The sequence below is a fragment of the Pseudochaenichthys georgianus genome, chromosome 12 (genome assembly GCF_902827115.2).
Source record: "Pseudochaenichthys georgianus chromosome 12, fPseGeo1.2, whole genome shotgun sequence".
Classification (NCBI taxonomy): Eukaryota; Metazoa; Chordata; class Actinopteri; order Perciformes; family Channichthyidae; genus Pseudochaenichthys; species Pseudochaenichthys georgianus.
In genome coordinates this window covers 13866685-13995931 of record NC_047514.1, presented here as the reverse complement: position 1 = coordinate 13995931, position 129247 = coordinate 13866685, and the positions used below count along the sequence as shown (strand labels likewise).

General features: G+C 41.3%; 4 protein-coding genes across 15 annotated transcripts; 2 read left to right on the top strand and 2 right to left on the bottom strand.

The window, feature by feature from the left end:
- The first annotated feature begins 40010 nt into the window (after nt 1–40010).
- Nucleotides 40011–47797, top strand: LOC117456100 (alpha-synuclein-like). The gene is made up of 6 exons (XM_034095842.2): nt 40011–40253; nt 40597–40756; nt 40943–40972; nt 41748–41878; nt 46818–46883; nt 47208–47797. Exons 2-6 carry the CDS (start codon nt 40636–40638, stop codon nt 47220–47222), a joined length of 363 nt encoding a protein of 120 aa, XP_033951733.1. The 5' UTR covers nt 40011–40253; nt 40597–40635; the 3' UTR covers nt 47223–47797.
- Nucleotides 47798–49742: 1945 nt separating this feature from the next.
- nop14 (NOP14 nucleolar protein homolog (yeast)) lies at nt 49743–62075 on the bottom strand. The gene is made up of 19 exons (XM_034095841.2): nt 61890–62075; nt 61327–61509; nt 60449–60583; nt 60145–60286; nt 59669–59817; nt 59076–59207; nt 58820–58942; nt 58593–58724; nt 58143–58461; nt 57723–57853; nt 57528–57613; nt 57280–57415; nt 56833–56934; nt 56330–56483; nt 55969–56128; nt 50824–50971; nt 50599–50717; nt 50320–50475; nt 49743–50217 (listed from the first exon to the last, which is right to left on the bottom strand). The coding sequence occupies exons 2-19, from the start codon at nt 61507–61509 to the stop codon at nt 50121–50123; spliced, it is 2604 nt and encodes an 867-aa protein (XP_033951732.1). The 5' UTR covers nt 61890–62075; the 3' UTR covers nt 49743–50120.
- A 1087-nt stretch (nt 62076–63162) lies between these two features.
- add1 (adducin 1 (alpha)) lies at nt 63163–85683 on the bottom strand. 12 transcript variants are annotated; one of them, XM_071205002.1, is made up of 18 exons: nt 85526–85683; nt 79146–79354; nt 78479–78641; nt 78093–78244; nt 77223–77303; nt 76989–77138; nt 76742–76885; nt 76517–76615; nt 76052–76225; nt 75113–75463; nt 72716–72811; nt 72513–72605; nt 72093–72110; nt 70959–71045; nt 69981–70137; nt 69460–69789; nt 68532–68624; nt 63163–65412 (listed from the first exon to the last, which is right to left on the bottom strand). In XM_071205002.1, exons 2-18 carry the CDS (start codon nt 79338–79340, stop codon nt 65132–65134), a joined length of 2664 nt encoding a protein of 887 aa, XP_071061103.1. In that variant the 5' UTR covers nt 79341–79354; nt 85526–85683; the 3' UTR covers nt 63163–65131. The 12 variants fall into 12 exon arrangements, with proteins under 12 accessions (XP_071061103.1, XP_033952133.1, XP_033952136.1 ...); XM_071204994.1 differs by lacking the exons at nt 70959–71045; nt 72093–72110 and adding exons at nt 65928–65981; nt 67045–67060 and having other exon boundaries at nt 65327–65412; XM_071204999.1 differs by lacking the exons at nt 63163–65412; nt 70959–71045; nt 72093–72110 and adding exons at nt 65965–65981; nt 67045–67060; nt 67665–67698.
- Nucleotides 85684–93668: 7985 nt separating this feature from the next.
- Nucleotides 93669–124549, top strand: sema4d (sema domain, immunoglobulin domain (Ig), transmembrane domain (TM) and short cytoplasmic domain, (semaphorin) 4D). The gene is given in 17 exon segments (XM_071204992.1): nt 93669–93866; nt 98181–98299; nt 115787–115920; nt 118135–118280; nt 118364–118426; nt 118553–118651; nt 118736–118829; nt 118978–119094; nt 119907–120058; nt 120921–121096; nt 121218–121374; nt 121525–121747; nt 122087–122199; nt 122956–123128; nt 123287–123333; nt 123539–123864; nt 123866–124549. Coding segments are annotated over 16 exon segments (2742 nt in total). The 5' UTR covers nt 93669–93866; nt 98181–98261.
- Nucleotides 124550–129247: the final 4698 nt, after the last annotated feature.

Sequence of the window (129247 nt, the reverse complement as noted above, 5' to 3'; positions counted from 1 at the left end):
GAATAGTTTGAGGCTTTAAGGCTTACGTTTAAATCGAAAATGTAAATTTGAATAAACATTAATTCTGTACAAGCCTAGTACACCTAAAGTTGAATTTGAAAACCTCAATGGTGCTTTTAACGTAACAAAATACATTTGTTACAACTCTTGAGAATATATAAAAATAAATTAAATATAGTTAGATGCATCATAATGCAACAACTTCTGTCATTGTATGAATTAGAAGCAACGGAGAGAATTAAATGTCTCTATCCAGCAGCCTGTATTCAGCTCTCAGATGGGAGGACGACAGATATCAAATCTCACTCTACTAAATGAAAACTGGAAAAACCTCCCTCTCTGTAGGGTCCCTAAAGACTTCACCATGGGAAGCTTCTGGCACCCCCAGGTGACATATTAATACTAAGGTGGGTCTAAATCAGCGGATGTGGTCCGTGAATGTCTCTTTATATGTAATCCCGCTGAGTGTGTATTATGCTAATTACAATATACTGATCTGCATGGATCAGAGGATAAACCAAGACGCTGTTACAGGGTTGGCCTGTGTGAAATTAAATATATATATTATATTATTACTTCTTTGTAATATAGAAATAGAGCAGTGTAGATGATGGTCATATGGACACAATGCAGCATTAAAAAGACTTAATAAACAGTTGGTAGTTCACTAACAGGAACAATAAGAGAGAAAAGCCAACAGATGCAAAGTAGACACAATCAGCCATAATGAGTGTATGCTGGAGGGCCAGTTAGGCTTCACAGCCGTCCCAAACCATGCTTTACATTTCTTGTTGTGTCACCCAATATACTGTTTTCTGTTCAAGCTAATCCTTTCTTAGATTATCCCCCCGGGCATGCTATAGTAACACCTGTTGTTTACCCCACAGTCATCAGGACATAAACAGCCTCGATGAAACCTCTCGTATCTCGAGGAAGCACGCGGAGGGGGACATCTTCAGTCCCCACCCTGCTCTTCCTCCTCCCCCCGGCCCATCTCTCCTGTGGGCGCCACCACACTCTAAAAACGAATTCCGGCGACCTTTCACCTCCACTTAATTAAATGCATGGTTGCAAGATAAAAATGTGAGTTCATTGATTTAGATAAACATTTTAAGTTGCAAACATTAATTTATAAATTGTGTTGACGTAATAATGTTGGTAATTACATCAACTTAATATTGTGTGTAATTTGAACTCTGATTTCTGCGTTAATTGACTTAAAACTAAATTCAAGTTCTAGTAAGTAATGCAATTGGCTTGATAACTTCATTGTTCTACACCTTGAGTTAAGGATTTCAAGTCCACTCCCACTTAACATGCCTGGACAAGTTCCGACAGTTAAGACAAATAGAAATATACAAAGGACATTTTAAGGTGAGTGTCATCTTTTGTCATTCAAATACAGTAGCTATAGCGTTGTAGTTGCACTGTATAGGCAAATTGCTGTTTGACCAAAATTAGCAGCCTTTGAACTGTGAATAGTTCTGTGAGAGGATACAAAGTAGTAGAGGCGACTGTGAGAGTAAAAATACTTTGGTTACTATTGTGATATCGCTTTTTATTAAAAATGAATCTCGGTGAAGCAGATCAAGGATGCTTCTTGAGGTAGGATCGTTATTTAGAGTTGTCATTGAAATGCAAGTTGTTGGCAGTCACCCATCAGAATATATTAATTTAGGTAATTCTCTTTTTTTCCTTTTACAAAAATAGCACAATACAATTGAAGTACGCAGAGAACTATAGCCATCCACTGCCTAGTTGTGTACCTTGGAGAAAAGGAAGAGACCTTTTCAAGGAGTTTAGCGACGTAATTAAAATCTTGAAATAACATAAAATCCATGGGCACAGTATCACAGGACAAAAGCACTGCTCTCTGTCAGCTACATTTTGAAGCATATTGCACTTTTGGCCACACCCCAATCAATAATATTAGCAACGTTCAGCATGGATAGGTGTTGACAGCAATGGCATGGGAAAAGGGGAAAAGTGGCTTCTGCTCTTCACTTAACCAGTTCAAGTATTGTATGGAACCTGCAAAACAGATGAGAAGATACACTAAAACTTGCACGGTTGTGATTGACAAAATATGTCCACATGCGTTTAAACACTAGGCAAGGACCACATTGCCATGACGACACACACATGCAGACTCAATAGGGGAAAACAATACCAGCGTTGCTTTAGCAGCTGGTAATAATGGCTCTGAATTAGCTAAGAGTGACAGTTTGAAAAGTATGCAATTACCTAATTCTATCTCTTATGCGCTAACCTATTATTTAATGTGCTTCAAAAGGACATGAATATCGCCTTCATCAGTGACCGGTCCACCCCAGGATCTGACCATACGATGGCAACCATCGTGGTCGAGGGAAAAAATGAATGAGCAAGCATTCTGCGTTGAATGTGTTCATACTGTTTGAAATAATGACTGTCGGCAGTGTAAACATCTTTGTTACATCTTTTGTCAAATTGATGTGTGATCTGCAGATTGGCGGCCATTGAGAGTTGTTTCTGTAGTTTACAAAAACTTTACAGATTTACATATTTGGCACTGGTTTAAATATGCAAAGGCCTCTAACTTCGTTGTGATGGCAGCATTTATTTGCTGTGCCTCCATTTCCCATGGTAATATGGCTAATGTGTTTATTTATTATTTGTGGGGAAATTTAAATTTGTGTTATTTATCTTTTTTTCAAGATTTAAATGAAGCTCAGCGCAAGTTCTTTCAGGAAGACTGGGTGTATACATTCACTCTGCAGCTGCATATAATCAGCTCATCACAGGCGTTCTCTTTAACCTTTATACATTTCACCTCATTCTCCAGCAGCCAATCACTGTGCTGCAGCCCAACTATAACATTGTTCTCCTCTCTCCTGCAGTCAGCTGTGATTTCAGGTGTTCATGCACCTTATCATATGGCATGTGTCAATAAATGTTCAAACAGAATGAATTCTCTCCTGATTGAAACATCATGGTTGAAATAAACAACTGCAGTTCAAAATAAAAAGTGAATTGCCTAATATTTTGTTGTGGAATCAATTAATGTCTTTCTTTAAAGGCAAAAACATGAAAAAGCTAAGAAAAAAAACTATTGAATACAAAGTATTTGGAGCAACTTAATTTATAAATGGTTGTCAACATAAAAACGTGTGTTCACAATGATGGTAATTAAGTACATGCAACTTAAAATTCCTTTTAAATCATACGGTAAAACAAGTTGGAACAGCTTAATTTTTGGAGTAATCAACTTAAAAACTTGTATCCCGAATGAGGGTAATTAAGTACATACGACTTAAAATTCCTTTTAAATCATGTGGTAAAACTAGTCGGAACAACTTAATCTTTTGAGTAATCAACTTCAAAACTTGTGTTTATGCTACCAATTATTAAGTAAGTGGTAATTCAAAACACCTCTGATTGTAGAGGAAAAGCCTTCTCCCCTAACTCAAATAACTTTGTTGCTTTAAGACAATTTCATTAGAAGTTGTCTTAACTCAATAAACATCGATGCAAACTGTTGCGTTGATGTTTGTTGAGCCAAGGCATTTGTTTTTAGAGTGCACCGACAGCTGTGGAGTGGAGCGAGCTGGTGACGTCCTCGGGGGTGTTTGCTCCGTAGATGTGAGGTCTAAGGGGGTAAATAAAGAGCTGCAGGCCAGGACCAAAGTCATCAAAGAGAGGGAGAGAGCAAGAAAGAGACGACAAGAGAGAGGGGGGGGGGGGTAAAGGGCGTAACGTGACACCAACCACCACCTCTATTATAAGGAGAATCACCAGCACCACATCTGCCCTATATATAGCTTGTGGGCTGCTTTCAGTTTCAGTTTTCCCTCTCTTTTATTTGTATCTGTGGGACTCTTAACTCATCTTTTCTCCACGGCCTTCCCCCCCTGCAGCCCCCCCCCCCCCCAACTATCTGTCAATCAGAGTAGTGCCCAAAGATGTATGCAGACCTATAAGCTTCATGCACATGTCAGTAATTTGCCGTAAATGCCTTTGTTTTGTTGTACATTGTGTTAATGGTTTATATAATATAATAATTATTTTAGATCAGGATTTAAGATACACTTATACCAGAACATTAAAAACAGTCACTCAAAGACTTTCATGCACTTTGATAAGTAGGAAGCTTCCATCATCAGGTTTTAATGATCCTCAAAATATATTCTTATTCTCGTCTCATATCTTTTTAAACCTAAACGCGTTACGGAATTTAAATATGGTAAAGGTTAAAGTTTCCGAATGTAGAAATTACGTTTCAGGAACCCCAATAGCATGATTACATTTGTAAATGGCACTCATACAAAATACAGCTAAGGCTGATGGCATTCATGTTGTTACTGGTGCAGGTATGTCAACATGATGTAAAATGTTTGAGATGTTTGAATCCATCATATCTAGTAGTTGAGACTTTGCACTCAAAATGGCAACCTCATGCTTTTGCTAGAGGAAAGTCAGGGGATCACCAAAGTGAGTGGAATTCATCCTATGGGGACCAATAATCACTTCAGTATAGACTTTAAGATTGGCCAAATGTTCAACTGACTAACATTGCCATGAATAGAGCCACTAGAGTGTATAAAAACAATAACTATATGAATTAAGATGAAGATAGTGAATACACAGCAGAAACGAAAGCGGCTTAGTGAATCAAATCTCTGGAAGCTGGCTTGAGTTTTCTCCCACGGTCCACAGACCTGCAGCTTACGTTACCAGGAGACGCTAACTTGCTAATAAATTCCATTAGCTGGATGATAAGGTGCAGCCTATTCTTCTATCAGATGCATTTGTATGGAATTAATTTTGTGTTGCCAAAACATAATTGCACAGACAGCTAGTTGGCTGTGTGGTATCCCTTTCTGAACGGGAAACCTGTCCAGGCGGTTCCCTTGGTTTGCCTGTTGAAGCCTTTGTAGGCCTTTGTAGGCCTTCGTAACAGCCAGCCGCACAGAAGGTATATGCTAAAGACAGCAAGTACAATCTATAGAGTGTAGGCCAGGGGTGTCCAAACTACAGCCCGGGGGGCCAAATGCGGCCGGCAGGCCATACTGAATCGGCCCTCAGCAAATTCAAAAAGTATAATGGAATATGGCCCACACCTGAAACTTGTGCTTGTTTTATATTGTACTTCTAAAATATATATTTTATGGTTTTTCATACCAATGCTACGCTGACGACACCCAATTAATTCTGTCCTTTCCCCGCTCAGAGACCCAGGTCGTCGCATGCATCTCTGCTTGTCTAGCTGACATCTCTCAGTGGATGTCTGCTCATCACCTCAAGCTCAACCTTGACAAGACTGAACTGCTTTTCCTTCCGGGAAAAGATTGTCCCACTCTTGACCTAACAATCAACATCGGCACCTCTGGGTGTGATCCTAGATAACAACCTGTCCTTCACTGCAAACATCGCTGCTACAACCCGTTGCTGCAGATACACGCTTTACAACATCAGGAAGATACGTCCCCAGCTGATACAGAGAGCGACGCAGGTTCTGGTCCAGGCTCTCGTCATCTCACGCCTATGGCGCATTTCCACTGCAGCGGGTAGCCCCGTTTAAGCATCCTTAACCGTCCTCAAGCGGCCAGGCCAGTTTTTGGTGGCCTTTCCATATAGCCTAGCACCGGCTAGCGGGTACTTTTTCCCTCTTTTTCCGGCCCCATAAAATCGTGGTTCTATCAGGCCAGGCCAGGGCTGAACTAGTGATGTCAACACTCTCGACTGCTGATTGGTCAGAGAGAATCGTCACAAGATCGCGCGTGAGATCATCCCTAGCGTCGCATATATATCTAGAAGCAAGCTTGCAGCATTTTTATAAACAGCATTTTGTAAACGGAGGAGCTACAAAAATGGCAACGTCGAAGAAAAGCACACCGTGGTCGACCGAGGAGGTGACGACGTTCCTTAATCTCATTGGGGATGATAAAATCCAGCGGGAGCTCGACGGAACAACGCAAAATGTGAAAGTGTTCCAGGATGTCTCTGCACAGATGTCCGAACGCGGATTTTCGAGGACTTTCCTGCAGTGTAGGGAAAAACTGCTTTACTGGAGTCCCTGCAAGGTACGCTCACTTCTAACAAAGAAGTCTATTTAACCTTACATTAATGTTCGACAACCCATGCTTTTATGGAGCCCCGAAGAGCTACATAGCTAGCTAAGGCAGATAGCCTAGGCAGATAGCCTTAGCTAGAGCTATTGTTTGCTAACACCATATGTGCCATTGTTTACGTTCAGTTTTTCTTTTCTATAGTTGTTGTTGCTATTTAGTATTGTGCTGCAGTAGTTTGTGGAATTAACAAGTCATTTTGCTGTTCTAGATGATTACATTGGGACTCGTGAGGAGGAACATTCCCGAACAACGGTTGATGGCAGTGTTCCGTCCACATCGTCATCGAATCCAGAACGGACCCCAGCCGAAGAATCGACACCAACTCAACCACCAACACCGAGTGCCATCACGACACCGCAGCGTGTGGTTCTAGGTAAGAAATAGAAATGGCAAAACGACTGGAATTGTGTTTTGTTTTTTTAAACCTTGGATCATCCATCGTCAGTAATTAAAATAAGCTATACCACTGTGTGGAAATGCTCTGTTACAAGTAAAGTCTTAGCTAGTAAGCAGCTAGTACAGTTGTGTGTGACATCCTATCATATACATATATTTATATTCATTATCAACAGGCTGGACATAATGTAATTCACTTTCACAATCATTGTAAACATCTAGGGCCAGAACTTTCTTTAGTTCACCTTACTGTTGTTCTGTTTATACATGTTATTCTTATATCCTTGTGTGACCTGTACCTGTCCTGTGTTTTTTCCTTATTGCTAATTATTATCTTATTGTCACCCAGGCAAGAGGAAACGAGGAAGAGAGGATCGGGCCCAGCAGGAACGGCAGCAGGAACGGCACTTGGACTGGGCCAAAGTGTCTGCTGAGCGGAGATGGGAGTTGGATGCGGCCTTGAGAAGGGAGGAGGCCGTCTTGAGAAGGGAGGAGGCCGCTCAAGCAGAGACCTTCAACCTAGCCTTCCTGCGCACTCTTGGTGAGGTGCTAGGGGGACGTGGCCGCCGACGTGGCCCGTCTCCTCCGTGATACTTAAAATAACCTTAATAGTTATTGTACATATTATATATTTTTTATCTAGTTAATTTTTAAATGCAACATTTGTACTTTCTTGTTTATTTATTTTCTTTAAAATGTTCATTTTATTTTTATTTTTACAATGCCATGTATATTTATGCTGGCTACAATACAGTTTTACATTTTTTATTTGTATTGTTTAATGGCATGCCTTTTTGATATAACATTTTTTTTTGTATTTTTATACTGCCATCAATAAAGTACTTATTTGACTTATCTTATCTCTTGTTGATAATGAATGGCACCCAACAGAAAAAAATCAGATTCACATAATCTTGATTTAGAGAAGATATAAACATACATGAATTTATAAAGCAATAATAAACAGTTAGGAAAAAGCCCCTTAGTTTTAAGAGATTTAAAGCAAGAAATTGAGTTTGCTAGCTTGAGGTCCTCCTCTAAAACATTATTACATGTTTATTTTATAATAGTATTAAGAATGCATGATAAATACATAATACATGTAGAAATTGCTCAATTGTAATACCCTCGTTCTACTAGACTCAAACAACACATTCCTTATATATTTCAAAGACGAGAGAACAAAAGAAACCTATAACCCATTCAAGCAAACTTTTAACATGTCTAGAAGAAAGATTGAGGTTATATTTTAATATATTATTTTATGTTGTGGATACTTTAGCCTCCATCCATGTTTACAATTGTCCACACTATTTTACACTTGCATTTATGAATATAGTTTTGCTGTGTTTTACACTTTAGTATTTATGTTTATAGTGCTTGATATTCGCTTAATTTATTAGAAAGATTTTCTTTTCATGATCTGATATTTCCTCAAATGTTCTTATTATGGGGCAGTACTTACTGGTGCTTGAAATTCAAATATTTACTAAATATTCAATTCAGATAACATTTGTTTAAAACATTTAACCAACACATGTATATGAAAAAAAAAAGATTTATTTATGTTCAATACAATGAATACAATACAATGCATATTTAGGTATTCAGGTAGCGCATCAAACCCTCTCTGATGTCAGTGCCCTCCTCCTCTGCACCTTGAGCCACTGCTACCCCAGGCTCTGCTGCTGCTGGTGCATTCCACCCATCATCATAGTCCTCTCCATGACTCTCGCAGAGGTTATGCAGAGCACAGCATGTCAGCACCATGGGTTTCACAAGAAACAAGTAAATGATCGCTTCCACATCCTCCATTGTTGTGTGTGTTTTGTGAGTTGTGTCGCATTGAAGATGACGCCACTGCAGTTTTACCCAGCGTCGCTCCACCCAAAAAGCCGATCGCCCCGCCTACACTGCGTTGCTACCCCAGGTCCTAAACTGTAATGGAAATGCGCCACGGCCTCGGACGGCCAGCGAGGCAGCCCGAGGCCTGAGCGAGGACGCTTAGGGACGCTTAAACGGGGCTACCCCGCTGCAGTGGAAATGCGCCATTAGACTACTGCAACTCCCTCCTGGCTGGGCTACCTGCATGTGCCATCCGACCTCTGCAGCTCATCCAGAATGCAGCGGCTCGTCTGGTCTTCAACCTTCCTACATTTTCCCACACCACTCCGCTCCTCCGCTCCCTTCACTGGCTTCAGGCAACTGCTAGAATCCACTTCAAGACAATGGTACTTGCTTACCATGCTACGCATGGATCTGGCCCTTCCTACATCCAGGACATGGTTAAACTGTACACCCCAGCGCGTGCATTATGCTCTGCATCAGCAAAATGACTCACTGCACCCTCGCTGCGAGGGGGACCCAAGTTCCCATCAGCAAAAACACGTGGGTTTGCTATCCTGGCTCCAAAATGGTGGAATGAGCTCCCCATTGACATCAGGACAGCAGAAAGCCTGCACATCTTCCGGCGCAGACTGAAAACTCATCTCTTTCGACTCCACCTCGAGCGATAGAATTACTAACAAAGAACTGCTAACAGAGCACTTATATACTAATAAAGGACTGGCTTATCTATAGCCAGTTGAGTAGCACTTGAAATGTTTGGCTCTATGAAACCTGATGTACTTATATGATTCTGTTTTCTTCAAGGTTGTGTCTTCCTGGTCGAATGTACTTATTGTAAGTCGCTTTGGATAAAAGCGTCAGCTAAATGCAATGTAATGTAATATTTAAAACATATATTACACAGTAGAATTCATAATAAGCCCACTTTTCAAATAAATTCAATCAACTAAAGTTGGATACATTTTCTAACAAATGTAAGTTGATGAGAAAAAAGCCCAATGACTTATTTACATAACAAGCTTGAAATACACCCTTCCTATTTCCCCTTAGTATAATCAATCTGAGGCTTCTGTTTGAAGGGATGAGATGCAACACTGTTTGTAACAGAATAAATGAAACCCTATGGAGAGCTTTGATAGGCTGTTTTTTCTTAAGGCATTTAAGAAAAAACGCCTTAAAGAGCCTGTGACACGGTTTTCCCCCATCATCCAAACCCATCAATTTGAGTACATATTGTCCCCTTGAAAACCGTTACTGAACTGATTTTGGATATTTGTACTTTGATAACCATTAATCTGCCTTCAATGTTTACAATTTTCTGGATCTTCTCGCGGATTCTTCAAGTCCCGCCAAATGATGGGTGACGTCATTGCGGGCACAGCGCTCCAGCTGCACCGTCCAGGATCCCAGCATCTGCATGTAAACCTTTATATATATATACAGTCAGATGTAAACGCACGACGGCGCACACAGCAGCAAGCTCAGACAGCGATGACAGGTTAATGTTGAACGTGTCTGAGAGCTCATATGAGGCTGAAGGATCGGTTTATGTTGTATCCAGTGGTGTAGTGGGCGTTGGACGCGGGGGTACGCCGTACCCCCACTTATTTGGAGCATGATCTTTTTTGTAATAGTCTAATAAATATAAAATCATTGCCAGTCTTATCAGTTGCAAGTGTGTATTTGTTGTAATAATGACAAAAACATAATACATTTCACAGTAATTATAATAAAAAATAAAAACGATTTCCTTAAAGAACTATGATTAGTCATCAGGCTCGTGACCCCGCGGCGAGCTGGGGGTGGGTGTGTCAGTGACACACCCACGGCCAGCTTACCGCCCGCCGATTTTTCGGCAGCTCTTTCCCTCAAGAACGCTAACGAAAAAGCTCTATAATGGCAGGCAAACGTTTTTTACTTGACTTCTTTTCTAAAAAGAATATAATTCACAAGAAGAAAGAGTCTAGCAGCACCGAAGCTACAAGTGAAGCTGCTACTAGTACTACATCATCAGAAGAGCCGCCTAAAGACGTGGATAATGCTAGCTAACGTGCACGTTAGCTTGAGCTAGCAACGTTCCCCTGTGTGTGTGTGTGTGTGTGTGTGTGTGTGTGTGTGTGTGTGTGTGTGTGTGTGTGTGTGTGTGTGTGTGTGTGTGTGTGTGTGTGTGTGTGTGTGTGTGTGTGTGTGTGTGTGTGTGTGTGTGTGTGTGTGTGTGTGTGTGTGTGTGTGTGTGTGTGTGTGTGTGTGTGTGTGTGTGTGTGTGTGTGTGTGTGTGTGTGTGTGTGTGTGTGTGTGTGCGTGCGTGTGTGTGTGAAAAAAAAGCAGCGCTGTCTGCTTATTTGCAATGTAGGCTAAGCCTAATCAGAATAATTTACAGTCCAGATTCAATGTTTGCATTAGTAGGCTATATATATTTTTCGTTTTGTTTATTTAATAAGTTAATTTCAGGACAACTTTGGGAATTTTGTTTGTTTGTTTGTTATGAGTTTTAAATAGATTTTGAAAGTGGAGATAGAGAGAGAGAAAAGCAGCGCTGTCTGCTTAGTTGCAATGCTGTAGTTTATGCAATTTAGGCCTCTACATTGTTTATGTAACGTATGTGCCAGTGTGTCCATGGTTTTGAGTCTGTGTGTGTGTTGAGCACAGCGCCGTCTGCTTTTTGCAGTACAGTAAGTAAAGTAGGACTAAGCATACCGGTAGTTTCTGTGGACCTGTCTGCCCGTTTTGTGAGTGCACTGCGCGCGTGCGCACTTGTTTGGGATGACCTAATTTAAAATAGCTCCCCCCAGTAAAAAAATCTCCACTACACCACTGGTTGTATCTGTTAGAAGTTTAGGAATGAGGTGCGTCAATATGGGCGATCATATGGTCATGTAGCCAGTGGTGGAATGGGACTACAAATCATCCCGGGACTCTCGACCGGCCCACTTCGGTACCGCTAGTAAGCTGTCAACGGGGGGAGTGGGGGATGTAAAATACAAATATAATGTATAATGTCTGTGTCTTTGACATTAGCGCTGCTAGCCACCTGTGCCCTGTACTACGAAGCCAGTTCAACAAACCCTGGATATGTTTGAGTAACAAACAAACTAACAACAACAAACTAACAAACGAGATCTCGCTAAGCGGTCCTACGACGCTGGTTATCAACTCGGTAAATCAAGCCAGGGTTTCTCTCTCCAGCTGAGAGCGCGTTCACGTCTAAGACACGAGTGGATCTGACTTTAATTACATTTGTCTTGAGTGTTTCGTCAACATAACGTGTTGCTTAAAATAATACTTCTGCATACAGTCTGTGACACTGTGAGTGTTGCACGGCCAGATGAGGCTGGAGAAGCTGACTCAGATAAGGAAATATATGATATATTATGATATTATATGATCGATGATCTGATTGATGATGTAATATGAATGATAAGTGCGACACGTCGGCGTCTTCTCTGCATACGGCAGTTTAAACTGTATTTCCTTAATCCTGTAATATGACTTGAGAGATTTAAACTCCGCACACTGAGTGGATCTCTTTTCTATAGACGCCGGAGGCGGGCAGCGTCAGGTAAAAGAAGTTATTTAGCCTTCTCAAACCTGAGCCTCACGCGCCGCCTATGGGGGATGTGCTAGTTACTTATCCGACCGGCCCACTTCGGCATCGGGATTCGTCCCGATGGCCAGTCCGCCACTGCACCCAGCCCACGTAAACTGTCAACGGGGGGAGCCTCGCTGCGGGGAAACGGTGGACCTAGTGTCCCGATCGGAGTGGGAATAATAATAATAATCCGTGCATTTTATCCATTAATTTCCCCAACATTGTGGTAAAAAACCACACGTTTAATCCACGTTGTTGGTGTACTACAACTACAAAAAGCATCGGTTTGTTTTCTCATCAGGAAATGTAGACCGGCTCAAACAAACGATTTTTAATCATCATCCTCACTCATCATTTAATGTATCATATGTTCGCCGAATTGACATGAAAGCACTAATAAATGTAGTTTCATCCACTTGAGTTTATAACCACAAAAATAATCGATTTGTTTTTATATCACATCCGACGGGAGGAAATTCAGCAGCTCTCACTCCCGATTTTTAATCCTAATGTAATCATCATCTTCACCACGATCATTTATGTTTATGTCGCCGAATTGACATGAAAGCACTGACAAATATGAATATACTGTAGTTAACTTCATTAAAACGTTATTAACGTGCCTAAACTCAGTAATTCACCATTTCTACGCATGACATAACACACTTTGTCCGTGTTTGGCTCTCGAAGCGTTCCCGCATTGACGTCACTTCCGGCTTCCCCCAAAACTTCAAAATGAGTGAAGGAATTTCCCCGCGATGTTCGAAATTATTGATATTTAACGAAATGGTATCGCTTTTTCTTTTTTAAACTGACGGTTCGAGATTACTAGTAGCCCAATATTTCATTGCACAACAGTTGTTGGGATGGTGTCACAGGCTCTTTAAGCAGGCCCGCCTTAACCTGCCATGAGGCCCTGGGCCCCCTATTTAAACAACAAATGAAAGTCATTTATAGCCTAGGCAGGCTCTGTGATCGCACTTCTCCACTCTGCTCTACGCGCGCCTGGTCCTCTCCTCCAGATGAGTGACGTATCGGGCCTCCCTCATGTATCTGTCCGGTTGCCGTTGGCTCCCCTCCACGTAGCAAGTCCTCGTTGTCCTCTCCATCTCCTCCAACAGATAATGTCCCTCCTGTCTGTTTTTCCTCTCCCGCTACTCCATCGCTATCAGAACCAGACAGCCTACTTGGCTCCGAGGCCGGCACCGCTGCCGCTCGGTACAGAACTCATCTGTCCTTCCTCCTCATCCCGGCCTACAGGTTTAAAATAACCTGTAAGCTTCGGCATTTTTTGTAATAGCTGCTTGTCTCCAAACTACTTTTCCCTCAACAATTTCCTTTCCCGAGCGCCACTCTCAAACTTTTTCTTCTCAAACTTTTTCTCCGAAACAACCTTCATCAATCACTCGCAATTTGAATAAGTCACATGTGAAACATATTCTCATTCTGATTGGCTGTTAAGTGGTGCCCACTGACTGTTGGCACAGTTGGCTGACTGTTGGATTCCAGAGTCCTCTCTGGAATCCATCGATCTGATTGATTAGCAGAGCAAATGATCAAAATACTACGGAGGGAAGATATTTTCGTTTGGATTACTGGTTTGGGGGAAGCTCACGAGTGTGTGTGTGTGTGTGTGTGTGTGTGTGTGTGTGTGTGGTGTGTGTGTGTGTGTGTGTGTGTGTGTGTGTGTGTGTGTGTGTGTGTGTGTGTGTGTGTGTGTGTGTGTGTGTGTGTGTGTGTGTGTGTGTGTGTGTGTGTGTGTGTGTGTGTGTATTTTTGCGTTTGTGTGTATTGTGTTTGTTTCCCGGGGAAAACACTCGTGAGAAACACCGGCTGTTGTTCTGCCTGCTGTGACGTCAAGTTACTCCGTTCTCCGCTTGTAATTATGCCGAAGCTTCAAAGTTGTATTTATCATCTGAATTTGCTGAAACAAGTTTAATATCCTGAAAGCCAAGACTTTGTTTATTTGAAACCAGATGAAAACAAACTGTAACGGACCCTGCCGTGTTATCTATGATTACTATACGCCTTACATTCATAATGTCAGCCGGAGGGAGGAGGAGTGAGTGGCGAGTGAGAGCTGTCATCTTCCCTTTACAAGCTTCAAAAATGTATTTATTGTGTGATTTTGGAAATAAAAGTTTCATATTCTGAAAGCCAAGACTTTGTTTATTTAAATCTTTTTTAAAAACATCCGAAATAAAAAACTTTTTTTTTTTAATAATTTTTTTTTTTTAAACTTTTTTATTGGCTCATGATAGGCCCCTGATCTCCGTAGGCCCCTGGGCTTCAGCCCAGGTCAGCCCTGCATTAAGGCGGCCCTGGCCTTAAGGTAGCACTTTCCTGGAGCGTCAGCGTCAGACAGACGAAGACTGACAAAGACAAAGGAGTCCTGCTGGAGTCACGAGGGTGGCAAAGAGGAGGCAAATCTTACTTTGATTGAGCTAAGTATCGCTGGTGTTTTATTTTATTTGGTTGTTTAGCCCCTCAGGCTATAATCATGTGTATTTTCTCCATTCCTGTTTATGTGTCTTCTCGCAATTATCACTGGCCCCGTGTATCTCGTAATCGATATAACCGGCCTGCTCTCGTCTATCCCACATGCTCCACTGACATCCAACATCTAGTTTCAGGTGGCCTGTGGAACTGCCAGTCAGCTGTTCCTAAGGCTGACTTCATCTCTGGCTACGCTTCCCTGCAGTCTCTGGATTTCCTTGCTCTCACTGAGACGTGGATTACTCCATCCAACACATCCACCCCAGCAGCTCTCTCCACCGCATATTCCTTCTCCCATACACCCAGACCCACTGGCAGAGGAGGTGGCACTGGTCTCCTGCTCTCTCCCAAATGGAGCTTTTCCCTCTTCAAGCTACCTAACTTCGCTCCTTCCACCTTTGAATTCCATGCCGTCACAGTAACCCATCCTATACAATTAACCATTGTTGTTCTCTACCGTCCACCAGGCGCCTTGGGGGACTTCTTGGAGGAATTAGATCATCTCCTCTCACACATCCCTGAAACTGGCCCTCCCGCTGTACTTCTCGGAGACTTCAACCTCCAGACAGGGAAGATAGACGAACTAACATCTCTGTTAACCGCCTTTGCTTTCTCACTGTCTCCATCCCCACCAACTCATAAAGCTGGCAATGTCCTTGATCTCATATTCTCAAGGAACTGCACTACTTCTAACCTCTCTGTAAACCCGCTCCACACCTCCGATCACTTCTTCATTTCATTCTCTCTACCCCTTTCCAAACATAACGAACTAATCTCTTCTCATCCTGCACCTGTCCGCCGTAACCTTCGTTCCCTCTCCCCCTCTACCTTTGCCTCATCTGTGCTCTCAGCCCTCCCTTCCTCTGACTCGTTCCAACTCCTACCTCCAAACTCTACTGCAGAAACTCTCCTCTCTCCTCTCTGGACTCTCTCTGTCCTCTCACATCTCGGCAGGCTCGTCAGTCCCCTCCTACTCCCTGGCTAAATGACGCACTGCGTGCTAATAGAACCGTCCTTCGGGCAGCAGAGCGGAAACGGTGGAAATCCAAACACCATGACGACCTCCTAACCTATCAGGCTCTCCTCTCCTCTTTCTCTGCTTCGATCTCTCAGGCAAAAAGCACTTTCTTTCAAGATAAGATCCAATCTTCCTATTCCAATCCTAAAAAACTATTTTCCATCTTCTCCACCCTCTTGGACCACCCCAAAGCCCCTTCCCCCTCCTCCCTTCTGTCAAGCAACTTTGTTAACCACTTTGAAAAAAAAGTTGATGATATTTGCTCTTCTTTTTCTGACTCACCTTTACTCACCGCTGGGTCACCAGACCCTCCTTTCACCCACATACTGACCTCCTTTTCCCCTCTCTCTCCAAGTGAGGTTCTTACCCTCATTACCTCTGCCCGCCCTACCACCTGTCCTCTGGACCCTATCCCTTCAAACCTCCTTCAGACTATCGCTCCTGATATATTCTACCGTTTCTCACCCATTTCATCAACACTTCTCTAACTTCTGGTCACTTTCCAAACAGTCTCAAGGAGGCAAGAGTAAACCCTCTCTTAAAGAAACCCACTCTCAACCCGTCTGATGTTATAAACTACAGGCCTGTCTCTCTCCTCCCGTTCCTGTCTAAAACACTTGAACGCGCTGTCTTTAAACAACTCTCCTGTTATCTCCATCAGAACAACCTTCTGGATCTGCACCAGTCTGGTTTCAAGGCAGGTCACTCCACAGAAACTGCCCTCCTTGCTGTCACTGAGGAACTGCACACGGCTAAAGCAGCCTCCCTCTCCTCTGTCATCATCCTGTTGGACCTGTCTGCTGCATTCGACACGGTGAATCGTCAGATCCTCCTTCACACTCTTCAAGAACTTGGAGTTTCAGGCTCTGCACTTTCCCTCCTCACCTCATACCTCAAAGACCGCACCTACAAGGTTACTTGGAGAGGGTCGGAGTCTGACCCTTGTCAATTAACTACAGGGGTCCCTCAGGGCTCTGTTCTTGGTCCCCTCCTCTTCTCCTTGTACACAAACTCGCTCGGATCTGTCATTAGCCCGCATGGTTTTTCATACCACTGCTACGCTGACGACACCCAATTAATTCTGTCCTTTCCCCGCTCAGAGACCCAGGTCGTCGCGCGCATCTCTGCTTGTCTAGCTGACATCTCTCAGTGGATGTCTGATCATCACCTCAAGCTCAACCTTGACAAGACTGAACTGCTTTTCCTTCCGGGAAAAGATTGTCCCACTCTTGACCTAACAATCAACACGTCCCCAGCTGACCCAGAAAGTGACGCAGGTTCTGGTCCAGGCTCTCGTCATCTCACGCCTAGACTACTCCAACTCCCTCCTGGCTGGTCTACCTGCATGTGCCATCCGACCTCTGCAGCTCATCCAGAATGCAGCGGCTCGTCTGGTCTTCAACCTTCCTAAATTCTCCCACACCACGCCGCTCCTCTGCTCCCTCCACTGGCTTCCGGTAACTGCTAGAATCCACTTCAAGACAATGGTACTTGCGTACCATGCTGCGAATGGATCTGGCCCTTCCTACATCCAGGACATGGTTAAACCGTACACCCCAGCACGTGCACTCCGCTCTGCATCAACAAAACGGCTCGCTGCACCCTCGCTGCGAAGGGGACCCAAGTTCCCATCAGCAAAAACACGTGGGTTTGCTATCCTGGCTCCAAAATGGTGGAACGAGCTCCCCATTGACATCAGGACAGCAGATAGCTTACACACCTTCCGGCGCAGACTGAAAACTCATCTCTTTCGACTCCACTTCGAGCGATAGAACTATTAACAAAGCACTTATATACTAATAAAGGACTGGCTTACCTAAAGCCAGTTGAGTACCACTTGAAATGTTTTTGCTCTATGAAACCTGATGTACTTATATGATTCTGTTTTCTTCAAGTTTGTATTTTGTTGGTCGAACGCACTTATTGTAAGTCGCTTTGGATAAAAGCGTCAGCTAAATGCAATGTAATGTAATGTAATGTAATGCATTTGCAAGTATCAAGCATAATTTACCTACGTTTGATTGATTTTGACTTATAACTGAACTTATGAGGCAGTATACTGTAACTCACGTCCATATATTTTTCTGTATGTGGCACTCGGTGAAAAAGTTTTGGACACCCCTGGTGTAGGCCAACATGTTTTTTGTATCAGTCTTATATTTAATATGACACTGTCTTATTATTTCAACTGGTAAACATCTTAGTGGCAAAGTTTCCTGTTTAATGTGTCTGATATACAGCATAGTTTTTCTTTTTTGCGTGTGACTCTGGAGGAGACATGCAGCTCCCTGCAGACGGTCCCTGGGTCCTTGTGGTTCCTCCATCAGCTCTCAGTCTGAGTGGGTGGCTGACTATCCACTGGCATTTCCCCAGAGACACAAGGAATGACAAAAACTTAGAAAAACAAAAGGCAAACCAAAACCCCAATTGAGTTGCACAATAAAATCCTAATTAGCTACTGGCGATAATGATAATAAAAATATAGTCTAGACATGCTGTATTGAATAAAAAAGGGGGGATTTTATGAGAACGTAATGCACGGTTTTAAAAAAAAATTAAAATCTTTTCTGCAATGCCAGTGACAGCTTATACTATCTTGTTTAATGAATAATAAAAAGCTTTGCCGTTTTCTTGTTTGCTGATCTAAGGAGAAAGTATGCTGGTGGGTGCGAGTGAAGTCTGGGTCAGACTCACACGCTTTAAACAACTCAGCGTTTCATTAGCTTTCCTACCATTGCTTTATTGTTATTGAAGTGGCTGTTAATTTAAGCTAACTATGAAGAGCCAGTAGAGTTAAGGATCATGGTTTACTCTTCAGCACTGCAGTCATTCTAGAAAATCGTCTGTGGAGAAGATTTATTGCCTGCTTTATGCAGTATTTGTTTAAAGGAACCGGTTTGATTTGGCTTTTTAATACAAATGAAGCAGAACGGCATAAAGCATTTGTAAATAATTGTTTTGCCTTTTTTTGGGGAGCTGCATAAGAAAGAGAAACTATTATTTTGACTGTAAATATGTAGCTGAAGCTAGCGGTCTGTTAGCTTTGTTTAGCACCAGGGCCAGAAGCACGGAGAAACAACTACCTTGATTTTCCGATTAAAATCATAAATGATCCTACCAGCACCTCGAAAGCTAAAGAAAAACTAATAGTGCTCAGCTATGTCTTGTCCTATTAAATAAAAAGGATAAATGTTGAAAAGAAAACGAGAGGAGTACTTATACAAATGTTTAAACAGTCCTTTAAAAACTCTAACATGGTCAACCTGTATCTAAAAAAAACCTTCTTTACTATCGAGGAGCGCTAACTGAAAATTGGCTGCCTTTTTTAAAAAGACGTCCCACAAAGTGTTTTTGTTGTAATCGTAAAATGTTACGCCTTTAAAATGTAAGACACCATTTTAAAATTAACAGCAGACTGCAGGAGCTAAAAGTGACGTTCAAATCACAAAAACACAGTTAAATATTAGGAGAAATACATGTTTTTGATCATTGTGTATTTTAAGATGGATTCACATTCATATACACTGCTTTATTAAAGGGCATCCAGATGATTTATGAGCTATCCAGGTCCTCAGATGCTCAGTTGATTTGTTGTAAAAGCTACATAAACATCGTTTACCTTATATGGAAGTGCTGTTTCCATGTTCGTAACAATGAATGTGACCAGAATCTCTGTCAAGTAACTTACTGCCACTGTGTTTTATTGTGTAGAGACAGTGTGGCGATGTTGTTTATTGCCACAGCGGACACCCATAAAGCAAGTCATTCTCTCATTTTGTTTGTCATTTACTGCCTAAAACAAATGTGGCTAAATCTCTTGCACTCAAGCTTTTCCATAGTATATGACATATTGGAGGATCTATTCATGGAAACGTGCACTGAGTTTGGAGCATGGTTGAGATGTTTACAAAAGCATCTATTTTTGTAGACCTCTGTGTGAGGAGCTTTTCCTGCAGTGTGCAGGTTCCCTTCTGCTCTCTCTGATCTTTTTCTGGAATCAAATGTAATGTTTGTGGCTAACTTTGAAATCTGGAAACACACTTGCTGTGTCTCATTGCAGCACTCCTTTGCAAGGTTCTAACTAGCACATAGGATGTTGTTTCATTCATACACAGTAAGATACTGGATAGTTTTGATGAGACATGAGCATAAGCTTTATTCCTTAGTGCAGAGGTGCCAGGATGTGTTCCTTCTGTCAACAGACTACCTTATTAATAAAGGAATTCGTTTGACAATTTTGAAATATAATTTTTGCCATTTTGCAAAGATTTAGAGGAAAATACATCTGATCTCTGAACATGAGGGAAAACACCTAGATTGTCTCTCTCCAACTTAAAAAAATAATAAAAGAAAAAATATGCCTACATGCATCTAGAGCTCAAACTCTTTCCTGTTTACAGGCCTTTGTGCTAATTTGAGCTCACCACTTCCTGGCTCTCGCTCTATACTAAATGCTTTGTTCATGTTATATTGGAATCATGGTAATGGTGTTAAAGATTTTCACAGTTTGCAACTCCTATCCCTCAAAGGTCAACATTTTCAAGTCCATTTGCAATTGGTCAACAGCATGAATTCTCATACGAGAGGGATCTCAATGAACGCTCTAGTCTACATGAAAGGACCACACTTCCTCTAGCAGCAAACTGTCACTGTCATAATTGCCAGTGTGACCGAGCCCTGGCACAAAAGCATTTCAAGACTTCATCAGTCGTGATTAAGTGAAATAAAACCTGTGTAACCCCAACGCTCCACGCATCAGATTATTAGTGGACCACAGTGTAGGCAGAGTGTTCATTACATATTCCTGGAGACTGTGTATACATTTTGTGTCCACTAATGTTATCCAGTTTAATTTGAGCACTGTAGCATGATGTAATGTAATGTAGTGTATTCATTGAATCCGCTAAGGTTGATGGCAACCTAACTTTAAACCTTATCTATTTATATTTCCTTGTGGAGTGCATTACTTGGTCAAAAAAGACATTTTTGCACTTGTATTTCTGGGGCTATTAAATATTTTTGGATTCTTGTTGTTTTTCCTGGTCAGCAAACATGATCAAATACCAGTTTACGTTGAAACACAGCTTCTGTCTCGAGCGATACGCCCAGCCAAGCCGGGAGCTAAGACACGTTGGGCTATAATAGCAAATGGAATTAGAGCAGAGCACGTCTTTCATGTGGTAACAGGCCTTTGTTAGAGTTGGGGGACCGTGCCTTTATGTTACTTAAATGGATTTATGGGACTATATTTCTATATATAACAGATCGTTTTACCACAAGTACCATGCAAAGGTTTTTTTTAATATGATTGTGCATTTTCTAGTGAAAACATAGAGTTCTTGGTTTCTTTCATAACCTACTACAGCATCATATAAAAGTGAGTATTTCCATGAAACTCTAAACTTCAACTCCTCTACATATCAGAAGCAAAACAAGTCCAATACATCTGTCTGACTGCTGTCATTTTTCAGAAGAAATACCCGACGTTACTCCGCACTTGGAGATTGTTAATGTTAATTAATGTTCTGGCAAAGTAAAAGCCCCTAACTTTGGTAGCCCCTCTCATTTTAGTTAGGTAAGAAAAAGTGTACTTCTGACGTAATACTTGTAAGACTAATAGCATTCTCATCAATCTTTGTGGTACTTTTCTGGTTTAGTGCAAATTATACTATGCCACCAAACTAAACTAAGATTGTGAACACCTGCATAGCATCAGCATTTCAGCTCCGTCATTGGGAGCATATCTGTATGCTCCCAATAGCATTTTGCTGTAGATTTCTCTTGTTTGTTATTTTAAAAACAACCTGGGTAAAGTTTAGTAATTTACCAGCAGGTGGTTCCTGTCTGTGTGATTCATAATGTTTAAGGTGGACAAGTGATGTCAGGTCTATTTTCAGTTACATGGGAATACGTATGTCCCAACGCTGCCAACTAATGCTAAATCTAGAATACGATTTCCCCACCTTCATTACCCAATGTTATGAGTTCAGGGCACTTCAGGTTAAGAAGCTCGTGGACCATAAATCTGTCACTGCATGCGGTTAGACTACCTCACCTTGAAGAGGAGTTGTTTGGCAATACAGTGAGTTTTTTTAGAGGATGTCCTCACTTGGTGGTTCTTTCTTTTGAGGAGTCTCCTTATTTATCAGCGTTTAAGTGTGATGAACTAACCTTGTTTTACAAAAACTCTTTACAGAACTTCTAACTCAACATCTGAGGTACAAAGTCATCATGACGCACAAGGCAGCATACGACATCCGAAATAAGAGTTTCGAATTTCAGCTGAACAAAGAGCCTGTTATGGCCAACTCCGGGGCAGGGAGAAGACGCTGACTGCTGATATTTCTGTTTGTTTAAAACCTTTTACTCACAGTGAAACAACATTAATTTTGGTTTGCGGGATGTTGGTGGCCGGGGTTTTGTAGAGCGGTGTGAAGAACAGATGGTCTGAGTAAAAACCTGCTTAAAAACACACAGCCAGTTGTGACAATAAAGCAGTTTTCCCCTCCATGAATTGGGACATTCTTATTTTGTCGCACAATGAGATCCCTGCCTTCGTGAGGCAGCAGATATTTGATTTAAGCTTTTGTTTGATTTTCTGTATATTCAGAACAACACAATAATCACAGAAGAGAACCAGCCAAAAACACCATATGTTAAGATCTGTCTGTGTTGGTGTTTTGTCTTGTCTAGATCTGTCTGTGGTTTTCTGTCTGCGTTGTGCTTTGTCTTGTTTAGATCTGTCTGTGGTTCCCTGTCGTTAGTTTCCCTGGTGTGTCTGATTACCCGATTGTGTTCACCTGTGGCCCCTGTGTTTTCACCTCCCTCCTCACCTGTGTCTTGTTTGTGTGATTAGTCTTGTGTGTATTTAAGTTCTGGTTTTTCTGTCTGTCGGTTCGTCTTGTGTATTGACGTGGTCTGCGGTGAGTGTTCTGTGTTTGTTAATAGTTAGCCTTATAAAGGAGCTATTTTTTGTCACATTAATCTGCATTTGGGTCTTGCTTCCTGCACACACACACACACACACACACACACACACACACACACACACACACACACACACACACACACACACACACACACACACACACACACACACACACACACACACACACACACACACACACACCATACATGTTTAGCTATCCTTAAACAAAAGAGAGCGTGAGCCCCAGCCAGAGCACACACATGGGAGTCTTTTCCCACTAGTGTCTTAAAATAGTCACCAAGGGCTTTACAATTACACAGGCCACGCTTTAAGAAGGGGCCCAATCATAAAACCAGAGTGTTTACCTCCTCTGTAAATCTTACTCTGCTTTGATTAAGGGGGCAGGAGGCGGCTGGGAAGCTGGGATAGAAAAGACTATAGGCCAGGGGGGTAGATACTGTACAAGAAACTGTAGGAAACACGAGGTGTAATTGTCAGCCAACTGTGACCTGAGGCCAGCAGAGCATCCGCCATAATGTTAGCTCAGAGCTGTAACACGGAGCGAGAACATGATTGCGGTCATTACAGGCAAAGTTAGGTCAAGTGAAGCTGTGTGATGCTCTCAGTCTGTAAAGGAGCAGTCGTTCATTTTACATGTCAAAGTCAATTAAACCACCATAGGGAGTGCTACTAAACCTGTGAAAACAGTTGTGTAATGTCTTCTGTTAAGTCAGTAAAAATGACATTGAGTGTCTCAGCCATTCATTTTTCCCTTACAGTAGTTAATGTTAGGTGACTCAGATGGAGCTTTTCTACAGCTTCAAAGGACACTGAACTAAACTCAGTACACATTCCCGGACATATCTTGTTCTTTATTTTATATAAAAAATACAGGGCTTTATATATAGGAATTGTGTGGGCTATATCTTCTAAGGTGTATTTTCACCAAAAATCGACCAACAGCAATTCTATTTAATGCAATGCTGGTGGGGGGCCGCAGCTAAAGATTACAGTGTTGAGTAAAGGGATGTTACAATCTACATGGGATTATGTGGTTATTTTACAACACCCAGTGAGACAGTGTGCACATCACTCCGGTTGGAGCCAGCAGATGGAACAGATACCTGCTGCCTGCAGAGGATGCAAAGGGAGTCACCAGCATTAAGGAAAGACCTTGAGTTAAAAGTTCACCGGAGAACACAAAGTTAATATGTACATGTTGGGAAAAACCCTTCCCAGCGCCTGCAAACCATTATAGCGATAACTACCAAAAGCCGCCCAGACTTGTCTCCTCACAACGAGACTTCATCAGACGTTACCTACATTCCTTGCCCCCAATGTTTATCCCCAGTCAGCGTCTATGAAAACAGCAATTTGTGGCTTAAGGAGTAGTCATGCCCCATTATATTTTTGACATTGTGCATAACTGTTTGAAATTGTTACATTAAGTTATTACCTGCTCATTTCTTGCATTTTCACATTTCTATTTGTGTGCAGATTTAAAAAAAAAAAGAAGCAAGGTGTCATATTTTAGTGACCTTAAGACTTGCTGGTATATTTTTTAACTTTAAAAAGAAACAGGCTAGCTGCAACCGCCTCTTGGAACCAGCGCTATTTTACGTACTGACTATCAATAGTATTTGTCATCAACGTTATTGTTTCATAAAGATAAACATTACAAAAGGTTTGTCCTCAGCTGAACTAGAGGATTCCCTCATTGTCATCATGGAAAAATAAACCACCTCCTGCACGCCCACACACACAAACACGCTGCATGTGTGTTACTTTATGCGTTTTTATAGTAACAATAGCTGCATACAGGGCGTGGTAATAGAAAAAGAGTTACGCAGGTGTTACCAGGTTGCATTGTTGATTGCTGTTTTGAGGAACTAGCTTAACCTGTTTGGACAGCATTTCTATTGGTTGCATCATAAAAGACGCCTTTCTCCAGCACACCTTGTTATTCGTGTAGCACTGCAGATGACACTGGCCAGATCCTGATTTACTGCCGCTTTGCCCCGCTAAACACGGTTCTTGAAACTACTATCCAAGGAGCAAACTGTTTACTGCTGCCATCAGATAGGTGGTGCTCATTCATGTCTGTCTTTATCATTAAGGCATAAGAATATTTAGAGTTTTCTTGACAATAATCTTGATGGTTTATTTGTAGAAAGGCCATGACACGAGGTATTGGGTTTGCAACAAAACACCTTCTCAGAATAACACCTCTGACAAATGACGGAGTGCATTTAAAAATAAATATATTAAACAAATACTTGTTTTTCAATGTAAGACTTAGGCATAAATCATTTATGCTCCTTTAAGGGTACATTTGATTTGTGTTGATCTTTAATTCAGCAGGTCAACCTCAGCATAAACAGCCCGTCTGATCTTTTTCTGCTGGCTGGATACTCAGGGGATTATGTTTTTTAACGACCTTCTCGTCATAGGAGGCAGATCATCCCTAATCAATATTTCAACGCATATATTAACATTATCCAAATTGATTAGGTGCCTTTGCATCCTTAAATGTTGTGTATCAAAGGAAAGGTCACTTGATGTATTTGGCTGTCCAACAGGGTATCTTCCTGAGGACACCGTAGGAAAACATGGTGTAATATTGATCAATGCTTTAGATTAGCTTAGGTTTATCATAACTAATAAATAACTGTATACACATCTCTTCAGGGGAAGTATACAGAAAACATCTGTGTGTTTTACAAATTAGAGAGTCTAATCAGCAAACCGAAAGAGAGACAGTTAAACCATCATAACTGCGGCATGCAAATAAAAGATCACATCAATGAAAAGAAACATAAAAATTGATGTTGAGAGCTTAATGACTCATAGTTCACACTCTGCAAAATGCCTCTCCCCTGCAGCTGTGCTAATCCGCTGCTGTCTGTCGCTGTTCTGCAGGTTTTAAGCCGTAAGGTAAAACTAAACAGTTTTTGTGTAGAGCTTCTTAAAAAATGTATGAATCCCAAATAGATAGTTATTGCTGAAGAGGAAACTTTTTAAAATATGTTTTTCAGTACGTGATCATTTAGTTTTTTTAGGTAACTGTTGTCTTTCTTTGCACATTTTAAGTCCTTTCGTTTATCTTCTCAACCTTGCTTGTATAATAGAAACCTTCATAGATTTTATTGCTATAGTTTTTGTGTGAACCCCATGAAGACTAGCGACTACTTTGTGGAAGCTAGTGGGGATCCAGATAAAGAATAAAGACATGTTGAGAAGAGAAGCAAGAAACAGGACAAGGCAAACATGAGACGAGCCTTTCATCTAATGAAGCAGGAATACATGTATTAGGGCTGCTCAATTAATCGTATTTGAATCGCGATTACGATTATGGCTTGCAACGATTACGAAAACAACGGAATCGAAATAAAACGATTATTTTTTTATTATTATGACTTCTTTTTTTTAATCTTTTTTTTTTTGGTTTTTCAGTTGAATTATACTTAAAGTTCAGGGTAATCAACTGTTAAAAACATACTGTTCACATTTTTTTTCTCCAATAAATGGATGTTTTCAAAGTCAATGAATAATCGCATTTAATAATCGCAATTACAATTATTGACCAAATAATCGAGATTATGATTTTTGCCATAATCGAGCAGCCCTAACATGTATACGCTTATAGAGACATTTTCTTTAAAGATGAAAATTGAAATTGAGCCAAAAACAATGAGTCCAAGTACTTCTGGACACTGCAGGCTGATGTAAGTTCACTCACCAAGTCTGACTCCATCTGATATAACAATTGATTCAATTTGAGGACAGAGCATTCAATTATTAATCTTGGCAGGGATAGTGTTTTTAATGAACACATAGTGGTGTGTGAATCCCATCTGATGCTCCATTTGGCACGTAGGAGGTAAGATGATGTTACAGGGTGAAACTCAAGAATTAACGATCTTTTTATAATTTCATGAGAGAATGAAGACAGGGGATCTCTTGGCAAAAAAGAGAGACACGTTTTTGCAAAAGCAGAAGCAAACGTCTCTGAAAGGTACAACTAAAGAGATGTTTTTAGTGGAACTGCATACGTGCATGAATTAGCCTTCTGAAGTGCTAACAGTTTTGCGAGTAATCTGAGGCATAACAATGCTACTTTGGCCCCTTCGTCCTCGGATAAAAATGTGGCCTCCGTTCACTCTTCTCTGGAAATTCCCATCCTGAAAATTCCTCAGATGTTGCAGATCAAGCAAAATGAATAAGCATATGTCAGAGAATTCCCACAAGCTGAATGGGATTGCTTTCAATGTGAAGGACAATCTTCCAGTTTGTGATCCGTGTGAGCCACCATGGCCAACTGAGGACAATTAAGATCTGCCTGAAGTGCCACCAGAGCCCTGACACAATCTGCACCATCTGTGCAGGTTCTGTGAGCTGCCATGTGTGCATAAAGACATTTCACATATTTTGATATTCGGCCATGAAGCTTTCACTTCTTTCATCTCCTTCTGCTCTCAGCAGTTTACAGCTCTCAGTGCATTGGCCTTTTATATATGGTACAGTGCCTTTTTACTGCTGTGGTACCACACATAGCAGACCATGAAGATTACATATTGACTTCCTATAGGCTACATCTTTGAATTTCGTTTTATCACAAGGAAGATTAATACAAAATTATACTATTATAAATTAAATTACCCTTTTTTAGGATATTTTTGGTAAGCATATTAAAGGCTGCAAATTAATTTATCTGCATCATGCACCAGTCCTCCATTTAAAAAAATAGGCCATATCTGAAGTCAGAGTCAGATCCAGAAAGCACCAAACAGCATTTCAACACAACAGAGAGAAAACTGCCTCAATCACATTCCTCATGCTGAAGGTCCTTCCCTCCCGTCTTTCACTAACATAAATGTATCTTTGGATTCCCTGCCTGAAAGTGTGAGTCCACCAGCTCTGACTCAAAGCCAAGGGACGCCCTTTTTCTCTTTCTCAGCTTTGCAACAATTCATGCCCTGTGGAGCGTACGCTGCACCCAAACAGAATCACCATGGTGACACAGATACTGTATATAGACCAACCTTTAAGGTGTGTGTCTGTGTGTCTCCCTTTTTTTCATCTCTACCTAACAGGCCTTTGAACCGTGACAACATTTGAGCGTTAAGGTCAGCAGATAAGGGGTTTCCCTCTTTACGGCCTCTGGTCGCCAAGGCAACAGTGAAAACATTGGCCTAGACTTGAGCCTGCATACCAGAGGATCTCCCAGGAAGTCCTGAAGGCTTTCCCGGGGTGTTGTTATTGTTGTTGCTATAGTAGTGGCTGCCAGCCAGCGAGTGTGTACAGGTGAGAGCAGGTACACCGACTGCACCTTCTTTTGCTGCTGCCTTTCTTTATACTGCAGATGGTAATAGAACACACCTCAATGCGTCACAACTGATAATAAACTGTGCGCTTTCCAAGACATAACACTTTACAGCCAAGCAACAACGTGCACTGAACTTATATTTTATAACAAACTCAAATCAATTATTTAAGCATGCATGTTACATAACCTTAATCATACAGAACAAATCTCAGTTCTATAAAAGAATAATTTGCAGAATCAAAGCAGCACAATGATACTCCATAGTTCAGTTTACTGACCTGACCCTTGGAGAAGACAGTGTGCGTCATCCTGAGTGTGTGTGTGCGTGTGTGTGTGTGTGTGTGTGCGTGCGTGAGTGCGTGCACAAATGGTTTGTCACGGCACTTGCAGCCGTTCAGTGCAAACACAAACCAGGGCCATCTGCATGCCTGGATCCCCTCCAACAATGACACTAGCACACACAGAAACACATGCACACACATACAAACACATGCACACACTTTACATGATATCATGAATTGGGTGTCATTGTAGCACCTCATCTTTCCACGTAAATGTATACGTCTGCGGCCAAAGCAGATGTTCTGCATATTGTTATAACCCAAAGAGGTTTTTAGCAACAATCTCTAATGAAAACTCACAAATGTTATATTGTTACATTGTTAATATGATCATTACCACTCAAATTAAATAACAGCTCCTGCAATGTTGTTAATGGTTTAACATCACACAGATTGTGAGTTTGATATGTCTCGCCTTAGGTCCTGGTTCTGCTGTTGCTAGGTAATGTTGAGAAAACAAGGGAAGCATGTTGTTATGAAACAGTGACTGATGCTGTGTAGCAGCAGGCCAAAGTGAAAATGCCTCTTTCTCTTCCAGAAATGTGTATTGGAAACCACAGATCCATGGCAAAGGACCATGTAGGCCTTCGCTAGCACAGATCTAATTCCACAGGGAAAGGTGTGCTTGTATGTCTTTTTTGTGTGTGTCGACGCGTTTAAAAAAAGGTTGATTAGGTTTGACTCATATCAAGCCGAATGGGTTGTCGATTTCACATCAACGAAGATAAACGACCTGAAACAGGTTGCCATAATGGCCGTAAATTAAACCAAACATCTGATGAATGCAATGTCTTGTCAAACATTTGTAGGTGAGCCTTGTGAAGCACTTGGCAGGCAAACAGAACTCCAAGTGGGGATAATTCAATTGGTCCCCCTCACATACCTCAAGTGGATGGAAACTTCACATGCTTTGGATTTCAGATATTTCTAAATATTTTTTAGGACTCATCCCCTTACAGCAACGTGAACCCGATACCTCCTTCTACTATCCTGTTTTTCTTCTCTCATCTCTAACGTAAATGTTTTTATGTTTTTAAAGAAGACATACTTATTTAATTAAGTCTTCGAGGTTGTACTCATGATCCAAAACGCTTTTCTCCAGCAAACAAGAGCAATGGGACCCCAGCTGTATATACTGTACAGTCAAGCATCCATCAAGCTGGCCCTGCTTTCTCTAAAACTCCCCGACTTCCCTTTGAACCCGTCACTGTGGACAGAGAAAAGAAAAACGTTTGACAGTCCCGACTGTCCCGTCTCTTATCAGCCAAGCAGACAGCTAATACATATGGATTATTAAATCACTGAGCGGCCAGATCGTGCTGGAGCCTCTTAAGCTGTAGCACAGGTCGTCATTGAGTGAAGAGCTTTGTCCAAAAAGGACAAGTTAGGGGTTTTATTATAATTTATTAAATGTAAGCTCACACTGAGCATAATGCTTTTCTTGTTTAAGTCATGACCTTCTTATCAAAAATACAATTTCTTATTAGGGTAAAGTTTAAGTTTACAAATAACCTTTGTAGACAAATTGTACATAATGTAAATGTTGTTATGTCATTATTATAGTTATCTTTAAGTGTGTCATAATGGCACTAAATGAAAGTTAAAGGATCACTTTGAGGGGATTTTTAAGTATAAATGTAAATCTATTAATCTAATTGTCATTACATTACACACTGAACCAAAAATGTCAAGCTGATGGTGGCGCACGAGGAAAAGTCAGTTGGAACAGTCAAGTCCGTAAAATTGTCATTCAAACTAGTAGATGTTGGGATATTTCACAGACAAAGTGTAAAACATGGTCACATTTTGGTACACTAGGAAAAGTCAGGGGATCACCCATACCCATTCAAATGTGTTTTCTGAACGCCAGCGATATCTGTTCCAAATTTCAAGGCAATCCATCCACTGAAAGCCAAACATGTCAACTTTGTGATTGCACTAAAGCAAACGTCAGTTGCTTTTAAATGTCATGGCAATCCATCCAATGGCTGCTGAGATATTTCAATTTGGAGCCAAGTCAGGTATGAGCCACCAACCAACAAAGCTGGTACAACAAAGTACTTTGCGTTTTCACGTTCAGAGTGACAGACGGATTAAATTCAACTTGACCGTGAGTTAAAGTTATCACTTCCATCTGTTCTCTGTTTTTCCAGGTGGGTTTTCTGATGAGTCACACGGAGGTTTTGCAGGTTCTTCTAGTTTTGTGTTTGGATTAAATGCACCAAATTGCTACCAGCATGTGCTACACATCTGATCCCATGCAAGCTTATCAGAAGTCCTCACTGTGGCAGCACAGAACACAGTTACGTGGCAAAGCTTTATCATCAACTACAATCACACTGTCATCAAGAAGTTACCTGGATACCAACCATCATCTCAGTGGGCAGGATAGTGCTGATGCTCTCGTTAAATGTAAGAACATTTTGAGAATGTGGGTAATGGCATCAGCTGCAAACAAGAATTCAGAGTTCAACTAAGTTCCCAAATGTAGAGCAATTAAGGGAAAACATCTCTGATCTCTTTAGTTCTTGTGAACAAATCCCTATTTTGCGAAGGTAGCAAAAGCACATTTTTCCATTTAAGTCAATATATATTGTTGTATATATATATTGTTTTATATAATATATAATCTTACAAATCAAGCACCAACAATGTCTCCTTTTAAACATGTCAATTACATGTGCCATCCTCCATTTCCCACATTGAGTGGCTGCTGCTTCTTCCTGCAGCTCCATCAGACTCAGTGATCACACCACCTGCCCAGACTGCTAACAATCTCAGGGCGACTGTGGACAACAATCTGTTGTGTCAGGCCGATATCACAGCTGCACAATTCCCTCTCTCAACAAGTCTTAAATAGATATTACGCTTTTATTCCCCCATACTCCCCCTTAATTTAGCCATTATCAAAACTTATTTACACTACAACAGAAAGGATAGACATTTTGTATTCAGACAATATTCTGCTGTTGAATATATTATGATTCACTTTGTATAATAATGTTGGTCTAATTAATAAAATGCAAGTACAAGTCAAACTCTAATCACAAATATGGTTGGTTCCTTTTAAGTCTGAAAAATGTGGAATGACACTACTCAGATATGGAACAATGTCTGCTGTTTACGTATCGTTTGGCGCCATCTAGTGGCTATCTTGATGTCTAAGTATGCTGGCAGTGTGTGTATACATATATACAAGTAACATAACGTGATATAAATGTCAGACTTTTGTAAGACTTTGACTGACAGACAATCTGACCAAAAACCTGGAAGTGATTGAGAACAGGGAAAAGTCACGGCTAATTCTGGCAAGTGTAACAAAAAAGCTGGTAAACCAATAGCATCTGAACCTAAGCATAAGATGTTCACTAGTGAAACCAGCATGTCAGAATCCATTTTTGGATGCGAGAAGAGAAAAACTAGGTGATTTGAAACACAATTGCGTAAAGTAAGGGTTGATTGACACTGGTGTAATTACCTTACCTTACATTCACTGGCGTCACTCCCTACAAACAATCATAAAGGGCTGGAAAATATATCAAATGAACTATTGTAAGACTCACAGAAATGATATTCAGAAATTACATTTTCGAGTTATTTTTAAATGTTAGTGAGTTCATTTTAAAATATATCGTCTAAGCTATTTTATCTATAACGCTTATATTACAATGAGGGCATTAACATAATAGTTCTACCCAATAAATGTATAGTAACAATTGGGGATTTTTGTGAAAAAAAAACAAGAACGAAATTATACTCTTAATTTATAACATAGAAACAAAATTAAAGTTGGAGAAAAAAAACGGTGTGAATTACATGTTTAAACCTGTAAATAAATAATTTAAGGCATTGTGCAAAAAGTTTGCCATGAAATGTGCTTTCAGGCAGTAAAGTTAAATAGCAGTCATGCCTTAGAGGTGATCACAATCATTGTCTGCTGTGTGTAGACGCCTTTCACTTGTGAACAAAAAAGAAAAGGCAAAGTGGAAATAAAGACCATCACCTTTTCACCTCCTGCTGCTGCACCCACTTTCAGATGGGAAAAGCTACCCACGCCTAAACAGTGACTAACAAACCGTCATCTTTTCTCCACGGTCTGCAAAGTGTCTGATGATTCAGAGCATGGACAACGTCCAAGCGGATGCAGCAAGCGTCTGTGAGACCTTATTGGAATGGATAAGCCAACATACAGACTCAAATGTTACATCCTAAACAAATATGCAATTGCTCAAAGATAATATGACTGAAATAATAATGGTTGTTTTTGGTTCAGAGCTTCTTTTTTCTATTTGCATGAGGGAGACTGGAGCTCTATATTTGAAGCCATAGCAAATATATTTTCTTCATTCCTCCATCCCTTCTCCTTGAGATGTCATCACCCTGATGTTTGTGTTGATTCATCTGGTGCTCATTAAGCCAGAGAACACAGAGTGATACAGGAATGACAAGTATGTTTACCAAATTCATCCATTTCTAAACGCCTTCAGCTAGAAATGGTCTCTAAAGGCTTCTTTGACTGCTCCAATACCAATATAAATGTGATAATGCTGTGTCTTCTTGAGCAATTCAAATACAGGCAGTTACATCTCTGTGTATCTGAGTGATAGACGGCTTTTAATATCTCTGGTTCTCCTCTTTCAGGTCAGTGGGTTCAGTCTGTGTTTGCATACATCCCACAGCAGGTGGCACTGCACCATATGAGAAATAAATTCATATCATGAAACACTTTTCAACCTTAGAGTGTGTTCAAAAAGACATTTAAATAGTATCATCGTATTATCATGAAATGAGATATATAGTTGCATCATTATTCCTATTTCAATTAAATGTAGGTTTTATTTTATGTATCATGTTCAGATCCTAGTCCCTTTGTCTCCTACTGTAGATCTCAGCGAGTCCATCTTTAATGAGGCCAGATCGGAAGAAGTTTCACTGTTACGGTCTGGGTTTGTTTTTCATAAACTCATGCATGCTCACAAACACAAATAAAAAAAAGATACCCCAATTATTGCGTGACCACAGATAGCAGCAGGGCACACTGCAGTCGTTCTGGGGTTTTGATGTGTCTTTATCGACTCTATAGCCTTGTGGTAACTGTGCAGCAGCCCCAGACTGACACTTCCTGTCTTCATGCACGCACTGCTATGCCCTGATAGCACTGTGTGAAACTACCTTTGCACGCTATACTATAATCATAACGAGGATAGCAAATCCATCTTTGAAGCAGCTTCTCTAAAGCAATTTATTCTGAACATTATTATTTGTTGAGATGCAATTACTATGACTCATGTTATGTCATCCATCCCAGCGGTGATTCATTAAGGGTGGTCATTTAGAAAGAAACAAAAAAGATATATTTCTGCTGTTCAGTTTTATTTTATCAGTAAATACACAAGAGGAAAACACTAATCTACTACTTTTGTCTATCTTTGACCACAGTCACCAATGTCAGCAGTATCACACCAATCATTTTGTATCATCAAAATGATTTATGGTGTTAGAGCGTGATGGAGAAAATGGGCCGACCATAACGATCTGTAGTCTAGCTGACAGTGAGATATATTGCTTTACTGGCCTCTGCCATATCTGCAGTATCTGTATGAAATGCTGCTCGTTAATGCAAAAGGTAACTGCAGAATGTTCTTAAATAAAATGCTTTAAGATGGTTAAAGGTATTACTGGTTTAGCTGTAGAAACCCTTTCTGCAAACCGCTGGGTCAGTGTCAGATAATGAGAACGATAGATATGAAGTCATTACTCACAGTAAAACCAACATTTTGAGATGATATGACAGTTAAAATGCATAGTTCAGTGACAGCAAAATGTGCATGAAATGAGCCCATGTTAAGTTAAGTTATCCGACTGTCTGGCTGAATAATTAAGATAAAAAAATTCCCAATGAGGTTATGTGCTCTTTTCGCCAGGGACTATGGAAAGCAGCTCAATACATTTGATAACTTTAAAAGGTATTATGAAAATCTACTAAGGGAACATGAAAAGCTAGCAAACTGAGAAGCTAAGTGAAGCTAAACAACTGGATAAACAGCAGAAATACTTGGGAGAAATTAATGGTATGGTTGGTTCAAATCAATAGCATAGATACATTATGTCAATTATAAGCCAAGAAGTGGAATGGTTAATATTATTAGCTAAATTCCCGACTTAAAGTGATAACTAGTGATGAATGGTTCAAATAGAAAAAACATTTTGGAACATTTAATATCCACCAAATTAAATCCTGTTTAATATCAATACATATTAAAGTGTTTTGAACATGACACTATGGTGTTAATAAAGGCTGTTAGAGTCTGATAAACAAGGCTGGGAATCCACACAGACAACAGTTTAATCACTGAAATACTATGGTGATCATTTATAATTTCAGAAGACATCTGACCTTACACAAGCCATTTTTAAAAGAGGAGGGGAGGATTACAGGATGTCTACATGCATTAATCTGAAGAAAGGTTGAAGCTACATTGCCATGAGTTTGGAATCCATCAGGTTCTCTAATTGGGCCTGGGGGCTTTTGTGCTGCTGAGCCTGCATGGGCGTCACCAACACACACAGTAATGAGGCGGCTTCTTCCCTGCAACCAGTGATAAATGACAGGGTGCCATAATGGCTCCGCTCAAGTGATTGACAGCTCAGTCAGGCATGACTCTGCCCTGTGATCCTGTGAGCATTCAAACACATAACATATTGTATGTTTATAGTGAGCAATATTTCTGGACAGTGTTGAAAAATGCTTGTATAGTTAAAATGTTAACCACAGTGTTTGCATACATACCAATCATTGATGATGAGTCAATGACTGGCAAGTTATTGTTTTGCTCAAGTTTCATATGTTTCATTATATAGGCCTTCTATAAAGATAGGGTTAGAATATATATTGATGGTGGGTGTACAGTGTGTGTTCAAACATAATAAAAATATATTAGCAACACTACAGCATTCCAAGGTGCAAATAGCAAATCAATAATACTTAATAGTGAACATGCCCTGCTTATAAAGTGTTCACAGTAGTATGTGTGGCTTGATGATTAAGTGATTTAACCAACAGCTCAGGTGTGTTTCTGCTCATAATATGATAAACATGAATGTTTCTGTACAATATGTTGTAGTGACAAACGTCAACAGACATTGTTGCCAAAGAGTTTCCAAAGCTACTCAGCAAACAAACAAAATCATGCAGCAGTTAATTTCTTGTTTAAAGTGAAATAAGTCATTTTTAATGCATTGTACTAGACTGCAATAGACTGCAGTGCATATACCTAGTTACTAGCCTTCCTATTATGTTGATATCCTGACTGGTTAGCTACACAATTTGAACATTTGATAGAATAAATAATAATGTATACACACAATTTTAACACAGGTGATACTAGTACTAGGCACATACCTGTTCTCCTCAATGTGTTGTTCTTCGGTTTAATTCCCCAATTCCACCGAGTTGTCTTGCTGCTTCATGTTAATAATCCTCTCAGCATTATCCAGGGGATCCGAGCCTGTTTCTGACATGGTACCATCACTTTCGAGAGAAAGCATTCTTTTTGACAAGCTAGCAGTTAGCAATGTGTTCCTGGCGAACTAGGCTAAGCGTTAAAGCTCATTGTTATTATCACAGGTTTGATTATACAAATGTACGTGTTTTTTTTAAAAGGTAAACTTTCCTATGTGTGTTTTCAAAGATAATTCACATCGTTTATGGTCACGACAGTTACTATCTACAAACTTCTGGAAACTACGACCAAGTTACAACTGTACTGATGGCAGCTATGACAACAGGTGGGCGTAATTAGAAATCAGCGCATGCGCATTGACGTTTACCCAGACTCAGGCTTAACATTTACTCAAGTAGGCTACTGTACTTAAAGGTGGGGTAGGTAAGTTTGACAAACCGGCTCGAGATACACTTTTTGTTATATTCCATGGAATGCTCTTAACATCCCGATAGCAATGAATATCTTAAGTGCTTTGACAAAAAATCCATTAAAAAATGTCATCTGTAGAAGCCGTAATACTGTAAAAAGTACAACCAATCCGTTTAGCCGGCCAAACGGATTGGATGGCCTACCTGCCTGTCAGCCTTCCATCGGGGCACCAACTTATCTCGTGCCCTCATTGGTCATGTGCGCGTTCGTGTGTGTTGGAGGAGGGGCTCTATAAGGAAGTGGCAGATTTTCTCCGGTTGTGTATTTTCAAATTCTAGCGATCTCGAGCCGGTTTCTCAAACTTACCTACCCCACCTTTAAGTAATACATTGAGGTACTTGTACTTTTGAGTATTTTCACATTATGCTACTTACACTTTTACTCCACTACATTTTGTAGGCAAATATTTCGCTTTTTACTTTCTCTACACTGTATCTGACAGCTTTGGTTACTTTGCGGATTTTGGTTATTAATGCAAAATATAAGTCAACTCATTACATTATCATTTATTATTATATGTTAATCTACTCAGTAGTACAGTAAATAGAGAATCTCAAATGAACCCCTCTTTTACCAAATGCAACATTGAAGTGATGAACACATTAATGCATCAATAATTAAAATAACTTATTTTTAAATATTAGTTAAATACAATAATTTAATATCGTGTTTAAATGGGCCATCATGCATAATGAGTACTTTTATATTTTGATGATAATACTTTTTAATTAACATTAACAAAGTATTTTCATACTGAAGTAATGCTACTTTTACTTCTTCCACCATTGCACACCATGAAAAACAACATTAAAATGTTTACCTTCATACAATACATAATAAAATTATTTTTGTTCGTTCTTTAACTACTCAGTACCACTAAAACCACACTTTTTGTATGCCAGCAGGTAGGCTGTTTTTCATTCAAACGTGATGTCATGTCACTCACTCAGTCAAGTTTATCTGTTGTCCAAAATCTTAGCAGTACTGGCCATCTTGCTATGAAATTGTCTGTGAATATTCGTAGTGGATAAAAGTTCATAGGCAGGAAACATAGCAACAGACTTTGGCAGGGACAGAGGAAATTAGAAGAGAGAAGAAATCACAAGAAAGACACAGAGCAGTAGTGGAGGGGAAGCGTTGAGGCCATCTGGTTTCTTATTAAAAGAAGCCAACTCCAGTCCAGTTCAATGGGTAACATTCAAGTAGACGTTGATTTTTCTATTGCTTTCACCATATCATCCTGTGTAGATCAAGGAAACAATTATTATTCTACCTTCATTATTTTGAACTTCCCAAATGTAATAAGCGAAGCCTTGAACCACTAATTCCAAGTTCTAGACTCTCCTCTAATTTCTCATTCATGCCTCATGGATAGGCTTTGCATTTGTTTCAGTTTATTCAGTAGGCATCATTTCTTTTTTATTTAATGCGTTATGTTATTCATTTTCTTGAGTTTTATACCACTGAGTACCCAACCTTTTTAAAACAAACCAAATAAGCTCCAAATTATTGTTTTTTACCACAACAATGGCACTAAAGCAGGTCTATTACCAAGAATTTGGCTGCAATTTGGTGTTTCTTTCACATCCGTGCTAGTTCGCTGTCTACATTTCCTTCCGCTTTGGTTTTCTGGTAAACTAACCAATGTTTTATAGAGTCCTGTTCTCATTTAATTTTCTAAACCACAAAGATTTCACATAATTTAAAACGACTCAGAGCCATGTCTTCAGAAAGGGTTTATGATGGATTTGTTCTATATGTGCATCTTGTTTGGACATTCAATTACATGCATAAACAAAGCAAGAAAAAATATACACACATTGCAGATATTGAACACTCAAAAATGAATACAGAGCGTTCATAGTGGATTGTAATGATTAAAGGGGAGATTGTATTCCAAATATTGTATTTTACCCCACTTCATTTATGTAGTACCTTAAGTTACTTTGCATATGATATAAAACATAATCAGCACTTCAATAAGACTTTAGTTACACTTGGACTAAATTCACAAAACACCCAGCAACCAAAATAATAAAAACATAGTTTCACCTTTACCAGCTATGATGAATATGCATCAATAGGCCTATATATAATCATAACATATGTACTATTTTGAAGTGGGTCAATCCGCATAATGAGTACTTTTACTTTTGGTACTTTAGTTATATTTTGATGCTAATACTTTTGTACTTTTACTTGAGTACATTTTTTTTTAATGGAGGGCTTTTACCAGAGTATTCTTACACTCAGGTACTTCTACTTTTACAAGAGAATTACTTCTGGACCTCTGCATAATACATACTGTAGATCTTTGAGGCCAATGACACTGGCATAAGGACAACTCAACAACACAAATATGTAAAAGCATATTTCAATTAAAACTAGTAGTAGTAGTAGTAGTATAATCCATCACTGTTTGAAGTTACTTTGGTATAACTTTAGGGATTCTGACTGTATGACAGGGAAGTTATTAAATAATGTATAAAAGTAGGTCTAATGGCGTTGGACTTTGCAGACTATCCATGCTCACTAGTCTCTCCTCTGGTTACAGTCGGAGACCAATGTAAATATTCCAGCTCGAAGGAAGGCGAGTATTGGCTTGTTTCATTGACAATTGGGTTGTTAGGTGACTTAATTTGTGTTTTAACAACGATTTGTTTACGAGATATTGATCCGTAGAGTTCTAATCCGTCAGTATCTTTATAACTTAAAGGGGACCTATCATGCAAAATGCACTTTTGTGCGTCTTTTATACATGAATATGTGTCCCCGGTGTTCCAGGGAACTCACCAAGTGTCAGGAAACACAACCCTCTCTATTTTCCTCCATACCCAAATCTCTAAAAAAGGGGCTGCAACGGATCTGATATAGACTGAGCCAGATTTGAACACTGTCCTGAAGTCAGGACAGTGGTGCTACGGCTATTGGTCAATTCTCCACCTATCAGGGGAATGAGAGGTTGGGCCACGGCCAGCCATTGCTGCTTGAAAGCGCTGGAGACGCTGTAGTACATATGCCAGGCCTGTAAGTGGCGCTGTAGTCTGCCACAAAAGCAGCGAAGAAGACTTCCCTTGCATGGTTGCCATGGTTGCCCTTCTGTTTATTCTCCGCTGTGGCTCTTTTTCTAGTAAAGCCTCCTGCTTTAAAACAAATGAATAATGACTCTATCCTGATCAGCCTGTCGGTGTTCTTTTCCCATAATGACCGCGTCGCTGCACATTATCCCGCTTATTACATGGCCACATTCTCAACAAAGTAACAACATGACTCCCAATATTAATTGAAATGATTTTATGGATTTAGAAAATGATTTTATTGATTTAAAAAATAGTTGTATGTATTGATTTAAATTGACATGCATCCGCTAAGAAAAATAGTCCGTTGTTACTGTTTGAACTAACGTAGCAATGGCAGGAACTGCTTCGATAGTGCTTTTGAGGAGCTTTTTGATTACAGATTTGAAAACATCGTTGCTTGCTTTAAAAGTAGCACAATTAATTATGTCAAACCTTGGAAAGTATCTAGATATCCCTGCCCTAATGCCAAAGTAACTGCCAACTCCCCTCTCCTGCAGGGGGGCGTGGTCAGTTGCAGCTCACAGAATCAGCCCCCTGCAAAAACAGGGCTGGAAGAGCAAATAGAGCGAAATGAGGCATGGCTAAAATGCAGGATCTGTTTGGTATTTGGAAAAAATATATATATTTATATACTTTATATAGGTATGGCCCTACAATATATGTTGCAAATATAGCATGATAGGTCCACATTAACTGAACTCCTACACGCTGCTGTGGGCAACCCACGTAGAGAAAGAGCTACGTAATCTCCCTCTCTCTGTGTGTGTGTGTGTGTGTGTGTGTGTGTGTGTGTGTGTGTGTGTGTGTGTGTGTGTGTGTGTGTGTGTGTGTGTGTGTGTGTGTGTGTGTGTGTGCGTGTGTGTGTGTGTGTGTGTGTGTGTGTGTGTGCGTGCGTGCGTGCGTGCGTGCGTGCGCGCGCGCGTGTCACATACAGACAGACAGACAGACAGACAGACAGACAGCAGTCTCTTCTCGATCGTGTTGGAGGAGGCGTCTGTGAAACCTGTGGAGGTCTGTCTGTCCCTCTGTCTGCTCGGGTGGCACCACACACTCGTCCTTCGTCTTTTAGAGTAGGCTAGTTGTAGTTTGGAGACGATAAACCGGTTTTACTACCCTTTGGGAGAATCTCTGCTGTCATCCCGGAAGACTCATCACATTCTCGTCGTAAAGGAAGTGAAAGAAAACAGGTGCGTGAGCCACATTTATCAATTGTTTTAATCAATTACCTAGAAATATCAGCTCAAGAGCTATTTCATTTCTCTATATCACATTGCAACATGATACTAGATCAGTTTTCTTTAATGGTTAGTGAATCCATTCATGTTTTTCTCAGTGGGGCTGTAACCAGATCCTACAGGTGGGATTTCAGCTCCCTCATTCGCTCAGATATTTCACACGGCAATACTGGCTTGACAAACCTGTTTTAGACAAAAGTAGGGCGGTGGCATTTTTGTCTTGTGAAACGTTTGAATACCAAGCGCTTGGATCCGGGAGTGCCTTCTCATTGCGTCTGTTTTACCATCCTCACAGTTGTGCGTGTTCATATTGGAGCCAATAAATATAGCAGCCATGGACGCTTTAATGAAAGGTTTCTCTAAAGCCAAGGATGGGGTCGTGTTGGCGGCGGAGAAAACCAAGCAGGGAGTGACTGGAGCAGCTGAGATGACGAAAGATGGGGTTATGTTTGTAGGTGGGTACTGGCAAATGGCAATTGATTTGATTTATCATGGTAAACCTTTAAATCCTTGATGATTGATTTTTTATTGTCAATATCATCATTATCATAGCAGTATTCTGACTATTAAGCTTTTCATATAGGCTACTGTCTATTATGTTCACATTTTCACTGATTGAGCTTCACCTGCTTTCTTTTAAGGTAACAAAACAAAGGATGGAGTCACAACAGGTAACATATTTATATTCTAACGTAATGTAACTGTTATACTCTCTTGCTGCTCTGAAAAAATATCAATGTTCACATTTCCAAAATACACCACTTTTTTACGAGTAAATCTTTGAAATAAAAGTAACACGATAGTATTCTCACTGGAGGTGGTCAGTAATAGAGTTGTATACTCTGCAGGTGAGTAAGTGTCATATTTCACCACCTACAAAACCTGCCCAACTCCCAATGGGCCATGCCTTGCCATTTCTCATAAATAACAAGCAAAGAAGCCACAGGAGACTTCATATAGGCATCTAGGGGAATAGTATTGTTGTATCATAGCTGCAAGTGAAAGTGAGTGTTTTGAAAATGTGATTATACAGAATGGGTTTTTACTAAATGAGGGAGAATATTTGTTATCAGTGGGACCAAGTAGCCTACATTGGGGATCGTGACCATCAGTAGAGCAGCTTTGTTGTGAATGGATATATTAACTAAACATTTATATTACTTACTTTAAGAATGAAGCCTCACTGGATTAAACAAAACACATCTACCAGAAACCTTTCCAATCACAACAAGACATTTACATAAAAGTAACAAGATGAACTCTTATGCAAAATCCCACATTACAATAGTACAAACGTTGATAGGCGGGGTGAAACTCAGTGAAGTCTTTGAAATGCCTCCAGTCTGTTTGTGAGGTTGCTCAGTTAATGTATTGAAACATGCTAATAATAGTGTCTTTAATATCTCTATAGGGTTAATCTATTTAATTCTTATTTTTCTTCTTCAGCTGTGTCTGGAGTGTCTCAGGTGGGTGGAGCAATGGTTACTGGGGTTACTGCTGTGGCCCACAAAACTGTAGAGGGTGCAGGAAACATTGCTGCTGCCACCGGATTGGTCAAGAAGGATCCTGCCAAACAAGTAAGAAATATACTCTTTGTTTTAAGCTGAACTGAAAGAAAAATGGCCTCTGGAAAAGCCCAGCCAGTTTGATCATCAATTTAAATTTCAGTGAAAAATTACAAGTTTCAATCTCATACATTTGTGTTCCTTGTTTAAGTGGTAGGCCTACCTATGGAGATAAGTGAGAGTCAGTGATAGACTCAATCACCATAATGTTACTTAATTCAGTGAAATATTGTGACTTAACTGACATGTAATATCTCCCCAATCATTACTTCCGTACTTACACACTAACCACATGCTCACACTTCTCTAGAGACACATTGATTTACAATATGTAGCACATCTTTAAAGTTTGCATTATAGAACATCCCTCCATTTCATGACGGAGGCTGTCAGCTGGCTAGAAATCTTCCCTGTGCCAAGATGGCCTCCTAACCTTGAGTCATTTGTTGTCACTTCTCATATCGCCTGTGTGGCATCTGTAATGAAAGCCGCTACATAATGTTAGCTTTCCTGCTTTGTTCATCTTGTCAGCCTGGCCATCGTTTATCTAAAGGAGGAGGAGGAGGTGAAGGCAGTTTACTGTAGCAAACAATTTGCTGCGGCGAAACAACTCAAATACAAAAAATAATAAATATTTTACACTTTTCTTTTCTACCCTCACCTTTCTCTAGCAAATATTTGCTGCTGTTATTGTAGACTTTTTGCTCAGGGCCAACACTGAGGCCATGTCTTTGTAATTTTTTGCTGGGAATTTAGGGCTGTTGATGGCTTCACAAAGAATAATACTGCAAGTTAACATGGTACAGTGTACATATTTTAGGTACATGTTTTGTGAGAAAGGCCATTCAACAGGCTTGTCAAACCTGAAGGATACATGCATCAGTGTACAACATCCCTAAACAAAAATCCGTAAACAAATCTTTACATTAGAGGAACACTCGTTTTTTTACACTCTTTCGTTGACCAACTATAGCAGTAACATCGCCCTATGGTTTGTATCACGATAAATATGGCTTAATTATCCTGGGATTACCCTCTTTATTCTTATAAGATTGCTGACAGGAGTAGGAAATGATAAACCAGCTAAATGTCTCCCTGGGCAACAGCATCACTTTATTGAATATTTGTTGTGATGCTTCATCTCGATCCCCTAATTAGTGAAGAAACACAATTTGAACACCACGAGATAACAGCACACACACACTTTTCTTCAGCTCTGCTTTAATTTGCTGTTTTGAGTGAAAAGTACCTTGTGAAAAGATCAGATTAGACACCTAATAAATGATCATAGTTCTTTTATCGTAGCGATGAAATCATTCTTCACTACCGCTTTCATCCTTCATTGCTGGCATTTTATTTCATTAACAAAAGAAGCTTATTGTATTTCCCACAAACATCCATTGAATTCTTTTATCCTCGTGAACGGTTGTGTTATCAATTTCAGTTCAGGCAGGTAGATGGTTGATATTCACCCTGAGGGATAAAACACTGATGGAGCTCCACCTGGAGTGTGATCAGTCTCATTAAGAAAAACCATGACGAGCCAAGCTGGCAGGCAGCTCGGACAGACAGATGGACAAACAGACCAGGAGTGGAATAAACACACATAACAAAAGCTAAATCCTGGTATTCATGGCGAGAGATTGACATGCTGACAGCAGCAGATTGAGCTCACTTTATTCCCAGGTGGTGCAGCCATTAAACTTCATTAATATTGATTTCATTTTAAAAAATTGATGCCGGGTTGAGAGGGCCCATCAAAGACTGTCTCCTGTGACACACACACACACACACACACACACACACACACACACACACACACACACACACACACACACACACACACACACACACACATATATACATCACTTCAGGGGACATTACATTGACTTACATGCATTTCCTGGAGACTTATCCTAACCTTAACCATAACCAACACATGCCTAACCCTAACCCTAATCCTAAACCTAACTAAGTCTTCACCCTAAAATTAATGATCCCCCTCATGGGGACCTCCAATTTGTCCCCATAAGGGAGTCGAGTCCCCACACGTGACTGTGTAGACAGATTTAGGTCCCCACAAGTATAGTAATGCCACACACACACACACACACACACACACACACACACACACACACCCCCCCCCAAACAGAGGTGTCTGATTAATCTCATTTAGCTGTGTCACCAATTTAGCAGCTGCTGGTGACTCATTTCAAGAGACAGAAAAGGCCAGAGAGGTACACTGAACAAAAATATAAATGCAACACTTTTGTTTTTGCTCCCATTTTTCATGAGATGAACTCAAAAGATCTAAAACATGTTCTATATACACAAAATAACTATTTCTCTCAAATATTGTTCACAAATCTGAAAAAATCTGTGATAGTGAGCACTTCTCCTTTGCCGAGATAATCCATCCCACCTCACAGGTGTGGCATATCAAGATGCTGATTAGACAGCATGATTATTGCACAGGTGTGCCTTAGGCTGGCCACAATAAAAGGCCACTCTAAAATGTTCAGTTTTATCACACAGCACAATGCCACAGATGTCGCAAGTTTTGAGGGAGCGTGCAATTGGCATGCTGACAGCAGGAATGTCCACCAGAGCTGTTGCCCGTGAATTGAATGTTCGTTTCTCTACCATAAGCCGTCTCCAAAGGCGTTTCAGAGAATTTGGCAGTACATCCAACCGGCCTCACAACCGCAGACCACGTGTAACCACACCAGCCCAGGACCTCCACATCCAGCATGTTCACCTCCAAGATCGTCTGAGACCAGCCACTCGGACAGCTGCTGCAACAATCGGTTTGCATAACCAAAGAATTTCTGCACAAACTGTCAGAAACCGTCTCAGGGAAGCTCATCTGCATGCTCGTCGTCCTCATCGGGGTCTCGACCTGACTCCGGTTCGTCGTCGTAACCGACTTGAGTGGGCAAATGCTCACATTCGATGGCGTCTGGCACGTTGGAGAGGTGTTCTCTTCACGGATGAATCCCGGTTTTCACTGTTCAGGGCAGATGGCAGACAGCGTGTGTGGCGTCGTGTGGGTGAGCGGTTTTCTGATGTCAATGTAGTGAATCGAGTGACCCATGGTGGTAGTGGGGTTATGGTATGGGCAGGCGTATGTTATGGACGACGAACACAGGTGCATTTTATTGATGGCATTGTGAATGCACAGAGATACCGTGACGAGATCCTGAGGCCCATTGTTGTGCCATTCATCCACGACCATCACCGCTGAAAACATCCCAGTTCTTGCATGGCCAGCATACTCACCGGACATGTCACCCATTGAGCATGTTTGGGATGCTCTGGATCGGCGTATACGACAGCGTGTTCCAGTTCCTGCCAATATCCAGCAACTTGGCACAGCCATTGAAGAGGAGTGGACCAACATTCCACAGGCCACAATCAACAACCTGATCAACTCTATGCGAAGGAGATGTGTTGCACTGCGTGAGGCAAATGGTGGTCACACCAGATACTGACTGGTTTTCGGACCCCCCCCCAGACCCCCCCAATAAAGCAAAACTGCACGTTTCAGAGTGGCCTTTTATTGTGGCCAGCCTAAGGCACACCTGTGCAATAATCATGCTGTCTAATCAGCATCTTGATATGCCACACCTGTGAGGTGGGATGGATTATCTCGGCAAAGGAGAAGTGCTCACTATCACAGATTTTTTCAGATTTGTGAACAACATTTGAGAGAAATAGTTATTTTGTGTATATAGAACATGTTTTAGATCTTTGAGTTCATCTCAAGAAAAATGGGAGCAAAAACAAAAGTGTTGCATTTATATTTGTGTTCAGTGTAGAAGGAGAGGAAAATGACAATGAGACCGAGAGTGGAAGCTAGAGTGGCTCGGAGCTGAGGAGGCAGAAAATAGAAAATGGTCTTAATAACAAACACGTCTTATTGCTCGGATCTTTTCAGCGACATGCAATAAAAGAGGATGCTGAATTTCAGGTCCCTAGAAAGCAATTTCTGCTCTAAAACAATTCAGATTGGAGGCGAGGCATTACTTTGATTTTGCTTCGTAAGACAGTTTTCACAGATACATTTGATTTGGTAATACCTCATAACTGAACAAATCTTTAACTTTTTGTAAATTGTATCTGGCTACAGTAGACACGTTGGTGTTGATGTGTGTGTGTTGACACAAGCACACATCTCTCCGGCTCTGCTGGGTAAACAGATGGAGGCTCAATGGGTGGTGTTAAATCCAGCAGCAGGAGGAGAAGGTGCTTCAGGGTTTAAGGTTATGTCAGACACACACACACACACACACACACACACACACACACACACACACACACACACACACACACACACACACACACACACACACACACACTTCACATACTGGGACCGCTCCCCATTAAGGAAGGTCATTTCAATGGCACGGTGTAATCGGAGCGTCCTTTCAGCGAGACAGGAGACGTCACACACACCTCCACCTCCCTCCCCTTCATTATCGCTTCAGATCAGCTTCCCACTCAGTCAGAATGGCCACCAATCATAATGTCCGTCATGAAATGAGTGCCTTTTTAATGTATTAATAGACAAAGCAAGAGTGGGGTGAATTATGTGAGTTGTTTATATTTAAAAGTGTTGTATGAAATTGCATAAATGATGGCAAAATGGCAGTAAGTGCTTCCAGATGTTGTTCTCATCATCTGGAGGTGCGTCTGTGTCTAGGGGGTGCAATTAATGATTAGTTGATTGATTGATTCATCTGCTTATGAGTATTTTTTTTACATGTGTTATCTCTATACACTTTAAAAATAGAAAAGGAAAATGCTTAGGATTTTTTCCCATACTCCAAAGTCAGTTGTAAAACGTTACACTGAGAAGCTGGAACCAGATAATTTGTTTTCTTTATCAACTGATGTCTCATCAAACAAATGTATTTAAAGTTTTAAAATATATATTTTTGTCTTTTCCCAGACTGACGAAGCAGTACAGGACATGGCAGAGTCACCGGTTGATACTGACCCCGCTGATGTTACAGAGGTAAGACTAGCAACAGTCAATAATAATTACTATATGAAGCTGTATTTCATTCTTATAGAAGAATTAGTGAATTGACAGTCAGACAGGATTTTTTTCTGACAAGATCTAAATTAAAAACCTCTGTAACCGTTACATTAGAACATTTTAAAGCGATGTTTAAAAGCAGTTTCGGGACCTTGAGACATTAAAATATATAATTGAGTCCACATTCATCTGAGTACTCCATACATAAAATAAGATGAAGGAGCTACTGGATCATGGGGTTATATTTGCATACTATACTACTAATTTCAGCGCCCGTCTTTTGTCCTTCGTCTTTCTCAGGACGACGATGATTGAGATCTTCACAATGAAAGAGCAAAGATCCGATATAGAAGATCAATGATCGAAACATTCCATGTCGCTCTGCCAAGTCCCGTTGTGCCTCCTTTTGGTCCTTTATGGAGTCTGTGCCCAACGTTTGTGTGCGTGTGTGTTTCTGTCTGTGTTGTTACGTATGTCTGTACAGCAGTGTATGTGTAATGTTGTAAAGAAAGAGGGGTGTGTGTGTGTTTGTCTTTATGTATGTTTCTTGTCAACTGTATGGCTGTCAATAACTCAAACATGGAAATGTACCACTTCAAGCACCTAAGTGTCTCTATATAAATTACCAATTTACAGTAATCTGTTTTAAATGGAAGCATAATGATAATCTCTATTTTTGTCTGTAAACCGTCACTGTTTTTTGCAGTGGACTATATAAAGTGCTAAGCTATTTGTGCATTCATATTGTATTTTTTAAGTTATCACTGCTGTAACAGAAATATGTCATATTGAATGGACTTTTGGAAACCAAGGGCATGTACAACTACTCTGCTTGTGATATTGATTGATTTGGAGTTAAATGTTTAATAAAATATGTACAAAAAGAAAAAGTGAGATGTTGCTGATGTTTTCTTTTTCATTTAGTGACTCCCGTTTTGATCATTTTTTGAGAAGAATAAATAAATTGATATTTGTATTCACACTGTAAACGCAACAAAATCACTGCAAGCCTAAACTAAGACAATGTAACATTTTGATGCCTAAACTCTGCATGTCAAGCCGCCTATCCCTCTCATTATCTAACGAGGAACTAGGTTAAAAAACAGCCAGCAACAATAACATGTGTCTATCTGTCTGTAAGCCAGATGTAAACCAAAAACCAAAAACATGTTCCTGTTCAAAGGATTTGAATATATCTGGCAAGAATATAAGAATGTGTGATGAAACGTACTGCTGTTTTCATCAGAGAAAAATATGTCTTTAAAGGCAGCAATCTCCCTGCACAGTATGTTATTACAAAAGAACATGTTGGCTTTGATGCAGGCTCTATAACGTGAGAGAGGAGGAGGAATACTGTTGTTCACTACACATCCATCCACAGCCGCACCACTTGAGAGCAGGTATTTCACATTTGGCTTAATTTGAATTTTCTCCCAAAAGGTGAAAGCATGTTTCATTTCTTCCAGATTTTAAGACAGCCTTTGTGAATCACTCCAGCAGTTTACATAAAGATCTGTGCTCCCTAGAAACAGAGTGAGTCATTTAAATTGTACTTTTCACTTCCAATTGGTACTAATGAATCCTGCAGAGAGCCCTGCACTTGTTATTGTATAAACCTGTCAACTAGTGTTTCCTGTGTGGTCCCTGCTGACTCCTTGTTGTTATTGTTCACCGCGGCTCCATATAGAGACGTCCACTGTGAAAACATGACGTTCAGGATTTAAATTGTTTTCTGATTTATTTTGGCCAGAGCTAAGAGGATCCCTGAACAGAACACTGCTGACATTTTGGGAGAATAGATGTTTTTGTGCATATTATAAAAATGTATTATACTTAGTGAAAGGGCTGGAACTTTACATTTGACTGGATTTGTTTATCAACTTTATCACAGTTTTGTCTGAGAAATAAATGGAAAATAGCAGCCATGTACTTAAGTCCTAAAGTCAATAAATGACTGCTACTTGAGAAGATGGTCATGATCCAGAAGCATATATATCTCGGGTAGCTCACACTGACACACTGCACGTTTTACATTTAATATTCCATTTCCTACACTCTTAATGTATATAATGTCCTGCTTTTGGGCGGCAGTGGCTCAGTCTGTAGGGACTTGCCCCTGGGACCGAAGGGTCGCCGATTCGAAAGTCCCAATCCACCAAAAAACCCACAGAGTGGACTGGTAGCTAGAGAGGTGCCAGTTCATCTCCTGCTCCCAGGCGCCGGCTAGACTGGCAGCCTCTTCGCTCTGGCCCTCTCCAGATGCATGTGTATTCTGTATAGTGTGTATTGCATGTGCATGTGTACTGTGTGTTTTAAACAAAAAGACAAGCCAGAGTGAAAACCTGAATTTCCCCCTAGGGGGATTAATAAAGATGAATCTTCTTCTTTATATTGTGTCTAAAGCCCTTCAATAGTGTTTTATTGTCAGAGTATATCGATTTTGTACCTTCATGGTCTACTGTATATTTTCTAGTGTTTATTTCTACTCTTTAATATCTACTTATGTGCAATGTCTTGTTTTGTTGTTTTTTTATGCTGCTGCAATGCAAACATTTCCCAATGTGGGATCAATAAAGTACCTCTTATCTTATCTCGACGTCTATCTACACAGCCGTGGGGCTGTTGTTTCATTCTCATTTTAAAACATTTAATAAAGTAAAAACTGGCTCCTCTCCCTCACAAGACGCCCACTGAGCAATGCACACATTTTATGTAACAGTTCAAGTCATGAGGTTAGCATTGCCCTCTACCGAGCATTTGACTTAGTAATGATTTTACATATTCATCAGGGTTGGAATAAACCTAAATATTGACTTAACTGGAGAAACATACCAATTATTTATGGAAAAGAACAGTCATTTATTTTATGTCAGTTCTGTATTCAAGCACATAATATGGATGGTTTCTGAGGAGAATAAAGGAATAAGAAAACCCAGTAATCTCTGTTGTGTTGACTGACACGTCCAACAACAGTATCCCGATCGTCACATCCAACGCCTATATCATAATATTTGACAACTCTTTGCATTTCTGACAGCGATTTGACAGTCTAAAATGCATGTTGCAATAAAGAAGGTACATGTATCCTCTTGTGATTAAAAATGAATCTTTTAAGCACAAAACAGTTCCCAGTTCCACCAAATTCAACCTTGTACAGGCTGTTGGATGTCCATATGATGGGAAACAGGTGATGGAGAGAAGCGATGAAGACTTTTACTTGTTCTTCCTCCTCTTCAGGGCCTTCCACTCTCCCTCCTGAGTGGCTAAGCTTCCGAAGAGCTCCCTCACCTTCTTCTTTCTCTCCGAATCTCTGAAAGGCAGAACGAGTCGACAGTTAGAAGCTTTTACTAACGGAAGCATTTTAGAGAAACATTTTGGTTCACTTCCTCATGGATCCTGGTGTTATCCGTACCTGTCCATGACCTCGTTGAGCTTCTCTCTGGCCAGGAAGCGTGTGTCCTTCCTGATCTCCCTCAGAGCGCCCTTGAACTCCTTCTTGTACTTGTGCTTCAGTCGCTCCCTCTCCCTCTCCTCTCTGTTGCTTCCACGCTTCTTTCCATAGTCCAATCTGAGAAATATTTAATAAGCAGATTAGATATTTATAACAGAGGCACTGCTAGCAGGTCAGCATCTCAGCTTTTGGAAATCATTTCAACACAAATTAAAACGTTTGTACTCATTTCACACTTACATTTCAACAATCTTGGGTGTGAGCAGCTTCAGAGGAATGGGCTTCTTCTTCTCTAAAATCAGCCGACTGTGGGCCGCAGGAACACCGCTGATGATCTCCAGGATCTCACTGTGGAGCTCCTGCAACAACACAAGTGTTATAAGTGAGAAAAAACTGACGATATGATATGTTGAGAGAAAAATTGAAAAAGATAGATCTTGCTATTTCAAAACAACTGACACCAACCTTCAAAGGATCTGGTAACGCTTGGGCTGAAAGATGTTTGGAAAGCAGCGTTCTGATTGGCTGGAAGATGTGTGAGAAAGACATGAGGTCTTTGTAGAGCAGGCAGCAGCGCTTCACCAGGTCCAGGCAGGTAGACAGACACGTCAACCTGCAGAGAGACAAAAACATGGATCAACATCTCGGTTTTATTTGAGTTGGTCTTTGTCTCGTGGTATTAGCCTCCTTAGCAACAGCGCTATCACACCCATAGCACTCTGCATAGCAAAGGCATTCATGTGTCTTCTATTTGTAATGAGTTTAGTAAATGTGGGTTGTTCTTATATGTTTTTTATAAAAAATGTGACACAGCCGTGCTTTGAGCTTGCTTTCTGAATGTTACGATGCCCGAAACATGCTGATTTTACGTGTCATTTTTACCATGTCTGATCCGGATGTCATTACTTTTGCAGTTTTTGGTCATTTTGGAGAAATTAGTATACATTTAAATGTCATATGTTGGTTCTGAGAACCATTAAATATTACAATGCATCCCGAGGGGGCCATGAACGTACCAAACCATCATGGGAATCCATCCAGTAATTGTCGAGAAATGAAACCCTTAGCCTTGTAAAGGCAGAAATAAATCAAGGGATCGTGAAAACAGAGGATTTTTCATCAGAAAACAGATGTCTGTACAAAAAGCTTGTGCTAATCAATCTCGACTAAAGTGGTGGCACGACAGACAGACAGGCCAAAGATAACTACATATTTCATGAGCGAGAATCAGTGGGCTTAACAGAACGTAGAAAAAAAGTTCACAGAAACACTGAGCAAGCTGACGGCCAGAAGAGATGCATAACAGTTCGAAAATCAAACGGAAGCTCTTCTACCGTTTCTAGTAGAAGATCCAAAGTCCCCAAATAGATGTGTATTCATTTCATCACATTAAGACACACTTTGGCATTCACACAGTGAACACTCTGTTCTTCTCCACCCAGATGCTGCTATACCTTGGCACACACACACACACACACACACACACACACACACACACACACACACACACACACACACACACACACACACACACACACACACACACACACACACACACACACACACACACACACACACACACACACACACACACACACACACACACACACACACACACACACACACACACACACACACACACACGAGGCCTGAAGGAGAGCAGGGATCAGAATATGGCCCCCAGGTGTGAGGAGTAGGAGGAACACGCAGCGACAAGATATGGATTCACAGAGTAGAGGCAAGCATCTGTGTGATTTATTAAGATTTCAAATACTATAACAGCTGCTGCTTTGAAAAGAAAGCATTGGATCAATTAGTCTATGCTCTCTTGAAATGATTCGACAGAAAATTCAGATTTATTTGAATTTCTAATCGTTCTATCCGATGTTAAATACATAAATGATTAAAATGCACTTCTTTCTTTGACAAATAAAGTAATTTCTCCGACACAATGTTTGAATCTGTTTCTGTATTCATTTTTGTTGGGTAGAAACACAAATGTATAATCCCAGGCATAATCGTGGTCTGCTGAAGCCTGTTTGCATGCTCTGCTTTGAGCCCACACACCAGCTGCTGTGTGAAAGCACGCTGCGACTCATCAGTCACGCGAGTGGCTGTATCAGCGCTGAGCCGTACCGTCTGCACAGGTAAACACAGTGTGATGGCTTATCTCCAACACATTACATGTAAATCACTGAAATTCCTAACAGCACCATAAGAAATGCACATTAATATAAAACTGTATAAAGCAAATGGTTAAAGAAGGATATGTAGGAGTGCATTTGTCCTGTTTGCAATAGAACAAATGAGCTTTCTTCTTTTATTAAAAAGGTAATTCATCTGCCAATCCTCCTCTCCTCTTGTCTTTTTTGGTGGGAATATTCTGGTCCAAACTGATTGTGAGAATCTGTGTGAAGACAAAACGTTCTCTCACTTCATCCCCCTCCCTCTATTCCTACTGGGCCTATAATAGAGTGCCACAGTGACGCGTCCTAAAACCCGGAAGTAAGCTGCGCATGGGTTCCTTCAGTCCTATCATAAATCTATCGATTCGATTTATGATTCGAAAATTAGAAAAGTAGGATAGACATGTGGAGATTATCCGACTGAACAAAACGGGATCCGTCTCTTAAATGTGTGTCAACCACAGACCTTAATTCCAGCTATTTTCCAAAATCCTATGGAGAAATTGCATTGCTTTTTTGTCGAAGGAACCCATGCGCAGCTTACTTCCGGAGTTTAGGACGCGTCACTGTGGCACTCTGTTGTCTCCGAGCAAGTGTTCACTCCTGTGAATACATGCTGAGGGTACACACTCAATTCTGAATGGCCAATCGAGGTATTAGGAAATCTGTGCAGCCTGCATGTCTCTGTGGGTCAGCGGTATATACTAGGGATGTAACGATATATCGCGGTAAATAAATGTCTCAATTCCGTCGTAAGACTGACAAAATATACCGCGATTTTTTTTAATATATATAGATTTTTTTTTTTTTTTTAAAAAACCTTTATTTAACCAGATGGTCTCATTGAGATCATCAATCTCTTTTTCAAGGGAGACCTGTCGAACATGGCAGCAAGTAGGTTACAACATGAACATAAAACAACAGATAACAATAAAGGACATCGTATATACAGGGCTACATGTACACACCTAGAGACATTGACAAGTACCAACAGTATATTTATATCTCGCCCTGTCAATAAGCCTCACCTTCTTGGCAAAAACGGTATTGTTTTTGAAGTGGGGGAGAGACAATGCAGTTTGACCCACTGCTGTTACCCATGGCCAAAGCATATCTCCCTGTCCCAGCAACATCAGTACCAAGCAAGAGAGTTTTTTCCACAGCAGGGGATATTGTAAACGCCCAAACATCCCAGCTTCTACCTGGAAATGTGGACATGCTCATATTCCTATTTATAAAAGATAACCTTGATGATGCTGAGTGAGTTAGTGAGTTAGAGTTGAGTTACTTGAAAAACTAAAGTGAAACTTGATTTATTCTATTGCAGGGTCTGATTATTATATTGTTGACACTTTAAAATACTACTATCCTACTAAAATGCTGTATAAATCAGATTTATTATTTAATAAAGAAAAGAAATTAGTTAAAAAAAAACAAAAAACATTTTTTTCCTTTATTTTTCAATATCGCGATACATATCGTACCGTGGGCTTTTTATCACGATATTATCGTACCGTGAGTTTTTGGTATCGTTACATCGCTAGTATATACAGACGGGTATGCACAAACATTGATCACATGTCCACATTACATTACATGATGTATGAGTTTCTCCAGTCCATACAGGCTGTGAAGACATCCCTTCCAAAAAATGTTCTCCAATAGCCGCGTTCACACCGCAGGACTTTCCCTGGTACTTTAGTTCTGTTAGTACCAATAATGTCGCGTTCACACCGCCGGGACTACTCAGTGCCGGGAACTCTTTTTGGAACTCTTTTGGTACTTTTTAGTCCCTGCTAGAGAGGTGGTACGAACCTGGTGACAAAAGAGTGCCAATTTCTATTCTATTTCTATTGGCTGGGCGAATTGCAAACCACGCCCCGTTAGACTCTGAATTTGTTTTGTTAGGCAGCCATTTTATTCCTCGCTACAAAACCACATCCACACCTGAGCGAGTAGTTTTTTTGTACTTTAAAGCAGTTATGACCACACGTACTACAACACCGGAGCGGTGGAATGATGAGGAAGTGTCGGCGCTTCTGGCAATTTACTCCAAGGACGGGATGCAGCAGCTTCTACAGAAAGCAGTTCCCAACTCCAAATGTTTTGAGCGATGTTCGCTACTTGAGCTGGGAATCGTGCACAGTGCACACGGATGCCGGGTAAAAATAAAGAAACTCAGGCAGGACTATAACAAAATTAAAGACCACAATAATAAGAGTGGTAACGATTTTCTATTGTTATTATATATATATATTGCCACTGTTTTTTAATACTGACACCTAACTTGCACTAAGGCGTGTCTGCTGCTATATATATTGCCACTGTTACATTGTTTTGAAACTACTTGCACTTTATTTTACATTTCACACTGTTATTTAACTTCAATTTACATGCATACGACACACCTGGAACAGCATGATGCCGTTATTGTTATGTCTTGACTGTGCAATAAAACAAACAAACTGGCGAATCTTTATTTATTGTGTCCCACCCCAAATTTGCAGAATAGAAGAATGTGAGAGCAGACAGGTGTCGGTGGTTGAATTTATCAGAAACACAAGTCTTACACACATAAACACAAGTAATTTATCATGTCATTTGTTTTAGATAAATAAGGGAAAAACACCAAACAAGGGTTGATGTCCTTTTCCAAAATCAGCCTGAGGGGGTAATATATAATAAATACATAAAGATAAAGTCCATTGTTATAATGGGGTATTTTATTTGTAAATTACCCTTATGAACTCCATCATGTCTGAGGTCGGAAAGTAAACAAACGCCTCAAACAGCGGATGGGCTTTATACCCCCCCCCCCCCCCCCCCGTGTAGTTCTTCTTCTCTCGTTTTTTTGTTGTACTCGCCGTGAAGTGGTTTTGCGGCCTGCCAGTAAACCCAGAGAAGAAGAAGACGAAGTGACGTCAGCGTAATCGTGCCTCAGGGAAAGTACTGCGGTGTGAATGCGATTGGCACTAGCCCCCTGGCGGATTTAGTGCCGTGGTACTTTAGTGGTACTTTAGTGCCGGCACTAAAGTACCGCAAGTCCTGCGGTGTGAAAGCGGCTAATGATAGAGAGTAGGTGGGAAAAAACCCTCCTCCCCTAATGAAGCTAAAATGAAACCTCAGCTACATGAGAAAATCCAGAATTCCAAAGTTAAGTGTTTTAACTCTACAAAATGTTGTAGAAATTCTCAGTCACCACCAACCGCCAAGCATTTTCCCTTGATATGTTGTAGGATAGACTTGGGAAAAAATTCTAAAAACCTATCCTTAAATTAAAATAGTGTTTCAAGTGTACAGTTAGCCTACTTAGTTAATTCTATACAACGACTGAAGATTAGTAATTACTGATAGTCTTGTTTTTTGCTATATATAACATTTTGTAGAATACTGTAAAATAGATTTCTTGTCCGTCCCCTCCTACCTGTGGTGGTCTTTGTCCAGGTTATTTTTCAGCTCCAGGAGTTGGGCCGCGGACAGTGGAAGGCTCTTCTGGCTCCAGCTCTTGCAGGACTCAGAGTCTGACACCACCAGCAGATCGCTGCACTTCCCTGAAGGCCTGAAGGGCGGCACCACGATGTAACCTGCAAGACAGAGGTCAAAGGGCATGAGAGCGGAGTCCACTACTAATTGTGTAGTATTTAAATGAGTGGTTAAACTTAAGTCCTTTTTGGATTCGGCGAGTGTCTTTATTTCTGAAATCAACTTCCTTTGATTAGTAAGCAGTACAAATGATGCTTGATAGAGTCGTGGAAATGTGCCGTTAAACATGATAGTGCGTGTACCTAGAGAGGTCTTGTCCTGTACAGCCAGATGTAGCGTTCCAGCCAGGAAGTTGATGAGCTCAGGCAGGAAGCGCTTTGAAAAGGAGACGTACTCCACCGCCAGACAGCACAGCACTAACCCTGACGTCATGTCCTGTAGGGATCTCACTGGACACTGAAGACATACAAAATACACACAGAACCAAATAATGGCAAAATGGCTAAAAAAAAATACAGACATCCATTCATACCACATTGATTTTCATCTGCTTTAGGGATTGCAATCATCCAACATAATTACCATGCAAGATTTTAAAAGATAGGAAAACAACAGTGGCGCTTTATGTGCTTTTGAAAACTTCATTTTTGTGAGAAAATCCACACAAAAATGACTAGTGATAGCAGGAAGGCTGAATTGAAACAAAATGGGGTATGGTGAAATCTCCCTAGAAGCCAGTACAGTCAAAACATTTAAAAACAAGCTTTGAATATACAGACAATAATAAAAAGAAGACTTTGTGAACCTTGGTGAGAGCCTGGCTGATGTACAGCAGCGCAGGAGTGGTGACCGGGTGTCTGAAGTCTGACGTAGGAAACAGAAGGGCTGTCAACTTCAGGTAGATGATCTGAAACACAAAAACAAAACATCCTGAAGCTGCATTTGTCACAAACTGAGGAAGAACCTTTTCCATTTAACAACAATAGCAAAAGCAACATTTCATCTGATATCAAAAGGATGTTTTCTACAATTGAGGTTGTCGTCAAGAAACACTAGAATAACACATCCAGCAAAGATAAAATAGTATTGTATATGTAAATTCAAATGTCACTACATTTTAATTTTGACTTTATTGTAACCCCCTCACATGCCAGAATGAGCTTACGGAAGTCAACTAACATATAAACATCTCAAATCTACTTCCACCCTGGTGAACATTCAACATGTTTTCACTATTCACTGCAGTGCATACCATGTCTAGTGTTGGGAAAGGAAGATGCCCTTTGACCTCGAGCACCTCCTCCGTGCTGTGTCCAGCGTCTCCCAGGATGCTTTGCATGGTCTTACATGCTGCTTCTGGAAACATCTGACACAAAGTGTACAACTCTCTACACAGAGAGAAAGAACAGGAAGGAATGATCAGGTGTGTTTCATTTCTAGGACAATAACATTTGAAGCAGAAGGTAAAGCATAGGAAGGAAAGCCACTTTTTGAACTCACGGTATGAGCTTATCAATGGTGGTGAGTTCAGGGGGACTCCTGGTGGCCAGATCTTCAACGTACTCCAACAGGAAGCCTAACAGTTTCTGAGACAAACGGATAATATTTAGAGTTCATACTGCACCAAACGCACCCTACAACTGGCAAAAGAGACAGCACAATACATAAGAGAATATGTAGCCTACTATTGCGTACCTGCAGTTTGAGCTTATTGCCTACAGCCAGACTAGCATGGTTGCTTTTCTGAGTCCTGGCCACGATGATGCGCTGGTTGTCGGGGGTGTGACCCTGCAGCAGATCCTTCAGGTCACTAAGGCTCTCTGGAGCTACAAACACAGAGAATGGTGGTCATATAGATATCAGATTTACTCAAAATGCGGAAATGTCTCTATTTCTGATGACAAGCAGAGATCAACTCCAATAGAGAATGCAAGTAAAAAAAATAACAGAAATAAAAGTAGTTTTCTTTACTTTTTGTTGACATTTTATTTATAGTTGTTGTGTGTAGCGTCTCTACTGTAGGCTATTTTTATTATATGTACAGCACTTTGGCTCGACCAAAAATCTTTTATAAATGTGCTATATAAATAAAACTTGATTTGATTTGATAGTTACCAGTGAATGTGTACGGGAGCTCTGCCTTCGCGGCCTCCTGCTGGGCCTTCAGCTCCTCTTTGCTCAGACTCGGTTGGGCGCTGGTCTCCTCTTCCTCCTGTTGTGTCTCCTCATCCTCGCTTTCTTGCTCGGACTCAAGGTCAGAGTGCGCATCTTCTTCTTCTTCACTACTGCCCTCCTCCTCCTCCTCCTCTTCTTCTTCTTCCTCCTCCTCCTCTTCTTCATCTCCCTCTTCTGCCTCTGATTCCTCCTCCTCTCCCTCTTCTTCCTTTCCATCCTTATCTTCCCCTTTCTCCTCTTCAATGTTCCATTTTCCATCCTGGACACAAAATGAATTAGTTAAAATCACATTCTATATTAACCTTTAAAGAACAAAGGTGAAGAATATTCCAGAAATAAACTGGTTCTTTATCAAAGAAACCCTTCTTCTAGCTTTGCGTTGTCCCTTACCTGATAAGAAAGGGTCTTCTGGTCGTCCTTATCCAGGATGAAGCCGTCGTTGAGGTCATCAGCTGACATGTGAGTCTGACTCTGTGAACTCTCCACGACCTGATCTCCCATCATCCTCCTCAGACGGTCCGCCTGGAGAAAAACAGAGCACAGGAAATCTATTATAACAACTATCGTAAAGTATTAAGTATGACGAAACAGCTGTCCTACGATGCAAAGATAGATACCTCTAGTTTCTGCAGCTTCTCCCTCTCCTCCCGGGCGACCTCCTCGGGGGTCTTCAGCCTCTCTGAGGGCTGAGCCTTCATCTCGAACACGAGCTCTCGGACCATCATGTCATACTGTTCCAACTGGAGATGCACAATGGAGAGAGAACAAAGAAGTATCAGGCTCTGCCACTAATATCTTTCAGGTTATTTCATGGTGAAACATCAATTTTCAAAACAAGATATCTTTTATTTGTCCCGCAGTGGGGAAATGTACCTTGGGCTTCTCCTCCTCGACACGTTCCGCTCTGGGAATCTTCTTCACCATCAGAGCCTGGATGTTCTTCCAGTCGTGATCCAGTTTCTCCGTCAGCTCCTGCGATTCCTCTTTCTGCACCTGTCGGTCTCGCTGAATGCAAATGGAAGAAGTTAATTCTCTGGATGAGTCAGCCTTTAAGATATAAGGCTGATGCGATGCGCTTTATATTTGTGTTACTGTTAATAACTCCCATTAAAAAAAAAAAAAACAAGAAGTGTCAGTACCTCCAAACTTCACTAGCTTGTGGATTAATCATTGGTTCCTACTAATTAACCTTTAAAAAGCAGTTAGCTTATAAATACTCATTAATTTGTATTACAAATGCATTCACTTCACTTAAACAACAGCCTTTTGCCAAAATTAAAACAAACAAGAGTAAATGGTGCATTTATTTTGGACTATTTCCAGTTGTGGATGTGCTGCACTTTTTGTATTTACAGTAGCAAGACGTGTAAGTGACTAAAAATAATAATATAATAATTGGCATATGTTGAACAGGATGAAAAGGTCATTGTGAAACTAATTGATCACAGTTCATGTTGTCGGCTCACCTTCTCCTGCTTGGACTTCTGGATGAGCTCTTCAATCAGCTCTTGTCTGGATTTGGCCCTCGGGGCTCCTTCTTCCCCCCCCTCCTGGTCCCCTGATGTTTTCCTTCTGAGGAGACCCCCTCCTCCAAAGTGGGAGGCAGTCAGCTCGGCTAGATGAGAAAGAGAAATAGTGTCACTATTATGAACTAGCTCTCTATAACATGGCTTAAAATATCCAGTTTGTGGCTGGGAACGCTTAACCCTCAAATTAACAACCACTGCGTTCATAGAATCATATACAGTTGCTATATGTATGTTTCTAGTTTTTAAATATTTTTTAAATTGCAACACACAGATTTCTGTACAAATATTGATAAGGTTTGACCATGGCAGGCTTGACTGAAGAAGTAAACACAAACAATCAGAGGCTGAATAATTATAAGCCTCTTTACAAACAACTGCAGCTCTGAACATCTGGTGTTAGCAGAAATGCTCACCTGACAGAAGACCTTTCTCTTCTGATTCATCATCACTATTCACGTTGTCATTGAATTTCTCCATCTCAGCCAGCGACTGGCCGTAATGGGTCAACTCCTCCTCCTCGTTCAGGTTGTACACATCCTTCTTGTCATGGTTACGCTGAACAAAAAAACAAAGATCGTCTGAGAGTGTGGTAAACATAGTGACATTTGTTGCGAGAGCAATGATTAATCCTGTTAAATTTCAAAAGTTACACACGCGGTAGGGACAAACGGACCTTAGGCAGTAATGTTACTAAATGCACATCATGACATCACTGACCTGTCTCTCCATGGCGAACCTCTGCAGGATTTTGTCTTCTGGTGCCATATTGGTGTCATACTCCCCAAAGCGTCTGTCAATGAATTTGCTGGACTTGCCCTTCTGTTTGTATTCCTTCAGGAGGGTGTCTTTTCTCTACAGATCCAAAACAAATATTGCATGTGATTTATGTCCATAAAACATTACAGAAATGTCCCCTTTGAGTAAGAATGTTCAAGCTTCACTGATCAGACTTGACAAGCAGAGAAACAATAAATAGATGCATACAAAAACATAAATAATAACAGCATTGAATCGAGTGTGCAGCCTAAACTTTAAACCTCACTTTAACTTCTTAGTGCCTGCAAAGCTCTCAGCCTTTCCTGCAGAGAATCCCTCTCACAGCATGATACTGTGAGCACCAGGCTTCACAGCACAGAAAGTGTTAAATGGATGATGAGCTGTGACCCAACATGGCTGACAGATACAGTGCTACAGTAGAAGAACCTTCATGTATATATCATTTTACCAGACTGCAGAATATTCTCCGTTTGTAGAATGAACACCAAACCTTTGTTCCTCTGAGTAACATCTGAAGTATATTATCCCTCATTTAAAATCTCACTGTTTATTTATTTTTTTCACATTCACTCGGGCAAATAACTAACCAAACACTCTAGACAAAATGAATTATATAAAAATATGTTATTGATCTTGTGTTATGCAGCTTAATGTTAAACATGTTCTTAGTTTATATGAAGTGCTGTAAAAATCATGACTGGTGTGTAAATGAGTGTAGAAACAGAAGGTTGCTGAATTAGTTTTGGTTCTATAGTTCCTTGCAGAGGGAGAATCTAGTTAAGGTGTAAGAAATATAAAAACATGAGATTTCCTCTTACCTTATTAATGGCTTTGGATCGAGACACACCAGGCAGACCCACATCATGCTTGGATTTCTGCCCCAAAATTTCAAATTTCTTCCTGTTGATCTTCACTTCAAAGGGGTTGTTTTTTATCTCAGTAGAGGTCTTGGTTTTGCGAACCTTGTCAGCCATGCTCCTCTTCTTTGGCACCTTCCCCATCTGTAACAGATACAATTTGTTTTTAACTGACAACACCTCTGAGAGACTGAATTAAATGTCTGATTATATAAACAATTAAGTATTAAATTAAATGACATTTTGAGTTGTTGTTGCTGCTATAACAGTGCACATATCTCCTGCATGAGTGTCTGGTTACTAGTTACACTGGTTAACGTTAGCTAACAGCTAGCCTTGGGGGCGTGTTGGTTAACAATACATTTAATAGGTGCCTGTAACATATCCATAGAAGCAGAAGTATTACATGGGATGATGTCATGTAATACGAGCAAAAATGAAAAACTGGAGCTACTTTATAGCTAGCTAGCTTCATTTGAGGAGTCAACCGCTTGTAAACAAACGGACACAGAAGCAGCGTTTACCTTGCAGCCGGATTGAGGAGTCGCGTTATTAAATCCAGAGGGAAGAAAACATGAGGCAATAAGCCTCTGCCAACTGGAAATGCAATAAACAACACTTTAAACGTTTACTCTCCACGTTGTTTCCATTTCCAGCGTGCACAAGATTCAGGTCAAAGTTGAAAACAAGAAGGAAGCAGATAAGAGTGACGCAGATTCCCCACAGCGCCCCCAGCGATGGCAATGATATACAAGGAAATAGGGACCTACGTAGGCTACATTTACTGCTGTAGTTAAAGGGAACGTTACACGTTCATGTACCATACTTGTAACTTTTTAACCATCTTGTACTTTTACTGAATGTATGACCTTTACTTGTGAGATAGTATTCTACTCTGTTGTGTTGTCACTTTTATAGAAGACCTGAGTATCCATTTCCACCACTGAATACACTTTATTGATAACCTTTACATCCATTATCAATCTCTTCTCAGCCAACTGGAAAACTCATTATTTCAGTTCAATGCACTTGAAGTGGCCCACCCATGAGTAAACTGGATATTAATTATATTACATTACATAAATAGACAGTTATTCAGGAGATGCAACCATAGGATGCAACACTGCAACAAAGTGTTTAACCAGGTGAACATGTTAGTAGCCTATGTAAGCATATTAGCATGATTACATTACATGTTACTTATTAGATGCTTTTATCCAAAGCGACTTACATACCCACAGGAGCAGTTTGGGGTGAAGTGTCTTGCCCAGGGACACAACGACATGCTTACTACAGTGGGGTTTGAACCTGTGACCCCCCCTGATCCAACACCAAGGCTCTATCCACTGCGCCACACGCCTCCCCGCATGATGATGTGAGCATTTGGCTCAAGAACAGCCGCACAGAGATGCTAACTGGAGATTCAATAACCCCAGTGGCCATACTGTATTAATATCACACCAGGCCATGTGAAATAAATACTATACCTAATGAAAGTATACAAATATATTTATGTTTTTATTCAACTTTTTATTCAACTTAAGATTTGTTTTGAATCCCATGTATTTGTTTTTTCATCAACTAATAAACAGTTGAAAAAACTAAATGATTTATTTCTACTATTTTAGACATTCTCGATGTATAGGCCTATTTATTTGACTAACTCACCAGTTATCCAGCATGATTCCCCTTTATATACTTCGAATGTTGACTCACATGATTGAGCACTGATGGAGATGGCTCACAGTATTATTCTACATTTCCACAGATTTTGTATAAATGACAATCACACAATGCTGATTTTCAAGGTAAGTGTTTGTTTTAATTCATGGTTGTAAAACAGCCAGAACTATGAGAGAGGAGAGGTGGAAGTATTATGTCTGTAGATGGTATAATGATGAGAAACATTTCAATTGGAAGTAGCTCAGACAAAGAGAACAAATCAGCATAGATGTGATATTTAATATAAGAAAAACCCAGACTAGGATGAAAACCATGTCTACAATGACTTTTAGTTTTGTTATCAGCACACTAAAGCTAACATATAACTGCAATAAAAGGGTAGTTAGTGAATTAAAGGACAGCACATACACTAGGCACTCTACACATGCACACCTTCATGAGTTAGATATTCTCAGCTTGTATGCAATAGTGTAGATGCACCATCTGTCGTGAACAAAGGTTTATTCAGCGCTTCAGATTAGTAGAAGCTTCCCGTCACCACGAGTTGGATAGACTGAAGACTAAACAGTCACTTAACAGGAAGAATACAAACAAAGTTAGGAAGCAATGCATGGAGATTGGCCTTCGTATAAATGCCCTGCAACCTTAAGCACACAATTTGCGATATCGTTATTGATTATACATCAGTGACATCAAATAAATGCTTCTCCAGTGTACATTTTGTCTATACTGCAGCTGGAAACACACAGGCATTTGATGTCTATTTGCTCATAGTGGCGTTTTACACAGGAGAGTCCAGGTTGATAGTTCTGACATACGATTGATCATGCAGCTTCATAATAGTTTTACATGTTCTGTAGCAACTGTATCTATGTTAATGATAGTACATGTGGTCCAAATCCCAAGACAGTGGTTTACAAAAGAGGTTCACAGTGCTCCCTCAGAGCAATCATAGTGAAAATACTTGAGAAAAAAAAAGAAAACTGAAATTTCACACATGTGGCTTTTCTGCCCATTTCTGAGAAGGGGATAGACCAAAAGTAAAACAAATGCAGGCTTATATAATTAAAATAAATGAAAAACATTGAGTGAGAATTATTTTAGACATTCCTTCATACTAAAGAATAACAGTAAATATATAATCAGCCCTTGGAATAATCAACAATGCTTGCCGACGCTTCCCGGGATGACTCACACGTTGTTGTGACCCACGCTAAAAATCTCTCAAATATTTCCATGTGCAGTTTTGCAGCACCGCAGAATAATCAGTTGAGACATTTTAAAACCAACTTCAACATCATATAAAATATCTAAAGCACTCTACAACATACCTGTAAGCTAAGGCTGTGTTAAATGCTTTAGGGTAGAAGATTGAGTTGACACCCAGGTGGGATTTAGCTTGTGGTGGATGATTGAATGAAAAACAGGATTATGAAGACATTATTATAGACTTTGTATGACTGCATTTCCCCATAAGTAATGAACTGTTAACAACCCAACTGTAATTCTCCTGGCCTTTTAACATGTAATTACATGGGTGCACAGCTGCAGAGGTAAAATTAGCACTATGTAATTTGTAGTTCTTGCTGTCTAAATGTACCACCAGTTAAATCAGAGCACAAGCTTCTTCTGAATTTACTGTTTTTTTAAAAGACACATTTTTGTTTGTTTGTTGATACAATCCCAATACATTCTAGTGGTTACAACAGTTTAGTATTACTCTTTAAAAAAAATGAGGGCAATAAAACCCTTAAACCTCACATTTAGTGTTTGGGCCTGTGGTAAAATACATGCATCAAAGGCCAGATGGAGTGGACAAGACAGAATGCATCACTCACAACATAAAAAGCCTCTAATAATTAAAAACCTTTGCAATCAATCATTTTTACACTGTATACAAAATTGGCACACACTAACGAGGAAAAATAGGTTAATAAGCCCGCGACAAATGATATCAAAACAACAAAAAGCATAACTGTGTGTGTTACTGAGGCTTGCTCCAAGGGTGCAATGGTTGCAGACAAAAAGCGGAAATGAAAAGAGGCAGCAGCCAGCCGTGAGGACCGATCCAACATTCTCCAATCTAGGACTCTGCAGTCTTTTTCTTGTTTTTCTTTAGGAAGGAAGGAGTGCGGAACTTCTTTTTCTTTTTGGAGGGTGACTTGCTGGGAGACTCTTCTCCCTCCTGGTCACAAGCGTCAGCGGGTTCCTCGCCCTCAGCTGCGTCTGCGGGGACAAGGGCGGAGTCTTCTTCGGCAGGAAGTGCCGGGGCATCGGAGGGGTCGTCGGGTGTTAAATCTGGAAGGGTCTGTCTCAGGGTGGCGGAGTCGCTCTCATCCTTATACGTTTGATCAGGCAAAGACTCTGTTGGGGGGAGAAAGGAGGGAGTTATTGATGGGGAGGGAGAAATTATAGCTCTGCGCCGCTGAGCTCACTCCCCACAGATCCACCGCTGAAGAAGCTGTTAAATTCAAGATGTGCTACCCCGCATTTACTCGTCAGTACATGACTCCACAAAACCTCATCTAATAATTTTATAAAATCTATTAGAACTGAATAATTAAATCAGTTCAAGATATTGTTAACTTTGAGAAATATTAGGAATACAAAAGTCCTACTTCCAAAGGCAATATTAGGCATTAAATTAACCAAATAACACAGCAGCCGCCTTAACAGACACCTTTCCTGAAGCCAAACCAAGCGAACAGTCCTTACATTACACAACAGAAAGGCATCTCTCCAGGACACTTATTTTGCTTCATACCTCTAAAAATAAGCAATAGAAAACAAGCCTTTGCTCTCATTATTAGGGATTTTGTTTTCCTCCCTGGCTCCTTTTATTATCCTTATTCACACAGGCACAAGCATGCTTATTTTACCTTCATTTAAACAGGCACATCTTAATGAGTGCAGTTCCCTGGCTCATTTGCACCCTGTGTACAAACAAACACAAATCAAGGTCTAAAACACAGAGAATATTGCAGGTGTTTTTCAAAGGCTTAATAACATAACCACACAAGCGTGATTACATAACAAGTTAGGGGCGGGTATCGAGTTAAATCAGTTCAAAACTGTCGCAGCTCTCATGGAGAGAGAGTTTAAATAAGATATTGATTAATCGTTTGACAGCAAACAAATCCAGCTGCTGGGAGTATAGAAACCACTCTCACAATGAACTACAGTCTATCAATGATTCTTGAAATGATAGATTATATGTAGTAATGCTTAATTGTTACATAATCTAAAAATAAAGCATAAATCTCACCTTTGTGTTTGTCCAAGAATGCTACAGTAAACATCTGAAGAAGATTATGAACAAAAGAAAATGGCTACATGTTCTTAAACATTATACAGGGCAACATATGGGCCCTCTAAAGCAATATTTAACACCTTTTTGCAGATTATCAATATTTCAATGTGAAGTCAGGACGTGACGAGACCAATTCACACAGCTAAGCCAAAGCTTAAAATCTGCACACTTCAGTGTTCAGCAAAGATAAAAGGTTGCTGGCTAAAAACGAGAAGCTGGTCCAATTCTGCCTGGAATCATGCACCCATCACCAGTTAGTTAGAAAAGCCTCTGTCATCCTTTAGAAAATACTCCCAGCAAAAAGAGTTAAGAAGCAACAAGTGCTGGTGCTGCATCCAGAAAGGATTAAACAGCATGCAAACCACTGTCTCCAGCTTATGTCAAAGCTCACACGGTGCAAAATAACTACAGCTTTTCTCAATTTTAATATAGCTCACATGCTACAGAGGCTAGCAAGAAAACCTTTATCAAGCCCTGAGAAAACACCACACAGCCGTCCTTATTTTACATCTCTAGAATCTGTCTCTCAGAACAGATTAACACACAAATAGATAAAATGGAGACTAAACAGCAGACAGCCAAAGCATCGGACCTCAACCATCTTTAAATCTAAACCGACAGTCTCAGCAAAGCCCACAGCAGCAGGTTTGGTTTGAAAGCCACACCCATATAAAGCACTTGTGTACCTGGTAAAGGACTCTTCTGTAAGACAAACACGTTCAAAACATTACCTGATGCTTTTTCATGAAACACAGATATACAGTGAAATATAACATTGATAACATGTGCATAATGTGCAAGAGAGGTTGGTTAATTTGACAGTGAGAAGTTGGCAGGAGGAAAAGAGAGGTTATCGAACAGAAAAGGTTTGTCGAGTTGTGAGGTTTATTTCAGGAACATCCTCATCTTTTGTTTAGACCAGGTCACTTTAATTTGGGCAAATTGGACTTTAATGCGTAATATTAAAGATCTAAAAATCCTGCCGAATAAAATGTTAAAAGGAAATGAATCAAAATAACAATTTATTGGTATTTCTAGCCAGGATTTGTCTTAACATAAACTGCAATTAGTGACTCGTGGCTAATTACAATAGAAGGAGGAGCTCTGAAGTAAACCCCATCAAGACCAAGAAAGAGTTCAAACTGCCTGAACAGTCTCAAACTCCGGAAAAGGGTTAGTTCAGACCACAGAACAGCTCTACTAGTGAAGCCATGCAGAGAGAAAAAGGAAACGGGGATCCAACATAGGCATGAGGGTGACGGGTAATCAAGGAGGGTGGTTAGGAGGTGGAACAGTACGTACTTACTATGGCAACAGGTACTCTTTTGTATTTCCATCTCCTGATTGTAATCGCAGCCACAAAGAAGAAAAAGCACAAGTAGAAACAAATGTCTATGCAGATCAAACCACAGGCAAAAAAATGTGAAATAGGAGAAAAAAGAAAAAACACCCAAAGAACATCTTAAAAAGAATGGTTGGGAACCATTCTTAGTAGACTCCAAAAATATGGAGAATGGAGGTGAAGGGGTAAAGGATACTGGACATAGAGACATGTTATATTACAACATTTCAGGTATTAGATTACACCTGCGATCAAAACTGCTCCTCCCTCAGGCTGATTGTAGCTTCAAGCTTACTGGAATAATGCCAATCATTGTTTGAATAAAGATTATAATTTGCACTACTTTTAAAGCCAGTACTGGTATTATCTTGATGATACTGCTCACATAGGTGTAATCCAATGGTAATAAAGACCAAGAGGGAGAAAAATAAATATAAAAGAGCAAAAAAAAACTGAAATGTCTGAACTGGGGCCCATAAATAAATGCTTATTTTTCAAAATATATCATATTTTTTCTATTTAATGTCACTCACTATCTTTCCAAAAATATTCCATCAAGACAAGTGATGTTGTCCAGATGAATGCCTCCTATTGTCCACCTCTCCTAGCATAGACCGGAGGAGATAATTGAAACCTCTTGGCCTGTTATTACAGAAACACAGCACCTGTAGTAGTATTATTATTAAAGAACACAACATGAACAGACAGGCAGGAGGACGGCAGGAGCCTCCGCATTCCCTCTGTAGTCCCTAGAAAAGCATCAAAACCCAGCAAGAAGACCGGAGAAAACCATGCTGAACCAGGTAGGGCAAGCATGTCGGGACAACCTACCTTCCTCTGCTCTGGCAGGGGTGCTCGGGGGTGTGGCGGTGGGTTTCTGGCTTTTTGGCTCCTCCTCCTCAGGCTCTGCTAGCTGTTCCAGGTCTAAATGGAAATTAAACCGTAAGTTTATCAAATATATAAAGGAATATATCACTAAATGAGCATTTTAATAGGGCGTTATTTTTTTTAATTGGACCCTGGAAGAATTGTAAAAACACCAACAACACCAAAGAAAAGGGAGGACAACACAAAGAATCAAACTCGGGAGGAAGCTTTAATCAGGAGGACACTGCAAATGCTTTTAGACGAATCCCAGGAACAAAAACAACATCAGTTAATCCCAGAGAGGTAAACAAAACTAGAATCAGTGAGAGGCACAGGAGGAGGAGTGAACACTGACAGATGAATCCAGGACAGGTTAGCAGGAAGAGAAGGAGGACACCATTATCTCATCTCCACACATAGGATGCTCTGAGTTTCCTCATAAAGTAAGCAACAAAAAAAAACTTTTACTGCAAAAGCATATTTAGACTTGCGGAGAGCCCCCCCCCCCCCCTTAAATAGAGGGGGTTTGGTATCAAATCTCAAAATGAGTTTTTACTCCTCACGTCCTCAGCTTCTCATCCAATCAAACTGCAGAAAGGTATCTGATGTGCCAGAACTCTGATGCCTTGAGAAAAGACATCAGAGAGGGGGGAATGGGGGGGGGGGACATAATCAAGCAAAGGCTTTGAAGATTGAACTGTGGGTAGGAAGGATGCTTGTGCAGGGTAAAAGAATTACAGCAGACTCCAAACCCTCAGAAAACAGAGAGGACACTGCATGCGGGGAGGGGGGGGTCCCACACTCACAGTGCAGCAGTGACCAGGGCCGAGCAGGGGGAGGAGGGAAGCGGAAAGCTGGATTTTAGGCCATAACTCCGCTTCATCTGGTGTACCTGGAGCCTGATCTGCCTCTTTCACCGACGGCTCCTTGCTGAGGGCCCGCAGCACGGCGCAGTGGAACTCCTTTTGTGGGGAATCTGGAGCCGAAAAAGCATCCTCTGCGGCCGAAAAAACTTCGTCTGCAGAGTCTGCGCCGCCCTGAGCTGAGAGCGCGAGGGAGGAAGGGGTAGCGGGTGTGGCAGTTGGAGCTGGAGCCCTCTCTAAACTGGGGGAGTCGGTCGCAGAATGCAGAGGGGTGGAGGTGGAGGATTTACCCCTCGGTAGCTTTTCAGCCTCGGGCAAGCTGGAGGCTGATCCCCCTTTACTATCGACCCCTGCCTTCACTGTGGAGTCAGGTGTATGTGTGGATGGAGAGATAACATCACCAACCTGAACTTCATTAAGTTTGTTGCATGTAATCTGTCCACAGTGGCGTTTGAACCAGATGTGAATATTATTCCATATAACAGAATACCAATGATTGTTTATTTCCACATTACACTGATATTTATTTCATCTCCTCCTCTAGCTTTACCTTCAGGCCCTTTCTGGTTCTGCTCCACCTCCCTGCGGTACTCGTCCATCTCCTGGTCGGTGAGCTTGGTGAAGGGGTTGGGACCCTGCTTGCTGACGATGACCCTGGGCTGGTACTCCTTCTCGATGATGGCCTTGGATGCGGTCACTAGCTCCCCCTTCAGGACACACAGAGAGGAGGCAGGAAGACATGATGTTGAAGAAACAGCAATGGAGGTTATGGAAGGCCAAATTAATAACTAGCTACAGTGTCAAGTGTTTGCAGAAAATATCATTTCAACTGGATTATCAGATTAGAGGCTGTTTACACACATAAGTAGTAGGTAGAGTGGGCAGAAGTATAAGCCATAGATGAAGAAATGTATGCCGCCATAGCCATCAGGCTATTTTAGAGTTCAGGGAGCTCATGTTATGATAAAATAAACAGGTTACAATTTTTTTATTTAAGGATTAGACCATTTTCAGGGTCTCATTTTTTACAGCTACGATGACAAATAAAAAACCTTTACATATTTGAGTGAGTTCAAGTAAATCACATGAAACACAAGAAGATGTTAAGGTGAAGAAGAAAACGCATGACTGCTGAAACATTGTTTGTGTTCCTAAAACCAAAACAATTAGTTTAAAAGCTCAAACTTGACTTTCATTCCATTCTGTACAAGTAACAAACACCACCATTTCAGAAGCTAATCCATGCCATCGGCAGTATCAATGTCAACTTACAACAATACATTTTGAAACGATGCTAAAAACATTAGCTTTCTCCAAAGGTATCGGACTCTAATGTGCATTAACATGCAGAAAGAATTGCGTCACATCACAATAAAAAACAATAAGATAGAAAAAGGCCTCATTCTAGCGCTATTATTCACTTCTATACATGCCCAGAAATCAAGTGCCTGTCTGCAGGCTCAGAGGAATGACTGGAGGATGATGTGAAGTACAGGTGAGTAGTAGTTGTGACTGGAGCAGTAAGTACCTTTCTAAATGATTTAGCAGGACTATAGGACCCCTCGGACTCATCGAGGCCGTCAATAGTGTCTGTACAGTCAGACAGAGGGGCGTCCTGCAATAGTAAACCCAGTGAGGGGGGGCACAACCCAGCTCTTAAACACCAGCACATTCAGGCAGCCGTTCAGAAATACACCTCTCACACACACAAAGGTGGAAAGAGTACTTCCATATCTCACTTGAGTCCAAATACTGTTAGCAAAGTAATCCTCAAGCACATGTGAGGCTGCTACTTTCAGTAACATTTGATTTGTCACCGTTTGTCAAAGTTATCAAAACGGTTTCAATAAAGACACAAGTATTTAACGTGAGTAGGTGACCTTCAAAATGAAAACACCCTTGCAGGCTTATCTGTAATTCTGCCCGTTTTGTATTTATTTTTTTGATAAAAAAAGTTTGAGGTGTGAGTTTTGATTAAAGTAGGGTTTATACTTTACTTTCCTCTGTGAGTTACTTTCCACCTCTGCATACACACATACCATGCAGACATAGGCTACACAAGAATTGGAATTGCATGCAAAGAGAGATGGTTCCAGTAAGAGATGTGGCGCTGTGGAAAGCATTGCAGTGATGGAGGAGGTAGCTTAGCCCATGCTCTGTAAAAGACAAATGATCCATGTGGCGGGGGGGGACAATCAGTGCCTTATCAAAATGGCAGCACATCAAGGGCACCTCTTAGCTTACTACTGGACATGCACAGTGCTTGCCGGGTTAAAAACGCTTAGCAGTTTTGTTTTAATTTACCCATGTCCAGGCAGATACTCATGCTCTTTTGGTTGTCCATAAAAACTCACAAATGGAATTGTTTTTAGCCAAGGGCTCCCCAGCGAAGGGAGGGCAAAACATGCAAACTGAACGCAAGTGAAGTGAAATTGTTAACTTCTCAAAAGAGGGTAAAAGGGTGCATGCACAGAAAAAAGGATCTTAGAAAGTAGAAGACTAGAGTCCAAAATGACTAGTCTGCAAGTGTTGTAGCCGTTACACAGCCTCAACTCTGGTAAAAAAAGGAAAATGGAGGACAAAAACTATGTATGAATATGGACACAAACTGAGCTGGCAGGTTTGGAGAGCAGTGAGGTTACCTCTACCAAACACTACTCACCCGCCAGATTGAAAATCTCTGGTCAAAAAAAATAACAGGACAGATACAAAAGTCACCCCATGCTCTGAGACAACATGAATGACATGTAGCTCTGTTTATAAGTGGTGAGGTTACTACGGCCAGATCGGGTTACAACAAATAATTCTTTAAGCATCCAATGTCTTTTGTTTTGTCTATGAATGAGGACAACTTTATGCAAAATATCCCAACTTTGCAGCATTTTGGTTTAAGGAGATTTGAGGATCTCCAGTCCTGAACAGAAATAATTGACTTTTTATGTATTACAATTGTATTTAAACCGAATAAGAAGGTCCAAATAACAATAACTCTTAAGTTTCTCATGCTTAAAAGTCACATATTCATCTCCAGGTGGGTATGGCTGCAGCAGGGAGGTTTCTCTGGGGAGCTTCACACACTGACCTGGTTGAAGCTGCGCTCCATCCCAGTCCCGGCACACAGAACCTGGGACTGCGGCCCTGCTGTTGTTATGTCCTGCAGATTCTGCTCCCGGATCTACAAACAAACAAATAAAGATAAACATTAAATACACCTATGTACATCAGGAGCATCAGATTTCTGTTTCCAGTATAGTAAGGAGAGCAAAAATTAGAACGATGTGACACCTTATTCCTCATCTCCAGGACATCTTTTGGGTTGGTGTTCAATGGGATGAACTGATTGGCTACGGCAGCCTGTCGGAGTCCGTCTTCCTTTGTCCACTGTAAACACCAAATATAGCGTTAGAGCACAAGTAGAACCAGCAAACTTACAGACATGAAAACCCAAGCACAAAAATAGAATTAGACAATATACTAGGCAGGCTACACAATACAAGAATCATGCTGAACTTAAATGTTGGATGGCTGTAAAAAGGTTTGAATGTAAAAAGTGTACCAATGATGATGATAATAATGTCTAAATGTTTGGTTTGTGCAGTGGGGTTCACAAATACATTGGAGCAGGCACTACATTGTCAAAGGACTGTTTTAATACGTGACATTGTGGCAAAGGGCTGAACAAATGAAGGTATGTGACAAAATATGCTAGAGAACTGCAGATGTAATGCTCACAGGTGTATGTGTTGCTGCAAATAAAAAACAACAACAACCTGTATTATTATAGATTATGGATATCATTTAAAAATAATGTAATGTTCCTATATAAGAGTCAACACTAAGACACTAGAAACAACCAGATGAACCTGCACAATGTTGCAGGAAGTGAAGTTTAAAGCTGCAGAGAAGTTGAGCTTGTATTGTAACATTTACAAATCGCTGAAATCAAGTCTCTGGGAACCCCAACCTCACCTATGACGAGATTTTCAAACGTAAGATGCAAGAACTAAAGCCTAACAGTGTAGCAGTACCACTAACCATTTGTCATCATCATTGATGTACTATTAGAATAAAAACAAACAATAGCAGCACACTGAAGATCAACTGAAATCATTACAGGAAGCAGAAAAACAGTTAAAAGGGGTGAGGGAGGAAGTAGTGAGGGATGGTGGAACGATGATGAGGCTGGCTTACAAAGCGAGGGTGGCAGTGAGGGGGGAGCTGGCATCACCAGTCATTTCCCAGGCTGATACACGACAACAAGGACGACAGAGATAAGAGAGGAACACACCGAGGACACTCGCCAACGTTGGGACAAAAACAAGCCACAACGCTACAAACTGAGACAAGAGTGTATATTCCCTGCTGAGGATGAAACCTTTTTACCGTCTCTACATGTTCCTTTTAATGGGAAACAGTACCCCATCTACTTATCAAAAACCTGGTAATGCTCAGCATGATTGAAGGAGAAAAAAAGTCGGTACCCCTTTCTTGCGACAAACTGAATGAGCAGCGGGTGAATAAACAAATCAAATCTTCAGCTTTCATGCAAAGTATTTTGTTAACCATTTTAAAAAGGAGGCATGTAATTCGCGGTGGATAGCGTAAGACTGCGTAACCCGGGGCTGGATGAGGGGGGGGGGTTCTGGATGGAGGCAGCTGGGTTGGGTTGAGTATGGGATGAACATGTAAACGCGATATACTCACTGAGAAAGAGTCTCAAAACACAACATTTCCTACTTTCCCAACAGGAGATAATCGATTCAAAAGTCAGATCAAATTCAAGTAGTTTTCTCTTTTTCTTTTGTTTCTATGCAAACAAATCCAGTCATGCAAGCCATGGGGGCTAAAACATTTTCACAATAAATTTAAATCAGAACAATAAATGATATATTACAACTAAGAGGTGCTTAACAAAAACAAAATAGAAAAGCAGGCTGCATAACTCTTTTGCGAATACATTTTTAAAAGGATTATCTATGTTAAATATCTAATGTATCTGGCATTGTTCTTGGATTTGAATAATCTCAGAAAGAGACATGCAACTTCCCTAATTTAAGAGGGTAATAAAAGTCTTCTAAATTCATTTTGTGAGCTACCCATAAAGCAATCTCACACTTGAGCTTGAAACAGCCTCGCACCCCATTGCATTTGCATTATCCTTTTGCTGAATCATGTTGGAGCAACGAAGTTAACAAAGCGGCACACAAAGAACTAATAGTGTGTACAGTGTGGTTTGCAGCAACCTCACCGTGTCTGGCTACATTCACCTGCCCTCTGAGGACTCATGCCACACCCCTGCTGCTCGCTCCTCAGGGAAAACATCAACACAAACAATGCATTTCACTACTACACATGCAGTGGGGCATGCTTCAGACAGCTGGCCCGGCATCATGAAGCAGTGGGAGACCGGAAGGTAAAAGGGGAAATAGCGGGTCCACAAATACTCACAGCTATGCTACGAAATAACATAGCAGAAGTAACGGCTTTAGAAAGGTGGGTTAATAGGAAAATACAGTGCGAGAGCGCCTACAAATAGTGAAAAGTAGAATTATACAGTAAGAGCTTTGTAAAAGACTTTTACTCCTCACTGTCCCCAGAATCTCAGGATGCCGACCACCTGCCTACTTCCACCAACAAGGTAGCTGTAAACTCTTTACTATGAACAATAAGGTAGGCACAGACCAAGCAGTTGGTAATACAGCTTGGCACGCAGACACCAGACGAGAGAGACTGCAGCAAGGGTTTCACGTGATCGTGTGTTATGTTCGTCCACACCTTAGGCTTCGACTTGGGGCTGCTGCCGTCGGGCCCGTCCTCGAGCGGCTCGTCGGGCCGCCCCCCCGCATTGAGCCAGCGGGTCTTGCTGCCTTGGCCGCGCTGGAAGCTCTGCTTCAGCGGTGAGCGAGCACCTGAGTCACTGTCCTCCCCGTAAGAGTAGCCCCCGTGACCGGAGGAAGCGCTCTCCACGTCACTGTACTTTTTAGATTTGTTTTGCAATGCTGGGCAGCGGTAAGGGTAGCCCGTCCTGTAGCCCTGAGAAACACGAGAGAAAAACAACAGACGTTTGCAAATGGTGGATAAACTATATATCGATTCCAAGTTTAAAGCAAGGTCATGGAGTTATGAGGAAATAAAAGTGCTCTATTCCCATAAACAAAAATACAGATTTGCTGGCAAATCAATAGATCAAATTTACTGCAACAGCCTTGCTTTGGCTGATATGACTGGAAGTTTAAAAAGGTCTCCTGTTATACTATTTTTGGGCATATATTATAGGTCTCAGATATATAAAAAAACATGTCTATGTAGTTTTTTTTGGTCAAAATATCAAACAGATCACTCATTCTAGCCATGCCTCATACCCCTATATTTCAGCCCTGTTACTAAAGTGCTGATTCTGGGTCCGTAGCTTCAAATGTAACCCGAGCTGCTGCTGGCTACGCCCCTTTGGAAAACATGCATGATCTCTCCTCTGTGAAGACCGAGGGTTCCAGTGGCAGATACTCAGCTAAATGGTAGAATTATGTTTTTGGATTAATTGTGTCTGTCAGGTCATCAAATAGGAGAGGCAATACTAGCTTTTCCTCCCTTGGAACAGTTCCCCCTTTCCTTTATACTCACCAAGTTGTCGAGCATTCTCATGAGAGCCTCAAACTCCTGCTCCCCGATTTGCCACTTGGGGTGTACAGAGGACCCGTCCCCAACTGGCTCCGGGACCCTCGGGCGTGACTTGTACTTTGTTGGGTCCAGCATCACCAAATTATCTGGCCCTCCAGCGCTAGCCAGTGTTCGCACCTGGAAGAAATTGGGAGGGATACCGAAAGAGAGACAGATCCAGAATATAGAAGGAAAATAAAAAGTGGACATGAGGACAAACACAAAGACGTCAACATGAAGAAAGATGAACGTATATGAAAGTGTGGAGAGACAAGAGACAAAGACAGTTGTTGTGAAAAATACAGACAAACATATGGAGCCAAATATAACAACCCAAATGAAAATAAACAGCTCAAAAGAGACAATACTCAAGATTATTTCACACAAATAAGTGTCCATTATTTCAGAGGGAGAGGGTGTGCATCCTACCTGAATCTCACAGGCGGTAACCAGATTGTGGATGTAATAGAAAGCTTCCTCCACTGTTTCGCCTACAGTCACCAGGCCATGGTTCCTCAGGATGAGCACCTGGAAGAGAGGCAACGTAAAATATAGAATGAGCAGGTTTTACAATGAAACTAATACATTACAAAAGGACATTTCCACTACTACATAAGCAACGTTTATCTTGTATTCATTTCATAGTGCCGTTACCTTTCTGTTAGTCCCAATGTTCTTCTGTATGACAGCAACCTCTTCTTCATTCACCAGTATGCCCTGGTAGTCGTGATATCCCACCTCCCCCAGGGACAGAGCCTCAGGTGAGATGGGCAACAGGCCGCATTTCATGGCCGAAACCTGCAACAGTCAGAAGACCACTCAGTAGAACGACATAAGAAAACAACTTGTCAAAGTCTGTGTTTATAATGGTTATAATCCCAGAGTATAGACTGTCCCTTACCGCAGTACCCGCAGATGTGTGTATATGTACGATACACTTGACATCGGGCCGTGACGCGTAGATGGCAGAGTGGAGAGTGAAGCCCGCCTTGTTCACCCCTAGGTTGGTGCTTCCCCGGTCCACTATCTCCCCCTGAATGTTCACTTTCACCTGCACAGCATGACAGAAAAACCACAAGTTTAAGAAGGGAACAAACTACTGAAAGAAATGTAGAAAGACAGAACAGACTCTCACCAGACTGGAGGCGGTGACTTCACTGTACAGGAGCCCAAAAGGGACAAGTAGGAAGCGCTCCTCATCGGAGTTCACCCGGACCTAAAGACCAGAAGACAGTCACATTAGATTATAGTGTTATAAACATCAAAGTACACTCTCTGAGAATATCTTATTCATACCAACATAGAGTTTGACATAATAAGCTTTATTTATATAGCACTTTTCATACAGCACATGCAGCTCAAAGTGCTTTATAAAAATGGCACACATCACAAGTTAAAAATACACAACAAGAAATTTCCCTCAGATCAGATGCTAAGACCTTTACAGATACATGCAGCATAGCAACAAAATATAAAATGTTAACAGATTAAGAGACACAAGGAGGTACAAGGTATGATAATAAAAATTAAATAAATACCGTTTCCTCTTGGAAAGATAAGACACGAGACTAACAGCCCGTCCACACAGCGGCTTTGGAAAAAGCTTGCCGGCGGGCGTGTCTGAAGCTCGACCAACAACCAATCACATGAATCTCCCGCCCCTGACACACAAGCAGCGGTTTGATTGGCTAGAGCTTGTACTGGCATATTATTTGATTGGCTGACACTTCCACCGAAAGCTTCAGAAGCTTCAAAAGTTGAACATTGCTCAACTTTTGCAGCCTGAAACGCCAGGAAAGCTCCGCTCTGCTTCCCACAATGCAGTTCGGCGAAGAAGCTTCCAACGCCGCTGTGTGGACGGGCCGTAAGTGTGCTACATGTGCTTTGTTAATCTAATAAAGCTATCAGTAGTTCCTGTTTGCAATTAACCAATGGATGCAAAGGCACTAGATAACTTATTTTTCACTCAACGTGATGATTATCTAAGTGCTTTAGCCTCTCTTACTGTGAGGTGGTTGTAGATGAGCTGGGACCAGCCGAACAAGTCAGCCAGCCGATAAAAGGCAGCCAGCTTGCAGCGGAGCAGCTTCTCGCCCTTGTCATAGGAAATAGAGTCTGAGCCACGCAGATCGTTCACTGGAGTCACCATGCCCAAACCTGAGAGGAAGACATGGGTTACAATGGATAACATACTATGCGGGGGGGGGGGGGAAGAACCATTCCTGATTGCAAGAAAGTAAGAAATATCTCAGCCACAGATAATAATAGTTAGTTGGAGTCTGCCTGCTGAAATCTAACTGGACTCTCGGCATACGCTGCATTAGTCACTGAGAGCACCGATGAGTCAGGGCTGTCAAAGAGTCACAAACGGTATTTATGTTCGCTGCTTACTCATATTGAGCGCTGCCATGCCTCCCTGCGGTGCGGCGGGATACATGGAAGGCATGCTGGTGGTCATGAAGTCTGCGATCTGCTGCAGAGCCAGAAGGCTGGTGGGCGTCTTCCCCTTCTTCAGCTGATCATTGATCATCGTCTCCAGCTCATCGCAGAACGCCTGCGGGGCATCATGGAAGACACAAAAGTAGACGGAAAAAATATAAAAAGACTTGTGGGTAAAATGACCTAAAAAACCTGGTAGAAGTTGTTTCAATGCTCATTTACACCTCTATTAAAATCATTTTAAAATGTTCCTTCAATTGTATAAAACAGATGATAGGAAGAGTATTTTCTGAGTATCAAACAAAGACATTTAAAAAAGAGAAACACATTCTCCATAAAAGAGACAGAAAATAATCTAAATTCAAAAATAAGAACAGAACTAAGGTCAAGGAATAATAACATCGACATATAGGTTCACCTCTGTGTATTACAATGCATTAGTTTTGGCCATGTCGTTTTAGTGATGTCGAAAAGGCTGCTGATTTGACAGCAAAAGCTCCTATTCACACTTTAACAGAGTGGCTCTGGCAGTGTGACCACAGTCTACAGTCAGTTGATGCTGTGACCGTAGAGCAAACGTAGTGAATGTTAATATATTTCATGCGTCTGTTCCACTGACCGGGCTCTGTAGTATCATGGAGACCCTCTTCCTTTGCTCCATCATGTTGAAGTCCTGCCGCAGGTCGGGGGCCATGTTTCTCTCCCTCTGGTACTCCGGGCTGCTCTCGTCCACCCGGTCGAAGTACCGCTCCTTGTGGGGGGCTGTGGTGGGAGGGGGGGCCGTCACCACGCCGGCACCTGAGTTGCCGTTCATCCTGGGCTGGCCTCCTGTAAAAGAGTGAAACTTGTCATTTACAATTATAAAAAGGGGTGTACCACAAATGTGTAAAGGAAGAAATATCTTGACATCATCTCAGAAATATTCATTAGGAGACATAAAGATTAAGAAAGATGGGGAAAGAACATTTCCCCTTTGTAAATGATCAGTCATTAAACCAGAAAACCAATCACACAGACCACTCTCCTTTACTTCCTGTCACGATCATGTGACCACTTTTCCAAGCTGCTCATTGATTTCCACAATGTGTTTCCTGGAATCACAACAACACCACTCAGCTGTCAAGGCCGGGCAAAGGAAAGGGAAACAAAAACTGGAAAATATGACCAGGACCCTTGAAAAAACATTAAGGGCAAAAGTGTTAATATTCACTCAGGAATGTCAAATTTAATTTATGGAGGTCTTGGGGTTCAATAACTAACATTTAGCTCAACATCATGTGTAGACTTCAATTGAGAGTGACAGGAAGGGATTTAGAGACATAACGGGAACAGTAAGACAGGTTTCCTCTAGATCCATGCCCATCCAGCTGGCTGGGTGTATTTAAGGACAGTCTGTCTCCAACTGTCCATCAAAGAACAGGCTACTCAACTCTGAAGGACAGATTTATGAGCGCAAGGAAATGTGACTGTGCAAGCATGCATGGGTAATGTGGGGTTGCTCTGGCAGAAACTGATGCAGCCCATTAGTCGGCATCAATACAAATGTCCAGCCAAAACTACCATGACAACTGCAGACCAAACCCAAAGCATGCAGCACCACACTGTGAGCCGACAGAACCCCTCCCCATTTCTTTCCACTTGTATTATTCTTCTGGGTTCCACAATATCAAACACAGCATTTTTCTACACATATCGGGTCACCTACTCTTTACCGAGGTTGCTGCGTTTTAAACTTTTTGGCTAATTGTAGTTCAACAAAGTTTTGTCCAATTTCACCTAACACTAAATCAAAAGGCACTTGGGAAAACTATTTAAAACAACAGAAAAGACCTTTAAAGACACTCTTTCTTTTGGTAAAATGGAAATGTAAAGTGAAATACAGTATTAAAAACACATTTTCTTCCAATTTGTATCTACCATTTGTTAAGTAACTTGGAAAAATATAATATTTAGAAGTTAAATAAAGTCCACATCAAATTGTGAATTCCCCTTAAGTCAAAGACTGTCCCTTGTCAGCCTGGTTTACAGGAAGCTGGTCTTCATGCTTCTTGACTGTGTGTCTGATCTAATTTACTTTGCTCTGAGTCGTTTATGCTGCACTTGCTGTCTGTTGTTCACTTCGGTGTTTATTGCTAGTGGCAACGACAGGAATAAAAAATGTCTGCTGACAACAGTCGAGCTACAAAAACAAAAAAACAGTCTAAAAACGATTAAACATTCTTTCCAGTTGTTGTTTTTTGTTTAAAGGGGGTAATATACATGTACACAAATTCATTTTTAGCACTTAAACCATCATTTAAAATCAATATCAACGTTCTTCTTGCTCCCAATGACCCATCTCTATGCATTAAAGCACTGCAGGGATTGTGTAATAGGATCCTTTCAATGGTCTGGAGACTCAGTCCAACAACGCAGTGCACATGACCACAACATCTGCTAACACCTGCAAATACAGGATGAATTAACCACTAGCATCACTGATACTGCAGGAGCAAGGAAGGGGGTATCAAACGGTGTGCAGAAATCACCTCCAGAACTTTTTAATAGGATTGTTTCAGGCAGCATTGTGGACAAACATAAGTAAAACATTTGGTAAGTAAGGTACCATCCACTGCCACCGCAAAGAGCGTTTGTTTTATTTAACTAATTTCCTGCTGCACTCCCTTCCCTTCAAATAAATGAATTCCTCCAGCTGTGCAACACCACAGACACCTCTCCAGCATGAACATCTCTAGAGCATTTTCTATGGTGTAAACTATGTAAAAACAAACGCCCAGGTCCTTCAGTTGTTCATATCTTTTGGACAATCGATCAGTAACAAATGGCAGTAGATGCAGGAAGCTTTCTCCATCTGTGCACGATGGATTCATCTCATAAACCACAGGCGCCCCCGCTCTCCAGACCCCCTGCTTCTCATCTCTCCTCAGATATGTAGGTGCAGAGGATCGGCTATCCTCCACTCCTGTGCAATCGCTATGGAAACCAAACACATTACCATGGAAACACGGGACATCCTTTTAAAGATTGCCGTTATGTAAGACCAGCTGTAGGCCCACATCACGCTGCAAGCCAGTCGGTGTCACAATGTGCACAACTTCAAACTAATGTGTTACTCATTTTGCATTAGAATAAAAACATGTCAGGGACCCCGTGTCTTTCTCTGGGAGATTGTTTAAGATGTAGATAAACTCAAATTGGCAATTAACTCACATCTTCTTTCATGCCATGGTACGGGACAGGATGCTGAAATAACTCTTTGTTTGTTTGTGCCCACAGGTGGATGTTAAACAAGTGATCGAATTTGCTCTACCTGATTAACTAAACTGATGTTTTGAACTTGCAACGACACCACTTACTGCAGAGGTTTCCGTTCTGAACAGTTTGCTCCGAGACAATAATGTAAAAGAAAAAGGAAGATATATTAATTGTTAGAAGCAGCTTCTCCCCAATGCCTGGCTTTTGGTCAACTTTAAAGAGCTAAGTGTACATTGTGTGCATATTTCAATCATAATTCTCTTTTGAGAAACGGAAGCTTGTACATAAACAGCATTTGAGCACGACTAAGCTCTGTGAAGAAAGAAAGAAAGATCCATTTAGTTTGTTCCAAAAATATGCCAACCAAGCAATCAGCAGTGAAAAGATCATTATGGTGTGAAATAGAAAATGGCCTCAGAGTCTTGCTGGTTGTTGGTGTGTGTGTAATGGGTTTCTGTGTGTGTGTGTGTGTGTGTGTGTGTGGGTGTGTGTGTGTGTATATATGTATGTGTAGTTTTCAGACATTTGAGAGAAGCACTCCGACAAGGCTCTTTATATCTCTGAGCTGAATGCCTGTCATTGCTGGGGACGAAGAATTCATGAGCAACTGCTTTATAGAGAGTGTGTGTGTGTGTGTGTGTGTGTGTGTGTGTGTGTGTGTGTGTGTGTGTGTGTGTGTGTGTGTGTGTGTGTGTGTGTGTGTAAAACTAGGAATGCTTTAGGTTTCGTTATAGCACTGCCCCATGTATGTTCTTGTGCACTGCGGCCTATGGACAAAGGCGGGAAAAAGTTTGTAATATTGTATGAGCATGTTTCAGCTCTAAATGCTATCGTTTGGTTCTTCTTACCTATACAGTCTATGGTTCTTAGCAGGGTTAAAGGAATAGACTATAAGACACTAAGATGGCAGCAACAAAAAGAAAAATCCCATTTCATTTTTTATTGTTGTAATTTCACAAGAAATGTGGGCCAAATGTTCTCATCTGGGACAAACGAACCAAGTTGAATAAGTGAGTTTAAATATCCTGGTTAAGTTATGCACACACAGCGTTTACCGTTTCACCCTGTTATTGTCCTTGTAGAGATATTTTAACATTTTAAGTAATCAATATGTCGTGGTTCACTTCCTCTTGGAAGTCAGATGGACTGCAGTAGGATTATAATTATTTGGCATCCACTCACTCACTATATTGCATTAAGTCTTTATCCATTTTCCATTATGTAATTACATCACACAGTGTAGTTTCCAGGTATTTGTGCGTTGACAGCTGATGCTAACCATCTGGAAAAAAGGAACTAGAATGATATTTGGAAGAGGCCATCATTTATGTTTTTATAATAACTATGAATCAAATAACATCATGAGGGGGTCACTTTTAGGGGTGAACCTGGGGAGGGCCATCACCAGAGTCTGCAACTCCCTTAAGCTTTACAACACTTTTAGGTATTCACTGGTTTGGTTTGTTCTTAACGCTCTAGCTTTTGTTTTTAGCTGCAGTGTGTAGATGCTTTTGTTGAAAATTCACTAAAAGTCCGCTAATCACCATTTGTTCAGCACTATATGGTAGAAACACAGATAGAAACTACATGGTGAACATAAAGTAGCATCTAATTGCTACAAAGACAGATATTTCCCTCTGCTTTGGTAAGAATGGTCACCTTTTCTACCCTAGAAATAGATGAAAGATCATCAGATCGATTAGAACCAAAAGAAAAATCAAAGATAAATATAAGAGACAAGTAAAGAGATCCTGGGACAAAGTCAACAAAGTCCTTTAAAAAAAAAAAATGCAGTCTACCATATAAGCTTCACCATCACCTATGGGAAAGGTATTATCTGCTGCACACTACCAAGGCCAGGCCAGCGATATGCAGAGTTAAGTGTGACTCCAGTGGCTCCGGGTTTATCAGGCTGTCGCATGTCATATGGGACTGAGTGGTGGGAGAATGCTCTCTGAAACACACCCCTCCCTGTGCAGTTTCCTTGTCCCACTCTGACCTATCATGGTGTACATCTGTATACACTATGAAAGCTAAATATTTGACCCAAGCATAGACACATTTATTGACACAATCTTCAGTGACCTCTGTGGTGTGAATGGAAGTTCAAGGATGACTGTTTTCGCATTTCGTACTTTAAAAAAAGAAGTCTCCTGCTAAGTGATCTCATATGGAGAGGAAGGAAGTAGAGTGAAATCGAGAGAGAATGGACTTGAAATGAGGAACACATTTTCAGCTGCACTGCAGTCAAGGGTGTGGGCGTGGAGAGTGGGAGTAAAACAAATACTCTGTATCTGGAGTGAGTGAGTGTGTGTATGTGTGTAGTAGTAATGTAGTGTGTGCAGAGGGTGGCAACATGGAGCCGGACTGACACAGCTAGGCTCCACCTTTGGGAGTTTAACTCATTCTAACAGAATGACCAGATCCAGGGAGTAACCATCCCTTAACACTCAGACATTTTAACTTGGCAGTTTGGCTTTGCTAATCCTCATTATGTATTAGAGGGAAGGGACTTCACTGTGGACTTAAAAACAGAGCGAGACACAGCAAGAGTGTTGGCTAAACACAGACAAATAGTTGTCTACAAGGCATACTTCACCCATTAAAAATGTTGAGGTTATTATTATACAACAGTCCATCCCCATTCTCACTCTTACAAGAAATGTAACTAACATGTATTGCCATTATTTATCATTCCAACGATAATTTATATTACCATTTGAATATGTGCCTATATAAAAAGAAAATAGTGAAAAAAGGCCATCATAACTTCACAAAGCCCAAGGTGACTTGCAAAACAAGAAAAATAATCAAACTCAATATTATATGAAAACAGATACAAGTATCAAAGGATCACACTGTGCATCTTAAAGCTATTGGGATCGTTTTCTTTTGATAATAAGTGTGTGAATCCACTAATAAATTAAGACATGCAGAATATCATGGTATAGCTTCATTGCAGTCTTACAGTGCTCATGTACAGAGTATTGTCATGTACTATCATTGTATGTACACTGTATAATATGATGTATGAGGTGTAACTCTTAAAGTTTTAATCTTTGGTCTATATGATGCTTTGCTCAATGTACTTCACTTTAAAGAGACTTGACTTTGCTACTGTAACAACACAATGTCACATTAGGATAACTCAAGTAGCCTACTCTATTTGGTGCAGTGTGAAATTGTGTTTCTCTTATACTGATAAAGAAAGGATGCTAAGAGAGGTGCTTAAAAGAAAAATAAATATGCACACAGTGTATTATTATGCAGGACATAGCGCCAACAACAGGAAACTGCTCCATTATAAGAGCCCATACCCTACTGCTTTAACTCCATCCAGACTACACACAGACACACACTACATTGTGAAAACACCAGCAGGCCATATTAAATAGCTCATATGAACGGCAAAATAATGCAACCCGGGCCTGCTGTGGAGCAGGGCGGGCTAACGGCGCACACACACACCGGACACAAAGTGTTGGTCCTGGGCTGTTGTTTATCACAGGAACCGTCCAAGAACAGTCTATATTTAATCAAACCGCAAATATATTTGTTTTAAGGTGAGAAACCGTGCACAGCCGTCTCTCTGTGCAGCCTGCACCGAGCAACATACTAGCAAAACAGTGAGAGTCGCCACACTGAAACACAACGAGACTGTGGAACAAACATTGACAAAACACACACACACGGGTAGCTTTGAACAGCTCAAATGCAAACAGTATCGATTATTTCCGAGCTTACCCTCTCTTTGATGTGATGAAATGAATAAACAGTGACCGTTGAAAGCAGGACGGTGGGTTTCACTATCTTTATCCCTACCCTGGTGATCTCAGAGTGGGTTTATCTCTCTACGCTCGTCGTTCCTGCGTCGCTTCAACGAGCCACCATCATCCTACTTGGGTGCGGCAAACTGTTTAATCTGCGGCTGGCTATTGGTCAACCAGAGCCACGTGACAGCATCGCCAAAAGTGATTGGAGAATCAGCTGTTTCCCCGCCCATCAGAAAAAAACGTGTTGTATAGATACTTCCATGGTTTATTTTTTATTGCTAATGCTAAATCCATGAAGTTGATAAGGGTAGATTTATGGCGTAATGCACCCTCACGGTCGGTTTTTAGCCCGCTTAAATACCTAAAAGAGGGGTAGACTTTTCAAATCACTTAAAACTCTGCTGTTGGAGGCAAGTAGTGGAAAATACTTTTACTCAAATTTAAACACAATCTGGAGTTACTTTTTCTTTACTTGAATATTCTTCCTTTTCCCTGATTTGTAGCATTCAAGAAACCATTTTACTTTTAGATCTTAGGTAAATAAAAACAGCTTCACCTTGGTGTAGCTTGCAGCCAATTTGCAGATGTGGTGCTATTGCAGCAGTCGTGATGACATTATGGGGCAATTCAGGTGGATTTAAAACTAAAAAGAACATCTGGCAATTACCTCACGCTGATAGTGGCCCAACACAAGGATTAGCAAACATTGCACAGTTTAACGTTACACATGTGAAGTTATAAATGCCTGCCAGGGGGCGCAGTTCATTGTTTTGTTGGAGATGTGAGGTGGGATTTCCGGTGAAAAAACCCCCAATGCTCCCTCTGGCATCTCACAATTGCAATATATCCGTGGTGTTTAATAAAACATTTCAAGATATATTGTAGAAGCACAGACAGTAGGATCTGTGTAGGTGCAAAATACACAAACGTTTTATTCAATATAAGGATGACATGTTCGATATGTATCACTAGATGGTGCTGCTTTGCCACGCTGGGGTTAGTCAACCTGTATTGCAACATTAATCACGTTATTTTCACAAGGACAATAAAAAAGGGTATTTCATTCTAGTCTATTATTGTTTTGGGGAAATATGTTTGCTAATCCTTAATCTTAATTATAGAAAATGTGCCATCGCATTTAATAAAGGGAAAAAGCAAAGTGCACCAGACCCCTGCATGTTTAACATAGGAATTATTTGTATTCAATGACATTTAAGATGGTAGCTTTACATCAGTTTAACAGGTGTCTGGATACAAAACACAAGGCAATACTAAAATAAATTCTTGAGCAAAATGCTTTCTTATGATATTACTTTTTGTTATATTTCTTAAATTGTTTAACTCACTCCGTCAAATGACAGTATTTAAAAACTTAAACTTTGATGGATCTTGTATTCAAAGTCATAAATGGGGTAGTCTTCCAATTAAACTTCTGAGTGTCCCTGACCTCTGACTCTTGTGTTGTTGATCTGGTCCCGGAGCAGTTGCATGCACTCCCCTCTTAAATGATCTCAGACCAGCGCTGGCCTGCCCAGTGTTGTGAATAATTGTGGTCTGCCTTGTAGCATGGATACACCAGCTAGGGACTCTAAATATAAACTGGTGTGTCTGAAGAGCTCAGGCCTGAAGATCAGATACTCAAACTGTAAATCTACACCTTACTATATTACTTTCTCATGCATTGTGGGACTGTGTCTACTATAGGTGGTAGTGTGTGTTTCTGACTCTCTGTTACACGTTGGCCTTTATCTGATCATCTTATCTGGAGCAGCATTATAATAAGCTTCACTGTGTGGTGTCTTTGTCTCTGTTCATCCTTCTTAATTTAACATCTACAAAGTAAGCATTGAAGTGTCATTCTGAAGGTCAAGTGACAGTAAATTAACCACCAACAAGTAGAATTTGAGTGCCTGTGACTGAACGTAATATGAGAAGTGGGGCGGACAAAAGACCTACATATACAAATCAGATAAGTGCATACATTATATCTATAAATGCAAATCTATCTAAGTGGTGACAAATCATTTGAGCACCAGTATTACATTGGGGTTTCAGCACACATTCCTCGGTCACCTGTTTTCTCTTAGCAGCACATGTCACAGAGTGAGTGAAGATAAACCCAGCTGCTTTACGTATTCATTTCAGGCAGCACTTACCATCCCCTTTTAACTCCAGCCAGCCTTCAACCCCTAAGCTCTCAAATCACCAGGCTGATATGAAAACCACCAATTTGTAGTATACCGGATGATGCCTGGTAGTATTGGCATATTTAAGGTTATGCCGAAGAAAAAGGACATTATGGACTTATTGCAGCTCAACCAGGCAGGTAATTTTCTCAACATTTGTTATTCAGTGAACTCACAAAGCAGCCACAGAGGTAGACTGTGACGCTGTTCTATCTTCCACCAGCAGCAATCTGTCTTTGACTCAAAGATGGTATTGTATTCGGCCTGCAGTGCCATGGAAAGCCCCTCTCCCTCCTCCTCTGCCCTGCACAATGACACAAGGGTCAGCCTGTCTGTCCTCCACTGTGTTTTTGATTCACTTCTGCTTTAGGAAAATGTTGTATAACCTTTGACCTCTAAATGTGACCTTTTAAACCCACTGGCCCCATCTATGTGTCCCCTAAACCAAAAGTTTAGGCCAACTGAGTCTTTAACAGGAGAGTCGCTGACTTCCTCAGACGACAGTGAAGTAATGTATTCAGTCATAGAAATGTTGGGGTTGATGACAGTTTTTAGGTTGTGTTGTATTGGATAATATTGGACATTATTACATATGCATTAATATAAACACATTTTTAATGTTATAGCTGGAGCTGGTAGAGTGCATTTTAGATTAACTACAATAATTGTAATGTTTAATATGCAGCGTGAGTTTAACTTCTGCTGAAAAAAAGTACTATAAAATGGTATGCTACTTCCAAAAGTACTTCTAACTCTTACTTAAGTAAAGTGGGCCTACTTGAGCAAATGTGTTGCTTTCCACAACTTGCTTTAGTAAGTGAAGAAAACTAAAATAACATTAAAATAAAATTAGTTATTCAGTACATGTTTTGGTAGGCCAACTAGCCGTACTTGAATGTTTGAATACCTAAACTCCACTACAATTCAGAAGCAAACCTTGTACTTTTAAATGCACCAGTAGGCCTATATCAATACATTATCATTTAATACGCTAATCCACAGATAAGATATATAAATACAGAAAATAATTACCTTTACTTGAAGCAACATTGAAGTGATAACATTAACATGTTTTTATTAATAACAGTTTCCTTCTTGGTAAAATATCCAACTGTGCTACTTCTTCCCTGGTCCACCGCTGGGCTCTCACCACCCGCAGCACCCTCCCGCCCTCCCTCCCCCTGTGTTGATATCTCAGCCCGGAGAGGTTTGAATGCAGTCTCTGGTCCCAGCCGCCATACTGAGCTGAGAGAGTGCGACCAGTCAAACTTTGTCACGCTGCTGCACCGACCTTCATCTCCGTAAAAACCGGGACTAGGAGGAAAACTTCCACACAGTGAGTAGTAACACCCGTGTTCATTTTAGTGCACATTTCAGTTAGCGCTAGCTACGTATCGCATCGGGACTTTCAAATGGCTTAGTTATTTCAGCCGTGTTCATGCGTGCTGTCGCCGACTCAAGCTCAGCTGCACTTGTTGCACTGTATCCGAAACCCCAACGGAGACACAAAAGAATAAAAACCCATCGTTATTATTATATTCTTTTTATCTTGTTCCGCTTTTGACGCCGCACAAAACTTTTAAACATACTTTCCCGCGACATGTTAAAGCCCAACTGCAGACAAATAAGATGTTAGCGGATAACTGGCGAGTCCACGCAGACGCTGTCACTGTCCTTGAAGCGAAAAATACCTCTTGAATATAATATTACGTGTTCACCAGCCGTGCTCACACAAATCTTTTTAAAGATTAAACTCCCCTTGCACTTTCTAAATGCCATTCTGGCACTCAGAGGTCACTCAGGGGTTTATACCCTTGGCATGCATACATCAAGGGTGCTCTTTCAATGCAACAACAAAAGGTTCTTATTGACAGCGATGAAGAACATTTACCACAGTTTATATGAAGGCTGGTAGGAGCATGGAGAAATACATGCCTACAGTATGCACTGTTGTGTTTTTGTAGTTCCATTGCCAGAAGGCATCTTGTGCTATGACAGGAGGATGGTGCAGCTGGGGCTCATCAGAGTCTCATCATAAACCTTTCACCTGCATGCATGTCTAGTCTTGTTGGTGTGGAGCTGCATGGAGTGATAAGTATTTATGGAGCTACTTTCTGTCTCACTTTTTGCCCTCTGGCCTGGCTAACTAAAGTCCTGTGTCTCAGTGACTCTACTGGATTTATGCGAAGTATATAGTTAAACTCCACCATCATCACTGTAGTCTTTCTCTGTACCTTCTTCAATCATATAATGAAGTTCAGGCTTGTGAGAGCAAGAAGGAGAGACAAGTCCCCCAGTAATTCTGTGAAAAACATTGATGAATTAGTTGATTGCAATATATTACCTTAATGTTAATCACAAACTCCAGACGTTGGATGCTTCCAGCTTCTTTTAAATTTGAAGATTTGCCTCTTTTCCTTGTCTTGCACGTGATGCTAAACTGAATATTTAGGGGTTTTGCAATGTTGAACAGGCACAAACCTTGGCTCCAGGAAATTGTCATGGGTGTTTTTTACACTGTTGATAATGAAGGTTATCCTAAAGTGTTATTGCAACATTTGTCGCTCTTTAACATTTCATATAAACTTAAAGGGAAATGCATGAATGCTCCTCACTTAGGAGTAAATAGACGCCCTGCTCCCTTTTATATACAGGCTTGTATTGCATAAGCACTGTGGAATCTTGGAACATGCCAGCTATTTAGTTTTCCCCTTAAATACAGCGGTTGTGTTTTCTAAATCTGTTTTCCACTGGCTCATTAGTGCCATTTACCATCCCTCCTCTCCTGCGCAACATCTCACAAATAATGCAGGGGCAATGACATCCCTTCACTCAATGTCTACAAGTTATTCTTCTCGCTCATTGGGTTTAATTCCACAGGTCCTTTGCTAGGTCGTATCAGCCATGGGGGCAGCCACCCGGATGTTGTCAATATGATCGGCCTGCTGGCGCTTCAGTGGCACCAGGGCAAGCCAGAATAATGTCAGCCGGACCCTCGGGGGGCTCGGAGAACTAGCCAGAACAGGATATTGCTGTGTGATCATTCACCAGCAGCAGACAAATCATTAAACCACTGGCTGCGTGCCACTGAGACTCAGGCATTTCTGTCACTGACTTTCCCCTCAGGTTAGAGGTTGTGTTTGCGCTGTGAGCTTGTCATTGACTCTTGTAGGTTTTGGTATTGCTTTACTTAAAAATGGTTAAATGTAGGTATATTATTTTGTGTGAGGTTAGTAAGAATATAATGTTTCTCTGCTGTGCATTGCTTCCATATAAACTCTTTCTTTCTAGATTTTTAGACTTTCCCTTACCTGCTTTTTATAGGACAAAATCTTTGCACACGTGTTGCCTATCTGGGATTTCCCATTTCAGGAAAGTTAATTAGTCTATTTTTAACACGTGTGTGTCTAGGTTTGAAATTCTATTAGTGGACAAACTGAGCTATCTTTAAGTTCTTCTTTGTCCCTTTCCCACATTCATTGGAAGCACAAGATTCACATGAGCTAAATGAAATTACATAGAATGCTCTGGCTTGTTAAGGAGAAGCACACAAGCACGAAACCCGTCTTAAGTGCTTTTTTAAAATCAATAATCAATTTAAAACGGATGGGAAATGGGAACTATGCTGCTGAAAGGGAGCTTTGTTTTAAACTTGAACTTTGTGCAGTAATGGCACTTGTTTTGGATGCCAGGGGTTATTTACTTGGATGCCTTGTTTGGGATTCAGACCAAGTCCTGGCTGAATGTCAAATCTCTCTCTTGGTAGCATTGAAATTGGCAGCGCCTACAGCGTTGAATATATAGAAGCTCACATTAAGCACACGTACTGCTTTTTTCATCAGATCCTGATGCAATTATTCGACCACCTCAAGGGAGACTTTTAAAAGACATCCCGTCAATTCTCATGCCCACAGTGACTGAGTGACTGTCAGGTAATTGAATACACTCTTTATGGATCTGAAGGTGACCATTCCTGAGTCCTCAGAGGCTTTCTTCTCATCTCCCCTTTGCTGGGTTTGGTCGTCAGCCAGTCTACTGTGGTAGAAAAGGCTTAAGTACCTGCACATGGTCTGGCCAGTAGCATTTCCCTCCTGCTGTGGAGGTCACTGTAGAAGGTGCCGTCTTTGACACAGACACACACGACCCCCTCATTGTTCCCTCCCGCTCATTAGCAATCTAATTGTCAGGAATCTGCTGGCAGTGGAGTCAGCCAACAAGAGCAAATCTAAAATCATTAGTTCATGTTGAAAGATGCCCATGAAAACACTGGTTGGGTCCTTTTTAAGAGCTTTTTAGGAAACAAGGTAGTTGGGTTTGATGTATGACTTGCAGCCATCTCATTGTTTTGGTCCTGCAGGAGTTAGAGGGTAGAGGTCAGGGGCCAGTCTTTGCTGCTCTGATGTTAAGGTGTGCTGTTCTGGCTCGATGAAACAGACATCTGGGGCAACCCCCACCTCTTTTTGAAACAAACACAAACCTCCCCTGGCTGCCACACCCTAGTACCCCAACACCCCTCAGGCTCGAATCATTTCCTATTGGTAAAGGGAGAAGCATCTGGCTTTATATCTGCTTCAGACAGCGGCATGTGCAGGCGCTTTATGTGCTCGCTTGTGTGTTACTGGCCATGCATAATGCATTGCTACATTCCAGAGATGTCTCAGCAAAATTGTCTCATGATTGAATGGCTTTTTCAAATCAGCTGGTGCAAAGGCAACCTCTGGATGTTAAGCTTGGCTTCCTGTTTTTCTGTCAGGTAACAATGAAGGTGAAGAACTGTCCACACCCTTTGAGGCTACGTCGCTTTAATTGTTTGCAATAGTTCAAGCATTGCATAAGTTGTTTATCTGAAAACAGTGGCAATAGTTTGAACACATGAACAGGAAATGTGAAGATTCCCAAGATGCTGCACCCAAAGCTAGTGCTGAGAGTGCAGGAAGCGTACTGATGCGTTAGTGCAGGGCTATTGATGCTCACTTGATGTTTTGAAAAGGTTCCCAGTGTTGTGTGGCTGAGAGCAGGCAGCTGGAAGGGAATGGAGTTGGGAGCTACCGTACATTCTGTTACCGTGGAGGTTATCACTGTGGGACTCCATGCAAAAGGTGCTCTCTGTCTTTGTGCAGCTATCAGCAGCATTTGTTTATAAGCCCCAGGGAGTGGTTTTGCACAAAGAAGGTGTTTCATGACTTAACTGACAGTCGGTAGATTTTTATCAGACTCCTTTTTTATCAGCTTGTTGTTAGTGTTTGCATAGAGAAAAGTAAGTCACAACATCACGATTAAGCACGACGATGCAATCTGTCTTTGCAGTTAAACTGTGAGTGTGTTGCCAATTTGTTTGGGTTGTAGCTAGGCAAATCAACAGCCATAGAATAAACTATGCCTTGTGGGGTTCTTATGTATATTTTGTGTTGAAACGGTATGAGATTTGTATAGGTTTAACTTATAAACTGAAACTGAGCGTATATCACTCCAGGCGTTATACAGTGCTGAGAGATGGCAGCATCTGCACCTCCAGTCCCCATTCACAAAAGACATAACCCCAAAGATGCAGATACGCACTACCCTAACCTCAGCCCCCTCCCTCTCGTCTTCCATCCCCCTCACCCGCCACCCTCAAATACCCCCTCCCCCTCCCAGGCAATTGTGTGCATTGACGCTTTCCAGAGGCAAGCGCTGTCGCTCTCCACTGGCAGGCAGCGTCTGACTGCTGTGACAGGGGGAAAGAGTCCTGGGCGTTTAGGTATACACTCAGACAGAGACAGTCTGCCACTGACATGCGTTAGAGTGAAACAGTCCTTTAATCCAAACACTATCTCTAAACCCTTTGCAGCCTCTCGGGCTCCTTTCTTCATGTTTATCGTGCGAGAGAGAGAGAGAGAGAGAGAGGGAGAGCGAGAGCGAAGGAGGGCGAAGGAGGGAGTGTGAGAAAGAAGGAGCATGACCGGAGAGTAGAGAGGGAGGAGGTGACCGACCGCTCATGGTGAATGGTCATAAACTATTTTTCTTTTTTTCATGTGTCATGCAAACCTTTCCCAGTAATAACAGTGTGACTGAGTCGGCTTGGAAAAGCCTCTCTTTCAGCGTTTTTTTTCTCTCAACCTGCAGGATCTTCCCACTCAGATTCTGGTAAGATTCACGTCTGCGAGTGTGTTGACTGCTGGTGTCTCAGAATTTCAACACCTTGTTCCTCTGCCATAGCAACCAGATATGTTTCTATGCTCACTATGTGCAGTGCAGGGAGTCTCCAATACTGCGCATGCTATTTTTACCAAAATTGCTTTTGAGAGGTGAATAATTCAGTGTTGTGATGGATGGCATGTTTTCATGATGCAGTGAATTGGACTATTTGAGGGAAAACCCAGACCTTTTACTTTGATCAGCTGCATTTTGCTTCAATGTATGAGCTACAATTCGAAGTATTTTAGGAGATAATGGCACTTTTATCCTTACATTTCCTTTTTTCTAATGTCTTGTGTACAGTAAATCTGTCCAGACACTGTCACTGACAGATTTTTGAATAGAGCCCAATTCCTGCCAGATTGGTTGTCGTTTGGCATGCAGTTAGGGTTTCAGTCATAGCGCCTGATTACCGATCGGATGGATTTCTGGCTTGTCCGAAATTCTAGTTGGCTGTCTTTCTGTTTGAGCTGTTCCACTGTCCCATTTCCCTGATGCCTTCTTCCGATCATTTCCAAACTACAGAGAGACTATTTTAATATAACTGGAGTATTATCCTACATGTTGTGGCTAAAAGTAGAGTCTTAAAAATGCAGTGATAAAGGGCTAAGTTAAAACCATATCTTCCAGCGTTGTGCCGCTACAGATTTTTCTAATCGAATTTCCCAAGATAATGCTGCCTTTGTCTCTTTTTGTCAACATTGAGGATGCAGCCATTTGGATTTAATAAACCTCATAGATATGTCTGTGCTTATGTTTAGTTTGATCATCCTGGCTGGTCAATCAATCAATCAATCAATCAATCAATCAATCAATCAATCAATCAATCAATCAGTTTATTTATATAGCCCAATATTACAAATGTTACATTTGTCTCAGTGGTCTTCACAGTTTGTACAGAATATCAGTATGACAATACGACGCCCTCTGTCCTTAGACCCTCACATCGTACAAGGAAACACTTCCAAAAAAGGAAAAACCCCACAGTTTAAAGGGGAAACATGGGAGAAACCTCAGGACTGGTAAATTGATCAGTACAGTCTAGGCATTAGGTTCAGGCTCTGCAGAACGTCTGATATAAAATGTGTAGTGGGGGAGGCTTTAGATGTGGAAACAGTTCGTCTTCCCCTGGCTGGCTGTAGTCAGGAGTTCATAAATCTCCCTCAGCAGGGTTCGGAGTCACTTTGCCCTCCCAGCTTGGACATTTCAGATTTCCCTCTACAATGCCACAAGTTGTTCTTTTTACTGGGCATTGAAACACTTGAAAACAGATGCTGGATTTAATGGTTTGTGAGTGTTTTGCTCAGGTAGATCAAAGCTCCGTTGCATGTCTTTTCAAGTGCTATCGCTTCACTTCAAAGTGCTCAGTTCTTTAAGTACGTCTCTATCTCTGCCGCGCTGTTAGAAACCTTCCATCTGATGCCTTTCACTTGACCTTTTTTTGCAGATGTCTTGCAGCACAGTTTTACTGCCCACTGCATTTAGCATTGTGTTGAATGCCAGCATCCAGGCAATGTATCAATGTCTGCGTGAGAAGGCAAGAGTTTTAATTTTGGGCTTAGAGTAAGGAACTCCTAGCTTTGTAGGAAAACACTTCATACATCATCACAACAGCAGACATGCTCTCGTATTTCTGTGGATTGCCACATTGTGCAAAAGCATGGACTCCTGCACATTTCAACAATTTTGTAATGTCAGGAAATGTCATTTGGATATGACGCTTCTCCAGAGAAATGCAGTGGCGTAACATTCTGGTGAAGCCTCAAGTTGACAAAGAGTCATTATGAATTGGTAGATAACCTTTCACAATCATACAATTCATTCAAATGTAGGGATGTCCCGATCACCTTTTTTTGCTCCTGATCCGATTCCGATCATTTGATTTTGACAAACTGCCGATACCGATTTTTCGCGATCCGATCTTTATGCAATGCATTAAGAGAAAAAAAGGTAACAGATAACGGCTGGTCATCCAACGCGATGAATTCAGCTATCTTGGCTGTTATTGTGTTGGTCTTTTCACTGTTCTGGGGCAGTTTCTCTTTCCTTTTGAAAGTCTCTGAAAGTGTCGGTTGTTTCAGTGCCGTTCCCTGAGTGGCCGCTGTGTACTCGTCGTGTTGTTGTTGGTGTTTGTTTCTCAGGTGGCGTATTAGATTGGTCGTGTTGAACGTAGCTCTGTTATTTCCACCACGCGGAACCTCCGCCTTGCAAACATTGCATCTGGCTGTTACACTGCCTTCGCTTTCAATTTTATAATACTTCCAAACTGCTGACATTTTCTCTGTCCCGACTCCCGAGTCACCAGCTGAACGTAGCCTCTCGTTAGCTTACTGCTACTATTAGACACTGCGCCCACTCTGTTGCCAGATTTCAGAGAAATAAGCAACCAGGTCTATGAAAACAAGCCCAAAGAAAGCAACACATACATGATGTTGTGTAATTTTAAACCAAAACTAAGTCCTCAGGATGACTTTAAGACGTGAACATGGTCATTTTTGTTTTGTAACATTAAATGAAAAAAAAAAAAAATTATAAAAAAATAAAAATCCCGATCCCCGATTTTTTTCTCCCGATCCCCGATCTTTTGAAAATCACGTGATCGGCTCCGATCCCCGATCACGTGATCGGATCGGGACATCTCTATTCAAATGTCTCAAAAGGTAACTGCACTGTCGGAGTTTTTCTTCTTTTGAAAATATTTCCGGTAGACACAGCAGCTGAGACAAAAGGAAATTAAATTATTTGGTTACCGGAGATTACTTGGGTGTGTACAGCTAATGTCTGTTCTGCACTGAAGACAGACACGTAAACAAAGATCAGTGAGCTGCCATTCGATAGGAACAAAATGGACGGGTGAGCATTGGAAAGGACAGAGGTCTTGAACACACTCAGAGTTCAGAGGTGATGTATATGGAAAAGGAGAAAGGAAGCAGGCACAAGGGGGCACATCAGCCTCTTGAACTGAGATCAGACGGGCTGCCTCTGAGGCTGGTGGCTGTCTGTCTGGGTTTGTGGCTGATAGGATTGGGTGGGGTTTACCCTCACTCTTCTGTCTTTTTTCAGTTATAGCTGACAGATGTAAAACCATTAAGTCCTCTTTGGTTAATCAGGGTGGGATTATTAACTGAAACAGACGTATTTCAGAGGTAAAACACGATTTAAAAGCTTTTCCTTTTTTGCTGCGCTCTATTATATGTGAATTTGTTTCTAACCCTTATCTGCTTATGGAACCTAAACCCCAATCTGGCAGGTCACAATCTATGTCCACACATACCCAGATCCAATCTATGAATCTGATGTGTTATCATAATCCGTTAAAGGCAGATAAGCAGATGATAAGATAATGTTTTGGAGGTTGCTCATCAGCCAGCAGGACCCAGGACGCGCCACCGCCTCATTAAAATTTAAAAACCTAAATGCTGGCAGTGAACAGCTGCTGATTTATGTGCATTACCAAATAAGACAATTAGCAGAGGTGTGTTTATGGCATTTGTAACACTCTAGATAATTTGTATCATCTTTTTATTAGTGATGATGGATTATGCAAGTTTTGATGCCGGATGATCACAGGTTCTTATTGCTCCTCAGTCACACAATGCATTCTCCATCTAATGCGATCCATACTGTCTGAGGGTCTCTTGGTGCTCTCTGTTGATGCTAGCTGGCTGGTTGGCTGCCTGGGTAACTATGGCAACGGTATCCCCCAGAAAGTTGAAGAGACCGGGCCGTGCTAGGCTAATTGTGAGCAAGTCAAGCGTGTCTGCAAAGTTAGCTTCAGTCCAGGCCTGCTCGGTGGGCTGATCGGGGTCTCTTTGTCGTCTCTGATTGACATGCGGTTAAAATCACATGAGAAGTGATTTGCTTTATTTTTAAATAAAGTGTTTGTTTCTCATCAGAGCCCATTGGATAATTTTATCTTATCAATAGGTATCAATTTGCATAATAAAATCCAATGTAAGACGATTGACGGACTGCAACTATTTTTATAATTCGTTGATTGTTTTATTCGTCAGACAAAAAAAGCAGACATTGCCTGATTGCTGCTTGTCGGAAGAGGATTTTTATGTCATTATTTACATGTAAGCAAACTGACAATCTTTAGGTCATTTACCAATGTTTAAAAACATTATCTTGAGCATTGACTGCTATTTCTCTCCATTTTGTGAGATAAACATATGTTTGAAAGTTGTTCTATTGAAATGATCTTGTCTTCCTACTGTAGTTGTGAACCAATTTACTCTGCTTCCCCCCCCCCTCCTGTAGACTGGTGTTGAGACATTTGCCTCTGGCCTCTTCCTCAACCATTCCTGACTTCTGTGTGGAGAACAGTGAAAAGGAATTTTAATGCATCAGTATTCGCTAGCCGACGCCATGACGGACAAGTAAGTGGTTTATCTTTTTCAGAAGTGTGTTTGTGTAAACTGTACTCTGTGGTCCTTTTTGTGCGTAAGAAGATGATGATGTCTCGTGTGATTACGCTTCTCTCGCTGTGCACAAGATTGTCTCCTGGAAGTGTTTGTGCGAGTGTTTTCAGTACAGAAGTGGAGGAGAATGTGGGGGTTCTGGTAGCACAGAGAGAAGTGTGTTTTGTTGCAGGGGGTTTGGTATAAAGACAGTCTGTTTTGCCCCTGAAGACGTATGACATTTGCATCGGGGCTGATTTGCATTCTCTGTGCTGGTATGCTGCTGCTGCTTATAGTTGCTCTTTATTTCCCTGACAAAACAGTCATTTAAAGTGTTTTGAGCTTTCACTGTTTTATCTCTTCCTTTTGCGTCTTCTCTGTGTTCGCCCCCTTTTTCCTTTTTCAAGGTTCCCTCTTCCCTCTTTTCACATTGGACCTGCTCTCGAGGCTCCCTATCTCCTTTCTCTTTTTGTCTCTTTTGTGAACTTAGCCTTTGTCTCTCGGCCCAGGGTTTGCTGGATTTGATCTATATAGAGGATGGAGAATGTGGGTGCAGTAAGCAAAATAATCTGCCGACAGCTTTAATAATAAGCAGAATAAGTGGTGCAGACCACTCGGCTGAAAGGGATAGGCACAAACATGGCGGAGGCCAAACAAGGCCAGGCCTATTATGTGCTTGAGTTCCACCAAATAAAAGAGGCAGTTTAAAAAAAAAAAAAAGAAGTTTGGCAAGCCGAGCAACACAACAGAAGAAACGGGTTGTTTCAGGATACTTTGAGGAATCATGGTGATTATGGATGCTTATGTAGAACTCAGTAAAGAGACCGGGGGGTTGTATGCATGCAATGGAGTTTCATTTCCTTGGTGGTCCAATCCTTAGTGTTGTTAGATGAAATTAGGTTTATGTATTAGTGTTTAAATGCACTTAGTCAACGTCCAGCATCTTTCCACTTATTACTAATGCACCTGTTTAGCCTTTTGAGGGAGAAAGGGGAAGTCTGGTGAGTCACTCTTTCTCTGAAACAGGCCTCAGGGTTAACACCAGCACAACTTAATGTCAGTCTAAAATATTGTGCATGTTAGTTGTGAAGTGGAACTGGATAATGCCATATTTGCCCAAAGGGGAATTCTCTTGCAAATTAGAAGGTTGCACCACGTCTGCCATTCGCCAAAGGATGCTTGACAAGTTTTGAAGAGCCATACATTTAGGCTTGGAAGTTTTTAACTGTTTTGGATGCAACATTAAAGGCAAACAAGAAAAAAAAGATGGCTTGAGGAGCTTTATTTTGAAAACGAGATGGGGCAGTACTTTCTTAACAAGGCTCTGCTAGACCAAAGTGAAGGCAAGGTTGGGAGTTTCTAAGTAAGTGATGATGTTGTTGACTAGCTGTCCCGTTGGATGAAAGGTATCCGAGCAACCGAGAAGGGGCGAAACAGGGTTGGGGCGGGAGTTTATTGTGCGCTTGATGCTAGTCCATGTTGTAGAAGGATTGTTCGATGTGGAAGAATGATAAATGTTACGCCAAAAAAGGAAGTGAGGGGAAAAGTTGGAGGACGTGCCCCCCCCCCTGATGGTGGACGCGAACAAAGCCCCCCTCAACGTGGGACTACTTAAGATTCATACAAAGGCAGAAGAAGACAGCTACTTATTTTCTGTCCAAACACACACGAACACACACATGCCCACTTTCAGCTCTCCTTGCGCAAACATTTACACATAGCGGGATATCAGACATTCCCGGAGATATGTGCATTCCAGCCGGTATTCCCAGATACACGCCTGCCTGCAGTAGAACAAGTGGAATGCTTTGTACCATGTTCTGGTGTTTTCAATCAAATTGCATATGGACACAGCGTTGCACAGTCTTCACTTGTTTATTGAAATAGTTAAGCGTCTGTGTTTTCCATGCAGATGTTGCGTTTGATTCGGGAGCTGATAATCCAGCTGCGAATGTCCTCTGGCATCCTCAAAAATGAACATGTTTCCAAGGCAAGGTTTTAGGTTCAGCCTCCTATTGTACCACGATGCTCTGGGATGAAGATCGTTTCTAAAGCCAGATTTGCTCCGTTGTGCTTGTAGACAGGGATTCTTTCTGTTGAAATTCAAGCCCGCGTTAATCCTCTTCAACACACTGCTTTGTGTGTCCTGTGTGTGTGTGTTTGCGTGCAAAAGTACAGAGTCCATGCACCCTCCATCCAGGATTTGAATGAACTGGAATTTCACCCAGTTTTTCTTTGCTCCTTTCAAAGTGATTTGCACCAGGGTTCACTGTATTGCATCATGTTGGAAAGTGGGATAAAAAGACAATGCCCTAATGCACAGCGATAATATGGTATTATGGAAATGTCTCTTTTAGAATAATTTATTTTGCCTAGAAGACATTTCCGAGTGTAAGCTGTGGATTGCACCTCCAACTAGAGGCCTCTATTCTTTTGGGGGAATACAGAGAAAAGGAAATAATGTGTCCATTATGCCCTCAAACCATACTCATGTTTCTTTATGCCATGGTCCTATTCTTGTTTTCCATAAGGAGAATCCTCCTCCTGCTCATTTCTCCTCACTCTTGTCTTTGTCATCTCTTTTCAACCACTGTATGAATTTGCACGCTTGGATATCTTCTCTGTTTGCTCTCTATTCCTCTCCTCTCATTTTTCTTCCATCCCCCACCTGTGGTGGTGACACTGTCATAGACTTGGGATGTTTATAGATGGACAGTAAGGGTGGCTGCACTGATGAAAAGTGAGTGAGTGTGTGGGGGGGGGGCTTTTACTGGAATGACCACACTGTCATAGAGATGAGAGGCTCTTTCCCAGTCTAATGCACATCTGTTTGCTTTGTGTATGTGTATCAGTGAGGGTCCCATATGTGTGTGTATTCATGTCAGTCTCAGGGGAGCAAGGATCCAAAACCACCATCAGCAGCTGGTTAACAGCTTTCGTTACATGTTATTTGTAAAGAACATCTATCTGCCACTTATACAACGCTGCAACATATAAGCCAGTTAGAAACCAAGTGTTTGGTCAGAAATTGCACCCTTGAGAATAAAGCGATCTGAAGACTGAAAATGATTTGCTGGAGAACATGTTTAACCTTGCAATTTTACTGTTACCGGTTGTTGCCACCAAACTCCTGAATACACTAGATTTATCAAATGTAGTCTTTCTTAACTTGACTACATCACTATGCACTTTACATTTTTGTTTAGTTGTTTTAGGACAATGATAACATGCTTGCACATTAAACTGAAATGATGGACATGGTACACATTCCTAGTAAACATTAGCATTATGTAATGTTGGCTTGCAACAACAGCAATTTAGCTTAACGGCCCTTCCACACAGCGGCGTGCGTTGTCGCTAGCCAGCGGGCATGTCTGAAGCTAGACCAACAACCAACCAATCACCCGCCCCGGACACACAAGCAGCGGTTTGATTGGCTAGAGCTTGTACTGGCATATGATTCGATTGGCTGACGCTTCCGTCGAAGCTTCAAAAGTTGAACATTGCTCAACGTTTGCAGCGAGCACCGCGAGAAAAGCTACGCTTTGCTCCCACAATGCAGTTCGGCGATGCGTGACGTCACCCCATTCAAAGTGAATGGGCAGAAGCGTTGAAGCTTCAACGCACGCCGCTGTGTGGACGGGCCGTAACAGCCTGACCAAGCCAGTAGCATGGCGGTATACAATCTACATGTTTTATCTGGTATTAAGTTATTGGAAATGTTCTCTTCACAACAAAACCGGAAAAACTAATCTGGAGACCTGATAGTAAGAATTGTGTACAAAATACCTGAAATCATTTCTCATAGGGTCTTAGCAAGAGCAATGGAGTTGTGCTGGTCATAAGATGCTGGCGAAAGCTTGAGCTGGGACCTTTTGTCAGCTGAAAGGAAAATCAGGTGTCACAGTGTAGTTGGCTCAATAGCCCTTCCTGTCAGTATGTTTACCATAGGCTGGGTTTCTTAAGTTGAACCTATTAATACATTTGTTCTGGCTTGAAGAGCCTTCAGAAGGCCAGCTTGCCAGGTCCTCATTCAAGTCCACTCATCAATTAAAAACAGTCAGACCCGTGACATCTCCACTTCCTCTCCGTGCCCTCTCCAGACCGCTGTGTCACCAAGGGCGTGGTCGGGGGGCTCGGCTGCACTCTCACCCGGGCCTGACACCCACTCGGGACGTCCTGAATTGAGACGTGAAGGCGTGGTGTCACCGGGGTTTGTGGGTGCATAGTCAGACGTCTGTATCAGCTGTCACAGGGTTTTGTGGGAGCCCAGGGAAGCCAAGTCAGAGTGTTTCCTAAGGATGTCGAGGGGGATAACCCCTTTGCCCTACAGCTCATCAATCTTACCCAACTGTCATCCTCTCCCAACGGTCCATTGATGCTGTCGGAGGATAGCGAGTGGCAGGGTCCTCGCTGCATCGTGTATTTGTGCTTGCTTGCATACATGTTTTTTTTTCTCTTTGTTTGTGTCTGTGAGTGAGGAAGTGTCAGGAGAATGGGAAAGTCTTGAGAACGATGGAAAAACAAAACATTGTGTTTAAAGTGGCTACACACTGCAACTATCAAGCATGGCTCTTGACCTTGATCTATGAGTAACCATCCTCAGGCTTTGGGAAACCGATAGCATCCATTAAACCGATCTGAAGTAATATGCTATTAATTACAGTCAGCTTAAATCTATCATTGATTGCAGAAATGCAATAAGCAGTTTTTTAATATGGATAGATATTCCCTGCCGTAACCAACTCATGGCAGGATACCGTAGTACAGATTAATAAATATGAATCCCAAAGGAAGACGGTACCATTTTGTGTCTTGTCTAAATGTGATCAGTTGCCCTTGCTTGTAGTCTGGTATGTATCATCTCTGTTTTACATAATCTGATTATTCTTTGTTACAGTAGAACAGGGGTGGGGTGGGGGGTGCTGCATTACAGTAGCTTAACCCGCCCAACATATGCTAATGAATCTGCATATTTGGGTTGATTTGGGTGACCTGAATTCAGTTGTCTGGAAGATGTGTCTCGTTGTTCTGGGACAGTATGTGTTGCTTTGCCAGTAACAAATGTATTGCTTGTTGCTTTCATTGTGACAGCTTGGGATTGTTATTTAAATGTTACTTTATTACAGACCTTTGTTGTAAAATATTGAATATATTTTCAAATTTCTTTAGGATTTAGAGACAATACAAATGTATCCCCTGCTAAAAGGTTCCTGTAGAATACATACAATAGTCAAGACAATGTAAATATGTAAGCCCATGTTTAACGGAGTAGGATTGTAGTGCACTGTGGGAATGAAGCTGGTGTACTTGTGCAGGGAGAATGTATTCAACCTTGTTGTAAAGGTTTTCATTTTGCTCAGGGAAGCAGTGTAAGGGAGCAGACTAGAACCTTGTGAATGGAAGTCCAACCATCTGTCACGACGGCAGTGAGGAGATTTTTGACTCCCTTTGACTCATAAAGTCTTGTTTTCATGCACGGAAAAGAAAATCAAAATAGTTTTCCAGTTGACTGTGCTGTGGCTGCTAATGCAGATAATTCCCTACAGCCTTTGTTCTCGCGTTGATTAATTAGTGATGCACAACTCCAGTGCTGACACTGTTCAAAAAGTCCAATGCCCTGAAAACCTATTTATGAATCCGCTTCCTCTGTGAGCTTGTGGCTGAAGATAGAACAGTTTGGGTTGGTGCTGATCAAACCACACTGATGCAGTCAGCTAATAAAGCAGTTGATGAAGAGTAAACTCTTAATCGATAATATTTAAGCATCTTTTTATCCATGCTTGTTGTGTGGCTCTAATGATGTCAACACCAACAGATGGATCGGCACAACATGTGGTTCAGACGTTGATGATTTTCCAGACAATGAATCTTAATGACTTCCTTGATCCTTTGACTTTCTTTCCAGCGCCCCCAGGAGCTTAAGATGTGCCTAAGATCATTTGTCTCGATAGCTAATTGGTACCCAAATGTATGTTAGAATCAGAACTCGGTTTAAAGGCAAGTACCAATGGTGTACTGTCAGGCCACAGTGTAAAGGGTTGTTGTTGTGGACAGAGAAGTGAAAGAGGGAAGTAATGTAGCAGTCTGTCCTCAGGTTTCTCTGTTGCTATTAGATAATAACCATTTGGCTTCTCACCATTAGTTTGTCCTTGGTTATAAAAAAAGTTAGCACGGTATCCTGACATGCCATCATATGATATCACCGGCTTAGTGGTCTGTAGATATTTAAGTCTCTGTAATTGTTTGTCCTTTCCAGAAAGAGCCGTCTCACTTGCGTGTATGTGTCTGATAATCCTGTATGTCTTTCTAAATGTTATTTAATTATAGAACATGTGTTTCATATTGTTTCATCACTATATCTGTCTAACCTGGTCAACACATCTAACTACACCACTACATAAATGTCTTGTCTGATCTTTCTGTCTTCTTCCCCCCCCCCCCCCCCCCCCCCCCTAGCTTGAGGATTTTATAATTCTCTCCAGAGGAAGAGCATCGCGTCTTGTAAGGAGCCACAGGTCAGAAACTCTACTCCTCTCCATCCCCCCTTTTTTCTGTGCAGAGCGACACTGAGCCGCTCAGGGGCCCGCATGCTTCAACACGAATGCTGCATGCTTCTCCAACCCCAACCCCCTCCCCCCGTTACAAACCCAGGGCTTTTCTCCTTTTTGTATTCCCTTTGCATGACCACACCTGGGCAATCCACCTTTTTGATTTGATTCCGCTTGGCTTTGGTGCTTGTGGGGAAAAACGTTTTATACTTTTCCTTTTTTACCAATCATTTGGTTGTTCTCCCTTACGCTGTGATTTGGTTTTCCTTCCCTTTAAGTTGTTTCCCTTTTTTCTTTTATATCGGCTTTGAAATGAACTGATTTCTCATAACAGCTGTGTTTGTTATATCTGTTGAAGTTTATGTTTGATATACATGGTGTACACATGGGCAGCTGTCTGCTTCTAGTGGGGTTGCGGACTACCGGCTTTTCTACCTTTGCACTGCAATTGACTGATTGCTTAACACCTCCCTCAAAGAACGGTTGTCCAATCATAGCTCAGCAACCGTAACTAGCCATGACAGGCCTGTCTAGCTTTACATTTTCTCTAAATACCAAAGCAGTGTAAAAATGGCTCTAAACTCCAAAGTTTGCGGGGTTTCTTTCGTTATAATAGAACATTCATAAAAACACTGGCAGTGTTAGTTTAAACTGTGTGTTTGTCTACGATGTTAGCATCTTGTGCTAACCAGCGCACTATATTTGTTACCTTGATTAGCAAGGAGCTAAGGAGGCAATCTCATTGTAAAATGATAAGGTAATTATGTAGACTAATAGTTTCAGTTACACGAAGGCCTATGTGAAACGATTTAATTCTGTAGTTAGTAACCGTGTAATAAGAGTCGTTTCGTTACTTCAAAATGGACCTAAACAGTCTCATAAAGGACCCCAAGTTAAACTCTTACTTAGCAACAGTAACTTAGGGGAAGGGGTTTTGCAAAAGGTCAGCTGATGCCAACACTTGTGGCCCAGAAATCAAGATCTGCCTGTTACTTTAATGGTGGATTTATATTTTTCAATGTATTTTGCTTATTTAGCTGCTTGATTAATTGACCTAATCTTCTGTAAAGCCTTCAATCATTTTTTATTACAACGGGGACGGAAGTGTGCCCTAAATCTGCCCCGCTAGATCACGAGTAAAACAGTGTGATAAGTGTTTAAAAGTGTCAGGCTTTGTCTTGTTTGTTCCTCCCTGTGCTGTGAAGAAACGGTGAAATTAGTGTTTTATCTCCCGGTATGCCAAACCCAGGGGGACACACTGTTAGTGTTGTGGCAGCCTGTGGGCGATCGGGCCAGTTTTCACACAGCACTCCAAAGGAGGTTTTTGTCTGTCGGGCCAAAATTACCACCATGAAATCACTGCCTGCTGAAGACTCTGCAGAGAAAAGAGTCCAGAAAGGAGAGGCGGAAAATATAGCAGTTTTTTGTTGTTGTGATATTTATCTTCTTTTAAATGTCCGCTGACTGGTGTTACATCCTAGTAACTGTCATATGAAAGACCTTAATTAGTTACTTTTTATTCTTTAACCATTGAATCAAAACATCTGTGAAATGTTTGCAATTTGACTAAGACCAATCCTTTTTATAAATGTATATTCCATGTCAGTTAATTGAAAACCCAGACCAAGACATTTATCCACAGCTGAAGACACCTGCCCTCGGCTATAGCTGGTAGAAAAACTAACCACCAATGTGACTACCATTCACTGACTCGGGACCGCTAGGCCTTCAGCTGGGCTTTCACAGCTTCCCAAAATAGTCCACCATTATACGCCCCAAGGTCTGGCTGGCATCGATGTAGCCTCAAGGAAACGACATCAAGTGAAAGGCTTATGACTTCACTGTGAGCGGTGGCTTCTATCTGACCTCAGGTTATATAATGTACCAGTATTTACCCAGAAAAGGTTTTTTTACCGGAGCGGTATCACCGATGTGCTCTCCTCCAATTTAGGAGCTGCTACCTTCCATGAATACATTTTTGTTAAACAATTTTCTACATTGTGCGCATTATTGGTTATATTAGCATCTTGCAACGGAGACATTATTCTATATTGACAAAGGGAAAGGCCTGTATGAACTGAGGTAAAGCCTTAATGGGCTTCAAGACACTGCTTACCTTGATGTCTGAAAACTAGTAGCCCCTCTAGATGATCCTAAAAGCACAAGCTCCTTTTTATTGTTATTACTCCGATGTCAATAGTACAACCTCCTCCTCTTTTTTCCTCCTTTTTGAAATAAAAGTCTCAGAGTGCATGGTGATTTACGTTTTCATTTTAGACTACAAAGGCACGTTCTGTACATGGCCGGGGAACACCACACAGCACTCCCTGTTTCTCTAGTTAGCGTACTTCACTTGCCTGTATGTTTATAGGGAAGTTTTCAGATCTTCTAGAGCCATGTGACACGGGGAAAGGGCGTGTTGTTTTTAAAAAGCTTGCCATCGCCAGACTAATTATACCCTTTACTGGACCTGACCCCTCATTTGCCTTTGCTGTGGCCACTTTAGGTCGACATGCTAGCTCAACAGGGGCCCGACAAGTAGTAATTATAGAGGAGGGTTTCCATTTAACATCCTCTGTATGGTGTTGCCTTAACACAGGCTCTTTTCCTCAATGTAGACACTGATGGATACCTACGTTTTAATTCTCCCTTCTTTATTTCAATAAGTAGTTTCCGTGTCCAGCCTGCATTAGCATCATGTTCCCCTTGTCATCATTCAGCCCTAAATGCAGATGTGAATTAATGAGTGTTGTAAATCATGCTGTTTAATCCTTAATCTGGTTTTTTAAATGTTTTCCGCCCATCTGCCATCCAGTGGGCTCACCATGGATAACCCACTATGACTGCAGCATCAGCTGTTGCTCTTTCTGTCTGTCAGCTGTGCAGAGCAGGTCACTCAGCTGCTCACTAGCTTTCAGATGACTTTATGCTAACATAATGTGGCCATGACACGGTGGCTTTGCACCTTGACAATTGAAGGCTGATGTCTATCTTGAATGGATTCCAGATGGTTTACACATGGGCCGCAGCTGCAGGTTGAACTGTTATGTCTTAATTCATCTGGACAGTTTGAGAAATGGAGTGAATGAGACTGTTCTTTAAAGTAAGGGGAAACTATTTTTTTTAAAGCCTTTCAAGGGGAGCTGTGTGGAGTCTGATATATTGCCTAAAGAAGTTGCTTGAATCAGCATTGGTTTGTTTGGGAAGAAATGGGGGTTTTGAGTTAGAAAGACGTGAGGTTACCAGCCCCTCATGTCTGCTTGAGGCCAGCAGCTCGAGGCTGCTAGCATAACTGCTTAAGTTGCATTATGAGTAATCTAGGATTTTGAATAGGAATCAGTATGTGTTGAAAAAAAAAAAAGCTGTCTTTGGTTCTGCTGTATTGATATTAATCTAGTTTTTAACTGTATATTGTAACTAAGACAATAATGTAGGAGTGAAGTGAGATGTTGCCCAGCGGCACAGACACCAGGGACAGGCTGTACTGTAGGCTTCATATCAGATGGAAGTGTTATAGCATGAAGTTGTTATACCAGTGGCTCAGCCTAAACTGATAAAATAGGAGGCCCCTGTTGTGAGTAGCCTACTTGAAATGTCAAAATCACTTAATCAGCCTGTGGGGAAAATGGGAAAACCCACGACTCTGATGCAGCTGGCAGTATTTTAAGATGGGAGCTCGAACCCTGTCTGATGTTATAAGAGGGATTTGATGGCAGCATTACCATGTAAACATGTGAGCGGGCTCAAGTCTCTGCCACATCTATAGCCAAACTGCATTGAGCTGCAAATGACATTGGAGCAGACATCTGTCCCTGTGAGTGTGTGTCATCCTCTGTGGTCTCAGTATTTTGTTTCAAGTAAATGCTCTCTCGCTCACTCACTTTCTCATGCAGGCCCGGCTTTAAATAACCCCACAATACCCCTCGAGAATATAAGAGCAAGCCTTAGTGCTGTTCCAGAAAAAAGCACAGAACTTTGAAACACTCAAGCTCGCTTTTTTGCTACTGCAAAACAAACCAACATTAGTCTAAATAGTTTGTGCATGTGATTGCTACAGAGATGCAGTTTAATCTAGCTCCTGGATTTGATGTGCAGCAATATCCACCAACAGTCACATGTTCATTACATTATTTCCGGTTTTGTCAAATGATATGATGGGTTTATTAGAACATCTTCAGAAAGCTATCTCATTAGCATAAGCTGTCAGTGCTGTTATCAGCAATCCCACAGCTGGGTGGTGCTTTTCAGATAGACCACATACAACTAAGAACATTTGATATAGCTATCAGTTTATTGGAAATGGTTGGTTAAAATGAATACAGTAAATAAATACAGTATCACACCTTTTTTAGAAAATGTAATGACATTTACATTGCGTTTGCATTTCACACAAGTTTTTCTGTTCTCCACTCACGTTGATATACATGACCTGCAATGGGGACAGGTCTACCTTTTTCATAAAAACCTGTCCAGATGTGAAGCAGCAACCAGCAGATGTTTTTTCATAGGAATATGAACAACTTTGAGCAACATTTAGTGGGCAGCTCAGCATGGAAATGTCATACTGAACTGCCAAAAAAAGACATTCTTTCCACAAAATGAAGTACTTTTTTCCATTACATAAGTTTGTTTGTACGTGGTTAGGCCCTTTAGTTCAGATGGAGCAGAACACAAAATGAGTAGCAGCCTCTTTGGCGCGCTGCAGCAAAGGGAAGAAGAGCAACCCTGTGCATTGATGCTGATGATGAGTACATGGAAAAGAGAGCCAGTGAGGGGTTGGAGTTGTTGGCAGGCGCTGAATGTCCAACTCCTTCACTTCACCCTCCATCACCCGCTGTGTCCTCGCCCTACTCTCCGCTCACAGGATATGGAGCTTCTTCTTCTGCATTGGAAATGAGATGGCAAGTGATGGAGATGTGGTTTTACGTGACGAGTCATGCTAACATTTCGTCAGGGAATTGAATGATCTTTGAGTCGGGTACAGCTGCTTTCGTTTATACAGCTTCAGTTCAGTTTAACTTTTTCCTTCTCAGCATTCAGTGCTTTCCCCCAAGAAAGCAAATGACTATCACGACGTGTTCAGACCAACTTGAATCCTCCATTCAATTGAATTAAGCTGGTCCGTCGACGCAGCTGGGGTGCCAATCCCCATTTAAGCCCGATTTATGGTCAACACAGGGGGTTATGGGAGTTTAAGGCTACACTAGGTTTTGAATTGTATCTTCAGTGTCAGATTTCTCCCGTTGGTAGCACTGTTGCAGCCCTAAATGCATTCATCTCTAGCACATATCATGTTTTACTACAAGTTCTGCATTGTTTCAAGACTTTTTCTGTGCCATTAGTGAATTTGCATTGTTTGATTCACTGAGCGGAAGAGCTGCTGGTGGGCACTGAGAATAATTTGCTAGATTTACTCAGAAAAAGATGATGATGATGATGATGATGATGATGATGATGATGATGATGATGATGATGATGATGGGGGATTTTATTCCAACACGCTTCATGTCTGAACCCTCACCGATTTCCACCGCATTCAGATAAGAGAGCAGAGAGAAGAGAAAACACCAGTCACACTTCCTGCAGTCACCACAGAGTATTCAGAAGGCGCCATAAATCCGATCTGTAGTTTCATGTATAGAGATGAAGAGATCGCTCTTCTTTGTATCATGGGTCCCCTCCTTTATTTGTCCAACACGTGGTTGGAATGAAACGTTTTGCTATAGCGCATAGTGGAGGGAGTTTGTCAGATGCACAGATCTCGCTGTAGTCATCCGTTTTTCAAGTTTTCATGCCGCCTGTACATTTGAATTTTTATCAGCACCCAGCAGAGGGAAGTGTTCCTTTTAGGGTTTTCTCCATTTTTATTACAATGCTACGAATCCTTCTTTTACACTGGGTGGCCTTTAAAGAAAGATTATTTTCAGTGAAAATGCCACTCTGTATCTCGTATCTGTTTGTCCTTTACAAGGACACTCCTCTGCCTTGAGTAAGAAGTTCAAATATCCTCTTTTTCCTTGCTATATTTAAAAAACAGATGAGCTATTAGGGAGTGTTGTTGTGGTTTGCCTCCTCTGTAATTCAGCAGTGATTGTGGTCATGCTTACTTAGCTGACAGTGTGTGCCAACGGGAAAAACAATAAGCGAGTAGCCGCGAAACCCCCACCCACCCAGTGTTAAAATGTGATTATACAGTGATTTATTATAATGACCGGCTACAATCCAAATGAAATGGTTGTCACATCCCTAATGATTAATTTGCTGCGTAGTCATGAAATGCTTTTCCAGTTGAAGTTTTTTCTCTCGCTTAGACTTACTAACCTAGTCACAGTTCTTGTGCACAGATAGGCAGAGCTCCAGTCCCCCCCCCCCCTCCTCTGTCCTCAGTGTGAAGCCTGCCAAGGTCTGTGCCCAGCTAACAGCACAGTGCTGGGAACCCCAAGGCCCCGAGCAGGTGTCAACCTCCCTGCTCCGCCAAAGGAGCTGAGAGAGCAACACAAAGGGCTCAAAGAGACCTGCCAGCATGGTTACCGTCTTAAATATCCCAGGCCAGTGTGGCCACTCCTCTAAATCTCTCAGCAGCGTAGGGTAGCTGCCAGTCTGCTCTTTCTGCTACTGTAACCCGGCCCCTCTGAGGGGTTTGAAGCTTTTTTTAAGCTTTGTCCTTAATGGAGCTCGGAGTGGTAAGATTGATGGAGGGCGTCAGAAGTGCACATATGGTCTAGTTTGAGGCTTTTATGTATGCGTGCAGTCGGACTGGTGGCCAAAGGAATTTTGTCAGTCTGGGGTTTTCATCACAGATTCAGTATTGTTATCTCATCTGTCGCACTGGGGCTGCCCCTTTCTCTCTCTGTTTAACAGTTTCTGCCGCCGTCATCAGACTGTTTTATGGATCATCTTTATGGGATTCATCAGGATCTCATGGGCTTGTGCGAACTTTGAGAACGCAGGCATGGCTCAGGGCTAAGCTGTCCTGGCATTTAGATTGGCAACACTGTAAAAGAACTGGATGAGAGGGCGACGTGATGCCTTTCTCTCTCTCTCTCTCTGTTCATTGTTGCCTACTTCTACAGTGATGATGTGGTTGTGATGGGGGTGGAGTAGAGGCTACCCTCATCTTCAGTAAACAATGGGTCCTTGTGTGTTTGACCCCCTCTTTAGCAGAGTGGAGTCCACGGCTCGGGCTGAAGCCGGGATGGAATTCCATCTTTGCCAGATTTACTCGGTGGAAGCCCTCACAGAAAACCCAACAATCGCAGTGTTATCGGGGTCATACCTCCGGGGCAATTTGTTCTTATTTACAACCACATCAATAATCAATTATCATTCCCCCCCATTCTCTCTAGCCCTCATTGATTGTCTGTACCACATGATATATCTCCCTCTCGTATGCTAACTGATTACTAACCTATATTTGAGTGCGATGATCCACAATTGTGCTACTGGGTCAATAAAAGATGGTTGACAATGATTTATTTGTCCTATATTGGTATCATTTGTTCTGGAATTTGGTTTATAAAGATGTAAAATGAGGACAAACGACCTGATCAAGTAGTAAAAACACTTTCTTTGTACAAACAAGTGTTTATCATTTTTATTCACCACGTCTTCCCTCTACTTGTAACTTTGAGTGAACACTAGGGCTGTCCCGAATACCATTTTTCGGGCTCCGGATATTCGGTAGTAATCAGCAGCGAATATTCGAATATTCGGTGCGGAGAGATTTGTATTTTTTTTTTAATACATTTTTTTTTCACTTTTTTTTTTTCCCCAAAAGGTTTCATAACACGCTCCGAATCCGAGACACCTGACAACACGCTGTTAAGCAGAAGCGCAGATAGAGCATACTATTACGATTTATATGTATTTATTGTATCAGTACTCGCAAACATTAAAACTAAATGTGTCCTCTGCATTTAACCCAGGCACCCGGGGACCAAATCTGGTTCCACATTCCGTCTATAACATTTTACAACCTGAACAGTCAAACAAAGATACAAAACACATATTTCAGCTGCCAGCTTCATGTTGCTGGCATTGTCGTGGACAACGGCTACTCGCTTATAATTCGGAATGGCAAAGGCGTCCGCCACTTCTCCAAGCTGTTCTGCAACATTTACTCCCGTATAGTTTACTTCCATTACTTTGGTTTCTAAAACAAAGTTACAGAGTTTCCACTCGCGAGTTATGAAATGACAGGTGACAGCCATATACGCCTCCATACGCACCGAGGTGGTCCAAATGTCCGTTGTAAAATTTACGGCAGTTGAGTTTTCAATCTGAGTTACAATTTGGTGATCGCTGTACTTCAGAGACATGGCATCTAAAATACTGGAGCGTTTGGGGACAGTGTAGCCGGGCTCCATCTTCTTCATTAATTTTCTGAAGCCTTCGCCTTCGACTATGTAAATGGGTCTCATATCCATAGCGATGAAATGTACTATGGCATCTGTTATCTCTATCTTTCTTTTCTCCGTTATCGTTTTTTTTAACTGTAGGGTCTGCTGTATTGTTGAGGATGTTGATGGCTGGGATGCGTGGGGATGCACCTATGGCCACAATGTATTATTAGGCTGAGCTACTCAACTTTATGCCAATAATTGCCTTAGTTGCCGAATAGTTGGCCAACGAACGAATATTCGAATAGTCGAATATTCGGGTACAGCCCTAGTGAACACATTCTTTTTTTTTGGAAGCCTGCCTGTTGGTTCTTGTACGGCTTTCGTTATCTCAATCCTCGTCTTACAAGACATCGGATAACCTTTCATCCCCTACTGGGCGTGACCGGCCCACCCATTCTGCGGAGCAATGCTGCGGGCCGGGTATTTAGGCTTCTTTTGAGCACGGTGTGGAAAACCAGAATTACCTGCTTTGTGCCAGATCACTTCACTTCCTCTGAGAACTGCTTCAACCACCTGATCAGCCAGACTCGCCTCCCATCTATTAATACAGCATTGTCCTTCAGAGTCTTCTCTTTTACTTTAAAGCAGACTTCCTCTGTGTTAAACAAGAGAACATTTAAGGCACAAAGCGGAAGTTTTGCTGACGTGTCCCACACTGCTGCTTTCACGTGATTGGATCAAAAGACAGGAAGCAATTGAGACTTACAATTGAATTATGTCAGTAATCACTTTGAGTTAATACCATTTTAGTATTGATGATATTTACAGAGGGAAAGAAGGCGATCAATCCATCAGTCGAGTGAATGTGATTGAGGGCATGAAGGTTGACCCCAAAGATTACATTGCATGTGCCGTGGTTTGCAGTAAATTTAGCAAACATTGCACGAATTACAAGCAGGATTGAGAACAGATTTAGAGATTTATTTTCATATTTTACTTGAGCTTTAAAGCATGAGAATGTATTCCCCCCCCAGCTTTTCTGCTGACCTAAAACAGGAGACTTGGAATATGGTTTTAGACAAAATGAGTGAATTAAAGCCTTAAGAAATGTTATTAGTTAATGTTACTGAATCGGCTATATTAGCATTTCCAGATACAACCACCAGTGTCTCCTAAATGTTATTTTAAGAGAAATCACATTGCTTTCTATTTTATAATATTTCATGACGGCAGCCGTTGCAAAACAAAGAGTACCGTTTACATTTTGTTATATCCCTTCTTTGCATTGAAGACAAGTTTGTTTCTACCAGCACTGCCTTGCACTTAGAAAATGAAACATGACAACTCGAGGCTTTATTCAATATAAAAACATCAGGTGGATCTGGATAAGTTCAACACAAATGGCACAGGGCAGCCTAATGGAGTCCTTATCCGGCGCATCCTAAAGTAAATATTATGCCAGGAGAGAGCTGTTAAAAGGCAGAAGGATCACAATGCTCCACAAAGTAGATAAATGAAAAACGACACCTTCATCTGATAAAAGCTGATGGCTACCAGGAATGCTGTCATCCTCATCGACATTGTCATCATCACCATCCGAGGCAAACGGATACACCTATCACTGTGTCTCTACAATAGTGCAGTGCAAAATAATACTTCTTTTTAAAAAGGGGGATTTTCTTAAGCCTGAGGTGTTACGTTGTTGCACATGCCAACAGTCAGCTGAAGTGTCATACAGTGATCACGCACCACATTAACTGAGTTTAAAAACACGCGCTCATTTGAATGAGTATAGTTTTTGTTAAGCGCTGGTGTTTTTCTGCTAATATAAGTCATGTTAGTTCAGGACCACGTCATGTGCTGCTGCCCCCCCCCCCCCCCCCCCCCCTCTGCCCCCGGTCTGATTCTTCATTCGGAAGGAACTTCACATCCATCTGTTTTCCTGCTTTGTTATTTAACACCTCTGAAATGGTTCCAAGTTCCTAAAGCAACCAGTGATTTATTAAAGAGCCTTGAGGTGAACACTGGATTGAAAGAAGGAAAAGTTTAAATGTCAAACTTGATTCTGAACACTGGAGAGATTTTACTTCCTTTTTGTTATTGCGGTGTGTTACACAATGCCACGGCTGATCATGAACATTATTAGCATTAGTTCCTGATAATGACATTCTGTACCTGACTTCTGCACACAATATCTGCTTAAAAAACCCTTACAAATAAAGTTCAATAAACACGCACATAGTTTTCCTGTTTGTTCACAACAGCATACCTAAATCTAAAGATTATTTTGATTATCACCTAATCTACAGATTATTTTTTACAATGAATTCATTAATCCTTTAGTCTATTTAACATCAAAAATCACTTCTTGAAATCTTCCATCACAATTCTTCAATCCAAAACCTAAAGATACTTAACTGTCATAAAAGATATCTTTGAACTGTTGGTTTATTTAATTGAAAAGTCACTAAAGAACTTATTTAGTTATTGTAGAAACTGGTTCATTTCTACATCCTTATCTATTTATGTTGTCGAGTTTTTACTGTATTGATATTATTATTTTTGTGTTGCAGAGGAAACTTCACAGTTCCAAAGTTAACAGAGTCTAACATGGGATTCGGCGTGCTGGGAGTGTTTCTGGGGCTTCTCCTCGAGGTCTCCACGCATGGACCCAACGCTGTGCCTCGAACCTCCTGGAGACACCAAGGTAAGCCTTAAAAACATTTAAATATACACGTTACATTGATAAGAAGTGTAACAGTTCTGAATGATTAAACGGATGAAGTGCGACATGATGGAAACAGAATATTTGCAGTTTTGACAACTTGGATTAGACGACTTTCTTGTCATTGGACAGAGTACAAGTATTAAGACAAAAACAATTCCGTTTTCATTCATTATGTTTAAGTGCCAAACGTGTTGCTGATAAAAGCACAATTTAAGAATACCAAAAATAATAGAGAAAAAACATAAATATCATCAGTTTTGGCTCTGGTATCTTTTAAATGCGCTTTGTTTTATGTTGCTTCTCTAATCAATACATTATTTGTATTAACTTATCAAATATATATCATGAATGTATTTGTTATTCATAAAGGTTATTCTGTCTTTTTACAGTTAAATGCATCTTTACAAATGCAAACCACTTCTGAAACCCCTCTGATCATTCAAATTGAAACTTAGCTTGAGTCACCGAGAGTCTACAGGCACTACATTTGGGAAGTAATACTTATATTTTATTATTTAAACACTACTTAAACAAGAAACAGGAGATGTTGATGTTAAGTTAATTTGCTCCACTAGCACTGCATGGAGAGCCGAGCATTCAGACTGTTAAGACATATCTGTGAGAACTCTTTCAACTAAAAGGTCACACCGAATCTTTAGAGGACACCTGATCTATTAAATGTATCTTAGACAAACCTCAGTCTCACCACAAGTCTCAAGTTGGAGCATTTAGACGTCAGGGAGGAAGTTCTGTTTGCATACTGTCGTTTACATAAATAGCCCCAGAGACTGAGAACCAGTACAGCTCATCCTTTTAATAAAGTTTCTCCGCTCACCGTGGCACAGTCATCGTTTCAGTCTGTCAGTCGGGGGGGTTTGCTTTCATCATCCTGGTGTTAATGTCCAGGCACCTGCAACCCGAAGCCACTTGCACCTGGCACGACCGAAGAGAGCCAGACACAAGCGCTCCGCTGGGCTTGTCATCAATCACAACACTGAGTCTAAAGAGAGATACATGTGTCTCGCTGAGAGAGGCAGGAACACGTTTACAACATCTAGTTTTAAGGACTCAGGATCCACAGTAATCAAAACTGGTGTATAGTGGATTTATCTCCAGACTACATAAGTCACCTTTGTTTACATTGTTTTACTCCTAATGCACTTAAAGGGACAGTTGCCCCCAAATATGTCTGCTTTCTCTCCAACGTAATAGATCGAGATGGAGCTTGGCTTGCACAAAGCAGCACAAAAACCATTGGAAATAAAATAACATTGTTTTTTGTTCCTGAAAACATGACAGGGTAACTGAAGACAATCCCTAGACCTGGTTGTGAGCAGTTTAATAGACAAACTAATTTATTTCGACCAAACTAACCCTGCAAATGGTATCACCACGCAGAAAGAAGACTAATTCTCCATATGGACTCCTAGGTTATCGGGCGTGAGATAATAATAATAATAATAATAATATATGGGACTTTTATAGCGCTTTTCATGAAACTCAAAGACGCTTTGACAGAGAATTAAGAAAAAAGTGAGATGAAAACATTAGTGTTAACATTAGTCCTTCGAAGCAGAATTGTAACTCTATCTATCTAGTTAAATAGACTGAAAAGATGCACGCTTCCATCCATCCATCCATCTTCTCCCGCTTATCCGTGGTCGGGTCGCGGGGGTAGCAGTTCCAGCAGAGAGCCCCAAACTTTCTTTTCCCTGGCGACATCAACCAGCTCTGACTGAGGGATCCCAAGGCGCTCCCAGGCCAGCGAAGAGATATAATCCCTCCACCTGGTCCTAGGTCTACCCCTCGGTCTCTTCCCAGCTGGACGTGCCTGGAACACCTCCCTAGGGAGGCGCCCAGGTGGCATCCTAACTAGGTGCCCGAACCACCTCAACTGGCTCCTTTCGACGCGAAGGAGGAGCGGCTCAACTCCGAGTCCCTCCCTGATGACCGAACTTCTCACCTTATCCCTAAGGGAGACACCAGCCCCCCTGCGGAGAAAACCCATCTCGGCCGCTTGTATCCGCGATCTCGTTCTTTCGGTCATGCACGCTTCCTTATGATATATTTAATAGTTGTAGTTATGTAGAAAGCAAACCATTCCTACATGTAACATAACTATTTGTGGATTATCTCAGTAAATGGGTCAATGATATGAATGTTAAAGTAATGCAATGTAATGTTTGTGCTCAGATTTAGATCTGATGGAGTTTTCTGAGCCGGGGATCTTCAACTACTCCACGCTGTTGCTGAGCGAGAAAAGAGACGCGCTGTATGTGGGAGCACGGGAGGCCATCTTTGAGCTCAGCAAGAAGAATGTGACGGTTAAAAATAACAAGGTAACAAAATATGGATGGTATATGGGACAACAGAAGGAACACAAATTGTTAATTGTTATTTTCTTTTCACTTCACACTTCAAGGTCGAGTGGACAGTTGCAGAAAACCCCATGGTGATGTGCACTTTAAAAGGAAAATCAAAGGAGGTTAGTTAAAATATCTTTGTTATTTAATTATGGAGTCAGAACAATATAGTCGAGTGTTATAAATTCACAGTTTACAATCAAACATCTGTGTTTTAATTTGATTTCCGCCTTATCTTTGCCTTTCAGAAGGATTGTCTAAACTACATTCGAGTGCTGCAAGTCGTAGACGATGAGCGGCTGTATGTCTGCGGCACGCACGCCTTTCAACCTCAGTGTGACTACTTGGTAGGTTACCGCTCATCGACATAAATAAACATGTGTTTGTCTCACAAATCTGCAGCGACCTTTAATTGTATCTGAAACTTTCAGAACCTCGCTGACTTCTCGTTGGACCGTCAGCCTGAAGACGGCCGGGGGAAGTGCTCCTTTGACCCGTCACAAAGCTTTACTACCGTCATGGTTGGTGAGTTGGAGCCACTTTGATGTCATTTCACTTAGAGCTCTGATGGTGTGAAGTGCATTACAATCCCCAATAATCTCTTGTTTTCTGGAAGGCAAAATGGACTAGCTGAACACATGTTTTGTTTGTTTTTGTTCCCTGTTTTCATCAGATGGAGAGCTGTACTCGGGGACAGCTTATAACTTCTTAGGCAGCGAACCCATTATGTCCAGATACTCTCCATCCCAGTCCCTGCTGAGGACAGAGTACTCCACATCATGGCTCAATGGTGAGTTGGGACAATATGTAAGAAGTAAATGAATGTAATAAGAAAATAGTGTGGTAATTTAAGATATCCTAAACTCAAATGTACCTGATCATAATCTAATCCCTTTTGAGCGTTTCCCTGACATAAGAGTTTTAATATGTGTAAAAATATTTGTTTGCTTTAATGCTGACGTTGACAAAATACGCAGACGCTAACACATCTGTTATCTGTCCTTGCTTTTTCACATTGGCAATGAGCGGAGTATAAACATTCGATAGCAGTTTATCATGTTCAGCCTGTGTTGATAGTCACTTTCACCTATTAAAATTATAAAACAAATTAGTGTTCATTCTGTGAGTAACTTGATATCAAGCCAAAATTAAATTGTTTATGCGGTAAAGATACTCCACTCTAACACTGTACAAGTGGACTAACTGATACGTCTTCTCTCATCATCTTCTCACGTCACGTCAGTTTCAGGAGTTTAATTCTCGGTTCGTATCATCTATAATATCAGTTTATAAACATAATATTTTGAACCTTTTGACCTCCAGTGCTTGGCTCTTTCTTTAAGAGCATCAGGACTAGAAACACAGGCTTTTTTTGAATGTGTCATACATAATTTCATCAACAAATCAGACACTCTACCCAATATAAAGGAATTACGGACAACCCGTAGTGTCTTCGATTAGCCGTTTCTAAATGTGTTTTTTAATGTTTCTGTTGTTTTATGTTTAATAGCACCCCGAGGAGCAGGAATCAATCGGATCAATCTCTTCCTATATATTCCCTTTCACCAATACCCTTCTCTCAACTCTCTGTTTTCCTCTCAGAGCCAAGTTTTGTTTTTGCTGATGTGATCAGTGAAGGGAGCAACAGAGTGGATGGCGAGGACGATAAAATCTACTACTTCTTCACTGAGGTGTCAGTGGAGTACGAATTCTTTGGCAAGCTGCTCATCCCCAGGGTGGCCCGCGTCTGTAAGGTCAGTGCACGTCATCATGTACCATCTGCACATACCTCTTATCCCCCTCCTCCTGCTGTCTTTGTTTACATCCCTCTTTCACACTCACCTGAGCTCATATCATGGTGCAAATCATCAACAGTTAGTAAGTCATATTCATCGAGTCATGCACATACAAGTGCCCAGCCCACAGGATCTAAAAGACCCTAAAATACTCTTGCAGCAGTGACATTTATTTTGAATTTTTATCTTTTGTACTTTCCCAAATGTAAAATCTACCGGCTTCTACAGCTGAACCCAAAAATACATTTCACAAAGAGATCATTTTGTATCAACAAACCAGCAGGAACATTTTAAGATGGAAAAACAAATGAATAAAGCACTATTCTGATCCCTCTGATGTTTTAGTGAGCAGCTGTTCAGGCATATTTAAGTCTGTTATTATTGATGTTTAGAGGTTTCCATCCCAATTCACCACTGATGGCCAACGCTGTTGTGAATTCCCAGAAATGATCAGAAAGTAATAAACTTTGATTTCCTTTGTATGTTCCCGTAAAAGCCAAAAGCATAATTCAAAACAGGATACAGCAGTTGTTATAATTATGTCACTTTGATGAACTGTACACACTGTCTGTTGCTTTCAAAGAGGGAGAACAAATACACTTTTAATGAAGATATTGTTTAAAAATGTAAAATGACTAAGCAAAAAAGCGCTTTTTTACTTTGAGTAATAACTGAAGTGCTAAGACACAATATTTTGAGACATGTTCCCCCCATTCCCAGTGTAAATGACGCCCTTCTCTCACTCTTCTCATCCCTTTTCCCTCGTCCTTCTGCCTCTCTCTTCACCCCCTAATGTGCTGATAAACCCTCTCTTCCACAGGGTGACCTCGGGGGGCAGCGCACTTTGCAGAAAAAATGGACGTCCTTCCTGAAAGCCAAGCTGGTGTGCTCCATGCCCGAGCTCAACTTTGTTTTCAACGTAGTACATGATGTGTTCATCCTGAAGGGCGCCGACTGGAAGGACACAGTCATCTACGGGGTGTTCACCTCCCAGTGGTCAGTGATTTGAAGAAGTTGGAAAAAAGTTGATATTTGAACACAATGCAGGTCATAAATTCACTTCTTCTCTTTCCTCCCCCTCTTCTCTTCCGACTCAATCATCATCCTCGTGCCTCAGGGGTAATGTGGGCCTGTCAGCAGTGTGTGCTTACAACATGACGGCTGTGGAAGACGTCTTCTCCAAGGGCAAGTACATGCAGAAGGTCACAGTGGAGCAGTCCCACACCAAGTGGGTCCGGTACAACGGCATCACTCCCACTCCACGTCCTGGAGCAGTGAGTACCTTTTACAAAGCTTCAATAATAAAGATTGTACTTAGTTTTGTTTAATGCAGTCCAAGGCCAAGAATGCTTTTTGTTTTGATGAAACAGACGTGAAATGGTTTATTCCACTTTTGTGTAAATCTCTCTGCCTTTCTCCTCCAGTGTATTAACAACCTGATGCGACAGCAGAACATCAGCAGCTCTCTCCACCTGCCGGACAAGACCCTTCAGTTTGTGAAGGACCACCCCCTGCTGGAGGACCCCGTCCTGCCCATCGGCAACGGGCCTCGCCTCATCACCAAAGACGTCAACTACACCCAAATCGTTGTGGAAAGGGTCCGCGCGCTCGATGGAAAGATTTACGACGTCATGTTCACTGGAACTGGTAGGAACATACAAGTAAATCATTTGAAATTGTTCAATGTTTTCCTGATGTGGTTTATTAACCCCTAATGTCCATTTTTATTTTATGTACGCATGTGCTGATACAATGCATCAGCGTTATATTTGTTCTATTCTGTATTTATTGATTGTATACTAAAGCTCTTCCTCAATCACAACTATTCCATTCTAGTTCAGGTTTTATTTAACAAAGTCGAGTAGGTAAAGTATTTGCCTTGACCTGCGGTGCCGACTGATCATGGAGTAGCAGTCCTTTGTTTCAAAGCTGCTAATATCTGACTTGTTCTTCAACTAAATGACATTGTTCCATTCTCGTCTCTAGATAAGGGAATCCTGCACAAGTCAGTGGTGTATGAAGGAGAGGTGCATATCGTGGAGGAGATCCAGCTCCTGAAGAACTCCGAGTCCATCAAGAACCTGCTGCTGTCCTCTGAGGTCAGTGACGCCTCTGTAACGCTTCCTCACTAAACAAAGAGAATTTGTGGCTCCAGAATTAGAAAATGTGTTTTAAGCATACACCTAGGAACTCTGCCTGTCAAGGTGCTATGTGTTGGTTTAATATCCTCAGATGCCAGTTATTAGGCCCACTAAGTTAAAACAAATGGAGTCTAATGCAACAGTTTTGCATTACATCATAACCAATGAAAGTTATAGTATTACGTTTTGTGAGAATACTTGAGGATGTAGCGTGTGGTGCAGACAGGTGGTTTCATTGTTACCCTCACTCAAAGTGTCAATTTTTTGCATGTTTATCGTTAATCTTCTGTGAGAAAACTCACAACAGGAAGTTACAAAGTAGATGGCATCACTGTCAAATGCAAAACCATCAGTTCTCTAAACCAGATGAGACTGTGCGCTTCTCGTTGCTGCGGTGTGTTTGTGGTTGTCTGGAGTTTGCATCACACTTTTTTCAGACAGCAGTTCTGCAGAGTTTCTTTTGGGTGGCATAGGGGTAAACTGATGACAAACTGTACAACAAAGGTCCCAATCCAGGAATAAAACCAGTTATGTTTTCTGCTACTAATACTCCAATTATGCTTTTTATAAAAAGTTCAAGTGATTTGTAAACTTGTTGTGGTTAAATGTTAAAGTGGCCTTTTTTATGGACATTCCAAGTGATCTAGTGTGTGTCTTATGTTGTGCGCTCTTTCTTTGACATATTTACGTGAACTACCTTGTGCTTCTCCACAGACGCGGTCTCTGTACGCTGGCTCAGACTCCGGTGTGGTTCAGTCCCCCACAGCCTTCTGCGTCCGGTACCGGTCCTGCGCGGACTGCGTCCTGGCCCGGGACCCTTACTGTGCCTGGGACCCTCACACTGCTGCCTGTGTCAATATCCTCGATGCCCCCAGCCAACAGCCTAGGTAATCCTTTTCCTACATACCGGTACTCCTCTCATGCATTATTACACCGCACACTCCATCTAGTTTGACTTGATTTACCGTCACAGTCTAGATAGTTCCTCATTTCAGTGTTGGCATGTTTTAGATGCCATGATTATAATGCTTGTTTGTTTTTTCAGGAGGCTAATCCAGAGCCTGAATGGTGACGCAGACAAATGTCCTTCAGGTAGGGTTCAACATTCTCACATCACAAGCTTTATAACACAAACAGTCAGGGTAAAACAATCGGTTAATTATCATAATAGAATAACTTGAATGCGTTGTGCAATTGTTTTGTCACTATCCTATAAGCTAAAGCTAGGTTGTTTGATTGCCTTTAACTTCTCACTGGGCCTTAAAGTAATTATTTTCCCGCTCTTTTTGCCTTGTAGCATCAGGACTATCTGTGAAGGACTACCATCGTGTGAAGGTGAAACCAGGAAGCTCTGCTGAGCTGCCGTGCCTGGCACGCTCCAACCTGGCCCAGGTGATGTGGAAATCCAACGGCTCGGTGCTCACCGAGGCCTCGCGCTTCCACCTCATAGCCGAAAACGGTCTCCTTATTTACAGCGTGGCCCCCGAGGACCAAGGTCACTACGAGTGCTGGTCTGTGGAATGGGCCCCCGCTGCTGGGAAGAACTTCAGCCGCCTCCTGGTCGGATACGTCCTCTCTCTTATTCCCCCGCCCAGAGCCCCTCAGCAGGCCGGCCACGTGACCCCCCCCCCTCAACAGCCAGGAGACATCTAGCACACAAGCAGCTGAAGGTAACGGTAAGACAGACAGAGCCCTACTAACGTCGGCCATTGCCCCTCCCAGCTTCACAGCCACTGCCCAATTCACCTCCCCTCCCCAAACTGACTCATCACTAACCCCGCCGCCCAGCAGCACCATCAGGTTTCAGCCGAAGCTCCCCCCCCTGAGCTCCAACACGCCGCGCAGCCAGGACAGCCGGGTCCCAGCGGCAGAGTATCTGCAGCACAACAACAGCACCGCCCTTCTCTTCCTCTTCCTCCTGTTTTTCCTCCTCTTCCTGGCTGCACTAGCGTACAACTGCTACATGCAGTACCTGCCGGCCCCCTGCCTGAGGCTGCGAGCCGCTCTGCTGGGCAGTCACAAGAGCACCCACCAGCCGGAGTACCGGGCCTGCGAGGCGGGTCTGATGGAAGCTACTACCAGCGACAAAATGAACATGACTGAGCAGCCGACACAGAACGGCAGCCAAACCACCCAGAACCTCAAGGCGCTGCGCGACACCGGGTACGAGACCGAGCCCGAGTGTGGCAACGGGCGGATCCCCTCCCACACTTGTGGGGGAGACAGCCCGTCCCAGGAGAAGCCCTTCGATGTGGACTGTGAATCTCAGCCCATCGAGTTTGCAGATGCAGATGAACCTTACTGCTAGCAAGAAGCTTCTGTCAGCATAAAGAATATTTGATAGGGATGTCCCTCTCTTTCTGGATCTTCCCACAAATCACACATGGTTTCCTCTATAAAGGTTTTTTCAGTGTTTAGCATCACGTGAAGTTCAATCGTCACAAAGCTTAAGTCTACTTACCTGTCGAGGTTGATGTCTGATTTAGGGCTTATGATGATGATGATGATGATGATGATGATGATGAAGGTAAAAACTGTTCTCACAGAAGCTGCACCCGCTCTGCTAAGGTCTAGCGAGAAAAGCTATTTTGTTAAATTCCAAATTGGAAACATTGTTTACCAAATTGGTAAGTTACCTTGATGTTTTCCAAATTGGAGTCGTGTTTTTTTGTACAGCCTGGGTGAAAAACGTTCTCAAAACAACACGTAGGCGATTGGACTGTAAAGGCTTCAACATTACATTATTTCTCAGGGAAGATTTCCTCGGTACGTTACAGCCTTGCTTTGTTGTACACTGTTGCCATCTGCAGCACCCGGTATGTGGGCCTTAATCTCACCCAGTGAGGTGGCAATGTATGTCTGAAGGTCAGAGAAATAGAAAAAAACGACAACTGGCATGATATAGAAATGCTGGAATAAATCAAACCACTGTCTTGTGCAGACTGATCTTTAAGTGACAATGTTGAGTTTCTCTGAATTAAATGTGTCCTACCTGTGAAGTCGACATTCCTCCATGGATAAACCTCCTGATGGTCCTGTGTATTAACCGCTACTCGTCATTTCCCCTCATGCGGTGTGTTATTAACATAAATATGTCCAGCATTATGGGATGTTTGACAATATCAATCATCAGGGTCTTTTTCTCAAACTGCTTGGAAACAATCTTTTCTTTAAAGTTATTTTGTATTATTATTTTAAATCAAGCCTTCAGTTGTAGAACATTTTCTGAACATGATTATTTAAGATGAGTCTCTTCTGTGGTAATACCATGTCTCGTTTGTAAGTAGTTAAGATCTTGCTCTTTTTGTTTAATTTATTGCAGCAGATTTGTTTCATTTTTGTTTAGAGCCTAGCACCTCAGTTTTCCTCGTGTCTGATTTGCATGTCACCCCTTTATTAGATTTCCCATTTTCCTCAATACTCTCTTTTCCCATCACTCACAGCCTCCTCTCCTGTCGACACTTCATCTTCCCTGTCCTCCTCTTCTTCCTCCTCCTCTTCTTCCACCTCTTCCTCCACCAAGCCCCACAGTGTGGAGGCCCGGGAGGCAGAGGTGAGACTGTTGCCCCCCCTGCTGAAGGACCAGGCTTGGGGGGTGCACGCCCAGGAGGCCTTCCTGCTCTTCTGCCTGGCCCTGGGTGAGTGGTGTCGGTGACGATGGCTCGAATGCAACTCCGGAACTACAAATCTTTTCCTAGCACTGTTTTAACCCTCCCCCTTTTTCACTCATCCTCTGACTTTTTGCACGTTGCATGTTTCCATTTCCCAAACATAAGCTAACTGGAAGTGTGTGTTTCTGGATTTGTTTCAAACAAGCCTGTCCTTCGCTTCATGGCATCTGCCTTTTGGAGAACTGTTAGTCTCAATGTCAAGTGTCTGGTAAAATACCTTTTTGTGAATTTATGAAAAGACAAGATCTGATGTTCAGCTGTCTGTGATCTGGTTGTCTCAATTCTCACTTATAATGATAAATTAACATGGTACATTTTTGTGTAAAGTATGTAACGGCAGTCTGGCGCGAATGTTACATTTAGAAATGGATCCTTTTTGTCCAGGGTGTCAATTGTAGGATTACATCTCAATACCTTATCTGGATTTTTTTTGTTGTGCCTGTAAACAAGTGTAAATATATTTGTATATATGGAACAAATACCATTTGAAGATGTACATAAATCTAGGGGACTTTTTGGGAGCATTGCTCTTGGTAGGGAGGCTAAATAAATCTTGTCAAATGTTTTCAACAAAGGATTTTGACTTTTTCTTTAAGCAAGGTGGATTCATTAGTGGTGATACAGTTGTAAATGTTATGCAAACTACGTGTATTCATACTCTGCATGATCAAGATGCAGTAAATAACAGCGCTTTGGTGAGAGATTGCATACATTTACACTGCATGTACATTCAGTTGCAGTTTTCAAACGTTTGAAACTAGAACGTCATAAAAATATCTACCAAAGGCAAGTATTCCTAATACAGCACGTCCGTGTGGAGTGTCAGTGTGTCGACCATCTGGCGGGTCAACATGAAGTCCTATTCTCTCCCTCAGGTCCCAGTGATCTCCAAATTCACTGGCTAATTAATGGGCACATGTTGGACACCCCCATAATGGAGCACCGCCTGCCGCTGGGTCAGAAGGAGATTCTGGTGAGCAGCTGGCTCCGAGAGGGTGCTCTGATCAAGGACTCCCGCTACCACTGTGTCGCTGAGGCTAGCACGGGCAGCGACACGTCTGAGGTGGACCTCCGCCTCACTATTGGAGGTATATCCAGAAAATTATTTAGTGTTCCATTTAAAGATACACATTTAAAAAAAAGACTCTTTCCTGTCTTTACGACTCAAGAACAGGTGGTAGCCTATACAGGGTTTTTCATTTGAAGCTAACTACATACTGTAGGTAACTGGTAGGGGTGATAAAGTTTTGCCTGGGGAATTTTTGTTATTGTTTGTCATACTGATTTTAGCCACATGAGGCTAAACTGGTCCCATGCCACATGTTCTTTATTGGTTCTCAAAGGTCCATACTGTATTTTGTGTGTAAATTGTTGTGATAAATTAAAACTCACCTGGTAGAAAACACAGAAGAGAAAACTATTTAAATCCGATTTAGTGAAGGATCCCCAGACTATATTTTCTCACTGCCTCTCGGCTATTCTGTATTATGGATCTACAGTAGCCTATATACCTTGACAATGTGTTTTTTTAAGAATTACAATCTATTATATCCCTAAATGTGAAATATATCACGAGTAATGCATGTTAAGAGGTATTTGGGATTGGTTGTCATCAATTCCATTATTTCCATAATAGATGTTGTTATTTGACAGATGAGGAGAGCGTCCCGTCCAGGGATTTGAACCAATGGAGAGGTGCACTCACAGAGCATGAGCAACTGCTAAAACGATGGGCAGAGGCCTGGGTAGGTCAAAGTGTGTGCATGTGAGTGTGTTTTCTGCAAACCTACATTTGTGGTGCAGTTGCCCTGGTCGACTTGCATCACGTGTTAGCATTTTTAACCTGCTCTGCATGTTCAGTTTTAGGCAAATGGTTGGAACTTTCTGCTAGTTTGAGTTATTTTGTCTACATTATAGTGGTATGTCCAGATTTATTGGGGACAATAGTTAGCAGCACAAATCTAAAAGATGATTAATATTCCAACCGTGTTATACTACCTGTGAAATGTGTTTTTTAGAGTTAAAGTGATGTACACTTTTTAAATAAATACCTTTGTTCCTGCAGCTTTTTTAAAAGCTACTTTTAGCTTTCACATTTAACGACATTACATTTAATCACATTTTCTGTTCCACATGATCTTTTAACCACATTCAGCTAATTGTCTTCTAGTTAACCAAACACTTTTATGTTCCTCCTTGAAGGGATCTTAAAACACAAGTCTTGTGACATGTTTTAACAGCTGCATTTATTTTAGGGAAAAGTAATTGGATCCCATGATGTTACTCTATCCATCATTTAGGTAAAGCTTCATAATCTATCTGTTCCTCCAGCAGTAAAAGCTCCTATTAACATACCAATTTGTTTTATTCAGATACAGACACTTTGACTAGTTTGTATGTAGATGTAGTACTACCATGCATCTTGTTGACCAGAAAATAAAAAAGTGATTCAGATGTCTACACCAAGATAGTTTAACCTCTGTTCAAAAAATGTTGTCCATGTTTAGCCTTTCATCTACTTGTGCAGTACAAATGTGTTTGCCCTCCACAGGAAAGCTGTGATGGCCACTGAGCTCTGTGAAGACATCATGAGCTTCACTTCAACGTGTTGGGTGAATCTTATTGTGAACGAGGTCCTCAGCTCAGATGGACAGCACCTTTTGACACTGAAATATCATTGACTGATGGAATTCGATGTCCCAGTGTCACCTCTTATGTCGGAGTTTGATGGAGTGGGAAGCAAAGAGTTCACACCTCCTTCCTGCAGGAGGATCATCTGGCTGTAATGATGATGATGATGATGATGATGATGATAGTATTAGGACTCCTTCTAAAACGGATGAGGAGATGAAGGTCATCGATCTGAGGACTTGTGGGCAGCCTTTCTTCCAAACATGCATTTAGTTATTTTTTACTGACACAAGAACATCCTGAAAGCAGTGCTTGTGGAACAATAAAGCTGATGGTAGGAGGAGCACTGATCAGTATTTTGAAGTAATGCAGCATCTGTTTTATGGTTTGGTTTATTGAGGTGTTTGCACTTTCTCCGCCTTGAAAACATCAGTAAGGAACCTTAAAGCTACCTTGCAGTGTGACATTTTACTTGAAATTATAATGTGTAGTCTTTTTACTTCCAGAGAGTCAAATCCCTATCTTATTTACAGGGGGTTGATTCCAGTAATGGAGTAGGTTACTGTGGAAGTAGGGTTATTTTCAACCACAGTATATCTCAGATATTTGACATAAAGCACGATTATATCAACAAAAGCGGCATTCAGAAAAAAAAAATCATTCTAAATGCCGTCCTTGGCATAGGTTGAATTGTTATTCTGTAC

Coding starts and splice junctions, on each gene's coding strand:
- add1 (XM_071205002.1), bottom strand. CDS start 79,340: ATGAACGGCAACTCAGGTGCCGGCGTGGTGACGGCCCCCCCTCCCACC. Junction 77,304..78,092: donor TCATCTACAACCACCTCACA/GTAAGAGAGGCT, acceptor TCTGGTCTTTAG/GTCCGGGTGAACTCCGATGA. Junction 72,606..72,715: donor TCCTGGAGATGAGGAATAAG/GTGTCACATCGT, acceptor GTTTGTTTGTAG/ATCCGGGAGCAGAATCTGCA.
- nop14 (XM_034095841.2), bottom strand. CDS start 61,509: ATGGGGAAGGTGCCAAAGAAGAGGAGCATGGCTGACAAGGTTCGCAAA. Junction 58,943..59,075: donor TCGAGGAGGAGAAGCCCAAG/GTACATTTCCCC, acceptor GTGCATCTCCAG/TTGGAACAGTATGACATGAT. Junction 56,935..57,279: donor CTTTCCCAACACTAGACATG/GTATGCACTGCA, acceptor TTTGTGTTTCAG/ATCATCTACCTGAAGTTGAC.
- LOC117456100 (XM_034095842.2), top strand. CDS start 40,636: ATGGACGCTTTAATGAAAGGTTTCTCTAAAGCCAAGGATGGGGTCGTG. Junction 40,757..40,942: donor AGATGGGGTTATGTTTGTAG/GTGGGTACTGGC, acceptor CTTTCTTTTAAG/GTAACAAAACAAAGGATGGA. Junction 41,879..46,817: donor AGAAGGATCCTGCCAAACAA/GTAAGAAATATA, acceptor GTCTTTTCCCAG/ACTGACGAAGCAGTACAGGA.